This window comes from Aulonocara sp. 'chitande type north' Nkhata Bay, linkage group LG5 (assembly GCF_057382095.1).
Source record: "Aulonocara sp. 'chitande type north' Nkhata Bay isolate Kocher_YH1m ecotype deep benthic linkage group LG5, A_spYH_male_GT1.1, whole genome shotgun sequence".
Lineage (NCBI taxonomy): Eukaryota > Metazoa > Chordata > Actinopteri > Cichliformes > Cichlidae > Aulonocara > Aulonocara sp. 'chitande type north' Nkhata Bay.
In genome coordinates this window covers 42202039-42340138 of record NC_141348.1, presented here as the reverse complement: position 1 = coordinate 42340138, position 138100 = coordinate 42202039, and the positions used below count along the sequence as shown (strand labels likewise).

The following is a 138100-nucleotide window of genomic DNA, read 5'->3' as shown; positions in this document are numbered from 1 at the left end:
TTCTCCTCTTCTTTCCTCATGTTGTGCATTTTCTATGGTTTCGGTTCGGGTCGCTGCTCGTGTGGTCGACCGGCCAGTGCTACCTAGCCTGACCTGTCTCCCCAATGTGATGTTTGTGTATTGTATGTATAGTCGGCAAAGTATCACCTATCTTAATTGTCCCTTGGGGATAAATAAAGTTTTTTTTGACTTTGACTTTGACTTGATCAACAAGATTGTGAACATTGTCCTATTTTTGTGTGGTTATAATGTTCATAAATGCATTAAACTTACGTCGTGTTTGATTTCGTCTTGAATACAAGAAAAGAATCCCAGCTCCAACAAGAACAACAGCAACACCAACAGCAACAACAACAGCTATAATCACTCCAGTGTTGGATTCTGAAATTGAAGAGAACACACTGATGTAAGTCAGACATTGACTGCATGTCAGGAACAGCCAGCAGGTTTAAACAGCGAGCTCAGTGATGTCAGCATTGATCTAACTTCCTGTTTCCTCCTGCTTGTCTCCACATCTAACAGGCTGGTTCTGGTTCTTCTCCGAGCTGTGAGGATGATGATGTTGTTGGACCTTCCTCCTCCATGAAGGCTGTTTGAATCTGTGCTGCTGATCAGACACCTGCTTTCCTCCTGCTGAGCCTCACATCTGAAATCATGTGTTACTCCCTCTGTAATTGAGGTTTCCTCCACTCTGAGCTGAGGCTCTGATAGACTCTAGTTATTCAACAGTGTCAATCCCTACAGTACAATAGTTGATACTTTTCTTAGCTACACACATCAGTAAAATGAATCCCTTCAGACTGATGATTGGAGAAAAGAAGGAATATGAATCTGTCAGCGTAATGACAGTCCGCCTCACTGCCAAAAAATGTATCTCTGCACTGGAGAATTTTAGACTGATACAATTTATTTGTTATGTAGGAACAATAACTTTGACTTAGTTATTCTCTTCTTAATAATCTTAATCTTTTGTTGTTACTAGTCATTTTATATTTAATCATCTGGCATATATATATTGCATTCAGTCCAACAAACTGAGCATTAAGATGATGTATTGAATAATAATAATAATACATTTTATTTAAGTAAGCGCCTTTCAAAACACTCAAGAACACTGTACACAAGCAATAACAACAACAAACATAACAATTTACAAAATAATAAGAAAAAAACGTAGAGCAAATAAATAAAATTAATTAAAGTATCAGGATGGAAAAGTTTATGTGGAATAGTCTATTGTGAACAGGTGAGTTTTGAGTCTGGACTTAGGTCGGGAAGTAGGGAAGTGATTTTTCTTACAGTGGCTTGCAAAAGTATTCGGCCCCCTTGAACTTTTCCACATTTTGTCACATTACAGCCACAAACATGAATCAGTTTTATTGGAATTTCACGTGAAAGACCAACACAAAGTGGTGTACACGTGAGAAGTGGAACAAAAATCATACATGACTCCAAACATTTTTTACAAATAAATAACTGCAAAGTGGGGTGTGCGTAATTATTCAGCCCCTTTGGTCTGAGTGCAGTCAGTTGCACATAGACGTTGCCTGATGAGTGCTAATGACTAAATAGAGTGCACCTGTGTGTAATCTAATGTCAGTACAAATACAGCTGCTCTGCGACGGCCTCAGAGGTTGTCTAAGAGAATATTGGGAGCAACAACACCATGAAGTACAAAGAACACACCAGACAGGTCAGAGATGAAGTTATTGAGAAATTTAAAGCAGGCTTAGGCTACAAAAAGATTTCCCAAGCCTTGAACATCAACGGAGCAGTGTTCAAGCCATCATTCAGAAATGGAAGGAGTATGGCACAACTGTAAACCTACCAAGACAAGGCCGTCTTGGTAGGTTTGGCCATCTTTGGCAGCCTTGGCTCCTACCTCAAAGCATACTACATACAATGAACTAACATGTGTACAAGGCATGTAAAAAGCAGAAGTGAGCACCTTAGAAGAACAGAACCTTGTGGTTTCTAAATGTGTAACGGAAAATTATAGCGACAAGACTGTTTCCTCCATCTCATGTATGCACACAGGCTTACAACCTAATAAGGAGAAACATTTTATCAAAACACATACAAGCAATGGTTATATATATCTTAGCACAAATGACAAAACTCAAAAAGTATCAACTCTAACATTTATAACAGTGATCTTGGTAAAGATTGATGATTCAGCTCAAGCAACACAGCGTCAATCTCCTACTTTGAGAACTGTTAGAATGAGATTGTTAACAACATGTAAAAACAAAACTTATCTTCTGTCCTCCCAGCCAGAAACATCCTTGTGTTTGATGAAGACCCTTTATAGTATAGATTATTTATGAATGCCTTTGAAAACGGAGCAGAAGCTAAAACTGATAACTGGATCAACTGTTTGCACTTTTTAGAGTAGTTCATTAGGGGGCAGCCTAAAGACTTGGTGCATAGTTGTCAGTATTTACCTCCTGAGCAGGGCTAAACATCTTGCTGAAGATCATTTTGGAAATGAAAGTAAAATTGCCTCTGAACACATGAAGATTATGAACTGAATATACAAGGCTGAGAACTAAGGGAGACAGAGCTTTTGCCACTGTGGCCCCCAGACTGTGGAAATCTCTCCCTCTAAGCTTAAGATATGTGGACTCTTTTAAAAAAACTACTTAAGACACATCTTTTTAAAACTGCATTCCATTTACTTTTTGTCTGGTTTTATACCTTGTTATCTCTGTGTGAAGCACTTTGTGATCTTTTGTCTAGAAAGGTGCTATATAATTAAAATTATACTTACTCATCTTGGACAAAACTTAAAAATTTGGTAGCCTGGTCTTTAAAGCTGAAAGAGACCTTGGTGTTGCTTGGACGAAAGGGGAAAAAGTTTGTTGCTGCAGATCTGAATAAGAATGATTGGGAAAATAAAAAAAGAAAGAAATGGGAACAAGAATGGATCAATTTAAGACCACTCTGAAGAAAGAATATTTGACTCCGGAAGATTTGGCAAAGGTAGAATAAGCTATTATTCAGTATGCACAACAACAGAAATTTAAAACCGAAATTACTTTAATCAACAGTGGCCTCAAAGCAGTCTTGAAGGGAAGTTCTCTCTACAAGGTCGACCCAGTATTGAATGCAGAAATCCTTAGAGTGGGTGGCCGATTTAATTAAGCAGCCATACCCGTGGAAGCAAAGCATCCTGCAATTTTGGCAAAGGATATGCATGTGTCAACATTGATTTCACGACATATCCATCAAATGTTGGGATATGCAGGAAGAGCACATGTATCCTGTGAAGAAACAAAGGTTGTTGAACAAAAGATGGCATATCTGCTCAAAGAAAGAGTCCTGCCAGACGCAGCTCCATTCACAAATGTTGGAGTGGACTACTTTGGGCCTATAAGAGTTAAAAGAGGACAAAGTCTCCTTAAAAAGATGGCATCAAATGCAACTTTACCGTCCCAGCAGCCTCTCACCAAGGGGATGTTTGGGAGAATCTCATTCGTTCCACCAGGAATACTTTAGTCTCAGTTCTCATAGAAACACGTTTTAGATGATGAAAGACTCCAAACAATTTTCTGTGAAGTTGAAGCTATATTGAACAACACACAATTTAGCAAAGTTTCTGATGACTCAAATGATCTTGAAGCACTGACACCCAATCATTTGTTGTTGCTGAAAAACAAACCAGTTTTACCACCAGGACTGTTTGATTCAAGTGAACTTCATGTCAGGAAAAGGTGGAAACAGGTAGAGTACATGGCAGAACTGTTCTGGAAGAGATGGCTTTCTCAGTACCTACCTCTGATGCAAGAAAGACAAAAATAGACGAGGACTAAAAGATGTCTTATACCTGGAGATATTGTCTTGATTGCAGATGCTACCGCTCCAAGAGGATCATGGATGATAGCAAAAGTCTTAAGTGTAAACCGGGATACAAAAGGCTTGGTGCGTTGTGTGAGACGACAAACAAAGACCAGTGTTTTGGAAAGGCCAGTGGCAAAACTTCTTTTGCTACAGGAAAAAGTCACATCATCAAAGAAGATTAAGGATATGGGAAAAAGGGAATAGCTCCTTTTTTTAAGAACTTTAAAGTAATTGTGATTGTATGCACAATTAGGGGCCGGAGTGTTGGAGCTATTTATTCTTTATTTTTATTATTCGAAATTTGTATAGTAGGCACCCGTGGAGGTGGGGGCGTTCCCCGAGGTGGCTGACTGACCTGTTAAAGGGGATGGTGAGTGCAGAGACAGGGGGATGAGACGCACGAAAAATGAGCAGGAGGAAAAGAAATGTGTGCAAGCCAGCATAAGTAACGAAGGACCTGCTGCCTGACTGTGGTGTGCCACGAGTCATTCGGCGACAGAGAGGCCAAGGGAACACGGCGATCCAGTATCAACGGCAGGAATAGCGACAGTGGGAGGCGGCGCGTGAAATCCACAGCAGGGCAGGGATGTGCGCCTCTGCCTGCATCTGGCGGTGCTACGAGGGAGGCCGTGTTCAGGTGTGGAGTGGGGCGGGACTGTGCGGTGACGCGTCGTCAGGAGGAGACAGGTCTGCGACAGGAGCCCCCTCCTTGGTCTTCTGGCTGGCGTGATTTCCATCCCGGAAGAGGAATTCCTCTCCTGGTTCTTTCAGATAAGAAACATTTGCCCGAGCGTGGCTGGACTGTGGGATTACGGGACTGTGGGGGGAATTTTAGCATATGGGAAACATTGTAGTATTTTTTGGATAGTGTATATTTATTTCTGCCGGCAGGGTTTGTAGCGTATTGAGAACGTTCTTTTTATTGTCTTTTTCCATAGAAATAAATGGTGTGTTTAAGGCCGACTTTATCTCTGTGCCCTGAGCGCTGACCCACTCACTCCCCTTCTTCTTGTATGTTGACTTTGTGGTAAAGATTTAGATCCACCAGTCTTAGCGGTTACACATACAAACTATCACCGCAGTGCAGCGTTGAGTTTAAATTGTTGGATGTTTAGTTGGACAAACATATGGAATCGCCACTACAGTGATACGTATGAAGTCTTATATACAAACAAAATTATTTATGAGTTGAATTCAGACTAAAGTTACTTCGTGGTTCAGTTCCAGTGAATCTGTCTGCTGCAGTGTTTTATCACACACCCCTTCTTTTTTCACCTGAGAAACATTTTCTAGACATTGGACCTCACATAGTTATGATTTAACTATTTAACCTTTTGTTTCTGTGCAGACAAAAAAATCTGAGCACTTATTCCCATTTTTCTAAATCAATGATTATTTTAATGGTTTGATGATTAAAATGCCACTCACCATTTAAATGTACATTGATTTCCTTATATATCTGATGGTGGATGTCCTTCTGTGTGGCAGCACAGCGATAGCGGCCAGTCTTTTTCACAGTAGTTTTGAGGATGACGTAAAAGCGCTCTCCTTTTTTAGAGACCTGCGGCTCCTCAGAAGGAATGATTTGATTGTTACTGTCCCACCACTCCACCGTAGGTTTGGGGTAAGCACCCTTAACATCACACTGAAGCAGCGCCCAGTCATTTGTTTCATCAAGATTTGTGACAGAAGGCTCTGGAGCTGCACCTGTGAACACAACATAGATTATATAAGAGCAATGGCAATTAATCACATTTCTTTTTGTTTAGCTATTGTGGGCACAGATGTGAGTAACAACGTGTTTTAGGGTAAAGAAAAGCACCAACAGTTATTAGAAATTTGAATTACACTGAGGGATGGGATCCTTTTTGAGCATATGCATCCTTTAAGGTGTGTGTGTGTGTGTGTGTGTGTGTGTGTGTGTGTGTGTGTGTGTGTGTGTGTGTGTGTATATATATATATATATATATATATATATATTAATGATCTCACTGAGGGGGTTCAGGCCTATGCAGAACACTACCAGGCTATACAGCAATGACATTGGAATGTCGTTCGGACTGGAGAAGTGTAGCCGGATGGTAACAAAGAGAGGGAAGGTAGTCAGAACTGAGGGGATTGAACTACCAGAAGGCAACATTGCAGACATAGAGGACAGTTACAAGTACCTGGGGATCCCGCAGGCGAATGGGAACCATGAAGAGGCCGCTAGAAAAGCTGCAACCACCAAGTACCTGCAGAGGGTCAGGCAAGTCCTGAGGAGTCAGCTGAATGGTAAGAACAAGATCCGGGCCATCAACACGTATGCCCTACCCGTGATCAGGTACCCTGCTGGGGTAATAGGCTGGCCAAAGGAGGAGATAGAAGCCACTGACATAAAGACAAGAAAGCTCCTTACCATGCATGGAGGGTTTCACCCCAAGTCCAGCACCCTGAGGCTGTACGCTAAGCGGAAGGAAGGGGGCCGGGGACTGGTGAGTGTCAGCACCACAGTCCAGGATGAGACAACGAACATCCAAGAATACATTGGGAAGATGGCCCCAACTGACCGAGTGCTCAGTGAATACCTCAGGCAGCAGAAACCCAAGAAAGAGGAGGGAGACGAGGAACCATCATGGAAGGACAGGCCCCTGCACGGTATGTACCACCGGCAGATAGAGGAGGTGGCTGATATCCAGAAATCCTACCAGTGGCTGGACAAAGCTGGACTGAAAGACAGCACAGAGGCACTAATCATGGCAGCACAAGAACAAGCTCTGAGCACAAGATCCATAGAGGCTGGGGTCTATCACACCAGGCAAGACCCCAGGTGCAGGCTGTGTAAAGATGCCCCAGAGACAATCCAGCACATAACAGCAGGGTGCAAGATGCTAGCAGGCAAGGCATACATGGAACGCCATAACCAAGTGGCCGGCATAGTGTACAGGAACATCTGTGCCGAGTATAACCTGGAAGTCCCGAGGTCAAAATGGGAGATGCCCCCAAGGGTGGTGGAGAATGACCGAGCTAAGATCCTGTGGGACTTCCAGATACAGACGGACAAAATGGTGGTGGCTAACCAACCGGACATAGTGGTGGTAGACAAACAGAAGAAGACGGCCGTAGTGATCGATGTAGCGGTTCCGAATGACAGCAATATCAGGAAGAAGGAACACGAGAAGCTGGAGAAATACCAAGGGCTCAGAGAAGAGCTCGAGAGGATGTGGAGGGTGAAGGTAACGGTGGTCCCCGTGGTAATCGGAGCACTAGGTGCGGTGACTCCCAAGCTAGGCGAGTGGCTCCAGCAGATCCCGGGAATAACATCGGAGATCTCTGTCCAGAAGAGCGCAGTCCTGGGAACAGCTAAGATACTGCGCAGGACCCTCAAGCTCCCAGGCCTCTGGTAGAGGACCCGAGCTTGAAGGATAAACCGCCCGCAGGGGCGTGCTGGGTGTTTTTTTTTTTTTTTTATATATATATATATATATTTATTAACGTTATAAAATTAAAAATAAAGCAGAGTAAGATTTACCATGAGGAGTGTTATTTCAAGAGCCTGTGAGCATGCTCAGGTTTAAAAAGACATCAAGATATTGATGTGAGCTTGGGGCATCATGTGAGAGTTCATAAACAAACCAGACCACATTCTTAGTGTTCAATCTAAGCACATATTCATACTTTGATCTTCAAACTTCTTTGAAGAATTATATCCCACTCACCATCATGCACACAGATCTCTGAAGAAATCCGATGCCACTTTTCCATCTGTGTGGCTACACAGTGATAACAGCCAGGCTCAGTTACAGTAGTCTGGACCATGACGTGGAAGCGACCTTGTTGTTCTTCATCCTGCACAGTCTTAGTAGGAAGTGTTTTGTTGTCACTGTCCCTCCACTCAACTGTGGGTTTAGGAGAAGCACCTGGAACCTTACACTGCAGCAGCCCCTTTTCTTTAAGTATTGTGACATAAGGCTCTGGAGCTGCACCTGTGAACACATCATAGACAACAAACAACTAGTTTACATAGCCACAATCAATTATTTAAATACATCCTCATATTAACAATAATACATGACATGTTACGGCATGTTATTATTTATTTAACAAAAACTAAACCAAAATCCAGAAAACAGTATGTGAAAATATTAAGTATAGTCAGTCACCTAAGGCGCTAAGCTAGAGATGCTACAATAATGCAGAGAAACCCCTAATAATTAGACAACCCTCTATGAGCAAGCACTTGACCACAGTGGGAAAGAAAAACTCCCATTTAACAAAGACAAACCTCTAGCAGAACCAAGCTCACCCCGTGACTGAGTCTGCACACCTCAATTAAAGCACAGATTTTGTTGGGTCTTCTCTGGAGCACTCAGATGTGTGTAAACACAATGCCAAGGAGGAAAAGATTTCCCTTAATAATGAGCACCTTGATTTAGAAACTGGACTTTGTGTTTACTTATGTTATCTTTGTCTAATATCTTCATTTGTTTGATCTGAAACACTTAACTGGGACAATCATACAAAAAAGCTGTAATTATAATGCAAGCATCCCAAACACAGCAGCAAATTTATAACATAATGGCTGGAAAACAAAAGAATCGTGCTGGTTAATGTGGGACCTTAAGAGTGCTGTGCATAAATAAATGCCCACAAACCTCAATGAAATGAAGCAATTCTGTAAAGAAAAGTGGGCTAAAATTCATCCAATGATGTGACAGCCTGATAAAGTCAGACAAAAAAAAAATGATTACTTCAAGTTATTTCTGCTGAAGGTGGTTCTACAAGCTGCTGAATCATGCTGTATGCTTAGTTTTTCACATGCTGCTGCTGCATTTTGGCTCAAGTAAAAAAAAAAAAAAAAAAATGGACAGTTGAATATGTTGCTTAGATTGTTATTCATCTCAGGTTGTATTTACCTAATTTTAAAACCTGCTAAGGACAGAAGGATCTTTGCTGTTGTTACACAAACCTTTTAAACCTTTCATTTGGCTTCTAAAGACAAATGAAAAACGACAACAGCAACAACAGCAAAATAAAACTAGAACAAGTGTCTTAAAAGACAATTAAAAAATTATAATCCCCATATGTCTAGCACACCAACATTGTAGCATAAATTTTTTTATGTGCGGATAAAAACAATATCATAAACATTTTGCTTTAACCGTGGACTGTTTATAAAGATAATCTTTAGACCTTTTATATAGTTCTCACCAAAACAAGTGCCTGTTTGTCTTTTCCTACTTACACGTTCACATAAACATAAACGAGCATGTTATCATCAGTATCGGCACAAACAGGACTCACCTGGAAAGTTTCGGATCTTTAACCTTTTGAAACGCAGAGGTTGTATGCGACCTAATTTTACATGTAAAATTAATAAATGAAGATACGTGATATTCTTCTGTTGAACGGAAACAAAGATACAGTCGTAAAACACGTCGTTTGAAAGCTCAGATATTCTTTTTTCAGTAGATTCACGAATGTCAAAAAAAATAATTTACGACATAAAACACTTAGGTCTTTATTTACGTCAGTAAAAAGTTAATAACGTTAAGGTTAGCATGTTGCATCACCATTAGAAAGTCGTTAATCGGACCAAAAATAGACATTTAAAGACAAATAGGAGCTCTTTTTAACGAACAAAACTCACAGATTAACTTCCGCTCGTTTAAATTCAACCGGGAGTAAAGACATCCAGAAAAAAGAGAATTTATTCTCTTGTGAAGTTTTATCGGAGTTACAGAAACTTTTAAAATAAGAAGATTAAAAGCAAATTAAAAGCTTCGACGACTAATTTGTAATAATTATTGTAACGTCTCTGATATCAGGAAACACCCACGAGCAAAATTAATCAATCAGCATCGATTGCGGACATAATATAACGACCTCGCGACACTATTAATTCAGTCAGCCAATCAGAAATGAGCATCATTACGAGAGCTACGTGGGTGTTTGATTGACAGCTACTCTCGTCCAATAGAAAGTCACCGCAGTGAAACCACTCTCAGTTTGAAGCCGGGAAAATCACCTGTCTGACCATATATGGATGATAAAGTAGTTGGATTCGCTGTTACGATGGAACGAAAACAAATCAAAGAAAAGTATTTAATTTGTCAAAAAAGACCCGATTAAAGTATAATAAATGTGTGAATCTTTGTTTTAATTATTCAGGACATCGTTTTGAAGTTGAGTTTAGCATCTAGGAACACGTGAAATGTAAAAAACCTGAATGAATCCTTATTATTTGTTACCTTTGAAGAGATTTTTGTGGGGTTAAGAAATAATTTGTCATAGATTCTCTGCTTTGCAATTTGAATTAATATCTTTAATATCTTTAAGTTAATTCAGAATATCAGCATGACACTTGGCACATTTATTGTAGATTAAAAGAAGATGGTATCCTGTAAATTTCAGCCTTGTAGCCCTTATAATGACCGATTACCTGTCTTTAAAATATGAAGTAAAAGCTTAAAAATATAAAGGCTTCAGTGATTTCCTGTATAATCCTCTAACAAATGATCTGTGTCAGAGCTAAAGGTAAAATTAACAGACTACATTAAAGATCACAGATTTTACTTCACAGTGTTGAAACAGGCAGTTATTTGCTATTTAAGGTTTAGAAATTATTAAAAAGTTTATTCTGGTAGTTCCAGACATGCAGAAGTGCACATGACTGTGAGAGGCTCTAACAAGTTAATACAGGCTCTGAAAAGGAAAAAGAAACAGGTTAGTAGTGGTAGGTTCTCATTAAGTTGGCAGTATAATAAATGCAGTGTTTATAGCTGCATTCACAGAGATTTTATTTTTTTAGGGCACTTCAGATTTTTGATATGGCGCAGGTGCAGGAGAAGCATGCACATGGGAAGGTCTCAGTTTGTTTTCACTAAATATTGCAAATATCACTGCAGATGTGCTGTAGGAGTGAGGCCCTGCCAGATGTGCATGCTGACTGTTTCATCTGTAAATAATCAGCTGGTTTATAACAGCACTCACCAACAACAAGCTCAATGCGGAAGATTTTTTCTCTGGGCTTTATTTCTGGGAATATACAGGTATAGGTGCCTTTGTCCTCCAGCCTAGTTTGTTTTAGTCTTATGGAGGCGTTTCCGTACATCAGCTCTTCTGGATAATGTGAGACTCGACCTTTGAACTCCACATCTTGACCTGGCAGACCATTATTGTAATGATTGCGATTACGATACATGAACACCTCCTTTCGAGGGACTTCTTTAACCCAGTCAAACAGCATTGACTCAATGTTCTCATTGGTGTCGAGGGAACAGGGTAAAATAACATCATCATCTTCTCGCACAGTCACTCTGGCCACAGGTGTCTCTGAAAGACAAAGCATGTTTTAAACAGGGATAAGGATAGAAGAAAGTCAGGTATGAGGCAGGGGCAGCCAATCAGAAGAGAATTGGCTTAAAGCTCAATGTTTTTATTTCAGAAACTAAAAAACAGTTCAGACTCGATTTGTAACTTTCACGAAGATTAAAAACATATAAACATCACAATGCATTCACAATTAAAACCCTTCTTTATTTTTTCCTACAACAAGAATTCATATTTATTTAGTTTAGTTACCCTTCATATTTTCCTGTTGTCATCACAGTCCCACCTGTAGCGCCACAGTTTGTATGACTGATTTAAATAGAAGCTGAAGGAGCTGAAGAGCTTGTTACAGAGAGGACTAACTCAGAGGCTGCACCAAGGCCCAGACTGGGATAAACTGTTCCAGCAGTGTCCAAGAATAAAACATGGAGCTGGAAATGAGTATGATAGCTCATCTTTACTGCATGTATTACATTTCTGTTTACAGAAGTCAGAGGGTGAGGTCCATTAAAGAGAATAAACAGGAATATTTATTTCTGCTAATATGACTGCATCCACATGAAATGCTCCTCCATCCTACCAACACACAGCTCCACCTGAGTAACATGTGATGACACTGTATAAATTTTTTTCTGTAAATAGAAATATCGGCTTATTCATGATTAATTTTCTAATCTTAGAAATATTCTGAATCCTCAGCAGCTTTATAACTGTAACAGTTTTCTATAACATTACAGCTGACAGCAGCCCTGACATGTCTGTGAGCTCCTGCTTGGTTTTCTTTGTTCTGATTTTTGTCTTTCTGTTTTTGGCCACACTCATCAGCCGACCTACAGGCATTTACTCTGTTATCATACTGTTGTCATGTTGTACCAGCTGTTAGCATTTGACTGCAGCATTTGTGCTGTTTTCAGCCTCCTCAGAAGGATTTCATTTTAAAGTTTAAGGCCCCACCAAATACTGCAAGTTACTACAAAGCTGTGTGGAAAGATTGTGAAATAATTTCTGGTTTGGGGCAAAGATCTTCACATGATTAAGGAGGAATTTATCAACCTCTTAATATCCAGCAGGTCACCAATGAACCACATGTGCTAGTGTTAGGTGTAGACTGGCTTTTAACTACATGCTAAACAAGCAGGGTTTCAGAAAGTAGATGTTGCCTCTCAGTTCAAGTGTCTCATGAGCATTTTGGTCTTGCAGTTCTTCTCGTATGATATTTCTATTTAAGTGTGGCAAGTACATAAAAAAATTCATATAAAGAGGTAGAAGTGAACATAATCCTGCCCCCGACCAGCTCACCAGGACCAGGTGGCTCATCAGAGGTTAACACAAATTCAGGCAGCAACAGTGTCAACACTGTGAGGCCAAACATTTTTCACTGATAAAGATTGGAAACACATCCAGTCTGCGTCCTTTTCACCAGCTGAGCTCTCAAAAATCTGCCAGTTTGAAGCTGCACATCAGAGTCAGTAACAGCCTCATGTTAATGGGCCACACAGTGTTTTAACTCTAAAACCTCAGGAAATGGAAACAGGGTAGAGCCACTCTCCATCCTTTTGGGGCCTGGCTGTGCCACTCCCTTTAAAACTGGCAGCAGGTGGAGCTGTAGTAACACATACAAGGAAAAATGAACTTTATATACTTGCCTACTTATGTGTTTATGGATGACTTCTGTCCTCATTTTACTAATTAAGGATAATAATAATAATTTTATATCATTGTTGATGTATTTGAATCTCAATTGTTTCCGTTTGTAAAGAAAAAATAAAACACACGTGTGTTTGCAGGAAACACAAACTGCTAACAAATACGCCACACCTGAAAAAAAGTCAGGGTGAAATAATGAGATAATCTGATCGTAAAAAATAAAAAGAACATTTTCACATTTATCTGCTCATTATTTCAACATCAAAATCCGGATGCGTTAAACGCTGATGTCACAGGTGTAGATGCCGCAGTCATCCACCCGCTACAGCAGCAGCCTGAACATCGTTAAAGCTCCATCCGCTGCTGTGAAACGTGACTGCGCCTGCACTGATTATCACTCTAAATCAATGAGCTTCTTACCGGATTCAGCAGCAAACGTCCGTCCGGACAAAGTCAGGAAACAGAAGCTCAGAAACAGAAGTGCTAGAAGCTCCATGTCTGCAGAAACCCTCTGAGGATCAAATACGGCAACTATTCAGTGTAACCAAGATCCGAGCAACCCCTCTCCTCTCAGCACTGACGCAGTAAAAAAACAGTTTCAGTTTCTAGTGTCTTAAAGCACTCCGCCATATCTGCCATAGTTTCCGGTGTATTACGTCACAACGTCATGGACTTTTAGATTTCACCTTTATAATATCAGTGACAGTTGTACAGAAACAGTGACAGGAGGAAGATTAATGAGCAGAGTCTGTTTATAGAAACAGATACAGGCTGATGTAAGAGAGGAGAGGACCATCTCCAGCCTTTATGGTCAAAGCCAGCTGCAGTTTTTGACTCTTGAAGATTACTAAAATAAAATAAAATAAAATAAATAGTTAAGCGTTACTATATTACCTTTGTTGGTTGTTTCCCCCCCCCCCTACATCTGTATGAAATCTGCATAAAACAAAGAAAAAACGATGGCAAGGTTAGCAATTAGTAGGACTTACCTCTGACTACTTCAAAATAAAAATGTAAATCATTTAAGATAATTTTATATAATTTCCAAGGATTTTGAAAGTATGATGTTGTGGAGGTATGTAAGAGAGATCCCAATATTCTACTCCAACTTTTAATTCAGCTTCACACATTCAAGGCGCATTCAGCACAATCAGCAACTATTTCATTAGGTACACCTAGAACAGATCATGTGATGTTTATTGTCATCACAGTAAACATTCAAAGGACCAAAACCTAACCCTCTCACTTCCCCTAACACTGTGTGTGAGTGGAGCCACCTGGTGGTCCACCACAATGTGATTACCTACAAATACTTAGTGATACACTTGATTAATCAGGTCTTAATTCAAGTTTTTGTAAGAAAAAAAATAATTATGAAGCTTATGAGTAAGTTCAATAAGGAAGATGTATGGTCTCACATCTGTCTGCTCCCAGCTGCTGGCTAAATCTAAGCTTCACACCACTTCCACTTTCCCACGCTGTCAGGCTGCCAGCCACACATAACGTCACACCACGAGCCATCAATAACAAGAGCCAAACAGGTAGCACTACACCTAATCAATATTTTAAAATTTTTCTCAGTCACTTTGGCTCAATTCTCACAGCAGGAAATTCTCCACTCTTCATGCAGTTCTCACAAACATCAGGGCATTTTTCATAACACAGTCTCACCTGCGCAAAAGACTCTCCACCAATCAAAACCAGTCAGTCACTCCAACTGTGTGATGAATGAATAAAAACCTTTCATCAGACTTTAAAGAGTGAGTCACCAATGTGTTTAGTTTTTGTTTCATGAAACCTCACTGCCTCTGGAAAGAGTTCTGCACACATGTCGGCCTCATGTAGAGTAAAAACCTTTCACACACAAAAATGAGATGTGAAGGATTTTTTATAACATGGAGGAAAGCAGAATGATGCTCATGAAACCATATGCATCAGAAAACAGACAAAGAAAATGATCTGAGAACATCAGCAACAACTGTACAGTCCAGTAAAGGCAGACTTACATGCATTCAGCAATCAACTGTTCCACTGGTCATCAAGTGACCTTTCACCTCAGCAGCAACTCAAAACATTCAGACATGTAGACATGATCACCACAGCCTGCTGGAGTCCAAACGAGCATCAGAATAAGGAAGAAAGATGTGGTGTGGTTGTTGATGTCAGACGGGCTGGTGTGAGTATTTCAGACACTGTTGATGTGCTGAGATCTTCAGGATTTACAAGGAATGGTCTGAAATGAGAAGCTATCCAGTGAGCAGCAGGGTGGAAATACTTTGTTGATGTCAGAGGAGAATAACCAGATTACTTTGAGCTGATAGAAAGACAACAGCAACTCAGTCGACCACACTTCTTAATGAACCACGCAGAAGAGCATCTCTGAAGGCACAACACATCTGACGTTGAAGCAGATGGGCCACAGCAACAGAAGACCACACTGAGGGCAACAGCTGTCTGCTAACAACAGAGGCCACATTTACATCTGCTCACCAAAATTAGACAACGAAGACTGAAAAACACCCCAAAGGCCTCCACAGTCACCACATCTCAGTGCACTGAAATTTGGACGTATATATTTCTATTTGTTGCAAGTAAACCTCTGACAGTGTGGATCTGTATTTGCGCTTTTAAACATATTTGAATAAATATGACATGATAGAATAAGTGAACTGAAGGGCTGTTTACTGTAGTTATGAGCAGTGAGAGACGCTAACATGTAGCAACCTGTCAGTCACACATGAACCCTGCCCTGGTTTTAACAGGACCATCATTTACAAAATAAACATGTTGTGTCAAATAAAACTTGAAACTAAGACCAGTGATTGAAGAATAACATCTGGCTTTCAGTGTGTTGAAGTTCATCTCTACAGCCAATCAAAGCTAGTGAGGGGAGCGTGGAGGAACCGGTTCTCTAAGCTTCAAATCTGTGTTTGGATTGGTTGGTTATCACAAAGCTGTAAGTCAAACGTATTCCAGAGAAAGTGTACTGAGTGTAAACAAGATTAAGGGATACAATTATCTGCTGTCCATCAAATGTGGGAGCAGCATTCATGTGGGAGGAACTGCTTTGATTTGTGCTTTGATAATGACTGCAGAGAGCAGGGTGTGCTTATAGTGAGTGCTGTTAGTCAGCAGAGGATAAATCCTTTATGTTGATTATTCTCAGAGTGTGGACCCTTAAGGTTCAGTCTGTGGACATCATGACATCATTTACAGTTAAAAAAAATAAGCTTGAATAGTGTTTGGGACCATAAAACAGAATCAATTATCAGATCTACGATGGAAGAATCTGCCTTCAATTATCAAATCATCAGGAGCTCAAAATGATCCGCTGACAACACAAAGACTGTCATGAGTGGGCGGGTTGGAGCTAAATGAGCACAGGGTAGGGAACAAAACACAAACTTTTATTGAGGCTGAACGCAGACAGAAGCAAAGACAAAGGAAACACAGGACCATCAGTGGACATGAACACAGCTCAGGGGAAACAAGGTGTAGGTGAACATAGGCCAACCCACAGGTGAGGAAATAAAGGTAGAAACCAGACACAGGAACAACTAACTAGCTAAAAACAATTAAATACAGGGGGAAAGCTCAGGAAACACTCTCATGTAAACAGCAACAGCTGAGAAGTAGAGGCGAAAAATACAAAAGATAAAGAACAAAGCTGGAGGAGGAGGTGGCCGAGGGCTCCTCTGCTTAGGCTGTTGTGCCCACAACCTGGCCGTGGATAAGCAGAAGAAGATGGATGGAATTTCCTGCCACTGCTCGTGAATGAGTCTGAATGAAACTACATGAAATAAAGTCACCATTGGTGCATCCTGAAAGTGACCCAGAGGATGAGACCCCCCTCAGAGAACATTCAACAGATCAGCAGAAGAATCCCACACACCCATTTAAAACAGATTTATTATTTATTTGTTTTCAGTATCTGTTTGTGTCTCACAGAAGTTGTGATTTCACCACCAAGTCCTCAAACTTCACTTTTTTACTGGAAACTGAATGAACTGCAGGCCTTTAAATATTTGATTCAGTTTCATCTAAAAGTCAAATAGAGGAACGATGTTACAACCCAGAGTATAAAGTTATTAAAAAGAACAAAGATTTTTAACTCCAGTTGAACAACAGACATCCTGTCAGGAAATCAGATTTCACAACAAACTGGCCATCATCCAGAAAACCAGACTTTCCAGCACTGACAGGATTAACGGCCTCACACGTCTGTGGTTGTTCAGAAACCACAGACATTCACGATGCAGCCTTCTTTCGTAGACTTCTATGAAAGTGAGTGAAGAATGCAGCTTTACCAGTTTTTTCGTTTTGCACCACTAATTATTTGTCACACGTGTTCATGTGAAAGTGAAAACTGACAGCTGATGCATTTCAGGTATTTTAAATAGGAGAGCGTTACTGGAGCTGTGACCTCTTTAGACCTCGTCCTCTCCATCACGGCCCTTTTACAGGTGAAGAAACTGTGTCTGTGACTCTGAGAGCAGAGGTTTGGGCCGATGCAGCAGCCACGAGGCTTTGTGGTTTGTAGTTCTGAAGATCATTTCAGCTCCACTACAGGCCAGCATGGGAGTGAAAATCAAACCTAAACAGAGGTACACAGAGTCGGCTCTCTTCCTTCTTGTTTATTGTGGGTTGATCTACAGTGATGAATTTAAAATGGTCGAGTACTTCAACCACAACAAAGTGCAGCATATAGAAGCTTTACGTGGCACCAGGCTCAATCTCAGAGCAGGAGAAGCACACATACTTTCTTTGATAAAGTCTTTAAAAAGTCAGCTAATAAGACAAGTTAAAGCAGCTTTAACTCAGATATTTAACTATATTTAACTCAGATATAACTCTGCACATTTTTATTAAACCTTCTTGGAAAAACTGCAGGCACATGGAGTCAGACTGGAAACAGGTCTGTGAAGGTTTTTGTGGAGGAAGAGAGGAGGAGGAAGAGAGGAGGAGTAGGAGAGTCTCCACTACTTCGGTCAGGTTGATGCAGCTCCTCAGGTTAGCAAAGCGTCCTTGAGCGAGATGCCCCAAAATAATGTGATGTTTCATTTGTGTGATCAACGATGTGATGCATGGATGGAATAAAGGGCGCTTTGATGCAGTCTGTGCTTTACAGTGTTTATCAACCACAAACTTATTTTAACGTCAGGTTTATTTATCCAGAGAAAAAGAAGCTCTTTAGATTTACATGATGTGGCGTCTCTTCACATCAAAACTACAGTTAATACATGTTGTAGTGTTTGGACATTTTTAAATCAGTTTTAATTCAGTAACTTATCACCACAGCAAACACGACTCATCACTAAATCAATAAATTCAAAGTTTTATTGATTTACAGCAGGGTTGGTTCCCTAAAACAACACTGGTCACAATGCATGGAGAGAGGAAAGAAAAAAATATGGTGGAAATACAAATATTAGAACGCACACAAGTTACAACCAGTTATTGCCTCTTCCAGCTGATAACTTTGGATGAGAAGGTTTTCCAAGCTTCGACAGTTGTGGGTCGAGCTTTATTTAATCCTGCAGTGGTAAGTTCAAGGTTAACGATACAAAGAAAACATCCAATCAAGAATGATTTCAAATGTCAGGACTGAACCAGGGCTTTGTAATTATCTTCTTTGTGGATGAGAATCCTGCAAACAAGATTTTGCATTGTATTTGTTTTAAGGAGATGTCAGAGGAATCATTAAGGAGACAAAGATCAGGATTGAGGATATAAAAAACTTCCAGTACCTCAGATAACACAGAGTTCACAAAGCCCCAAAAGTCAGATATAACTGGACAGTCCCAAAACATGTGAAACATGTGTAAGAACATGTGTAAGAACATGCCTGTCAGTGGTGTGTCTAGAAAATTTTTGTTGGGGGGGCCAGGTAGGGGCACAGATTTGGAGAAGGGTGGCAGATGTAATTGGCAGATAATGTTTAAAAAAAATTCTACCAACCATTAACCATAATTCAATAATCCTATAAACCTAATAACCGAATGCGCTTTTAACTCTTATTTGAATGAGATTTTAACCACTACGGTGCAAAGTTTTTAGATACTGCGTTGATAAAGTACAAGAGATACAATCAGTGCTTTGTCAGTCTTTACTCAGCATTCAAGGACATCAATATTTGCATAGTATTTTTACTGACATGTAGTGCACATATGTTTTGGGCAAAAACATTTTTGAATATTAAAATACGAACATTTGTAACAAACAATTGACAAATTAGCCAATGCCAATGCAAAACTTTATCTGCCTGTTAAAAAAAGAAGATAATCTTCTCACAAACTGGTGTTTGATTTTGAAACAGGAAAAAAGTGGGGAAACAACTGAAAAGACTAACATTTGAATGAAACCTGAAAGCAAGTAAATACTTTCTATGCTGCCTTATGGTAAACTTTGGTAATATTGATAAAGAACAACACTGGCTGATGATGAAATACAGTCAGCTGGCATGGTGACACTGCCAGTATTAACCTGCAGGGCTGGACTGGGACAGAAAATCGGGCATTTTGACTACAGACCGGCCCACCAGGTAGTAAAGCCATAAAGACTTTGACTGAAAACAAATGCTGTTGTGACAGTCCCATATGGAAAAGAAATAGTAAAAACTTACATGATTTACTCATGAAAGTGGCCACTTTCTCATTACTTTCATATATTGTTTTAGTAAGTATCCAAAACATACAAGTTTCATTATATAATCTTTCAAGGGATCTTATATCTGTTTTTACTCTTGTATGCTTTTCATACAAGTTTCACACAAGACCGATACAAACTTTATAAAATTTATATATATCTTTTCCATATGTACACTGTCTTGTTGGTATATGTATGATTTCTATACATTTTACGTCAGATAAAAACTTTGTAAGATTTATATAATTATATAATTATTTAATAAAAGCTAGATATTTTAAATGAGAATAAGAAAGAAAAGTATTTCTTTGTGCCCCCCTTTCCCTGTTAATGCCCTACCTGGCCCCCTGGCAAAACTTTCCTAGATCCGCCCCTGCACAGTTACCAGCTGTCAGCTACATAAAAAAGGATCCTGGTGTTATTTGTCTCTCAGAAACAGTTCATAACTTCCCTTCAACTCATTCATGTCACCTAAAAGGTAAACCTGTTTCTCCATCACCTGTTCAGCTCTGATGATCCAGTAAGGACATCTCCTGGTTTCATCTGCATGTTTCCCTCTCACCACATATCCAAACCGATATCATGACCAGCAGCTTTACAGCTGTGGCTCCAGCAAACATCAGCTGATACTAGAAATTAATATTAAATACATTCTAACAACAGCTGATCAAGCTTAAACGTGCTGCTGTTGTTTAGCGCAACATCTGCTGGTTTCCTCTTTCTGGCGCAAAGTGGGCGATAAACAAGAGAGACGATCAGCTGATCATTGATCAGTTTAATGATTGAAGTAGCAACAGGAGAGGGAGGGGGAGAGAATGAGAGGAGAAGAGGCAGCTGTGCAGCGTAAACGCAGAATAACTCCAGCTTTGTGTCTTTTTCCATTCTAGCTAAAGTTCAGGACAAACTGCGTCTCTTCTCAGCTCAATACAAAACGTGTAATATTTTCTCTGAATGAGGGACCATTACATTTTTTAAGGAGCCGTTGGCAACTCTACTAACCTTATGAATAAAATAAAGTTCACTATCAGTAACATCATAGCACCCACCCAGCTGTATAAAAACTCCATCAAGCTGGCTAGAACGCAGTACGAGTTATTGCAACTGACTGTAAAAAGTCAGCACAACGAAAATAAACTCCACCTAAACTTGGTTTATATCTGACCCAGATAGACTGCAGGTCATAACTTCTTACCTGAAGTTCAGTTCACCTGACACTCGGACTGGCGGCTGCTTCGGGGCTCTCCTCCTGCTTCCCCTTCCCTCATCCACCTGTTGCCTCTGTGGAAGCTCCGCCATAGCCACCACCAAACAACGGAGTTATTTCTACACATCGACCTGCATCTGGCCAATCCACCACCTCTCATTGTTCATGCCATTACAAAAAAAATAAAAAATAAGTCACAGGCCATATGCCCGATGGCCAGTCCAGCTATGTTAACCTGCAACCAAATCTGCAGCTCCATACAGCAATGTTACGACTTAGATGATATCTTATAACTCATAACTCTTATGTTAGCTGCCCTGTGTAGCATACTGTCTGAAATATTCCACAGCTGCAATAATTCTTTAAGTGTTATTTTTTCCTTGGTATTCTAATTTCACCGAAGTTTACTAAACTCAACAAACTTAATATTACTTACCGGGACATTTATTCTGTCCTCATTTTCTTTCACCGAAAAATTGTTTCCTGCGGTGCCGTCTTTCCTGCTTGGCTCTCCTACCTTTGCTAACCTGATGCACATAGCACAGACGCCGATGCTGCATTCACTTACACTCGGATATCTGAGCTTCACCGTGAAAACATAATCGGACATTTGATATTTGATTGAATTTTATTGTTTTAGCTTCGGGGTGGCACCTGGGGTGGCCAGTCTGGTTGGGGGGGTGGCCTGTGCCCCCCCAGGCCACCCCGCTGGACACGCCACTGATGCCTGGTGATGAATTGTTGCACATGTGACGGTGATACGAAGCCTGTAGCTTCATCTGTGATCTCTTGTAGGGTGTAATGTAGGTTCTGTGGATGGTTTTGAAATTAATTAGTTGATGTGCCAAGTTCACAGAAGTCAAACTTAGACTAGTCCACACTGTATCCCAGTCTATATCAACCTGTAGTTCTCCCAGTTCCTTAATCCAAGTAGATTCAGTGGGCAGAGGATTTACATCATGTTCGGCTCATTTGTTGTAAATGATGGAAACAGAGGATCTGACAGATTTGGGCAAGATCAAGTCCAGCATGGGATGAGAATGGAGGGGAGAGTCCCAGGGGAAACACATGCTTTTAAATCTGAGCTGCAGGTACACAAAGTAAGAAGACGCAGGAAGGGAAAAAGTGTCCTTAAGTCCTGAAATGAACGAAGGCCCTGAGCGTCGAACAGATCATCAAAAATGTTTATTCCGGGTGAAGACCAAGAGGGTTGAACAAATGCTCTGCTGACACACAGTAATTTTAAATTATGCCAAAGTGGTGAACTTTTACAAAATTACACTGGATCACATAACCATGGATCTATTTTCAAATTCACACCTTTTTTAAACAATGAGAGCTCTGATTCTACAAACCTGTGCATTGATACAGTAAAGATCTGCAGATGATTGCAGGTCCAGAATCAAGAAGCTGCTGGAAAGAAGTGTTAACCAACATGGGGCTTTCATGACTATAATGTTGTTCTAACATTTAACAGTGCAACCAGAATTTAAAAAGTTGTAAATAAAAACAGAGCACAGGGATCTGCACACCGACAACAAGAGGTGACAAAAGGCTGAGTGAGAAACAGCAGGAGGAACAGTTGGTAAAACGGAAGCAGGTCAGTGACGCGATCAGGTGTAAAAAGATGATCTTACAGAGGCAGAGGTTCATCAGTCTGCTAAAACCTTCGTTTGCAGCGCCACCACCGGCTCCATCGCCTGCAGCCACCATGCTGCCACCGGGTCTCGTCTTGACCCAGCCAGAGGTGTCGCCATGCCTGGTCTCATCCTGCCTGCCAAGCCACGTCCACGTCCAGCACGTCCACGTCCGGGGCCTGTCAAGACAGCCCGTCCACGGAAACCCACCAAACCACCCAAGGTGTCACATTTCGCATTCACACTATCGTCGACCACCTGCAAAGCCACCCGAGGGTTTTCGTACACGCCCATGTCACCGCCAGCCAAGCTGTCCAAGTGTGGTCAGTCATGCCCGCTTAGCCACCGCCACATACCACGTGGTCGGCCCCCTGATCTGCTCCGTGGCCACTGTTGGACTCTTGGCCGGCCCCCTGAACATTTGAACTATGGACCGTTGTGCCCTCGACCTCCAGGTCGGCCCCCTGAAAGGTTGAAGAACTGTCTCCTGAGCTTCAGTGTCTTTCACAGACTTTTGTGTTGCACTATTTCATGACCTCCAGGCTTTTTGACTTTGGTCAGTTTCAGTCTGTCATGTTGTCATATGTAAGGGTGCAATAGAAGTGTTATAAAGTGTGACTCACAGCCTTCAGCTGAATTATAAAAACACGCAGTGTCTCATTTAGCTTAATCAACAGGTAGACTTCAGATTTTATGACATAACGCGTCATTCACAGCAGCTTAAATAACAGTTAGAGCTTTTTTATATCCGGCAATAAAATGTTTACTGAGAACCTGAGAATGTGGGCGTGGTTACAGTTTGTGTCCAAAGAAATTCAAAGCATAAAGTGAGCTATGATTCATCCACCCACTGAGCTGAGCTATAACCCTATTATGGTCTCCACAGGAAGCTGAAATGCTTTTATAAGACTTAATGCATGTGGTTTTTACGTCTGTAAACCTGATCCCAGAGATTTCCTGCTGACAGTTTACAGGAAGTCAGCTCTGAATGTAAACCTTCATTTGGACAGATGGTTTTTCATGTCCTACTGTCTTCCTCAGAAATCAATATGAATATAAATTTTCATTATTTCAGACTTTTGTTTTACATGTTTTATAACACAGATTTTGTACTTTTTAAAACACGTTTCCCTCTTTTTATCTTTTTATTATTGTTATTTTTACAGATTTCAGAAAATCCCGGCACTCCCACTTTTCCTCCGAATGACACACCTGTGAGGAAATTAGATTTCACAACAAGCTGACTGTGTGCAGAAGCCCTGATTTCCCAGATGTCACAGCTTGTGGAATAACAGCCTTGTACGTCGGCCTTTGTACAGCACGTTATCTTGACTTCATAAAGAATCTGTAGGCGGAGAAGTTTCCAGTGACAGTTGTGGACTGAAGGTTGGTGTCATGAAACTCACTGAGACATGAGATCCCTTCATCTCTACTACATGCCAGCATCAGGGTGAAAATAACAAAAACAAAGGCAAACAGATCTTCAGCTGTTGGCAGCAGTTGTGTTTAAACTGAGTCGAGTACTTTGACCAGAACAAAGTACCAGGAAACAGGGTCTGATTTATCGTTCGTATGTGCCATATAATCAAAGTGCTTCTCGGATATCATATAAGGCTGCATGAGTGGGTGAGTGTGCACAGAAAAGTGCTGACCAAGTGTGGTCAGTCGTGCCCACATGAGCCCATTTACCACTAAGATTTGATGCTGTTGACAGATTTGTTCTTCTTAAACGTCTTTTTCATGTTTAGGAGCCTCAAACCTGAAGTTATGTCAAGTTTATTCATACAAAAAAGCTCTTTGGAAGATTATTATTGTTATTTTATGAATGATAATACAACAAAATTGCTCTCCTGTTGCACAGTACTAATTAATACATTTTAAGAAGGAATTGATAATAGCTCACAGAAATAGCTGGCAGTAGTCCAAGGAGATACTTTTTACTTTCTTACTTTGAGTACATTTCAGAGCTGGTACTTCAACTTTTACTGGAATAGTTTTTAACACAGGTATCTGTACTTCTACTTAAGTACAGAATATCTGTACTTTTGCCATCTCAGCATTTCATCAGCCGTTCAGCTGTAACCTTTCCTACCGTTCCTGAAAGAGTGGGTGGTATACTGATGGGTCTGGAATTACTTCCTCATTTATGAAGAGGCGTTCCAATAACGGTTTCTGATGTACAGGGATCATGCCTTTAATGACTGATTCACACTGGTCAGGTATAACAGTCTGTCCACTGACAGCTGACGTGAACAGCACTGATCTTCTCTTCTTTGTCCTCAAAGTTGATGTTAGAAGCAAGAAAAAGTTTAATGATTTGAGTGATCGTCATCCCGTGTGGTCCGATGCAACAGACAAACTACTGTAGCTCAAACTGCCATAAGATTTCATGCTGGGTCTGATAGACAGTGCATCGCAGTATGTTGTGTATGGGGCAGACAGTCAGGGTGCCCACGCTGACCCCTGCTCACCACTGAAAGCACCAACAATGCCTTGTGAGCATCAGAAGTGGACCATGAAGCAATGGAGGAAAGTGGTCTGGTCTGATCAATCACGTGTTCTTTAACATCATGTGGACGACGGGGTTTGGATCATCGCTTACCTGGAAAACACCTGGCACCAGTATGCACTATGGGATAAAAGGTGACTTGGAGGAGGCAGTGTGTGGTGCTTTGAGCAATGTCCTGGTAGGAAACTTTAGGTCCTGCCATCAATGTGGATGTTACTTTTGCATGTAACATCTGTGTGATTTGGTGAACAAACAAGTCTGATCCATGGAGGCCAAATCTCACAGCTTACAGGACTGAAAGGATCAGTTGATATCATAATATTGTGATCGCAGCTTTTTTATTTGTATGAGTCCTGGTGGGTTAATGCTCCAGAGGAATTCTTATAATGTGTTTTTAAAGGCAAAAGTGTTTATAGTTGCTTCAAATGGCAAATCTTAAAGCTAGAACTAAAATAAAAACTGAATGGATGTGGTGGCGTTTTGCTGCCATGGTTTGGATCAAAATTGTTCTCACTGATGGTCAAACTCCTGTAAAGATGAATAAAGTTATTCTTTAAACATAGATGTTTAGGAAATATCTAAAAAATATTCAGAGCAAAATGTTTCTGTTCTGATGGGAGCGAAGTTTTTTAGAGGATTTGGACAGATGTGTACAGATGTGGGCATGTACAGCTCAGCAGGGCTCACTCGTCGCTCTGATGAGGATGAAAATGATGTGAATCATATGTTATGGTCTTCACAGTCACCAGATCATAACCCAGCTGACTCTACTGACGTTTCCTTTAATTAATTTCATTATATGACCCTAACAGTAAGCTACCTTAGAAGAGCATTCAAACATGATAGTAAATGTACTTAGTTACTTTCCACCACTACAGCTTCCAAATTGCAGCTACAGCCAAACTGTAGGAAAAGACAGAGAGACAAACAAGCTGAATATCCCAGGTCTCATCTTAAATTTGTATTATTAATCACAACTGTTGCATATGATCTATATATAATCTTCCCAGCAGCCCTGATAATGAAGATGATGGTGATGATGCAGCATTAATGAGGTCTGATCGTGCATCTCTGCAGGATGGAGACAACACCCTCAGACGCTGCGCACCTCTTTGATTCAGCTGCAATAAAGATCCAGGAGGATGTAATCACATGACATCCTCAGTATTGATTGGTGCAGTGTTGGGGTAACATGCTCCAAAGGAATGTGCAACTTTAATCATGTTACATTTTTCAGTAATCCAATTTCAGTTATAAATATAGTAGCTTGTTACTTCTATTACAAAGGTTCTTCAGTTATCTGCACACTGGCTGGGTACAAAGGGGGGGGGGGGGGGGGGGGGGGGGGGAGTCAAGTTTTTCCTTCCTGGTTGTTCACACTGCAATCAGAGTAATTTAGTTCATGTGCAGAAGGTGGTGGTGTGATCTACAGCTTTTCAGGAGTCAAGATATGGACATCAATTTTAGTTTTATAGCACAAAAGGACATTCTAATGTGAAGCTAGCCAAGAACCCAGAGTGATGTTAAAGCAGTGAGTGTAACAAATTAATTTCTCTAGCAAGTAACTAACTAAGGTAAAGTGCTTTGAGGGGCAGCACCTCATAGCGAAGAATCATATGTTAAGGTCTTCACAGTCATCCATTGCTGTGGAAGTCATCTGAGGAGGAAGCATCGCTTTAACACCGTTGGAACATCACTAATGAACAGTTACCAACTGCTGACAGAGAAACACTCATCCCAACACACCCTGTCAGTTGATAACTTCTATCTTCCTTTCCAAAGGTTTGAAGACACAAGCACATAAAAAAGTCACAAGAGTTTATTTTCATGTTTTTTGTACACTTGCAGAAATCTTTAAGCACTTTGTGAAATAACTTTATAATACACAATCATCAGTTACAGCAGAAACACACTTACAGTACAATTGCAGTATCATTCATCCGCAGCATATGAGCAAGTTCAATAAGGAAGTTCTGTAATCACTGTGTGTTCAGCTGCTAGTCTGACCACTACCACATTCTGTCAATACTGACATCATTATTCTAGTCCAATCATCTTCTTGCACACTATCTTTAAGCCAATGAGCTTGAATTATTTAAATCTGTGTGCTCTGTATTCTCCCTTCTGGACTCTCAATTATGTAACCCACCTACTCCCCATCTCCACATCACCCAGTCACTCTGAGTCACTGGGATAACTGGGATTCCATTCTGCCATAAGATTATCATAGTCTAATTATCAATAAAACTGATTAATTTCTCAATAAATCATATTAAGTTCTCCCAAAGGATCTCTCCTTAATGAAATACTTTTATAAAAAAAAAAAGCATACAGGCTCGTTTAAGATAATAGCAAAGCGATATGCATACTAAAGGAGGCACATTATACAGAGGTTCACCTACATTTAGAGCAGTTCAGGGCTAAGTTCACCTTTGTTTTATCAGTTTAAGTCGGCTGATTCAGTGTGAGCTGCTGAATGTATTTCAGTCACTGAGCAATTTTATTTAACATGTTCACAATTCACCTTCAGATATTCATTCACACATAATCAAATGAACTGCTATGCAAAATGCAGTGTAACTCAATGAAAGGCTGAATTTTAACCTTTTCTTTCAAAATTCAAAAAAATTCAAAACAGTGATTTAATGCTCTTTGAAATTTGTTTGAAATGAATTTGCAAACTGATGATGATTCAGTTAATCAATGACGACACAATGCTCTCCCTACATAGGCTGCATTTGTAAGTTAAAAGTATCAGCATTAGTAATACTGACCCTGTAATGACTTATTATTGGATCAAGATCAAAATTTGCTGTATCCAACAACCACTAAGCTAACACAGCGAGGCAGACAATCTTGTTTCACTGTTGTAGCTTATTATATGATCCTGCTTCATCATCACATTACTTTTATAAAATGTCAAATTAAAATAAGACAACTTGCATTAAACAGCTCTGGAACAATTTTGAATTCTTCATAAAATTTGTCCAGGAAATAAAGAGTTCTTTATAACACACGAGTTAAACATTCTGGATAAAAGACATGGACACACACGCATGCAAACTCACACTGAAGCAGCTGACTTAAATCCCCAAAATAGAACTGGATTGAGATGTGTGACATGGAGCTTTTCTTCCATCCTTTGCTTCAGACAACTTCAGGAGAATTTCAGAAGTGGAGAGATAATTCGATGAACTATAACACTTGTCTGTCAGACCCTCCTGGTGCTTTTGATCCCATTCGATTTGCTGTGGAATTGCAGAGAAAAAAAAGCAAAACAAAAAACTAATGAATCTCAATAGAAATTTGTTTTCTTTAAAAAAGGGTCAATAAATGAATGTATTATCCTCACATCATGGGTAAGCTGATATTAAAGAAGACGATATTATACAAACTTACCTCGAGCATTGAGTAAAATTACACAACAACTATTCCAATTATTCCAAAAATAACTGAAACAATAGTAGCTCTCATCATCCCAGTCCCAGACGGCTCACCTGAAACACAAAAAAGATGAAGTCACACTCAAGATGTTACAGCAAACATGTACTTATTGTACATGTACAAGCCATCTCTTGACTTATACTTTTCAGTGAGCTGTTCTCCAAGTTGCTTGGTGTCATGTTGTCTTCATGTTGCAATTGTAGCAGGAATACCAATGAACCAGAGACTGGACCTCACAGACACACGTGTTTTTGTACAGCAATCACCTGACAAACACATCAATTGCACTCAGGCGACTTCCATTTCAGTAACTGTGACACTGATAGAGTCAACTAGCTGGACTTCTGCTGAATTACATCAATCACTTTTATTTTACACTATATATTTTTAATTATTTCTTTTAATTCAAGCCGAATTATTTTGACCATGATTTGATTAATTAATCCATAAAATAATGAAATATCCTAGAGGAGTGAATACTTTTTATAGCCATTATATAAAGCCTAATTGCATTACATTTGTTATGTTCAGGCTATCTGATAATGTTATAAAGGTTTTTATTCAATTACATGTTTTGGCTCTAGTCTAACCACCAATGTCTGATTTTTCACACAGATTTAAAGCCAGTGTCTTCCTAGAGAAGAGCTACAGTCTCACACAGCCATTCAACTCTCTTGTTCTATGACCTTGATAAGCACATAATTTAGGAGATTATGAACTTAATGACTATTTTCAAGCCTTTTTAATGCAATATTTTTACAATTTATTTTACAAATTACCATCCAAATAACATTAAAAGTTAGGATAAAACCAACTATGATTTACTGCTTGATTGGCCACGACTGACTGCTGGAGGGTGAAGTGAGGCAACAAGAGAGTACAAACACAAAGAAAACAATTTTCACTATCAGTCAAAAACTAATGTGTACACTTGTGTCTGCATTTTCATTTTGTTAAATACGAACAAAATTATAGCAGAAGGACTTCCATGTGTCTGGCCAGAAAGAGAGGACCAATCTGTTTATTTGGTAGTTCAATGAATGGCTTCAGTTAATTAAAAAAATGAATTGTGTTCACATTTGCTGTTTTGCAGTTTTTGTCTTCTTATACAATATTTGAAAGACTATATTTTGGGAAATATTTGTGGGTGTTCTTGTTTGTTTGTTTTATTGTACTACTTGAATGCTAAAGTGGCCCTCCAATGAGATGACAGTGCCAGCAGTGGCCCACAGCTCATCTCAGTTTGAGACTCGTGATATAGAACAAGGTTCATTTAGCTTTGTAACATCCTCCAAGGAGCTACTTTTACTTTCTTACTTTGAGTACATTTAGAGCTGATACTTTTGTACTTTTACTTGAGTACAGAAGTTGAATGAGTACTTCAACTTTTACTGGAGTATTTTTTAACACTTGTATCTGTACTTCTACTTAATTTCTCTGCTTTTGTAAACTCTGTTCTGTTTGTGGTTTTAGTATTTAACGTTCTTTGTTTCCCTTCAGACCTAAGTCTTAATTCTAATTCTAATCATTTTATTTTCATATTGTTTTATAAAGAAGTAACAGACATAAGTTGTTTGATGGATAAAAACAACACTCACCAAAATATGCATAGATTTCCTTATGAATCTGATGCCAAATTGTCTTCTGTGTGGCTACACAGCGATAAAAGCCAGTCTTCTTCACAGTAGTTTTGACGGTGATATAGAAGCGATCTCCTTTTGTTGTAACCTGTGGCTCGTCAGAGGTAAGTGTTTTGTTAGTGCTGTCCCACCACTCTACTGTAGGTTCAGGAGAAGCACCTTCAACGTCACACTGCAGCAGTGCCCAGTCATTTGTTTGATAAAGATTTGTTACAGATGGCTTTGGAGCAGCACCTGTGAACAGATGATGATGATGAATGTCTCACACGTAAAAATTAGAAAAATTCTCATTCAGCAACTTTGAGTGTTAATGAGGATTACAGTGTGATTATGAGTAAAGAAAATCACATTGGTACTTCAACTGCACCTCTCTTGATTGAATAGAATTTTAGTATAAAAAGCCTTTAATGCAAACTATTTTTCTGACCCATATAAAGACATTCATGACTTGTTCTGCTTTTGGTAAAACAGTAAATTTGAAAACTCATGTATTACCACAATAATAATATTTTAGCTTTATAAATATTGTGTCAAGTAAACACCTTCTGCATACTGGTGGAATAACCATTACATGAAAAACGAATTTTGGTAAATAAAAATACTATTAATTCATAGGACTTGTGGCATGAACCTTAGTTTAGCGTGGTGGCCGAATAAATTTGTTATACACTGTAGGAACAATATACATGAAGAGTCAAATATAGGTAAATAGAATAGAGCAAAAAAAGACAAAGATTAAGGTGCTATCACAGTATCTTAACAGAACTGATGTATGCAGCATTTTCTAAGAAAGCAACATAGAATTCCACAAAATAAAGAAAAATAATAACTGATCTTTTAAACTAAATTTGAACCTGCTGTGCAATTATAAAGTATAGTTCAAATCGAGGCAGCTCACTGTCTGGGCAGTATTTACTTTTATGGGAATAGTATTGCATTTTGTATGCATTTTTGTTGTTGTTGTTGTTTCTTTTTGTTTTTAACAACGTACAATTCAGTTTCAAGCATAGTAGATGTTTGTTTTTGATTATACAAACATAATGTAGCAGTAGGTAATGGATAATAGGTACTAAATTATAAATAACGGGCCTTGAAAAAATTAAGTTTACTATATTATATTACACTGCAGTGCATTCCTTGGTGGATGTAATTATACCTCATAAAACCTAACGTGTGAAGAATAAAAAGAAACCTCTCTTGAATATAATTTCAAGTTATTGAAAGGTTGAATCCGACCGCAATACTTTCGGAATGTTCGCATCTTCTGAAGAATGTTTTTACTGGGTCTGACAGCTGTATGCAATTAGAAAAATACCTTATTAGACTACTTATGACGCAGATGATGTAGCATAAAAAAAATCCCCATAGGTTTGCATAAAATCCAAATAGAAAATGAACTTTTGTTTTCACTAAAATACGTTAAAGTGCGGTTTTTGTCTTTACCCTTTAGTGATAAGTTCACATTCACACTTTTAAAAGACCGCAAAGACGAGTGACGTAATTAAAAAAGGACTCACCTGAGACGTTTCGGACCTTTAACCTTTTAAAACGCAGAGGGTGTATGCGACCCAAGTTTGCATATAAAAAAATAATAAATAAACATATAGCACATTTTCATGGCGACTGTAAGCTTAAATACAGACTTTTTATATACGTTTTGAAATGTCAGATATTCAATTTTCATCAGATTTGTTACTCTCCCGAAATGAGCTACGGGATAAAAATCGTAGCGCACTGATTTAGGACAGTAAATAGTTTCTAACTTTATTGCTAGCATTTGGTCTCACCGTAAAAAGATGTTTCTGTAGACAAAAAAGACTTTCGAAAACGAGCAAGAGCTCGTTTTAAACAACATAACTCCACTGATAATGCGTAGCTTGTTTACGTTCAGCAGGGAGTAAAAATAACCCCAAAGAACAGAATTCATTCACTCATTAAGGTTTATCGGTGAGAGTCAAACTTCTAAAATTGCAACATTAAATTACATTTGAAAGAACCGACAAAATATTTTACCAATCAAGTTTGGTATCGCTGAAATCTGTAAACACTCCCGAGAAAAATTAACAAATCAGCATCTTTTTCTGACGGAAAGGGACGCACTCGCGAGACTGGTTATTGAATCAACCAATCAGAAAAGAGCTTCTGTACGCAGCCTCGTGGGGGGCTTATTTGACCGCTACTGTCATCCAATAGAAAATCACCGCAGTGAAATCACTCTCCGTTTGAAGCCAGGAAAACCCCCTTTCTGACCATATATGGAAGTTAATGTGGTTAGCCTCGCTGTTATAATGTGAGGAACACAAATCAAAGAAAACTATTTTATCTGTCGAAAAAGACCCAATTACTTTATAACATATATATACACATCTGCTTTTAAAATTATTTAATAAATCATTTTGTAGTTATGTTTAGCGTTTGGGAACATTTTAAGTGTGAAAACCAGAAGGAATCCCCATAGTTTGTTAACTTTGGAGAGATTTTTGCGAAGTTTGAGGCAACTGGTTAAAGGTGGTCGGCTTTGCAATTTTTAATTAATCTCTGTAATAGCTTAGAGTAACTTCTGTGTATCAGCATGAAACATGGCATATTTATTGTAGATAAAGTAAAGACGATATCCTGTAAATTTCAGCCTTCTAGTCCTTGTAATGACTGTTTAACTGCTTTTAATATATGAAGTAAAAGCTCAAAAACATCCAGGATTCAGTCATTTCCCGTATAATCATCAAACAAATGATCTGTGTTAGAGCTAAAGGTAAACCCAGAAGACTACATTAAATATCAGTGATTTTTGTTCACAGTGATGAAACAACCAGGTATCAGTTATTTATGGTTTGGAAATTATTCAAAAGTTTACTATGGTAGTTACAGACATGCAGAAGTGCACATGACTGTGAGAGGCTCTAACAGATTAATATGCCCTCTGAAAGGAAACAAACACACATGTTAGAGGTGACTGTGTTATCATCAACTTGGCAGTCAGTTTGAACAGCTGTGCATCTGAAATATAAGGAAAAATTAACATTTATTTATTAAGTGTTTATAGTTTATTTCATTTATTACATTTTATTTTGTTTATTGAACCCTATGGATACCTCCGATCTTTGATAAGTAGACAGGCGCAGGACCAGCATGCACACGGCTTTGTTTCTCAGCTTTGTTCACCAAATATTGCAAATTTCACTGCAGATGTGCTGTATGGGTGAGACCCTGCCAGATGTGCATGCTGACTGTTTCATCTGTAAATAATCAGCTGATTTATAACAGCACTCACCAACAACAAGCTCAATGCGGGATGTTTTTACACTGGGCTGCATCACTGGAAAACTACAGGTGTAGTTTCCTTGGTCCGCCAGCTGAGTTGTATTCATTCTTATGGAGGCATTGCCGTACTTCAGCTCTCCTGGAAAATGTGAGACTCGATCTTTGAATTCATCATCTTGACCTTTGCTATATATGCCGGCATCAAACATGAACACCACCTTTAGAGGAACTGTTCCTTCCTTCTTCCAGACAAACAGTGCTTTCTCAATGTTCTGATTGGTGCTGAGGGAGCAGGGTAAAATGACATAATCATCTTCCATCACAATCACTCTGCTGTCAGGTGGTCCTGAAAGACAAAACATGAATTAAACAATGTGTTCAGATACAAAGTGATGAGGATATAATGAGAGTCATTTATGAGTCAGAGACAGCCAATCAGAAGAAAGTTCACGCTTGATTTTTACTAATCATGAACTTAAAAAAGGTCTAAGTTTAATTAAAAAAAAAGAAAAGAAAAGAAAAGCCACAAGAATATAATCAGCAAACTTTTTCACTATAAAAATCTTATATTTTTAGCTCAGTTCCCCTTCATAAAAACAAACTGATTAAACTGGTCTGGACAAAAATGATGGTACCTCTAGAAAAGAGTAAAAATAAGATGACTATAGGGACCTTAAACCGAGGTGTGTCCTGTAATTATTGTTACAGATATCTTCTTACTTGTAATCAGTCGGCCTATTTAAAGGGTGAAAAGTAGTTAATGTGCTGTTTGATGTTCCTGCACCGCACTGAACATGAACCACAGTGTCTATCCTTAGCTCACACTGACAATTAAAGACAAGCATGTTAAAGATAAAAGCTATAAGACTGTCTCCAAACAATTCCTGTGACTACAGTACAATGTACTGTATTAAGTTGTTATGCCCACAAGACTGTAGCCACCCTGAACATGAACGTAAGAGGAAATCTGATGACAAATTTCATCAATAAGTTCCAAGAGATAAGAGATTAGAGGTGCACTAAAGTGTCAAATCACACCAGCCATTACTGTTTGAGACAAAGTGGACTTAATAGAAGACGACCGAGGAGGACACCAGTGTTAAAAGCAAATCACAAAAAGCATGAATGGAATTTGCCATTTAGTCATTTTCTACAATGTCACATCAGCTCAGATGCAAAAATAAAGCTTATAAAGAAAATGACACAGCGCCTGCTCTGAAACATGGAGGAGACTCGGTTATGTTCTTGGGCTTACTCTAATCATATAGCAAAAATCAATAACATCAAGAGCTTCAAAAACACAAAGTGCACAGCTCAAATCCAAAGTCCTCGTCCTGCTCTCTGCTCTCCTTCCTCTTTTCAGCAGCAGGTTTTTACTTTGCTTGTTAAACATAATTTCAAATGCTGCTAACTGCTCTATAAGACACTCACTGAACAAAGTGCTGCATCACTGACAGAACACAGAGGGCGAGGTCCATTAAAGTGAACTCTCTCTCTCTCTCTGTAAATGGACTTCTGCTAATATGACTGCATCCGCTTGATGCGGTATCTTTACACAAACGACTGCATGTGAAGTAGAGGCACACTCCTTGATAGTCACTTTGACTGGCTGCTTCCTGCCTTTAGTGCTTCTTCCCCATCACACATTGTGCTTTGTGTGCAGAGGTGACAGAGGTGGAGAGGAAAGTGAACAAACGTGAGATTCTTAGAAACAGACGTGCATGTGCAGTACACGCCTCATCCGTTTCCTGAAGAAGATGAAACTTGACTTTCTCGCTCAAACATCATTAAAAAACAGACAAATATCTAAACTATTGTTGTTACCACAAAGCTGTGTGGAAAGATTGTGACGTAATTTCTTAATTTATGATTTGATGCAAAGATCTTCACACTTTTGTGTTCATGGGGCAAACAAACACAGGTGTGGGCTCAGGAGAATTTGGCAAGATAACAAGAAATGGATTAAACTCATAAACATCTGGAGTTTCAGAGAGTAGAAGATGTTGCCTCTCAGTTCAAGTGTCTCATGAGCATTTTGGTCTTGCAGTTCTTCTGGGATGAAAAAAAGTGAACATAACCCTGTCCCTTTGAAACACATCCAATCTGTGTCCTTTTCACCAGCTGAGCTCTCAAAATCTTCCTGCCAGTTTGAACCTGCACATCGCAGTCAGTAACAGCCTCATGTTAATGGGCCACAAAAAGTTTTAACTCTGACTGTAGAAAACCTCAGGAAATGGAGCCTAGTGTTCATCTTTGTCATAATAATCCTCTTCACTCATTGAATCACTCGCTCTGAGAACTGGGGCTATAACACAAACAGACCCTGAAAGAGTTAAAAACTAAATGAAATGATATGTTATGCATGAGAGACCTGTGGATGAGTAAAAGCCAACATCCACACTGACAGCATCCAGCAACAGAACAGAACACAGCTGCTATTGAGACTGGAGATCCAGAGCCCACAGCTCAGTGGATTCATGGCTAGACTTGAAGGGTGCAAACACTGACAGCAGCCCATTCGCCCAATCAAATTTCTTAATACAGCCGTTTCCTCCACCACCTTCTCTGTGCACTGGTGCACGTTGCAGAACAGAGTTTAGTGTGGAAGACGTGTTTGATAAAGATGGAAGAAGAAAAGAAAAAAAAGTGGAGCTGAAAAACTGGGTGACTGATCATGGTGGGTCACCTGGGCCAAAATTGCCAGCGACAATTTTTTGTCCAAGTCCGGCTCTGAGTGGGATCAATAGTGAGCAGCATGGAGATAATGAGCTGAACCTGGAAGAAGAGTGGATCTGAACTAGATGATGTCCAGCCACCTCCAATCACAGATGCATCTACTGAGCTGAAGATGGAGATTGTGCCCAAACTCAAGGTAACCACCCAACTGAGAGCACAAGTCCCCAGGCTTACAATATCAGAGGAGATGCTCAGAGATGTGAGCACTGATTGACTCAAAGAACAGCACAGAGGCTCTGATCATACTAACACCAGATCCACAGAGGCAGGAGTCTACCACAGCCAATAGGATCCACGCTGCAGACTGTGCAAAAATGTCGCGGAAACTTTCCAACACAAGACTTTTTAAGCTGTCCCAGCTTACATCTGGAATAGCGCGCAGTGAGCACCAAAACCAAGTGGCTGGGAAAGTGTACAAGAACATCTGTGCTGCATTGAACTACACGTTCAAACGTCCTGATGGGAGACACCACCAATGATGGTTGAGAACAGCAGGGCTGTGGCTCTGAGGGACAAGCAGCTGCTGAACAACCAACCAGATACTGTGGTGGGTAACAAAGAGCAGAAGACTGCAGGTGTGATAGAAGACAGTGACAGGAAGAAGGAGTGTGAGGAAAAAGAGTACAGGAGCCAAAGAGCTCCAACTCTGAAACAGGAAGAGAGACAGAGAGACAGTGTGTGTGTGTGTGTGTGTGAGAGAGAGAGAGAGAGAGAGAGAGAGAGAGAGAGAGAGAGAGAGTGGTTAATTATTCTCTATTCTATCGACCAACTTTAAGATAACATAAAAACTTTAGATGCATTAAAAAATCGCATTCAGTCACATACAAACGTCACACCGTGTCAGCAGGATGAAAGCAGAAATGTGTTAACAGGAAGCGGCGCACCTGAGGTTAAAAATGCTTCAGTACTGAATGATGACGATCTCTGATAACTGATCATAAACACTAAAAAGAATTTCGGTTCATTGTTGAAGATGCTGCGCATTAATCTGCCCTCTCATTGTTTTACACTAAAATGTGTTAACAACTGATGTCACAGGTGTAGACTCCGCAGTCATCCACCCACTAACGCAGCAGCCTGAGCAGCGTTAAAGCTCCATCCGCTGTTGTGAAACGTGACTGCACTGATTATCACTCTAAATCAATGAGCTTCTTACCGGATTCAGCACCAAACGTCAGTCCGGAGAAAGTCAGGAAACAGAAGCTCAGAAACAGAAGTGGTAGAAGCTCCATGTCTGCAGAAACCCTCTGAGGATCAAACGTTACAGCATCTCTTTTTTTAAAAAGAAAAAAAAAGAAAAAGCTCGGAGCCACTCCTCCTCCCGCACTGACGCACTCCAAAACACTTTGAGTTTCTATTCTCTTAAAGCAGTAAACCATAACTGCACTTCCGGTGTGATATGTCGCAACATCAGCGTCTTTTAGATTGAACTTGTTTAACAGCGACAGTTACACAGAAACGCGGAGAGAAGAAAGATTAATGAGCAGTGATGGCAAAGTATTGTAAAAAGGTTAGGCTGAGGTAAATTCAATTCAATTCAATTTTATTTATATAGCGCCAAATCACAACAAAAGTCGCCTCAAGGCGCTTCATAGATACAGAGAAAAACCCAACAATCATATGACCCCCTATGAGCAAGCACTTTGGCAACAGTGGGAAGGAAAAACTCCCTTTTAACAGGAAGAAACCTCTGGCAGAACCAGGCTCAGGGAGGGGCGGGGCCATCTGCTGTGATTGGTTGGGGTGAGAGAAGGAAGACAGGATAAAGACATGCTGTGGAAGAGAGACAGAGGTTAATAACAGATATGATTTAATGCAGAGAGGTCTGTTAATACATAGTGAGTGAGAAAGGTGACTGGAAAGGAAAAGCTCAATGCATCATGGGAATCCCCCGGCAGCCTACACCTATTGCAGCATAACTAAGGGAGGATTCAGGGTCACCTGGTCCAGCCCTAACTATATGCTTTAGCAAAAAGGAAAGTTTGAAGCCTAATCTTGAAAGTAGAGATAGTGTCTGTCTCCTGAATCCAAACTGGAAGTTGGTTCCACAGAAGAGGGGCCTGAAAACTGAAGGCTCTGCCTCCCATTCTACTTTTAAATACTCTAGGAACAACAAGTAGGCCTGCAGAGCGAGAGCGAAGCGCTCTAATAGGGTGATATGGTACTACAAGGTCATTAAGATAAGATGGGGCCTGATTATTTAAGACCTTGTATGTGAGGAGCAGGATTTTGAATTCAATTCTGGATTTAACAGGAAGCCAATGAAGGGAAGCCAAAACAGGAGAAATATGCTCTCTCTTTCTAGTCCCTGTCAGGACTCTTGCTGCAGCATTTTGGATTAGCTGAAGACTTTTCAGCGAGTTTTTTGGACATCCTGATAATAATGAATTACAGTCGTCCAGCCTGGAAGTAATAAATGCATGAACTAGTTTTTCAGCGTCACTCTGAGACAGGATATTTCTAATTTTAGAGATGTTGCGCAAATGGAAGAATGCAGTCTTACATATTTGTTTAATATGTGCGTTGAAGGACATGTCCTGGTCAAAAATGACTCCAAGGTTCCTCACCGCGTTACTGGAGGCCAAGGTAATGCCATCCAGAGTAAGAATCTGCTTAGATACCATATTTCTAGGCTTTTCAGGGCCGAGTACAATAACCTCAGTTTTATCTGAATTAAGAAGCAGAAAGTTAGCGGCCATCCAGGTCTTTATGTCTTTAAGACATTCCTGCAGTTTAACTAATTGGTGTGTGTCATCTGGCTTCATGGATAGATAGAGCTGGGTGTCATCTGCATAGCAGTGTAAATGTATGCTATGTCTTCTAATGATACTGCCTAAGGGAAGCATGTATAATGTAAACAGAATTGGTCCTAGCACTGAACCCTGTGGAACTCCATAATTAACCTCAGTGTGTGAAGAGGACTCTCCATTTACATGCACAAACTGGAGTCTATTAGATAGATATGATACAAACCACTGCAGCGCTGTACCTGTAATACCTACAGCATGTTCTAATCGCTCTAATAGGATATTATGGTCGACAGTATCGAACGCTGCGCTAAGGTCTAGCAGGACAAGCACAGAGATGAGTCCACTGTCAGAGGCCATAAGAAGATCATTTGTAACCTTCACTAAAGCTGTTTCTGTGCTGTGATGAGCTCTGAAACCTGACTGAAACTCTTCAAATAAACCTCTGCAGATGATCTGTTAGCTGTTTGACAACTACTCTTTCAAGGATGTTTGATATGAAAGGAAGGTTGGAGATTGGCCTATAATTAACTAAGACTGCTGGGTCTAGAGATGCTTTTTGAGTAAAGGTTTAACTACAGCCAGCTTGAAGGCCTGTGGTACATAGCCGATCATTAGAGATAGGTTGATCATATTTAAGATCGAAGAATTAATTAATGGCAGGACTTCTTTGAGCAGTTTTGTAGGAATGGGGTCTAAAAGACACGTTGATGGTTTGGAGGAAGTAATTATTGAAGTTAACTCAGAAAGATCAATTGGAGAAAAAGAGTCTAACTTAACATCAATGGTACTAAGAGTAGCTGTAGATAATATTACATCTGTGGGATGATTATTGGTAATTTTTTCTCTAATGACAAAAATTTTATTTGTGAAGAAGTTCATGAAGTCATTACTAGTTAACGTTAAAGGGATGGTTGGCTCAAAAGAGCTCTGACTGTTTCTCAGCCTGGCTACAGTGCTGAAGAGAAACCTGGGGTTGTTCTTTTTTTCTTCAATCAGTGATGAATAGTAAGATGTTCTGGCTTTGCGGAGGGCTTTCTTATAAAGCAGCAAACTATTTCTCCAGGCTAAATCATGATCCTCTAGATTTGTGACACGCCATTTCCTCTCCAGATTACGAGTAAAGAGAAAGGACGCAGCCTTTAAGGTCAAAGACAGCTGCAGGGTTTTTTTTTTACACTAATATGACCTATATGATGAAAACACACACACACACACACACACACACACACACACACACACACACACACACACACACACACACACACACACACACACACACACACACACACACACACACACACACCTGAGGCTGTTCCTGCTCCTCCTCGTAATAAATACAGATTAACCAGGTTGTTCATCTAGTACAATAAAGACTAAAACTGTGTTGTACAAATGGAAACATTAATGTAAAGCGCTCACACAGATTCATAAAGGGGTTTGGACACTAAACTACTGCACAGAGCTTTTTCTCTCATATTGCTGATTTCTCTGCAGCATCTCTCTTACTTCTTCTAACCTTTTCATATTTTTCTAATATTATAATTTTAGTCTTTATTTGTAAATTCAGCTGCTGTTGCTATGATGACTGTGATTGGTTGGATGTTTCCAACGCCACCTCTTTCACATGAACACGCTCATGCTCAGAAACTTACAGACTTTGGTTCAACTTAGCTGATAACCAGCTTTATGTGCCATCTTATCCTGATCAACAATCTCAGGCGAAATTAATCCAGATAACACAAAGAGACCCTGGTTATCTGCACCTTGCTGAGTAGAACGGTGTCCTGGTATTCAAAGTCACTGCCTCTGTTCCTTCCCCGTTACACCCGCCTCCCTCTCATTCACACACATGTATTCAGTCTCACGTCTACTGACTTCCATTGCTCTTCTCTCCAGCACACACCTCCACCTCTCCAGGCTCTCCTCCACCTGCTCTCTACTCTCACTACAGATCACAGTGTCGTCTGCAAATATCAGAATCCACAGAGACTCCTGCCTGACCTCCTCTGTCAGCTCATCATCACTGAACAAGAAGGAGCTCAGATCCTGATGTAATCCCACCCCCACCTTGAACCCACCTGTCATTCCTACTGCACACCTCACTACTGTCCTCACACGTCCTGCACCGTCAGTTAGTCATCTGGAGTAACCGTCTTTCCGCTCTTCATCTTCTTCGCGGTCCACACTTCCTCTTTCATAAAGCTCTGTACTTCCTCATTCACTAACTGTCCTCCATCCATCCTCGTCTCTCTCATAGAGCTCGAAATGAACAGAATAGATCAGTTTTAACCAAAATGTTGTATTTCTTCCATTTAACATGGACACATTAACGATAAGCAATAGGTCCACATTTCTGTCCATATTAGGAAAACACAACGAACCACTCATGAATCACTGTGCACACAGCTAATCTAATCTAACACTATCTTAATTAATAGGATGTGGTGGGAAATGACGTGGGTTAGATTCTGAAGAACAGATTTATGACTCACTTTGGCCTCATACCAGCCAGTAATGTAATGTTTACTGAGAACCTGAACATGTGGGCTGCTAGTTTCATCCACCCACTCAGGATGAAGGAGTTGAACTATGAATCTACTAAGCTCCCACAGGATTAACTGACTGCAAGGTTAATAGTTTAAAATTACTTTGGGATTGCTACTGAAGGTGTGTATTTTATTATTATTGCTGAGTGTTATCTCAGGATTAAATACAGGAATGATTTATGACAAAGGCTACAAAGTCAATAAGGAAAAAAGATCCAGTTCCACTCTCATGGTCACTTTGTATGACCTCAGTTTGACAAAAACATGTGCAAGAACTGACGGCCTGTAGAATAATGGCTTTGTGTGTCAGCATTATTATACACACATGCACTGACAGCATATTATCTTCAGTGATCAAAGAAAACTGTGGCACCTGTGACAGTGGAAGAAGAATACAGATATAAGAGTTATATTTTCTGTAGGATTGTCCGACCTTTGTGGCTGTGGAGGAGCCATATCTTTGTAAACATGTGGGACGCACTAGTTATTAACCTGCAGTGACTCAGGAATGTGCAACCATATAAACAAGGTGAGTCATGAAGGTGGGCGAGTAGAAATAAAGAAGGATGAAATTTCCTGTTCAGTGTAAAAGACCAACCTTTGTTTAAAGATGAAGAATGAAACCCTGCGTGAAATGTTTAGCTGTGTTTGGTTTCTGACCGCGAGCTCAAAGCACAGATGATGGCATGAAAGGATGATGCTGACTGAATGTGACTGAAGAGCAGAGCTGGAGGAAAGAAAGCTGCATGTGTTTGCTGTCATTCAGGGATTCAGGCTTTGTTGTTTACAGTCAATCAAGTTTTTTATCAAAGGATTTCATCGCTTGCTCGGTGCATTTAAGACATTTTAAATCGAAGTGTTACCAGAGCTGTGACCTCTTCAGACATCATCCTCTTCTCCAACATGAACCTTTTCCAAAATGTGTCTGTGACTCTCAGAGTAGAGCTTTGGGCCAATTCATACAGCAGCCACGAGGCTTTATGGCTTTATAATTCCTGAAGATCATTCCAGCTCTACTACATGCCAGAGAGTGGAGATAAAACCTCTCGTGGCTGCAGTCGGCTCTCTTTCTTCTCATTTATTCTGGGGTGATCCACAGTGACAAACATAAAAAAGGTTAAATTTCAGAGCAGGAGAAGGACGCATGCTTACTGTGAGAAAGTCTAAAACAGTTCAGCGAATAAGAAGATAAACCAGCTTCAGCTCAGATGAAATTCTGTACATTTTCTGGAAGAACTGCAGCCACATGGCGCCAGACTGGGAACAGGTTTGTGAGGATTTTTGGGACTAAGGAGGTACACAAGTCAAGACAAGTCATTTGATTTATTTAGCACATTTATGCACAGCTGACATTGATCAAAGTGCTTCACAGCAAATACAAACAGAAGAAACAATAAAAAGATTTAAAGCAATAATAGTAATGTTTTAATAAATAAAATTGGAGGATAAATACAAATGATAAAAGTAAATAATGATAAAAAGTCATATAATAATAGCAAAAGAGATGCACTGTGAAAGTGACACAATAAACTGTAACTCATCTGAAGCTCATGAGGAGACGGTTAGTGAGGAAGACCTAATCTGAGGAGGAAGATGATTCCAGAGTTTTGGAGCTACAAACCTGGAATTACTAGAAGCTGCCGATCAGTGGACCTGCTGCACCATCATTATCTCAGAGCTGCAGTCCTCTGGTGAATTTCATCCAGCAGTGTCAGCATCCACGTCCTCCACAGGAAGTTGTAGCACTGACACATCAGCTCCCAGTTTATGTTTATCCAACCGACTGAATGCATCTTTTCCTCACATGGTATTTAATTGAATTCATTTTAAATGGCACCAAATCACAACAAAAGTCACCTCAAAGTGCTTTATATTGTAAGGTAAAGACTCTACATTAATACACAAAAACCCCAACAATAAAAAAAAAGAAAAAAAAAAACACCTGTGAGCCAAGCACTTGGTGACAGAAAGAAAGAAAAACGTAATTTTAATAAAAAGAAATCTTTAGGAGAAACAGGCTCAAGGAGGAGAGGACAGCAGCCATGATGGGTGAGGGGAGGAAGACAAGATAAAGACTTGCTGTGGAGGAGAGCCAGAGATTAATAATAACTAATAATTAAATGGAAAGTGATGCATAAACACATAGTGGCTGAAGAAGAAACACCCAGTGCATCATGGGAATCCCCCAGCAGCCTACGCCTATTGCAGCATAACTAAGGGAGGATTCAGGGTCACCTGGTCCAGCCCTAACTATATGCTTTAGCAAAAAGGAAAGTTTGAAGCCTAATCTTGAAAGTAGAGATAGTGTCTGTCTCCTGAATCCAAACTGGAAGCTGGTTCCACAGAAGAGGGGCCTGAAAACTGAAGGCTCTGCCTCCCATTCTACTTTTAAATACTCTAGGAACAACAAGTAGGCCTGCAGAGCGAGAGCCAAGTGCTCTAATAGGGTGATATGGTACTACAAGGTCATTTTCATTTTATTTTCAGGGAGTTTTTACGACTTCCTGATAATTAATACATTACAGCAGAACGTCCCTCTGAGACAGGACGCTTCTAATTTTGCAGATATTGCACTGATGGAAGAAAGCAGTCCGGCTCAACAATGACACAAAGACTCCTCAGAGTGTTACTGGAGGCCGATGGTAATGCCATATCTGGTTAGATACCATATTTCTAAGATATTTACAAAAATAACAAAAGTCTTTGTATTGCCTTTGCAGCAGAATTCTCTTCTTACAAAATCTGTAATAAAATCCTTTGGTTCGCAGTCACACACTGCAGCAGCGCCAAGTCCTGTTTCTGAAGAAAAACCACAAACCTACACATTAAGTACGAGTGCACCCTCAGGCTAATCTTCAGAAAGATCAACCTCACGAACAGGTTGTGTTGCAACACTTGTGTTTGTTTCACGTCAGGTCTGCACACAGCGATCAGAAACATATTAGCATTAAGCAGGTTTATAATCTGCAGCAGTGAGGAAATCAAACGTTAACACTGACATGTCTGTGAAGGTTCTCATTCATCCAGGTCCTCGTAGTCAAAGGAGCTTGCAAAGAAAAGCGTCTGGACTTCTTTAGGTTACTTGAAGACGTTTCACCTTCATCCGAGAAGCTTCTTCAGTTCTAAGGTCAAATGGTGGAGAGTCCCAGATTTAAACCTAGTGGGAGTTTCCCCCCAAAGAGGGACAAAGGACCCCCTGATGATCCTCTAATCGCCTGAGCCAAGGTGGGAAACTGGGTGTAGGTCACAATCAGCCAGGGTTTCGGGTGTGTTCATTGTGAAACCTGGCCCCACCCTATCATGTGATTTCCTGAGGTCAGATGGCCCAGGATGTGAGTGGGCGTTAAGGCGTCTGGGAAGGATCTCAAAACTGGATTATAGATGGCAGAGAGTTGGTGTCGTAAACCACCGCCTCTGTTCAAAGATGGTCGCTCACAGTGGACATAGATGCTTCTTTCACTCCTCTTTCAAACCATCTGTCCTCTCTGTCCAAAATGTGAACACTGGCATCTTCGAAAGAGTGATCTTTGACCTTAAGATGCAGATGGACTGCTGAGTCTTGTCCTGTGGAGGTGGCTCTTCTGTGTTGTGCCATGCACTTGTGAAGTGGCTGTTTGGTCTCTCCGATGTAGAGGTCTGGGCATTCCTCGCTGCACTGTACAGCAAACACCACATTGTTAAGTCTGTGTTTTGGCGTTTTGTCTTTCGGGTGAACCAGTTTCTGTCTGAGTGTGTTGCTGGGTCTGAAGTACACTGGGATGTCATGCTTGGAGAAAACTCTCCTGAGTTTCTCTGATACACCGGCTACATAGGGGATGACAATGTTGTTAACACTGATAACAGCTTCAGAGGTAAACATGAACTGTCCCAGGAGTCTTTGCACTTGTTTGGTTCACTGCAGTCCTGTTTCATCAGGTATGTTTTCTGATCATCAATTAGCAAAAGAAAAAATTAAACCCATGAAAAAAATATTTAAAAAGTGGAAGAAAAGAGAACCCGAGAAAGTTTATTAAAAGAAAAAACGTGAAATATTCTCGGGTTGGTGTGAGACCCTGAATTAATTTTAATATGAGTTTCTGAAGAAAAGCCATAGAACCAAACAACAACTCTGACTGCAGCCTCGGGTAAGTTTTCCTCAGAAACAGCCGGCATGCAAACAGGATGTGTTCAGCATCCACTTCAGGTCTGCACACAGAAACATCTTACAAGCATCAGTCTAAAATTTTTAACCCGCTCCAGATCAATAAGGAGAAAACATTTTGGAAAGACTGAAAATGAATTGTTGTGATACAAAATTCAGCTCTCTGGCAATTAGACTCTGATGACCAGAGTCCAGATGCTGACGAAGATGAAACTGTACAGTGGAATACAGACAGTAAGTCATATTATGATTGATAATACTTTATTTATCCCGAGGGAAATTGTTTTAAAGGCTGTCAGATGATCCAGTGCCAGGAATAAGTTGAACAAAGAGTTTTACTTTGAAGTTAATTAAAGCTGCCAATCCCAGTAATGCCCCAGTTTTTTGTGGTTTGGGGTAAATGTTGTTTCATGTGGAGCCAGAGGGTTGATATCAGAGTCACTCTGGACTCTGACTCGCTGATGTGCCAAACCTGACGACCACAAATGTGATGCATTCAAAATTTATGATGGTGAGATTTCATGAAAGCAGATGGTTGGAAGGATTTAGGTGTCCATCATCAGCACAGTCAGCTGAACGTAGTGGGCGTCTGTCAACTGAAGTCACTGAAGTGTTTGTGGTGACTTTTGGAACATTTAATGCAATTATGACCTGCTGTGTGGTACACACCATTTAATTGTCATGGTTTTGTAGTTTCTGGACTGATGAGCAGATTCGGACAGCCGGGAAAAGTTTGAACAGTTTATTTAAAACTGAATAATTGATGGAAGCAAACTGATGGAACAGGTGCTCCCATATAGGACGTATCAGAGGATTCACAGAGAGGGAGAGATGTTATCAGCAAGAGCTGATAATAAAAGGTTGTCTGTATGTACAAGAGTCTTACTTATGTGTCCTTACTTGGAGTTAGTTAGATTGAGAAGAGAGAGGAGGCACAGGGGATCAGGCTGGAATCTGGAGATGATAGAAGGTTGAGTGGAGACTGGGCAGGCAGGTGTGCTTCTGTGAGCTGAGAACTAGGAAGCAAACAGAGCAAAGGAATTATTGAGGGGTAAGAACAACAGCTAGAGATTAACAACCATGGTGGAGAAAACGATCTGGCAGAGAGTGACTTACACAGCAGGTCCTTAAACACTCAGCTAATGAGGAGCTATGAGCTCCAGATGGATGAAAGCAAGTTAAGGGTAGTTTCACCCACAGGTGGAGACATGAGGAATCTGCCCACCTCTCCACCTGACAGAAGAGAGAGAATCTGATCACAAACAAGCCCGTGCACTTTATGAACACAACCTGCTGATAGTGTTAGTGTAATACAGTTTAACTACAGTGTCAGCTCATGAGTTAGCAGCCCAGCCTCCACATTGTAACTTTGTATTTTCTACTTAGTATTTTTATTTATTTTATTACTGTTTCCAGAGTAGATTTTCTTGTTTCATCCAGTTTATATTGTTTAGTCTTTATTAGTTTCAGTATTAATTTTAGTCTTTTTTATTATTATTGTATGGAGGTCATATGTCAGAGGCAGGATTTAGAAAATCAGTACAGACATTACTGTAACAACACAGAACCTTCTGAAAGCAGCCGACTCACAGTGTTGTAGACATTCAGAAACTCAGTATCAAAACCTCATCAGACACTGTAATAAGATTTTTAACAAGCTAAAAGAACAAAACTAAGAATATTCCCTCTGTAGCTTTTATTACATGTTAGTTGGTTTTCCAAGTTCACAAACTCATTTCATTTAGTTTAGTTTATGTTCTGACTCTGCATTTAATGGTCACAGAGCAACAGACTCTGGACAGGTCACTGACTTGTCACATGGCTCTTTGACAGAGTGGAACGAAGCCAGAGTACAGAACACAAAACTCTGACTGGATCCTTGTTGTTGAGAGGGAACCATAATAATCACTGCACCATCCTGAACACAGTAAATCCTAAGATGCTGTTTTACATAGTTAAACCAACAAACTGTTTATTAATATTTGTATGCACCCTATTGTTTAAGTCACAAATGACAAGTAATGTAAAGCCGAGCTGACATGAAAACATGGAGAAAGTTCAAACAAAAAACGTTTCACTGCACATCAACACTGCAGTAAACCTGTGAGAGGCTCAGACTTCACCTCTGTGGGACTCAAGTAAATGTTAAAGTAAATGAATGTAAACACTGCATGAAAAGGATCTGGGTGGGGATCCTGATCCTTCTGTGCTGCACAGATGGTGAACGTAATAATAACTTTCACACACAAAGGTGCTGAGTGACACACATAACTGCCCGAACAGGTACAAACAAAACCTGAGTAAACTGAGACTGACTACCTAACAAACCAAGTAAACAACTTCAACTGTATTTTACTGCATTCAGCACCTCTGTAACGGTTAGAATATCAGCTCCAACGTATGTGCTGTGCAAAGAAACCAGTAATCATGTTGCTACACTGATGTTTTTATTCTTGACTCTTTACTATATTTACAATTATTTGATTATCTGCAAAATACACAAAAAGTATTGAAAGTAGTCATTCTGTCTGAAAATGAAGAATTACTGTGATATTTTAATAGTGATGTGAACATGTAGTGTTGTGATGGTAGCTCAGTGGTTCCTAACCTGTCATGGTCCTGTGTTTTTAGTTTGGGACTTTCTATATTTAATTTGTATTAAATATTGTTTGTGGATTCTTAGTTTGCTCTCATGTTCTATTTAGTATCTTCCATTTATTTGTTTATTTATTTGCAGGTTAAGTTTAATCATTTATAGTAACCTGTCATTTTGAAGGTCAGTTAGTTTTCTGTACTTTCTGTTCTGGGTCAGTTTGCACGTATTGATTTCCTTCTTTCAGTTTTCTCGCCCTCTCTTGTTTCCTGTGTTGTTAATTCTCAGTTTCTATGTTAGATGTTCTTTTATTTTATCACTTCCTGTTTTATTCTGACAGCCTCCTGTTCTTACATTTAGTTTTACTTCCTCTGCCTCAGTTGTGTCACATGTGATGCTGTCTTGGCCTTTCAGACACTGCATTGTCTTTCACATTGTGATCTGTGTTGGTTTTAACGTTCCTTGTACAGCCACATTCAGTGAGGTCAGGTACAATAATTCAGGCCAGGAATTTGACATCATCCCAGGCTACTCTGTTCATACAGACCACCACACTGTTAACTTTGCAGGATAACACCACTTGCTGTTAACGACTGTCTGGTGTTCCAGTGTTTTTACAGTGAAGCAATGACCAAGATTACTTAAAAAATTTACACAAAGATTCACTGAAACTGACCCTGAGCTTCAACAGTGTAAAACAAGTGTCAGTGAAGGTTCTCAATCATCCAGGTCATCGTAGTCTAAGAAATTTAGAAAGAAAAGTGTCTGGACTTCTTTGAGTTGCTTGAAGACGTAATGTATTGTAAAACATGCTGTTTCTGTTTCAGCTCCTGTTTTAGACTGACCTAATTTCCAACTGGCACTTACCTCTTTTCAGTCTCTAACTCCCCATCTTTCTTCTTTTATGTGATCAACCAGCTTAATCTTGCCAAAAAAAGGGGGAGACACCAAAATTGTGCAGTCAGTGTAATCTGTAAACTGTGTATTGATCAAGCTGACTGTACAAAATGACCCTCAGGCCATCTGGAAATGCCTGGGTTCTTCTGATTGGTCAGTCCAATCCTGGTCCTGCGTTAACAGGGTAACAGGTCTCATGCATTTCCTCACATTTTTATGCAATATTTTGTTCCACCCACTGATTTAAAGCTGAAAATCTGGACTTCAACTGCATCGGAGGTGTTTCATTTAAAATTCATTGTGGCAATGAACACAATCAAAATTAGAAAAAGGTTGTTTTGTCCAAAAATTTATGGACCTAATTGAATATATGTATCTTAATTCTTTTGTGTGTCACTAGAATTGATTTGACCCTAATGCATTCACAAAAGTAGCTGTAACTGTGCCCTAACATTTTAGACCATGTTTGAAAATGCCTGTCAAGAGTTAGGGTTTTGTAAACCCTATCATACGGTTGGCTGACATTAAAATTTTCTCAATGCCCACCCTGTCAGTCCAGCGAGTGGTGATTGCCCATATATTTATCAGTTCCACTGTATTTACTAATCTTACAGATTAGAATTTTAATCAGCAGTACACTGGCCTCTGTGCACATCTCTAAACTGTACCTCAGCAACAAAAACAAAGCTTCAAAGATGGAGACCACTGCATTGGTAAAGGAAAATGTTTGATGCAGAAAAAACTCATTTACTGTGCAAATTTGAAAGAGCAGATATATTTGGTCGGTCATCCAACCCTGCTGGGTATTTGTTGTTTCTACAATTATGAGTTGATCTGTTTGTTGCAGTCGGTGTTAGTTGATTAATGTTTTTTTATGTAACTGGTTTCAGAAAAATATTTAACTACTAACTATATTCCTAGTAAGTAAAATTTATTTATATTATACACAAATAAAAATCACAAAGTGCTTTACAATAAAACCAGAAATAAAAATAAAACAATAATATGAAACAATAAATTATAAAACAACAAATTAATTAAAAGCCTGTCTGTGTAGAAATGTCTACAGCCATTTTTTAAGAGTCAATGAAGTCTGTACAGCGTAAAGATAACGGAAGAAAATTCCACAAACTTGGTGCCACTGCCTGAAAAGCCCATTCGCCATGTGTTTTCAACCTTTAAAAAAGCGGGAAACTGAGTCAGTAATTAAAACAATAAAAGGGGCCAATAGAGTCAAAAACACTAATCATAAAAGGAGGAGGAAGTACATCAAGGTGTCTTGAGGTCAGTTTCACATGACCAAGCAGAGCACTGATGTCTGGTAAGGTAGCAGTTGGAAAAGAGGACCAGGTATCAGAAGTAACTGCAAGTATGACACTGAGAGGATGATGTAGAAATATCAGACCTGATGGCAGCGACCTTATTAACAAAATTACTCAAAAAATCCATTACATCCAGACTTGTATAGATTGATACACAAGGAATATCAGGAGAGACAATATTCTTAACTGTATTAAATAAAACTTTAGGAATTTTCTTTTCTGAAGCTATAAGATTTGCAAAATGTTCTGTCCTGGTGAAGATTTTCTTGAAAAATAAAGACGTGCCTAGCAAAAAAAAGTTTGGGAACCACTGGTTAAAAGACATCCCCGGCAGCCCCAGGAGGTTGATAGATTAAAATACAATAAATGTTTTTTAGAGAACCAACCTTCATCATCTGTAACTCAAATGAAGAAAGAGTATTTTGGTATTGGGTAACATGTTTATTGAGAACCTGACTGTGTGGGTGCAGTCAGTTTGTTTCCAAAGACAACAAAATTGTTTAGATTATTGATCTACCCATTCAGGCTGAAGGAGCTGAACTATGAATCTATTATGGTCTCCACGGGAGACTGAAATATTTTTTCAAAGTTAAAGTATATGTGGTGAGGAAATGTGAGAAGATTAGACTTTGCAACAAGCTGGCTGTGTGCAGAAGCTCAGGCTTGCCAGATGTCACAGCCTGTGTAATAACGGCCATGTACGCCCGTCTTTTTACAGCATGTTATCTTGATTTAATAAAGATCCCTTCATCTCTACTACATGACAGCATGAGGGTGAAAAAAAAACAAAAAAAAAAAAACAGGTGTTTTGAAACTAAAACACTGATAAGCTACATGAAGCACTTTGGATTTTCAAGTACTTCCAAAATTTCAAAACACTGGATCAGAGAAGACAATACATATCTCACAGCAATAATGTATTTTTAGACATAAAAATCCCATCTCAAATCATTCACAGGATAAAGACAGTGACAGAGAAACAAGAACTGAATATCCTGAATGTTCCTTTCAGTGTTCATACATGAGCTTTGGTAATGAATCAAACACAATCAGGAAGCGTCATCACAACTTAAATCTGTATTGCTAACCATAGTTATTGCATGGCTAAATATAATCTATAAAGAAACCTTACAGCAGCCCTGATGATGATGATGATGATGGTGGTGGTTTCTGCGAGAAAGCAGCTTTGCTCTGAAGAATGGGGACAACAGTGAAACTCTTTGACACTGTGGATTCTTAATCCACATTAAGAATCCACAGTTGAGGCTTTAATCCTTTGTTTTTTTTCCCCTTCCTGCACACCTGTGCTACAATCAGTTGATTTTAGTTTGTGTGCAGAAGGAAGAAAATGGTTATCTATAGTTTTTTAGGAGTGGAGATATTGACATTAATGAGACAGTGTGTTTCAGGTAATGCAAGAGTAATGTAACAAATAAATGTAACACATTTCTATTCTCCAGCACGTAATTAAGTATAGGGATGGGAATTGATAAGAATTGACCAATTCTCATTCCATTATTGATATCATTCATCGATTCTCATTGACTCCGTATGCTGGTTAGTAGTGGTGGCAACTCTCAAAGACAGTACATTCCTGCAAATTAATAACATGTTGTGGGTCACAACAAATGTTTGTGCCACTTGGAGGCATTTCCCCTCTTTGTTGTAATTAGTAATGGGATAATTACTTAAGTATCACACATATTACACAAACGTTTCTTAAAAGTAATGCTGTATTACTGACCTTAATAACTCCCATAGAAAGTAATGTGTTTTACTATTCGTTACATCACTTTCACGTTACTCTGTAAAATGACTTGAAACACTGTCTCATAATTTCCATTAACAATATGAACCTGAAGCTAGAGTCCAACACACAAACACAAATCCCCATCTGATGTGGAAACACATATGATCTTTACTTTAATAATCAGTTAGGAACACAAAGCCGACAGCACAAAGCAACAATGAAAACCAGCACAAAGAAATTTTAAACCAATCGTCACACTGATTCTACTGTAGAAATATAAACAACTAGAAACAGAGGCTGTGCCCTGACTGCTCATCACTGGCCGTTGAAGTTGAAGGATCTGGCTGCTTGACATTCATTCAATTTTAACATCACTGTGTTTTTGGCTAGCTTATCGTTAGCATGCAGCCTGCTTGTAAATAGCTGTAGTTGTGTTAGCAGGATAATGCAGTTGTTTCTGTTCTGAATGCAGTTTTGACTTTACCATAGCGCTCTCATTCTTTTTGTTTTAGTAAAAATAATTGGGTTTTTTTATGTTGAGTCACTCAGAAATCATTCAACATTTTCACTGTATTGTCAGGAAGGCATGAAATACTCATTATCTGTGTGTCTATGGCTGAAAAAACATCTTTAAAAAAAATTATGCTCCGATTGATCTCTTATAGTTTGGTCTTTTTTACTTTCATAGCTTATTCTACGATCATGCTTTACTCTTGCATTGCATTCATAAAACCTCAAATTACAAATCAGGGGACCAATTTAATTCTTTCCAGTTTCATCACATTTGTCCAGGAAATAAAAAAAAATCTTAACACTCCAGTGTTTAGCTACGCATCCTGGAAAAAAGTGATAACAATGCACACCAGTGTAAATTGAGGGCACACCGAGGCAGCCAACACGGTGGGTGAAGATCTGTGGCGTGGAAGTTTTGTTCAATTGTTTACACAGCTTCAAATCACAGAAGGAGAATTTCAGCACTGGAGAGACTGATCTTTCAATTTTAAGAAAATCAGTTGTTCTGTATGCTTCCCATGTCAAAACTGTTGCCTTCCATTTTCTCTCCTGTAGGATTGCAGGGAAGTAAACAAAATGAAATTACTATATAATATTAACTTCTCTTATACGTGTTTGATCAGAGTCACATAGTTAATGTCCCAGTTTTTTCTGCCCTGCCTGGTTTGCCTTTTACCAGCTGTCATTTCAGGCATAGCCAGTCCTAACAGCTTCGTTTCTGCAGTCATTGCACATTGATGCACCATAGTTTCTGAATAGATAAAGGTTTTTACCTGGTTTCTATCAGAGCTAAAAGGTACCTCTAATCATGAGCATCCGCATCCTGCTCAGTATTTATATTTTTAATGCTACCTTGAGTAATACCACTTAGTATCATCCTGATATCTGGATCTCGAAATAACGGGAGCTTAATCTAGTCGTCAGTCAGTTATAGTCATAAAATCTCTAGATTTCTAGGTGACAATTGCATAATTTAAAAATTGAACAATAAAATTAATTCTTCTTATTATACATTTAAATAATATTTAATGAAAGAAAAAATTTAGAAACAAATGCAATAATTGCAAAATGTGGCTGGAAATGTATGAATGCATGATGTGTGGAAATTCAAACACTAACAGAAATATCACACTCGCATCATAGATTAGGTGACACATAACATTATTCAAACTTACCTCAAGATTTGTAGTAAAATTAAACCGCAACAAAAACAGTGATTCCAAAAATAACAGAAAAAACAGAAGCTTTAATCATCCCAATCCCTGATCGGACATCTGAAACACAAAAAAGGTAAAGTTATTCTCACAGTATAACAGTAAACACGTACTGATCAAAGAGTCTCTCAGACTTGTTCTCTAAAAGCCTAAAGAATTAGGGATTTGATCAACTGGTCCCGTAACAGAATTGACAAACTCCTGGGTTTGGGAGAGCCCGATTGTCCTGCGGAGACGTTTGCTGCTGGATACTCGATGGTCGGTTGCATCGTGTGTCTGCTGACTGTCTCAATGGAGGACACTGAACAACATCTACCAATTCGGAACCACGATAACAGAGTTCTGGCTGATTGGAGCTGGCTCGGACCTGGCTTATCGAAGAACAAGAAGCGGCTACAGCTGTTCAAAATCCCACAAGGCTGGCCGACATGATAGACAATGGGCAGGGCTGAATAAGACTGTGTTAGTGAACGCAATATGGATAAGATCTTGGAGAAAAAGAATGGGAATGAGAGGATTGAGAGAATTGGAGAACAGTGATGGACATTAGACCAACTGTAAAAATTGGATGCAGTTGTTCACACTAAAACCAAACATTCACCATCTTCACTCATGCAGCTATCCCAAAGGTACTGGCTGAAGGCCTGCCAAGGTTCATGCTGACTAGAACAAAAAAAAAAAAAAATGTCATCCATGATAACAGGATTGTTGTAAGAACTCTTTGTCCCTCCTTCTCCAAACGCTTTTGTCCGCTTATCCCCAAGGCCAGACGGCAGGTCCCATTTCACTGCAGGGCAACTTGCATGTGACAAATAAATAACAAAAATTTTTCAAGTGAAATTTCTCTCCACTTGACAAAAACAACAACAACAAAAAAAAGTATGAAATACAAAGCCTTCAGGTGCTTAACTGAGTTGGTACTTCAGCACAATAAAATTTAACCTGACATAGCTTATGTTCAGGTTTTCTGACACCATCATAAAGGTGTTCATTCACAGCAGAGGGGTGCCATAGGTATGAGGAGGACTGGGCACTGAGGCTGCTCCTGCTGCTGTTTGGCAAAGCTCAGGAGGCGCTTCTCAGCCCACTCACAGCAGCAAGGAGAGGCTTTAAAGATGTCCGCCACATGGTAGTGGACCGCTTAGGCCAGGGGTGGGGACCTCCAGGCCTGAAGAGTCAGTGTCCTGCAAGTTTTACATATCACCCTGGGTCAACACACCTGAATGTAATGATTAGTTCAGGCAATTTTCATTGGAAGATAAGGTGCTTGTATTACTCCTTTCTTCAATCTCAAAGTTACTTGTCAAGTGGCAAGGACTCTTTTTGGTCACCTAGCTAGTGGATGACATTGACAATGAAGTGGTATGTTGAAAAGCTCCTGGACCAGTTAGATACTGCTTGTTTTTTCACAACGCTAGATTTAGCCAAGTGCTACTCGCAGATTTCCTTGTCTGCAGAGTCCAAGAAAAACAAACTGCCTTCTCCATTCCGTACGGGTTGTACCAATTGGCCACACTTCAGACACTTCTGCTTGCTAGGAGCACCAGTCACTATCCAGCATCTCATGAACTGGGTGCTGCGTCTACACACTGTTGCCTACCTGAATGACATCAGCGACCATGTGGTGCTATTGGTGTGCGGATCGATAGTGAAATATCAATTCCTCTGAAACCAGTTATTTATGTTCTAGAATATGTTAATTTTTTCATAAATTATCTTCAATGTTTCACTGAAGAATTATCCACCACTCACCTTCATGCACACAAATCTTTGAAGAAATCTGATGCCAGATGTTCATCTGTGTGGCTACACAGCGATAGCAGCCGGACTTTGGCGCAGTAGCTTGGATGATTATGTGGAAGCGATCTTGTTCTTGTCGGTCCTGCAGCGTTTTAGAAGGAAGAGTTTTGTTGTCACTGTCCCACCACTCAACTGTAGGTTTAGGATAAGCACCTGGAACTTCACACTCCAACTCCCCTTTTTTTTCAAGTATTGTGACATACGGCTTTGGAGCAGCACCTGTGAACACATCACAGACAACAAATATAATACAGTGTTAACAATGTAACAATGTGACTTGTAATACTCAATTGTTTCTCAGTGCATTAACAAGTTAAAATGTGTTTAAAAGCAAAGATAAGCAGAGTGCTCCAGCATTGTTTAACATGACTGTAAAGTTTGTACTGCAAACAACATCTGTAACTTGTAAACAGATGAGTTTGGACACATTTTCACATAGAAAGAGAAAATACTGCGTTACAGCAGTTAGTTAAAATAACCACTACCACCAACAAAAAAACAAACAAAAACAAAACACTAACACTGAACAAATATAGCTACATTCATGTTAAAATGTTCACCTTCTGTCAGATCTGGCAAAACCAACCACTAAGCTGGTACTGTAAAAAATAAAATAGAATCAATAAATAAAATAAAAAGACTAACAAGAGGTGTCTATAGAGAGTTTATAGTTCTCCTTTTGGCAAAGCAAATGGGCTTCACACAAAAAGTATTCAGACTATGATTCTGTTTGCTAAATAAATCATGAAACTGTGTGCACCAAACATAAAGATGAAAAAAAAAATGCAGTAAGTATAATTTAATGTGATATTTCAACATTAAATTTGATTATGTCACCCAAATACAAGTTAAATCATCAAACAGCTTTTAACATGTATGCAAACAAAATGCAAACTGAGGAAACATTTCACTAGAGTTTCATTTATCTTAAGCATAAATACTAATTGTATTTTATATTAGTAAAACAGCAGGGCAAATATCTGAAAGGTATTCTTTGCAATAAATATCTTTCAACAGCATGCCAGCATTGTTCCCAGAAAATTCATAAACTTGATTACACACTCAAAACATTATAATTTCAGGCTACTGAAGAGTTGAAGTAAACTGAAAAAGTGCTTGATTATATGTAGCGTGTAACATTGTTTTCCACTGGGCTGTGTGCAGGTGGGCCTTAGTCTGATTTACAGTTATTGACTATGAAACAGTTATTGTGACATAAAAATTTCAAAACACATCATTGCTTTAAAAACAGACTAAAAATAATAAAACTAACACAGATAATCTTTAGATACTCTGTTTTTAAGCTGCTGTATGTCTTTACCAATTAATAATGAGTCCACATATACACACGAGGATGTAAAAGTCAGTGACATAATCACAAACAGGACTCACCTGGGATGTTTCGGACCTTTAATATGGGCTCTGAAAGGAAAACAGCACATATGTTAACGGTGACTCTGGTTTCATCAATTTAACAGTTAGATAAAACTGATGAAAATAAACTCAAAAGTGTTAACCTGCTATATTAGAGAGAGATTTTAATTTCATTTTGTGAAGGTAGCTACAGGACCAGCATGCGCATAGGAAGGTCTCTTGGTACGTTTAAAATGTAGCTCCTAGGGGCTATTATTAACCTCTTTTTTAAGGAAAGGTGGGTAGGAGATAAAGAGAATAGAAAAAAAGAGCAAAACAGAAAAAGCGTGTGCTGACATTGGTAACAACCTTACATTAATTTCTAAACAATTGTGAACAGATGTGGTTTTGTGTCTGGCCCTACGGCATATAAATTTGTCAGATTTTCCTTTTCAGGAAGAGAATATTTAAACAAATCACACAAATGTGAATTAAAACCTCTGTGGGACACAATTTACTGCAAACTGCACAAAACCATGTCTTCTCCCGGTTGCGTTTTCTTTTTAGGAGATGTTACAAGATCAGATGGTGCAGTACCAAAACTCTGTCCTAAAACTCTTCACTCAGTCGCACTGAGTGTTTAGAGGAGACCCCCACTTATTTCTGCTCATCAATAATACTAGGATTTTACTCAAACAGAGTAGAAATGAACTGAACTGAGTTGTTGTTTTCTCAGTAGCAGGCAAACAGCAAGTGATTTCTCTCTCTGAATCTTTGTAAATAAATTATAGTCCAGTCTTCAAAGATCACCCTGCGATTGCAGTATAGGAAAAATTTCCTCCATCCATCAATTTTTCTAGATGATTATAAAAAATATAATCAGGTCATTTTAAAAAGCACTCACCAACAACAAGCTCAACGTGGAATTTTTTTATTCCTGACAAAAGGCACGTGTAGTTTCCTTTGTCCTCCCGCATAGTTTTATTTATTTTTATGGAGGCATTGCCGTGCTTGAGCTCTTCTGGAAAATGTGAGACTCGACGTCTGAACTGCTCATTTTGATCTGTGAGGACATTATTGTGATGGGCACCATTATTATACGTGAACACCTGAACTGTGCCTTCTTTCTTCCAGTCAAACAGCATTGACTCAATGTTCTCATTGGTGCTGAGGGAACAGGGTAAAATGGCATCATCATCTTCTTTCACAATCACAGATGTCACTGAAACACAAAACACGAATTAAACAGTGAGCTCATGCACAGAGTAATGAGGATACACCGAAAGTCAAGCATGGGAAGATAACTGGTTTAAAGCAAAGCTTTTCAAACTTTTTTTTTGTCATGTTTCAGAAGCTAAAAAAATTAAAGGTTGGTTTTTATAAATAATGAACATTAAAAATTCAAGTTCAGTTTTAGAGAACACAATATCATCTGCAAACTCTCCGTTTTTGTCTGTACAAAAATCACATTTATTTGCTTTAGCTCCCCTTCACATTGCTCCTATGTGTGGTTAATTATTCAATCAATCTTTATTTATAAAGCACTTTTCATACAAAAAATGTAGCACAAAGTGCTTTACATAGTTAAAAGCAGCCCACCCCACCCTCCAACTCACTCCCCACACTCTCATTAACATAAATGATGTGAATACACACATATCTCCCCCCCCCACACACACACACACACACACACACATGCACACTTAAAGAGTAAAAATTGGGCTGGGTTCACATGAGCCAAGTGAGGAAACACTATAACAGGGAGCCGTCTGCACCGAGAGCCGGTCACAGACCGCAGCCTCCAGGCTGGGCACACAGCAGGAGGGAGGCAAAGGAGCCCCCCAGCCAGGCTGAGAGGACCCCCAGAGACCCAGCAGCCACAGTCGATCACAGCCCCGGTGCAGAGAGCCCCCCTCCGAGGAGAATATTCTCTATTCTATGAGTCATTTTATTGTTGTCGACCCACTTTAAGAGAACATAAAACTTTAGATGCATTAAAAAAATCGCATTCAGACACAAACAAACGTCACACCGTGTCAGCAGGATGAAAGCAGAAATGTGTTTACAGGAAGCGGCGCACCTGAGGTTAAAACACATCAGGATGGAATAATGAGCATCTCTGATAACGGATCATAAGCACTAAAGAGAATAGTTTCGTTTCATTGTTGAAGATGCTGCACATTAATCTGCCCTCTCATTGTTTTACTCTAAAACGCGGCTGCGTTAAAAGCTGATGTAGGTGTAGACTCCGCAGTCATCCACCCACTACAGCAGCAGCCTGAGCAGCGTTAAAGCTCCATCCGCTGCTGTGAAACGTGACTGCGCCTGCACACATGATCAGTCTAAATCAATGAGTTTCTTACCGGATTCAGCAGCAAACGTCCGTCCGGACAAAGTCAGGAAACAGAAGCTCAGAAACAGAAGTGGTGGAAGCTCCATGTCTGCAGAAACCCTCTGAGGATCAAAGGTTACAGCATCTCTTTAATAAAACGGAGCTCGGAGCCACTCCTCTTAGCGCACTGACGCACTCCAAAACACTTTTGAGTTTCTATTCTCTTAAAGCAGTAAACCATAACTGCACTTCCGGTGTGATATGTCGCAACATCAGCGCCTTTTAGATTGAACTTGTTTAACAGCGACAATTACACAGAAACGCGGAGAGAAGAAAGATTAATGAGCAGAGATGGCAGATTATTGTAAAAAGGTTAGGCTGAGGTAAAGAGAAAGGACGCTCCCACCACGGAATCTGCAGCCTTTACAGGGAGTGCAGAATTATTAGGCAAATGAGTATTTTGTCCACATCAGAATCAGAATCAGAATCGTGTTTATTGGCCAAGTATATGTGCAGACACATACAGGGAATTTGGTTCCGGTAGATGGTGGCTCTCAAGCACAGCAATGTAAATCTCACACACACACACACACACACACACACACACACACACACACACACACACACACACACACACACACACACACACACACACACGTGTCTATATATACACATTACACATACATACACAAAGCTGTGTAAACCAACTATAAATAACGAATCTAAACTTATATACATAAAATACAGAAATGAATGAGGTGGAATGAATACTACAAAATGTACATAAGGTGCAGCTGCAGTCTGGCAGTGGGAGCAGTGTGACAGGTCAACTGTTAAGAAGGGAGATGGCGAGGGGAAAGAAACTGTTCCTGTGTCGGGTGGTCCTGGTCTGCAGGCTTCTGTACCGTCTGCCAGAGGGCAGCAGATCAAAAAGTCTGTGTCCAGGGTGTGAGGGGTCTGCGATGATTTTCCCTGCCCGTTTCCTGGTTCTTGAGAGGTACAGATCCTGGATGGAGGGCAGGGGGGCGCCGATGATCCTTTCTGCTGCCCGTACAGTCCGCTGCAGTCTGCTCCTGTCCTGTTTAGTGGCTGCTCCATACCAGACTGTGATGGAGGAGCACAGGACAGACTCAAAGACCGCAGTGTAGAACTGGATCAGCAGCTCCTGTGGAAGACTGTACTTCCCCAGTTGTCTCAGGAAGTACATCCTCTGCTGGGTCTTTTTGAGGATGGGGTTGATGTTGGTCTCCCACTTCAGGTCCTGGGAGATGGTTGTACCCAGGAACTTGAAGGTCTTCACAGTTGACACAGGGCTGTCTGATATGGTGAGGGGGAGCAGAGTTGAGGGATGTCTCCTGAAGTCCACTGTCATCTCTACAGTCTTAAGAGTGTTCAGCTCCAGATTGTGCTGACTGCACCAGAGTACCAGCCGCTCAACTTCCTGCCGGTATGCAGACACATCATCCTCTTCATGCATGTTGTCTTACTCCAAGCTGTATAGGCTCTAAAGCCTACTACCAATTAAGCATATTAGGTGATGTGCATCTCTGTAATGAGAAGGTGTGGTCTAATGACATCAACACCCTATATCAGGTGTGCATAATTATTAGGCAACGTCCTTTCCTTTGGCAAAATGGGGCAAAAGAAGGACTTGACAGGCTCAGAAAAGTCAAAAATAGTGAGATATCTTGCAGAGGGATGCAGCAGTCTCAAAATTGCAAAGCTTCTGAAGCGTGATCATCGAACAATCAAGCGTTTCATTCAAAATAGTCAACAGGGTCGCAAGAAGCGTGTGGAAAAACCAAGGCGCCAAATAACTGCCCATGAACTGAGAAAAGTCAAGTGTGCAGCTGCCAAGATGCCACTTGCCACCAGTTTGGCCATATTTCAGAGCTGCAACATCACTGGAGTGCCCAAAAGCACAAGGTGTGCAATACTCAGAGACATGGCCAAGGTAAGAAAGGCTGAAAGACGACCACCACTGAACAAGACACACAAGCTGAAACGTCAAGACTGGGCCAAGAAATATCTCAAGACTGGTTTTTCTAAGGTTTTATGGACTGATGAAATGAGAGTGAGTCTTGATGGGCCAGATGGATGGGCCCGTGGCTGGATTGGTAAAGGGCAGAGAGCTCCAGTCCCACTCAGACGCCAGCAAGGTGGAGGTGGAGTACTGGTTTGGGCTGGTATCATCAAAGATGAGCTTGTGGGGCCTTTTCGGGTTGAGGATGGAGTCAAGCTCAACTCCCAGTCCTACTGCCAGTTTCTGGAAGACACCTTCTTCAAGCAGTGGTACAGGAAGAAGTCTGCATCCTTCAAGAAAAAAACATGATTTTCATGCAGGACAATGCTCCATCACACGCGTCCAAGTACTCCACAGCGTGGCTGGCAAGAAAGGGTATAAAAGAAGAAAAACTAATGACATGGCCGCCTTGTTCACCTGATCTGAACCCCATTGAGAACCTGTGGTCCATCATCAAATGTGAGATTTACTAGGAGGGAAAACAGTACACCTCTCTGAACAGTGTCTGGGAGGCTGTGGTTGCTGCTGCACGCAATGTTGATGGTGAACAGATCAAAACACTGACAGAATCCATGGATGGCAGGCTTTTGAGTGTCCTTGCAAAGAAAGGCGGCTATATTGGTGGCTGATTTGTTTTTGTTTTGTTTTTGAATGTCAGAAATGTATATTTGTGAATGTGGAGATGTTATATTGGTGTCACTGGTAAAAATAAATAATTGAAATGGGTATATATTTGTTTTTTGTTAAGTTGCCTAATAATTATGCACAGTAATAGTCACCTGCACACACAGATATCCCCCTAAAATAGCTAAAACTAAAAACAAACTAAAAACTTTGTATTTATAAATAATAGTACCAACTGTGACACTGGCGTGGCACCCCCTGATGGACGGCGCCCTTAGCATTTGCCTATACGGCCTATGCCACGGGCCGGCCCTGGTTAAACTTGTGCTTTTGTAACGTTCAGTATGGCGGAAGATACAGGTTGCATGCCCCGTTGGAAAACTTTATTTCAATTTATTTGCATTTGTTTAATCCGAACAAGGAAAATGAGAACCAAAGTCCGAGTTGCAGAAAACTCTCGCGACTCCCATTTATCCCCAAACCTTAGATAAGTCAACAGGAAACCCCCCGTCTTTCTCCAAAAAGACGGGGGGTTGCGCACAACAAATCCCCCCTAGAATTACTTGATAGGGACCACTCTATTCCCAAAACTTAGGGCAAAAAGTCCTGAAAAAATACTTAGTCTTTTTTCTCAAATTCAGCGCCCCGCGGCTCACACCTATGGTGGCCCCTAAAGACAAAGCATGTACAAACTCCAAAACAAGTACAAAATACAAAACACTTGCAAACTCCAAAACACAACGGAAGTGCTCCAGGACGCTAGGGGCAGTGTTGAGCTCGATTTGCAAAATAAACGGCAAGTTTGTCTGTATGGGACGGTCTGGTCTCCGTCGCGCTGCCCAGGTTGCCTAGCAACCATGATACTAACCGCTGGAAACGTGTCATACAACTTTGTTTGACAGAAATGAAGGAGAACATATTTTGTTCATTTGTTTGTTTGTTTCTACATGAGCTTTGTGTGATTTGATAAGTATCTGAGGCTGAGACCACAGGACAGTAAAACATGATTGTTGGGCTTCATTTTTGTACTGAACAGTTATTTCAAGATTAGCTAGTAAATAACAATTAGCTCATGTTGTTCATGAGACTAAAGTCATATCACTTTGGTAATGTAAATATAATATGGCCAATATTATAGTTATTATATTAATCATTATTAGCTATTACAGCAGTGAACATTAACTCTGTGTCAAATACTGAGCTTCAGTACAGATTCAAGTTGCAGTTATTTATATGTCTTACCACCTTAAATCTTCACTCAAAGACAAGTATCTTTGACAGTGCATATATAGGTGTATCATATATAAGAGACAAATGTTGTTCCTTCAGTATGTTGGCATTACTAAATTTGGCTCATTGCTTACATATATTTATAAAAAGAAAATGTACGAGCTGTGATAACTGTTTCTGATAGAATGAAGAGTAGACTGATATATGAAATATTCCTTTATTGGGTGAGAAAATCAGACCATGTCATAACTGCTTTAAGTCATACAGAATAGATATCAGAGCCTTAAACAGGCTGACTTCTGCTAAATGGGTCAAACTGGGCAGAAAGTCTACAAACACATAACATCCTTATAGAATATGATGTAACACTATAGATCAACTTAGCTCAGAATATATAAAGCATATAAACAATTACAGCAATATGATGCAACAAACACAGCAGCTACTGATCCAAAATACTCAAAGCTTCACTGAAACCAACATTTATTTTTAGCTCCATCCTGCTGCTGATACAGACTTTAGGTTTCTGAACATTAAACTTGTTGCTGCCTTTCATAGTGTGTAGCTTGAAGGCCCTGAGTACTTTCTCCCACACTGGAAACACTGGGATGATCACATTATTTGAACATTACCTAATAAGACTGATTCAGCACAGACAGTTATGTTAAACTTTCCTAGCAGTCCTTCACAAACAGGGAACAGTCTGTCTATTCTCTCCATCTGTCAGCTGCTGCTGGATCTTCCTCCTCCTCTTCCTCACACACTGCTGAGATTGTCCTGGTGGATCATCAGGGGTGCAAAGCCTCACAGATGATGTGCAGCAGTGGGTCCCTCAGTCTGTCCTCACTCTGGACACTTGCAGGTGTCACACATGGAAATGAAATGTGTGATAAGCTGCAGGATTCAAACACAAGTGTAACTTATAAACACACGTTCATACTTTTATTCCACAATCAGAGAGAAAGAAACAGAGAGAGAGTGCAGGACAGACAGACAGGTGACAGTCTCAGGATGTCAGTGGTGTGTGACATTTTTAAATACGATGAAGGAATACAAGACAGTCATAAGGAGTTTCATAGAGCTACGTGCACGGGTGAGTAATCAGGTGATACTCACACCGAGGCATTGCAGTCAGATTTATTTATACCAAGAGACAGTTGCATAGCATTTCCTGTTTTTCAAGCTTACTTATCAGCATGTGTGTGTGTTCTGTGTGTGTGTGTGTGTACGTGACAGGATGTAATGGCATGTGATACAAAAATATATGAACATTTTAATACATTTGAAAGCTTTATAATGGAGGTATGTTTTAATAATAGACATCTGCAGTTTAAACTTAAAAGTTACTCCTATCACAGGTGTACACACTGCTACAAACAGGAGGATTTAGTGTTTGTGTTATTACGAGTGCTAAACAAGAAGAGTTCCAGATGGTGCAGTGGACACATGTGTGACTGCTGTGATTAAAGCATCTTTCTTACAGCTTAACGAGTGAACCGTCAGCTCGTTCAAACACACGTTAAAGTCCGTTTGGCTGACACCACCAAACAGAGGCAGCAATATAACATAGCTAACATTAACAGTGCAGTGAATCCTGCTTGTGCTGTGATATTCAGGACTGCAAACCGAGCAGCATCACTGACTTTCTGCTTGTTGTGTTTGTGGATATATGACTGACTTTAATTATCCATCAAATCATCACAATCACATTCTCTGTAAGATTAAGGTCAACTATCGAACGGCGTATATTTTGAAGTAAAGGCTTTAAAACCAAGTTAGTACAAACATTGCTAATGTCACATAACTTTCCCGACATGTGGCCAACAGCAATGTTCTTCATTATTAAACATTTGTGCATAAATAAGTAACATAATACTCAGTACTTACTTTTGAAAAGTACATAGTTTTACAAGAGGCATACAAGCGCTGTGGAAAAAGTAATCGTGTGTAAGTCCTCTAAAACTGTTTTTGTGAACACTTTGCTCCCTACATTATACTTTGAAAATGGGATACATGTAATGTGTTCATCAAAGAACATGATTTTTTAAAAACGTTTATTCTTTCGCTTTTAAAGTATGTCAGATTATCATAAAACACTTATTTGTATGTTATAATGTTTTTCTTACACCGTGTGTAATTTTTATAAAAATCTTTTTTTTGTTGTATCAATGTGTGATTATCTATCTTTGATTAATAAAATATTTAATCTTGTATTTGTGTACTTTGAGGTTATTAAAAAAAGATTGTGACATATTGCACTGATAAACACAGATGGCTGAAAGACATGTTTGATGGAAAAAAGGAAACAGGTGTTTTGCTGCTAAACTTTGAGGTTCTACGTTTAAATAAGAAAATACATAGAGGAAACTAGCAGCCCCAAATCTGTAGGTAAAACATGGAAACTTCACAGCAGTCATACTTGTTCATACATAGTTGCATTTATTCTTTGTTACGATACTTTACTGCTCCAATGAAACAACAAGATCTCATTTTAAAGTGCATTATTTGCCATCCTGCCATCTCATTTGCCAAGTTCTCTTAATATCTTAGAGCTATTTCCAGGGGCAAGAATGTTGATGTTAGATTCTGTTTTAAATCAGCTTGTGATCTTAAAGTCACTCTCATAGCAGAGTAATGTGCAACAGTTGTAATATCATTTAAATTTCCAAACTGTCCTTTTCTCCAGTCAGGGTTATGGTGAAATTTAACTTGTTCTTTTGTGTAATTGCACATGGCCCATCACAGGACCCCTTAGTAAGCTGTACAGCAGAAGTTTCAATTCACTTTCATCTATGCATCAGTCACCTGGTAGCGAGACTGTTAGTCACACAAATGGTGGACAAAAAGTAATTTTCCAATGTACCGGTAGAACAAATCGAATGACTCAATTAACATTTATGGTTTTATTTATTATTATTATTACACATTTTTTTTCAGTCCTCTTACATCTATGGCAAGGTGTGTGTGGACTCTATGGGTGGGGACTGTACCTTAACTGTGAAGCTCACATTTTTAACACAATCTTTGTGTGCATTCCTTACATAATACCAGTATGGCAACGAGTTTATGACTTATCTGTTTTTCTTTTCTCAAAGAAAAGACAGAAAACTTCACAATATGTGAAGTTACAGCACAGTTTCTCCAAATGTGTGCTTCTTTTTTTCAGTCAGGGGGCTTTTCAGAGCATCTACATTAGCTCAGGTAATAAAAGTGCAATCACTAAGAGTACTTTAACATTTGAGGTTCCGATCGAGTCTTGCTTAGATGATGTGAACTATTTCAAAGACCTGTTTTTTTCTTCTTCTTTTTTTAAATTATGCATCAAACTTATGCAAATCAGTTGTAATTTATTTGAACAAATGAAGGGACAAGCAACTCCTTTTTACCTTCTGTGATGCATTTACTTCTTACACATTAAACTAGAGTTAATGGTGTCAGAGGTAACGTGTCTCATGTTACCATCTTGTATTTCTAAAACCCAGCCTCAGTGTTCACCCTGTAGACTCTCGGATGGAATCACCATTGATCTAGATAATCAATAATTTCATCACGACATCTTTAACGTGTTACGTTTTTCTTGTTTTTATGTTTTACATAAAAAACTTCAAATTTCTATATTTTTAAAATGAAAGTGTCATGTAAAGGTATCTTTCTTTAATGATGTTGGTGCAGCGATCTCAAATACTAATTTTTTTATGGTCAAACTATGTGATTTTCCAAATGTGTGTGTGTGTGGAGTAAAATTACCTTCTTCTTATGATGTTGTCACCGTGAATCATTCAGGATTAACAACACAAATTGTTTCGATATAACTTACAATTCTCAGACGTTACCGCTAGTTTTACAAACACAATCTTCTTCAGGTCTGTTTATGTAGCTTTTATGAAACTGATTTCCATAGTACAAGTAGCATTTAATTTTTCTTTGCTCTCCAGTATAAATACAAGAATTTGCAGGCTTTATTGAATTTATGTATTGATCATTTATGTATTGGTCACATTGTTTATTGGTAATGCTTTTAGGTCACTGTTTTAGCATGTTTTCCTCATACTCCATTCAAACAGTTAGACAGGTGGTGGGGGTCTGGTAAGGAAGTTGGGGGGAAGCAGACAACTCCACAGGAAGAGTCTTTTTGTCTTTTCTCCACTGTAAGAGATAGCAAGGCAGTGTGAAACTTTCTTTGGGCGAAAGACCAAAGGTGTGAAAACAGCTGTGTACTGACTTTTGTTCCTGTAGGAGGTATTTAACTGAGAGCCATGCTAGGCTCAGTGAGAGACTCTGCTCACCCTCTGCCCCAGCGATGGCAGTCCCTCACCAAGCCTGGTTTCTGTTCTTTGTCTTGATTAAAGAATGTTAGCTACCGCTCATCGCTTGTCTGCAGGCTTTATTAAATGGAAAACTTCCACAACAACCTCTAAACAGTGGTTTATGGCTTTTTGTCACCTGCAACACCATGTAACACTTGGATGTTAGATTCTTTTACCAGTCAGTGTTGTTAGCCCCAACCCCCAGGCTCCAGGTGTCTGAGCTCTAACCCTGGCTGCCAAATGTCCCCCTGAGGCCTTTGTGCCTTTTACCACCAGACTAAGTTTGTAGTCCTATCTACTAATATTATGATTTTTTTTTTTTATAATAGCACAAGGTTCAGTTAGGTTACTACTTTGACTTCCTCAATTTGAGCACATTTCTGACCCGATAATTTATCAAACTTTTTACTCAAGTGTTTTTGACACTAACAGCTGTACCTCTACTTAAGTAAAACATTGTCTGCACTTTTGCCACTTCAGTTGCCACTTTCTCTGGAGTTTGTACAATTTTTACATTCACATTTTCAAGGGTTTATGTGTTATCCTTGATCACAGTTCTAAATAAGTTAACTTTCTTGACATAAAAGTAGCCCAAAAAAGACAAATATACGTCCAGTTCTTTTTTACTCCAAACCTACTGATCAGAAAACATTATGTGATGCTGGACGTTTTCATCCTATCATCCTATCCACCTCCAAAACAAGTTTACCTGTAAGCCAACACATTAGACTTAAACAAATTTGTGAAATTCCTGAACAATACTGTATGCTTTGTGCAGTAGCAGTAGTACTAGAACTAGTACTAGTAGTCCTAGTATTGTGCAGCAACCAGGCTTCAAGAGTGATCACTCTTCTGGCTTGCAAATGGTGAAAACATGTCACAGTCTTAGCTGCAAATCAGAAATGTTGGTAAATTTAAAAAAGGAGTTTAAACTTCAGGTTTGACATAGACACAGACTTTATTAATGCCACACTCAGGAGATTCACATGTTATGCGAGCACAACGGTCAGTAAGAAAAAGTGAATCAGAGATACATTACAAAATACAAAAATTGAAAATAAATAGTGGACAAATTTAAAACAAGCAAAACACCTATGCAAGAGTAACTACTAATGATTTACAAATACTTGTCGTATACAGCCAATACACTCAGAGAATTTTAGCATATCAGTATAAAGCTCTCTGTAATTCCTGGACAGTTCATGAAATAATTTAAAATTAAATCTGCATTTCGGTTAACTTTTTTTAAATAACAGGTTTATGTCTTAGATCTACGGATACAGCTAAAACACTCTGCTTGTATAATGCTGTATTCTCTCCCAGCTTACCCTTTTCTCACAACAGGGTGATTCCAAAAGTACGAGTCAATAAAGCATAAACATTATCCCAAAAAAAACCAACAACCCATCGGCCCATAAAAACGAAAAATCAGCATCAGCCCACCGGGTGATTTTTCTTTTTTATGGGCCGATGATTTTTTTTTTTTTTTGTAACGGTATAAACAATGAGAGGTGGTGGATTGCCCAGATGCTGGGAGATGTGTAAAAATAACTCAGTTGTTTGGTGGTGGCTATTGCGGAGCTTCCACAGATTCAGTAACATTAGCAAGTGGTGGAGGCCAGCAGATGCAACACGCTGGCAGGTGGATGACGGAAAGGCAGGAGGAGCAGAGACCCGAGGCGGTGAACTGAACTTCAGGTAAGAAGTTATGACCTGCAGTCTGTCTGAGTCAGATATAAACCAAGATTAGGTGGAGTTTATTTTCGTTGTGCTGACTTTTTACAGTCAGTTACAATAACTCGTACTGCGTGCTAGCTAGCATGACGAAGTTTCTATACAGCTGGGTGGGTGCTTTGATGTTACTGATAGTGAACTTTATTTTATTCATAAGGTTAGTTAGTAGAGTCGCCAAACGCCCCTTAAAAACGGAATCGTCTCGTATTCAGAGAAAATATTGCGCATTTCTTATTGAGGTGAAAAGGAACAGTTTGTCCTGGACTTCAGCTAGAATGGAAAAAAAAGACACAAAGCTGCAGTTATTCTGCGTCTTTACGCTGTCAGCTGCCTCTTCTTCTCTCATTCAATCATGAAACTGATCAATGATCAGCTGATCGGTATTTCTGACACAAGTCCCGTCTCTCGTTTGTTTATCACCCACTTTGTGCCAGAAAGAGGAAACCAGGGGATGTTGTGTTAAACAACAGCAGCACATTTAAGCTTGATCAGCTGATGTTAGAATTCATTTAATATCAATTTCTAGTATCAGCTGATGTTTGCTGGAGCCACAGCAGTAAAGCTGCTGGTCATGATGTCGGTTTGGTTAGCAGAGGTGGAAAGAGTACTCAAAATTTGTACTCAAGTACAAGTACTGTTACACTGGTTAAGTTGTACTCAATTACAAGTAAAGGTACTGGTGTTAAAAAAATACTCTTGAAAAGTACTTTTCTCAAAAACTACTCAAAGTATGAATTACTTTTTAACAGACTGACGTTTTATTCTGTCGTCAACAGCAGGCATTCGACTCAATTCACCAGTATAAATATTTATGTTCAAAGCACATTTCTCAGATGAACAAGGTATAGAAAGGTAACTTGTTTTGTAAATAAATGTAGATATAAAAGGAGGAATTTTGTTTGTTAAAACAATGACAAAAATGTTTCTGAACATGCGTAGAACCGTTTAAACTTTTCCCCATACACTGAACAACAGGCAGGTAAGTGTCTTAAACTCTTAGCGTTTTTGTCACACTTTACTTTCTGAACCTTTTGTTCAGTTTCAGCAAGAGCTGGTTTTCTAAATTAACAGAGGCAATCCGACTTGGTTTGGCTGTGAAGAGTAGACCAGCACAGCTAAAAAGTCGTTCACACGCAGCAGAAGCAGGCAGAGCTGTGTTCAGTTTAAGAGAGAGGTTTTTGATACCTGAGAAGGAGTGCAGCAGCTCCATGGTGTCTGTGGCACAAGAAAGGTAACCATCAAGCTCAACTGCACTTTGCAGCCTTCTGGAGCTTGGTCTGGAGAGGAATTCATCTTCATCAGATGACTCTCTTTGCTGATCCTCACTCTCATGCTCCGTTGTTTCAAGATGTTGTTTGATGTATGTCAAGGCTGTAATTGCAAGTAGATAACACAATTTTGTTATTTAAATTTCAGTGATTATTCCTGAACACAAATTTAAAATCGGCAAATTCTCAAAAAGAATTGTTTAGTATTCAGGACAGACCATCAATAACTTACAATGTATTAGGTGAAATACTCACTTAGGCATGTGTTCAAATGTAAAAATACACAAAAATGGGATCACATGAATCCTTACCAGCCTCTGTTACATCTGCTCTGTCAGTCCAGGAAGTCTTGAACTTGGGTAAGAGGACTGCAGCTGCAGCCAACTCTGGATCCTCCATCATCGCTCCAAAACGCTTTTGAAGGCCATTTTGCAGGGCTCTGATGAGTGGCACGCATGTCTTGCTTGATGTCTCCAGCCTGCTAAGTTTGGACAGTAGTTGTTGGACTACTGGCAGGAGCCATCCCATAAAGGAAGTAGACTCAGACTGAAGGATGTTCGAAGCTTTCACCAGTGGCTTCGTGGTGGTATAGTACTCCCTTAGGAATGCAACTTCTGCAGGACTCAACCTGTAAGGCACAACAACAAAACCCACCATGACTATAACAGGGATCTTCTGATTTAATATTAAGAGTCTGCTCACATTTTTAACCATCCATTAAGGAAAATTCACAAAATTGGCAATTGGTAGGTGTCCAATTTTACTCACATTTTCACCTTGAACTCCTCACAAATACTCCTGATGGCATCTTCCCCCTTCTCATCAATGATGCGTATTATCCTTTCAATGGCAAGGTAGGTTGAATTCCATCGTGTTGCATTGGGACGAATGATCTGTAGCTCACACTTGTCCTCTACCACTTCATTAGCCAAATGAGATCGGCCAGTTTTGTTCCAAATGGCCTGGCATTTTGCAAAGGTTGCACGGGAGAGCCTCTTGTAGGTTTCATTCATGCTCTCTGCTAGGGCAGCATCAGATGTTGCCACAAGGTTTAGCAGGTGACATGCACATTGCTGATGAGGCGGGAGTTGATACTCCAAACCAGAGTCTTCATCAAGAATTGCACTTGCCTCATGGTAGTCCCTATGGTCAGTCAGGTCAATAGTTTCTGGGTCTGCTTCATCTTCAGCTTCATCTGCATCATTTTGTGCCCCAAACATATGGAAGGCCTTGACAAAGTTGGATCCCCTATCAGTTGTGGTTCTTACAACTTTGGCTCTAATCTTGTATTGGCAATGGATATCATCAAGCGCACCATCAAGCATGTCAAATGTGTGAGACCCTCTCGATCTTTTGCACGCTAGTGCTGCAGATCTTCTTTCCAGGGACTCTTCCTCTATCCAATGGCATGTGACTCCAAGGTAACTTTTCTGATGAGCTGACCAACAATCAGTAGTGGTAGCAACAAATTTGACTTTATCCAATGCTGCAACCAAAGTCATCTTCATGTGATCAGCAGCTTCATAGATTCTGGCATGGACAGTGGGTCTGGAGATGACTTTGGCTTGAAGTTGTAATGTGGTAACCAATTCTTTGAAAGATGGCTGTTCTACCACTGCAAATGGCTGTAGACCCTCACATATGAAATTGATGACAAGCTTGTCAACAGTTGCTTGTGGAACATGTTTGTTTGCAGCTCTCAACATCAGGTCTGGTAACTTGGCTTGTGTATTTGCTGAGAGCTTGTTTGGTGTGGCTGTGGACTTTCGCTTTTTTTTAAATATAGGCCAGCTGATTGTAGGCCTGTGAGTTTTAAATGACTACAAGTTTAATTTATTGTAATGACGGTGGTTATCCAAATAATAAGCTAAAACATTCCTACGAATTGTAGCTCAATTATGCATGCACACACACGTACGTTAGCTAGCTCCGTCTTATTTTAATATCAGGCTAACCAATGGCGGTGACAATATCTTAGCCAAACTAATAACCTTAACACACATGAAAAATAAGAAAGCAATATCATACACGTATAGTTGTAAAACCTCTTACCTCAATGTGTTTTTTTAGATTAGATGCTGAAGTCTTGTAAGCTGAAATGACTGTAGAGGTCAAACAAAGTTTGCACTGCATCTGTACGCTGTCTCCTTTTCTCCCTCTGTACACGAAAAATTCCTCCAGGTACGGCCACGGGCACGCGTCCTCCGTCTTTTCTACGTCATTTTCACGGTTGAAAGTGTTGTCCTCTGTCTCCATTTTGGCTTCTTTGTCTCCAAATCTTCCGTCTATAAAGTAGTTTATACTCCACCATTTAGCACCTCTAGACACCTGTGCCTGCTGCTGCAGCGGAGTTTATTCTTTGCTTATGTCTTAAATCGACGTGGTCGCGATCGCACGGCCTTATTGGCTGCAAAAATGCAGATGAAAGGTTTGAATAATAATTCAAATTGTGGGCGTACTCAGTAGCGACTTTTGATTTTATAAGTAGCGAAGTAGATTACATGGTGTAAGTTTTACTCAAGTATGAGTAAAATTACACACTTGAAAAATTACTCATAAAAGTACAAGTACCCAAAAAATCTACTTAATTACAGTAACGTGAGTATTTGTAATTCGTTACTTCCACCCCTGGTGGTGAGAGGGAAACATGAAGATGTCCTTACTGAATCATCAGAGCTGAACAGGTGATGGAGAAACAGGTTTACCTTTTAGGTGACATGAATGAGTTGAAGGGAAGTTATGAACTGTTTCTGAGAGACAAATAACACCAGGATCCTTTTCTAAGTAGCTTTTTGCAATTTATTGCTAATGCAATTACATGGCAAATTGACTTCCGAGGAAATTTTAGATGGCATCATCAGAAAGGTTGCCAAACCCTGACCTAATGTATATGCACAAGTCGAGGAGCATGTCAGGTTACATTTCACTGTGTGTTATACCTGTATAACTATGCATGTGACGAATAAAGAACCTTGTACCTTAAATATATTCTGCAGTACAGCGGTTCCTTGTTTATCGCAGGAGTTATGTTCTAAAAATAACCTGCAATAGGTGAAATCCGTGAAGGAGCCAACTTTATTTTTTAACCATCGTAGAAAATTAAGTCCAGTATTACAGAATGAAACCGAAGTCACCCGCGGCTGCCTTTTTCGGTGCAAAACGTTTCACTGACATTGGTGTGTTTGTTGGGGAGAAAACTTAGAGACATACAGTACAGCACTTCAGAGTCACACTGCTAGCGATCGAAGATTTGTGTAAATTTTACAAGCTGAAAGCATTCTGTACAGTACAGGAGACACAAGATGAGATTGATTGACATTGGTATACAGCCAATCCGTACACATGACACAATGCGCTGTTAAATAAAAGCATGCAAAACTGCACAAAAAAATCCGCAAAACAGTGATGCCGTGAAAGGTGAACCGTGTTATAGTGCGGGACCACTATAGCTCAAAAATGGAAGAAAACCGCAAATCAACATATGAACATTACCTGATGCCGTCGAAGTGAAGAAAAGTTGCAGATAGACCATTTCTAAGGTCAAATGGTGGCGAGTCCCAGATTTAAGTCCTAGGGGGGAACTCCCTGTGATTCTCTAACTAATCACACTAATCACGCCACGGTGTGAAAACGGATGTAGGTCACAATCGGCCAAGGTTTCGGGTGAACCCGCTTTGAAAGCTAGCCCCACCATATCATGTGACTTCATGTGACTTAGAACTGGAGAAACTTGTCTGATGAAAGGTAAAATGTCTTCAAGCAACTTAAAGAAGTCCAGACACTTTTCTTTCCAAGCTCTTTAAAATACCATGACCTGGATGACTGAGAACCTTCACAGATATTATTTACTGTTATTTATGCATGTGTTGGCTGTTGATGTGGTTTCCCTGCTGTATTGTTTTTGCTTGTTTTTTTTTTCAGCAGGTGATGAAGCAGATTTTCAGTGTTTTTTTCTCTCTCCCTCACTCTTTATCCCTCTTCTTCTCTTATTTTTCCTCCCTCTCCTTCTATCAACCTTCACTGTAACTTATCTTCTTTCTTCTTTTCTGACCCACGGTCTGGTCTGTTCTGATTGTAATAACTCAAAATCAAAAAATTCTAATAAAAATCTAATAAAATGTATATGAATATCAAGTGACCAGTATAGCAAAAAATGTAATCATCCACTTGGGAAAATAAATCTGTTGGGCATTTTTCTTGGTCTTCAGACAATAATTCTGTGGCAGTAAGGACAGACCCGACCACACTTCAGCACTTTTCATCTTTATTGACACTCAGTTGCTGTCACACTCTCAGTCGGCTGCAGCTCCGCAGCTCACAGCCTGACACATTCCAACAACAACAAGTACAACAGTCAGCACAGGCTTTTTAGCCAGCGAGGCATGATTGCAGATGCTGCTCACACATCTGCGCGCACACACACACACACACACACACACACACACACACACACACACACACACACACACACCTCATTTAAAGGTTGAGTCATGGTCAAGGTGAGGTGCTGTGACTTGTTTTAAACATATTCCCTGGCTGCTTGTAATCCTGCAGGAAGGAAAACAAAATTATTTTAAATAAATGTGGAAATGTTTAAGAATGTGATAAAGAATTTGTTATTGTCTGCTAATCATGATTGTTGAAATAACACATTATCAAAACTTACCGTTAATATAGTTACATACTCTAGTTCTAAGTAAATACAGGAGAACTAACACAAAAAGAACACAAAAGACAAAAGTAGCAATGACCCATCCAACAGGGAACTCTGAAACAGAAGAAAAAAACACTGATGTAACCCTCAGCCTGTGAAGGGATGTCATGAGCAGACCTCAGGTTTCAACAGCAAGCTCAGTGATGTCAACATGGATCTAACTTCCTGTTTTCTCCTGCGCGTCTCCACAGCTACCAGGCTGGTTTCTGCTATGAGCAGTGAGGATGATGATGCTGGAGCTTCCTCCATCAGAAGGATGTTTGAATCTTTGTGCTGTTGCTCAGAGACTCCTTCTTTCCTCTTGCTAAACCTCCATTCCTTAAAATTAATTCTAAGAAAATGTTTTTATTGCTCTGCTTTTACAGTGGGATACAAAAGTTTGGGCAACCTTGTTAATAGTCATTATTTTCCTGTATAAATCGATGGTTGTTACAATAAAACAATTACACACACACAGTGATATTTGAGAAGTGAAATGACATTTATTGGATTTACAGAAAGTGTGCAATAATTGTTTAAACAAAGTCAGGCAGGTGCATAAATTTGTGTACCACAAAAAAAAAAGAAAGAAATGAAATCAATATTTAGTAGATCCGCCTTATGCTTAAATTACAGCCTCTGAACGCTTCCTGTTGGTTCCAATTAAGGTCTGGATTGTGGCTGAAGGTATTTTGGACCATTCTGCTTTACAAAACATTATCTATATATATATATATATATATATATATATATATATATATATATATATATGTATATATATATATATATATGGAACAGAGGATCGCAAGTTCGATTCCTGCCTGGGGCGTCTGTATCCAGTAAGGGTCCTAAGGCTAGACCCCCTATGCTAAGCAAGCCTACCGCAGACATGAGCGAGACAGATAAATATGAAGGCATGCCGGCTCGGACGTCGCCCGGATCAACAAGGTCCGCGTCAGGTGTTGAGGAACCAGGGCACCCTGACGAAAAGTGGGCTACTGGAACAAGAAGGCATCGGTGGGCAAGGGACGAAAACAGGGCGTTGTTGGAATGCTACTACGCAAGTAACCCCGGCGGAAGGGGCTACATGAATAGGATGAGGGACCTATGGATTCTTCGATACCCAACATCCACAATGACGGCGAAACAACTAGTAGCTCAGTGTTCCAACATTCGAAAGAAGGGACTGCTCTCACAGCTAGAGATTGACGAGGTACAACACAAATGCTACGGCAAGGAGGAGTCAGGACGCCAGGTCAGGGGGGAGATATCATCACCCCCACCCGAGATTGGGTACATAGCCCCAAGTGCGATAGGAGAAGGATCGTTGAGTGCGAGAGGAGCTGACCTGAAAAATAGGATCATGGCCAAGCTTGAAACCTGGATCCCCCGTAGCCGGTTACCAAGATTACGCGAAGTACCCTCAGAAGGTCTGCTAGATGATGTTAATGCAGCACTACGGGCAATACCTACAACCACGATTACCGACACTAACAAGCTGATCTACAATACGGCAGCAGTGATCAGTGAGATGCTTGGCTACAAGTTGAACAGCCACAAGGGGCAGTACCCTCCATGGAGAAGGAGGCTAGAGGGCAAGATCAAAGTAGCACGGAGGGAGGTTAGCCAACTAACGGAGTTGCAGAAAGGTGCGACAAATAAGGTGCCTAAGAAATACAGCAAGCTGTCCATACCTGAGGCCTTGGAAACTGCCAAGCAAAGACTCACAGCCTTGGCCAGCCGCTTGAGGAGGTACACCAGAGAGATAGAAGGCAGGAGAATAAACCAGCTGTTCTCCACAGAACCAGCAAAGGTGTACTCTCAGTGGCAAGGGAACAATAAGAGAACAGCACCACCAAGGCTGGAGACGGAGCAATACTGGAAGAGCATATGGGAGAAGGATGCAACCCATAACGGCAATGCTCAGTGGCTAGTGGATCTGAGGGCAGACCACAGCGACCTCCCTGAACAGGGTCCAGTAACCATCACAGTGGCAGATATCCAAGAAAGGGTCTCCAGTATGAAGAGTTGGACAGCACCAGGGCCCGACATGGTTCACGCCTACTGGCTGAAGAAGCTGACTGCACTCCACGAGCGTCTGGCAGCACAAATGAACCAGCTGCTAGTTAACGAGAGACACCCGGAATGGCTAACTGAAGGCCGGACGGTCCTGATCCCCAAGGACCCCAAGAAGGGACCGGTCCCCTCCAACTACCGACCAATAACCTGCCTCAGTACTACATGGAAGCTCCTGTCAGGCATCATATCGGCTAAGATGAACAGGCACATGGGTCAATACATGAGCGGGACACAGAAAGGAATTGGCAAGAATACCAGAGGTGCAAAACACCAGCTACTGGTAGACAGAACAATCAGCCGAGACTGCAAGACCAGACTGACCAACCTGTGCACTGCCTGGATTGATTACAAGAAGGCCTATGACTCAATGCCCCACAGCTGGATACTGGAATGCCTAGAATTGTACAAGATCAATGGGACCCTAAGAGCCTTCATCAGGAACTCAATGGGGATGTGGCGTACAATACTAGAGGCCAACTCCAAGCCCATAGCACAAGTTACCATCAAGTGCGGGATCTACCAAGGAGATGCTCTGTCCCCACTGCTGTTCTGCATAGGCCTGAACCCCCTCAGTGAGATCATTAACAAGACTGGCTACGGATACCGACTACGGAACGGAGCAGTTGTCAGCCACCTCCTGTACATGGATGACATCAAGCTGTATGCCAAGAGTGAACGAGACATCGATTCACTGATCCACACTACCAGGCTATACAGCAATGACATTGGAATGTCGTTCGGACTGGAGAAGTGTAGTCGGATGGTAACAAAGAGAGGGAAGGTAGTCAGAACTGAGGGGATTGAACTACCAGAAGGCAACATTGCAGACATAGAGGACAGTTACAAGTACCTGGGGATCCCGCAGGCAAATGGGAACCATGAAGAGGCCGCTAGAAAGGCTGCAACCACCAAGTACCTGCAGAGGGTCAGGCAAGTCCTGAGGAGTCAGCTGAATGGTAAGAACAAGATCCGGGCCATCAACACGTACGCCCTGCCCGTGATCAGGTACCCTGCTGGGGTAATAGGCTGGCCAAAGGAGGAGATAGAAGCCACTGACATAAAGACAAGAAAGCTCCTTACCATGCATGGAGGGTTTCACCCCAAGTCCAGCACCCTGAGGCTGTACGCTAAGCGGAAGGAAGGGGGCCGGGGACTGGTGAGTGTCAGCACCACAGTCCAGGATGAGACAAGGAACATCCAAGAATACATTGGGAAGATGGCCCCAACTGACCGAGTGCTCAGTGAATACCTCAGGCAGCAGAAACCCAAGAAAGAGGAGGGAGACGAGGAACCATCATGGAAGGACAGGCCCCTGCACGGTATGTACCACCGGCAGATAGAGGAGGTGGCTGATATCCAGAAATCCTACCAGTGGCTGGACAAAGCTGGACTGAAAGACAGCACAGAGGCACTAATCATGGCAGCACAAGAACAAGCTCTGAGTACAAGATCCATAGAGGCTGGGGTCTATCACACCAGGCAAGACCCCAGGTGCAGGCTGTGTAAAGATGCCCCAGAGACAATCCAGCACATAACAGCAGGGTGCAAGATGCTAGCAGGCAAGGCATACATGGAACGCCATAACCAAGTGGCCGGCATAGTGTACAGGAACATCTGTGCCGAGTATAACCTAGAAGTCCCGAGGTCAAAATGGGAGATGCCCCCAAGGGTGGTGGAGAATGACCGAGCTAAGATCCTGTGGGACTTCCAGATACAGACGGACAAAATGGTGGTGGTTAACCAACCGGACATAGTGGTGGTAGAAAAACAGAAGAAGATGGCCGTAGTGATCGATGTAGCGGTTCCGAATGACAGCAATATCAGGAAGAAGGAACACGAGAAGCTGGAGAAATACCAAGGGCTCAGAGAAGAGCTCGAGAGGATGTGGAGGGTGAAGGTAACGGTGGTCCCCGTGGTAATCGGAGCACTAGGTGCGGTGACTCCCAAGCTAGGCGAGTGGCTCCAGCAGATCCCGGGAATAACATCGGAGATCTCTGTCCAGAAGAGCGCAGTCCTGGGAACAGCTAAGATACTGCGCAGGACCCTCAAGCTCCCAGGCCTCTGGTAGAGGACCCGAGCTTGAAGGATAAACCGCCCGCAGGGGCGCGCTGGGTGTTTTTTTTTTTTTTTTTTATACATATATATATATATATACATATGTATATATATATATATATATATGTATATATATATATATATATATATATATATATATATATATATATACACATACACATACACACTTACATTGACAGGTAAACCAGTGCAAACTAGCCAGATTGTGGATTTGAACCTGGTGGGACTGTCGATCAAAGACGCTGAAGATATCTACCTATTCGGAGAAGCTCACTCAGAATAACGCCTCTGAGCTCACTGTAGTTGTGAGTCTTTGAGCACAAGAACGACAACTGGGGTGATCGTGGCTACGAGTTACTTTTTGCTTCGGCTCCAGTGAATCTGTCTGCTGGAGTGTTTTATCACACACCTCTACTTTTTCACCTGAAAATTTTTTTCCAGACATCTGACTGCATGTCTTTATCGTTTCATTATTTATTTTTTTGTTTCTGTGCTGACATAATTTTTTGCATTCAGTCTGTGCACACATTTTTGAAAAACACTATTTTCTTAAAACATTTTAAGATTAAAATTTCACTCACCATTCAAACGCACATTGATTTCCGTATGTGCCTGATGCCAGATTTCCTTCTGTGTGGCGACACAGTGATAGCGGCCAGTCTTTTTCACAGTAGTTTTGAGGGTGATGAAGAAGCGCTCTCCTTTTTTAGAGACCTGTGGCTCCTCTGAAGGAATGGTTTGATTGTTACTGTTCCACCACTCCACTGTAGGTTTGGGGTAAGCACCCTTAACATCACACTTAAGGACTGCCCAGTCATTTGTTTGATCAAGATTTGTGACAGAAGGCTCTGGAGCTGCACCTGTGAACACATAATACATTGTATAAGAATATAATAAGAATGTAAACACATAATAGAAATATTGTAAAAGAAAAATGGCAGTAAATCAGTTCTTTTTGATGTTTGAAAACAAAGAAAAGAGTACTAACTCAACTCAGAGTTTTTACTCAACAATATTTTAGACTCACATGCAGACATTTATATAGAGAAAAGGTTTGGACTAAGGTTGTGCGATTGGACAAATATATCAACTATCGATGATAGGCTGAGCTTTTCACCGATCACAATTTATTTATTTGAGCAAGTTTGCTAACAACGTTGGTGGAAGCTAAGAGAAGCAGTCAACAGAAAAAAAAATAGGAAGGATTTCAGTGCTGTTTATAATTGTCATAAATACGAATATAAATAAATATTTGAACAACTGTAGAGGTTACAGAAAATATCAGCAAAAACAAAATGCAATCTCCAAAACAAATCCACACTTCTCTTAAAACATACAACTAGAACTGTTTTTTTTTTTTAAATTACACTGAGAGGGATAAGATACTTTATGTAGCTCATAAGCTAGTTTTCTACTCGGTTGAATAACTTGTAAGGAGTTCACGTATACACACGAGGAGGCAAATATCAGTGACGTCAACAAGCATGACTCACCTGCGATGATTCGGACCTTTAACTTTTTAAAACGCAGAGGTTGTATGCGACCCGGGTTTGCATGGAAATATTAATAAATAAACATACTGTATATTTTCATGACATGGACAACATAGACACGGAGACGTTATACGTCGTTTTAAAGCTCAGATATTTATCTTTCAGTAGATTCATGAACCCCAGTGAAGGATTACGACTTAAAAACACCCGCGTCTTAATTTACGGCAGTAAATAGTTCGTGACGTTCATTCTAGCTATTAGCATCACCATTAAAAAGCCGTTTATTGGACAAAAAACAGAGTTTAAAAGACAAACATGGGGTCGTTTAAAGAAAAAAACCCCCACAGATTAACTTCAGCTCGTTTCAGTTCAAGCGGAAGTAAAAACAACCTGAAAAAAAATGAAATTATTCTGTCAAAAAGTTTTATCGGAGCTAAGCAAACTAACAAAACTGGGATTTTAAAGCCAGTTTTAAGGAATTGTAAGATTACTTCACCAATCAAGTTTGGTATCGCTGAAATCCTTAAACCCCCACGAACATCAATAACCTATCAGCATCTGCCGCCGACCTGAAGCGACGCGCCCACGAGACCGTTATTCTAATCAGTCAAACAGAAAAATTAATCTTTACGCCAATCACACGGCTGTTTGATTGACAGCTATCATCATCCGATAGAAAGTTAACGCAGTGAAACCACGCTCCTTTTGAATCTGGAAAAATTACCTGTCTGACCACATATGGAAGTTAATGTAGTTAACCTCGCTGTTTCAATTGAACGAAAATAAATTATAGAAAACCAATTTTATCTGTCGAAAAAGACCCTATTAAAAATACTTAATTATTATTTTCGTTATTTAGCAGATGGTTTTTGTAGTTTAGTATTTACGAACGTTTGAACGGCAAAAAAATAAAATTAATCCTTATTATTTGTTAACTTTGGAGAGATTATTGTGGCGTTTTAAGGTAATTGATTAGACATGCTCTGCTTTGCACTTTGAACTAAACTGTAATATCTTACAGCTACTTCTATATGTCAGCCTGAAATTTGGTACATTTATTGTAGACAAATTGAAGAGGATAGCCTGCAAGTTTTAGCCTCTTAGCCCTTAGAATGACTGATTAACTGTATTTAACACTTGAAGTAAAGGGCTAAAAATATCAAGGCTTCAGTCATTTCCTGCATAATCCTCAAACAAATGATCTGTGTTAGAGCTAAAGGTAAAACTAACAGACTGTATTAAAGATCACAGATTTTACTTCACAGTGATGAAACAGGCAGGTATCAGATATTTATGGTTTGTAAATTATTAAAAAGTTTATTCTGGTAGTTACAGACATGCAGAAGTGCACATGCCTGTGAGAGGCTCTAACAAGTTAATATGGGCTCTGAAAGGGAAAAAAGCACAAATATTAGAGGTGACTGTGTAATTATCAATAGGCAGTCAGTTCAAACTTGAGAAAACAAATTCAGGAGTGTTAACCTGCTATATTAGACATATTGTTATAATCCCTAACTAAAAAAGGAAGGCAAAGTCACATAATCCATAAATGTCCTTATGTATATTATACAAAAGGCTGGTTTATGGTGGTGGATGTGTTATGACACAATCAGAAAACAATTTGAACAGCTGTCAGTCTGAAATTTCAGGTGAAGTCAGAATTTTTTCATTCACCTTTTACAGTCCTTAGCTTCCTGTCTGACAGACGCCAGGTGGTCAGACTGGGCAGCATCACCTCATCCCCCATCACACTGAACACTGGTGCTCCACAGGGGTGTGTACTGAGCCCTCTCCTGTACTCACTCTACACCTACGACTGCACAGCCACTAACAGCTCCAACATCATTGTGAAGTTTGCGGACGACACTACAGTGGTGGGTCTTATCACCAACGGTGATGAGACGGCTTACAGGGAGGAGGTCAGCGCCCTGACCCACTGGTGTCAAGACAACCATCTCACCCTCAACGTCGCAAAGACAAAGGAGTTGATAGTGGACTTCCGGACGTGCAGAGAAGTACACACCCCCATCACCATCAACGGCGCTGCTGTGGAGAGAGTGAGCAGCTTCCGGTTCCTTGGCGTACACCTGGCTGAGGATCTTACGTGGTCAGTACACACAAACAAAACAGTGAAGAAGGCGCAGCAGCGCCTCTTCTTTCTCAGGAGACTGAAAAGATTCGGCATGAGCCCCCGCATCCTCAGGACCTTCTATCGCTGTGCCATTGAGAGCATCCTCACTGGATGCATCACCACCTGGTATGGCAACAGCACCGCCTACAACTGCAAAGCTCTCCAGCGAGTAGTGCGGTGCTCTGAACGGATAATTGGAGGTGAGCTTCCCTCCCTCCAAGACATCTACAGGAAGCGGTGCCTGAGGAAAGCGGGGAGGATCATCAAGGACTCCAGTCACCCCAGCCATAAACTGTTCAGACTGCTTCCATCAGGAAGGAGGTTCTGCAGCATCCGGTCCCGTACCAGCAGACTGAGAGACAGCTTTTTCCATCAGGCCATCAGACTGCTGAACACGTCATAGACACCTCAGCTTCACTACTGGAACTTCAACATTATGCACTCCACACTGTATATAAATGCCACTTGTTTTGCACATATTCAACTCTGTATATTTTATATATTTTATTATTATTATTATTATTTTATTTTATTTTTTTACTATTTAATTTGTAAAAATGTGTATACACACACACACACACACACACACACACACACACACACACACACGTAGGAAAATATTTAGTATACACATCCAGAAATGCATACACTATTATATATTGTACATATATTTATTAGTTTCAGGTTGGCCATTCTTGTATTTTGCTCGTTTGTGTTGTTGTGTTTGCACATCTCTGTTGCTTGTGGGGCTCGCACACAAGAATTTCACTCGCATGTGCTGTGCCAGTGTGCCTGCACATGTGATGTGACAATAAAAAGTGATTTGATTTGATTTGATTTGCATTCACAGAGATTTATTTTGTTTAGTGAAGACTGAATGGATCTGAGGGCACCTCAGAGCTTAGATAAGTAGACAGGTGCAGGGGCAGCATGAACATGGGAAGGTCTCAGTTTTTTTCATTAGATATTGCAAATATCACTGCAGGTGTGCTGTGGGGGTGAGACCCTGCCAGATGTGCATGCTGACTGTTTCATCTGTAAGTAATCACCTGATTCATAACAGCACTCACCAACAGCAAGCTCAATGTGGAATCTTATACCACCGGACTGACTTTTTGGAAAAATACAGATATAGTTTCCTTTGTCCTCTAGTCTAGTGTCTGTTATTCTTATGGAGGCGTTGCCATGCTTCAGCTCTTCTGGAAAATGTGAGACTCGACCTTTGAACTCCACAGACTGATCTTCAAAGTCATTGTTATGATGTGTGCCATTATTGTATATGAACACCTGCTTTCCCTCTTTCTTCCAGTCAAACAGCATTGACTCAATGTTCTCATTGGTGCTGAGGGAACAGGGTAAAATGGCATCAGCATCTTCTTTCACCGTCACTCTGGTCACAGGTGTCCCTGAAAGACAAAACATTAATTAAACAGTGTGTTTTCATACAGATTGATGAGGACAGAAGGAAAAGTCAGGTATGAGTCAGGGACAGCTAACCAGAAGAAAGTTCACGCTTATTTTTTTTTATTAATCACGAACAACAAAAACCAATCCAAGTTCAACAAAAAAGAAAAACAGTCACAACATGAAATCGCAAACGTCGCAGTTTTTTGCTTTAGCTCCTCTTCACATTGTTCCTCTGTAGTCCACGCCTCACTGCACAGTGTGAGAGTAACTGGTTTAAACTGAGGCTGAAGGAGCTGAAGAGCTTGTTTCAGAGAGGATGGAGTCAGAGGCTGCACCAAGGCCCAGTCTGAGATAAACAAGGATCATTGTGAACTGTTAATCATGATAAACTGTTCCAGAAGTGTCCAAGAATCAAGTATGGAGCTGGAAATCAGTGTAATAGCTCACCTTTACTTCATGTACTACATTTCTGTTTACAGAAGTCAGTGTGAGGTCCATTAAAGAGGACTCTCTCTGAATATTGATTTTTGCTAATATTACTGCATCCACATGAGCTGTTACAGAAATGCTTCTCCCTTCTACCAACACACAGCTGAAGCACCCCCAAAACGAATCAAAGCACTCCCAAAGTTTTCTTACTTTTTTTGAGAATATTTGCTGTTTGTGTGACACACCACTAAAAATCTAAAAACCATACAGTACTTGGTTGAGACGTAATATTCTAACAACAAAATGGTTTGTTCCAGCTCGGCTTTCTCCTGCTCTGGCTCTAGCGCCCTTTCTGCCAGAGCGATGGTGGCTGAGATGCAGCTGGCTTAAAACAGGACATTTCAGCTGCATTTAACCTTCAGTTACTCTTTATATAGTTAGGTAGGAGTAGACCATGTTTCTTTTTAGCTGAAAACCATTACACCCAGGTAGGGATGCAAGAAAATATCGATACACCGAAATATCGCGAAATTTTGTGCAATGATACTGAATCGATATTCAAAATCAGTTTTATCAAGGTCTTCTACAGTTATCGAGGTCTCGCAATAACTGTAGAAGCGTCTAGATTGCCAAAACCAAAGAAGCAGAACAGTGGATGTGTGGCCAATTGTGCTAGCTAACTGATGATTGAAGAGGAGAGGATACAGCCGGCCCCAGCAGCTTTCGAATCTGATGTGTGAACTTATTTTGGATTTAGGACAAAAGAAGGCAGTAAAGACTATGACAAGAGCTATGCAGTCTGTAAAATCTGCACTGCCAGAGTCAAATATTCCGGTAACACAACAAATTTATGAACACACATGCCATAGCGACATAGCGTCAAATGCTAATTTTAAAATGAAACGAGGTGATCCCGCTCAACAGACAATTGAAGAAGTTAACTTTTCGAAACGCCCAGCAACTTCAACTTGTGCAACAAAAATAACGCAGTCAGTACTTGTTTTTATTTCCAAAGACATGCGCCCTCTGAGTGTTGTGGAGAATAAAGGATTTCGGAATATGATTAAAATGCTGGAGCCCTGTTACACCGTTCCTTCCCGACAACACATCACGGACATCGCTCTGCCAAAGTTGTACCACAAAGTCAAAGCAACAGTGCTGGACTCCCTGAGCTTGGCAGAGACAATTGCTTTGACATGCAAAGCAGAAACAGTGCCTCCTTCAGATACCAGCTCACAGGTTGATCATGGACGTAATTACAAGATGGAATAGCTCCTATGATATGATAGAATGATTTTTAGAACAGCAACCAGCCATCTGTGCAGCTCTTCTTTCTGCAGAAGTTAGGAAGAGTGAAAAAGAAATTTTCACATTGAGTCTGACATCACATGTGCAGAAGAAGTTGTCAGGGCACTCAAGCCTATGAAGGACGCCACCCTGGTGATGTCAGAGGAGAGCATGCCAACCCTGTCCATCATTGCTCCTCTTCATGCAAAGCTTGTGATTGGTGCACAAGAAAGTGTTGATGATACACCGACAGTAAGGGACATTAAGACTGCCATAGCAGAAGATCTGGGAAAGAGATATGTAAATGAGAGGGAGACACTATGGATGGCAGCTGTTGATCCTCAGTTTAAGGACCTGCCCTTCCTGTCTGAAGCAGAGACCAGTGAGACCTATTCCAGACTGTTGGACACTGAGGTGACTGTGATAAAGAAGGAAGAAAATGTAAGTAAATGAATGAATGAATTTATTTGGAAAATTCAACTGAAGTTATAAGCAAGTGAATAAATTTTATGTTATTTTTTAAGTATATTGATGACATTTGTCATCAAATATTAGTGCAGAACAGGGTGAATCTTGGATTTGAATTTTGACTTTCTGACAATATTACTATTTGAATTTAATGTTTTTCAGCAGCAAAAGAATAAGGAGACTGACAAACAGGTGGAGGAAGAGAATGCCACAGAGGAGGCTCATCACCCACATAACAAAGACAGCTTTGACTCCATCCCTCGGCCACCCCTAAAGAGACAGAGGACCTCATGTGCATTGGTGGACTTGCTCGGAGCTACGTTTGCCTCTACTAGTGACAATACTGCACCAAAATCAGAACATGATGTTGCTGCAGCTGAGATCAAGAGGTATAGAGATGAGACCCCTTTGCCTCTCACAGGAAATCCTCTCAGTTGGTGGAAGGACCATGAACAGGAATACCCTCAACTATCCAAAGTAGCAAGGAGTTTCCTATGCATTCCTGGAACAAGTGTCTCTGCAGAGAGAGTTTTCTCCTCTGCAGGAGACATAGTAAATGCACCAAGAAGTGTCCCGAGAGCTGACCATGTCGATCAGCTTGTATTCCTGCACAAAAATCTGGAAATTAAAAAATAAGCACTGAAAAAACACTATAACATGTAAAATCTCTGATATGAGAATGTTTGACATTTTGGTTGAGTCTCATAAGCACTTATTTAGATGAGTAAATTCCTTTTTTCAGGTTGTACTAAAAATGTTCCATTGATGGACACTGCAGAGCTGTACTTTATTTTACTTAATTGTAATAGCCCTTTACATTTTTTGTTAATGTTTACTTGGATGGATTCTTCAAGCAATTTCATTTTTGATTTATATTTGTTTATGTTAAGGTCACATAAAAAGTGCTTTGTTTTGATGCTCCATAGAGCAATTTTTGGATAAGTATTTTACAATCATAGTACTTAGCAAGTTAGACCTCAGTGTTACATTGTTTACTTTTTCATGTTAAAAAAAATACTTGATATTTCAGAGAGAGAGAGAGAGAGTGTTTTTGTTTCAGATAGCTCATGTCAAGCATTTAACAGTTTGGACTGTTTACTGTGAGTTTTCCTAATTAAAAATTTAGTCCTACTAAACACAAATATCGTCTGGCTTTTAGTATCGCAATATATTGTATCGTCTACCCTGTATTATGATAAATATTATATCGCCAGATTCTTGCCAATACAAATCCCTACACCCAGGTAACCTGCAGTGTTGAAAATGTGTTTTCCGAAGATGTTTGCTACCCTACAATCCGTCCTGCTCTGTAGTAAAATCAGCGACATTTGATCATCCTGCTGCTCCCATTGAAATTTATATAGCTTATTTAAAATCTAAAACTTTAAATTGTCCATAGCTTGCTGTTGTTGCCACCCTGTTTGAAATGGAATGAGAGAAGCTGCTTATTTTGTCATATGTGCATGTACCGATATCACACCCAAGGTACTAACTAGCTAACTGACTGGATGTGTGTGTGTGTGTGTGTGTGTGTGTGTGTGTGTGTGTGTGTGTGTGTGTGTGTGTGTGTGTGTGTACAGAGACAGCCAGGTTCATAATGGATATGAGGAAGTTTTTTCAGAAAAAAGGAGCCACATTCAGGTAAAAGTGTAAAATCAAATGATCCGTCAATCAAGAATAATGTTGGATCAGTGTTTCAATATTTATCTTTCATTAGATGTTCGTGTGGTTTGGTTATTTGCCTTTTGGTTGAAAGTACACTGAGAGAGGACTTTTTGTTAGTGATCTTAATAGTATTTTTTTTATATTAATTTAATTTGTCATCTAATTGAATACAATCTATTTGTGTATGATTGTCAGTCCAAAGAGGGAGAGAGGAAAGAGGGAACGTGAGGAGAAAGTACAAGGTCAGGAAGAACCAGGTAAGAAAACAGACAGGGAACAGTGACAGGCACAACAGAAACTGTTAAACTGACAAAGAGAAAAAACCTGATTTTACTCACACAATCTGGAAGTTGTGTTCTCCCTATATTAAAGCTGCTGTACAGAATCTGCAAAACAAACTGGGTTGAAACATTTTTATCCTCTTTAACAACATTCCAACATAACATTATCATTGATTGGGGAGATTAAAATTAATGATATATTTTTATGTGGTTCAGCCACAACTCTTCTAAAACCTCAGCCAGTAATAGGTCGGCCAACTTTTGGACCATCCAGTTGTCTGTATGACTGCTGCAGTACGTACATCACATTTGCACACAGAAAGAGCCAAACAGCCCTGGTGGAGTGAGGAGCTGTAAAGAGAAGCAGATGCTCTGTTTATATTCTAAAAATGTTTTAAGCTTCTTTCAAAGATTCTGTACTGCAGCTTTAAATGTTTTCCAAAAGCACACATACACTTATCAGTGTTTCTCAAACCTTTTACAGTGTGTACCACCTGATAAAAATGTTAAGCTCTCCTAAGTACCACTATGAAAGCATGAAACTCATAAATCTTACAACACAAAATTAGTATTATTAAATTAGTAAAATTAGTATCTGCAGTAAAGATCTTTTCATACATTCTACAACAGGCAAAGTTGCCTCCATTTTTATAATTTTTTATTAATATTTTGTACATTTCAAGGACTCTTCTGTTTTGGAAGTGTTTTTATGTGTCTGTATTATATTATACAGACACATTAAAAGTGAATCTCTGTCCAAAAAATGCGCTCAGTTTACTTTTTACTCACTGTGAGCATCATTCATTATTCTCACGCAGTAATTAATTAATTTTTTTTTATTCCAATCCATTCTTCTTTTGCAGCATTTAAATAACCTTTATCAGATTTGATGGTTTTGTTACATACAAAAATGTGTTTTGTTTTTCTTTCACAAATGTGGGGATTAAATTGTTAAAATGTACAAAACAGTGATGTTGTGTTTTGTGACAAGGCAGGCACAGAGAGACTTGATGACTTTAAGAATCTTATGATTCAATAAAGAAATTTGCAGACTTGCACAGAGATGGTAAAATTATGATGACTGATAACGGAGACGAAGACAACAGACGATGAGGACAGGGAGGAACAGGGGTTTAAATGCACCAAGGAGACAGTCAGAGGAACTCGGGACAACTGAAGACATTTAAGGATGCAGGGACTGACAGAGACAGGGAAGAAGTCTCACCATGATGTGTAAAGTTTATTTTTCCTGGCTGGAGCTGCTCAGCATCCCCAAAACTCTGATCCTAGAATCGCCTCTGGTAATGATACCAACAATTATCACAACAAAGAGGGGAAATACCTCCAACATACGCAAACATTTTACCAGACAGCCTGTAATTATTTTACATAAAAGTAATGTCTTCAATATGCTGCTTAGAAATGGTGGTGACAATCAGCCAATGAGACTCAATAAAGAATCAAATCAATAAGTGATATTGATAATGTAATCAGAACCGCGAAATTCATCAATTCCCATGAATATGTGACTGCGCAGTGTTTGTGTTGTTTTCAGATTTTTGATCTGCTCTATTGACAGAAAAAAAATCATGTCATGTTAGCTTTAAAACTCCACACAATAATTTGTGACCTTTACCAACACAATGTACCAGAGCAAACACTGCATCTCATATTCTCTCTCTCTCTGTCTCTCTCTCTCTCTCTCTCTCTCTCTCACACACACACACACACACACACACACACACACACACACACACACACACACACTCTATACTTAGGACTATCAAAGTTAACTCAGTAATGAAGCCTTTTAAAATTCCTTTTAATGCCTCTAATTCTTAGATGCGTGATTAAGAAAATCAAGTGCTACTTCAGCTTTTAAGCTCTGTCACATGGTTCTCTCAACAAGACCACTGCAGATGTGAACAGAGTTATCACTGTGGTACACAGAGCCTAGAATATCACTTGGTGATGTGAAGAACCTTCCGCCCACTCGTTAAAGGGAGACCATGCTGGACAGACCATTCTACAAGCAAGAGGCTTTCAGTCATAGCTTGATCTGATGAAGAGCAGCAATACAGGCCAGAGCCATCTATTTACACAGAAGACCATCCCAGCAGTGGTCCAAACATGAAACAGCACACAGTGAGATAGTTTGCACTTTGCACATAAGTACTTGGCAACAGGTGCCACATCTATGTGATGTGAGAGGTTGTTTTTGACTGTATGGGCATGTTTTTCAGAAGAAGTAAGCAGCCCTGTCATCTAAAAATATCAAAATGCTTTTCTGCTTGAACAACTGTCTCAGTGCAAAGAAAGAAAAGTAATGATGAGCATAAGCTCAAGTGTACTCCTAGCAGGTTTTATAAGCATGCAATACCTTTTACAGAATATTCTTTATAGTATGTGTTATGTATTGTATTGTTACACTAATGAGAAAACACACATGCATATAAAGTTGCGATAATGAAAAACATACATGGACTGTTTTCTTTACTCTTCCTGAGCACTCAAAGCATTTTATACAACTTGCTTAATTTACTTTCTCATTCAAGCATTTATTATTATTTATTATTAATATTTTTCTAAGGTATTGCTTTCTTTCCGTTTGATTGAAATACCAACCTTCTGGTTACTAGATGACGTGCTCTGCCTCCTAAGCTACAACCACCTCCAATTTATCTGGCACTGCCATGATGTCAAGAGCATTAGGAAATTTCAAAAAAATCTATATATTAATTTTTTAAAACAGAAAAAATAAATCTGTCAAATAATTGCAATTACATATTTTAATCAGTTGTTAGCCCTAAGTATTATAGTGTAATTATCAAAAATATCCAGTCAGACGCTTCACTTTGTGTGACGCTTTTTATCAGCACGATGGGCAATAACCCCAGTCAGAGCATCAGCTTTCCTGGAACCTTCTGGCATAATCTCAGCAACATAACAGGAAGTGTCCTTACAAAATAAAATCTTGGCAAATGGCAAATGAGATCATAAATAACTCAAGGTATGACTGCATATTATCAGCACAAGTGATAAGAACGTTTCAATCTCAAACATGACAGAACGGCTCAAATCCAAAGTTCTCGTCCTGCTCTCTGCTCGCGTTACTCTTTTCAGCGCCACTTAGCAGCATTTTAAATTATGTGTGGTAATGACTTTATAAGACTCTCACTGAAAAGATTACGTGTAGCATCATTGACATCAGGACACAGAAGGCGAGGTCCATCAAAATTGACTCTCTCTGCATGTTGACCTATTCTTATATAACTGCATCCGCTTGATGCAACAATTTTGGATGAACAACAGAGATCAATGTCAGGAGGTACAGGTAACATATTTCCCAGCATTCCCCTCTGCCATCAAAACTTTCCAGGAAAAGCCTCTATGTTAATGAGTGGAGTTAAAATCACAGAGCAAATATTTTTAAAAAGTAAAATTCAATTCACAAATGTTGGCTCCATAAAAAGAGTTAGGCATAATCATATAATACTTCTAGCTTTACCATGACTCCAGTAGCGTGGCTGTCTATTGTAATGTAGAAAACACTCTTTGATAGTGATTGCCTGAGCTGAAACTTGACTTTCTCTTGTTGTAAAGTTGTTATTATTTTTTAAGCCAACAAATCAATAAAGTATTCTGATTCTGATATCCATATATCATATTTCAGTTACCACAAAGATGCATCAAAGGGTTGATGAATACATTTCTGATTCATTGCAGAGATCTTCGCATTTTTTGTTTAAGAGGGAAATAAAGACAGGTTTAGTCACATCTGGACTGAGACAAAAAACAAACAAACAAACAAAACAACAAAAAAATCGACAACAATTGACACGTTTTGCTGCTGCAACTCTCAACTTTTCGCTTTTGTTTGTCTTTCTTTATGAAACACTACCTCTACACTATCTCTGTATTAGTAGAAACAGTGTATATGTGTTTCAAACTGAACATGAGGTTCATTGGGAAACAAATGTCACACAGTCTAAACAGAGACCAAAACAGATGCGTTTACAGGAAGCAGCGCACTGACAAAGACGCACACACGTACGTAAAACACATGCAAACGAAATAATAAGTTTCGCTAATAAATAACGATCAACACAGAAAACAACTCTGGTTTTTTCAATACTGAAATGCGGCTGCATTAAAAGCTGATGTCACAGGTGTAGACTCCGCAGTCATCCACCCACTAAAGCCGCAGCCTGAGCAGCGTTAAAGCTCCATCCGCTCCTGTGAAACGTGACTGCGCCTGCACACATGATCACTCTAAATCAGTGAGTTTCTTACCGGATTCAGCAGCAAACGTCCGTCCGGACAAAGTCAGGAAACAGAAGCTTAGAAACAGAAGTGGCAGAAGCTCCATGTCTGCACAAATCCTCAGAGGATCAAACGTTACAGGATCTCTTAAAAAGGGAGCTCGGAGCCACTCCTCCCAGCGCACTGACGCACAAAAAAGAAAGAAAGAAACATTCATTCTCCTTCTATTCTCTTAAAGCCGTAAGCTATAACTGCACTTCCGGTGTGATATGTGACAATATCAGCGACATTTAGCTCTAACATGTTTAATAACAGCGACAGTTACACAGAATCGCTGACAGCAGACAGATTAATGAGCAGAGATAACAGATTATTGTAACAGTTTATGTACAGGTTGAGGTAAAGAGAGAGGACACCCCATACTTCCAGAATCTGTAGCCTTTAAGGTCAAAGACGGCTTCATTTTTTTCACACTACCATCTCTATATCACACACACACACACAAGGAAAAAACAGACGTAAGTTAGTTGTAGTTATAATACTCTTCACATGCCTCATGGAAGCATGTCCTTTAGGAAAGAGGCCCAGAGGATGACCTGGGACACACTTCCACACTCCAGGAGATGATATCTTTTAGCTGGCCTTGGTGTCCACCTGGAGTACCTACATACCTGCTTTGAATGTTGTCTCCACAACTCAAACCTGCATAAGTGACCAAGGATGAAATTAGGGTGAAATTTGGACGGATCCATCCATCCATCTTCTTAACTGCTTGTCCATTTCAGAGACACCGTACAGAGATCCGTACAGCAGAACGCTGCTGCAGGATTGCTCTCCCCCCGCTTCAGGACACCTACACCAGGAGATGCCGGACTAGAGCAGCGCAGATACTGAAGGACCCGTCCCATCCTGGCAACAAACTGTTCCAACTTCTGCAATCTGGTAGAAGGTTCCGCATCTTCCGGGCAAGGACAGAGAGACTCAAGAGGAGCTTCTATCCCCAAGCCATCCATGCCCTAAACACACACACCCGCCCTCTCACATCATCTATAATTGACTGAGACAGGACTCTTCCAGACACTCTAAACCAAGGCACAATGTACATTTCAATTCCTTTAATTTTAAATATGTTCATATTGTCTATCCTGTAAAATAGTCAGATGTCTATTCATATTATGTACAGAATTCACCTGCTTGCTGCTACTACTGCACATTCACCCAGTGTATATGCTATATGTCTGTATATAAATATATATAATGTTCTTCCTCTACACCCCCCCCCCCCATTTTTGCACATGTCGAGGAGCGTGTCAGGCTACATTTCACTGTGTGTTATACTTGTATAACTATGCATGTGACAAATAAAGAACCTTGAACCTTGAACCTTGACACTTGGGGGGGGGGGGGGTACACCTGGACAGGTCACCAGTCAGTGGTAGAATTTTCTGATTAATTGATCATTGGTTGGTAAATATATATGTAGTCACTTCTTGGACAAACAATCGAACAAACAAAACATTTAGTTTCAGTCCAAAACCAATGGGTGCTTTTACAGTGGCTACATATCTTTTATATGTGAGCAGCGGATTCAACGTGTCGACTAAAATCTATATCATATATATCAAATCTAAAATAAAATATACCTGCATGTCTGAGAATAGTTACGAGCTTTAAGAGTTATATACACTGGTGTGAAAAAGTGTTTGCCCCCTTCCTGATTTCTATTTTTTGTTTGTCACAATTAAATGTTTCAGATCATCAAACAAATTTAAATATCAGACAAAGATAACGTAAGTAAACACAAAATGCATTTTCTAGATGGTATTTATTATTAAGGGGCAAAAAAATCCAAACCGACATGGTCCTGTGTGAAAAAGTGTTTGCTCCCTAAACATAACAACTGGTTGTCCTACCCTACAATCAAGCATTTATGATAACTGGCAGCAAGTCTTTTAAAGTGCCGTGGAGGAATTTTGGTCCATTCACCTTTGCCAAATTGTTGTAAATCAGCCACATTCGAGGGTTTTCCAGCATGAACTGGCCTTTTAAAGTAATTTCAAAGCATCTCAGTCGAGTTCAGGTCAGGACTTTGACTAGGCCACTCCAAAGTCTTCATTTTGTTTTTCTTAAGTCATTCAGAGGTGGACCTACTGGTGTGTTTTAGATCACTGTCCTGTTGCAGAACCCAAGTGCACTTCAGCTTGAGGCCACAAACACATGGCCAGACATTGTCCTTTAGGATGTTTAGGCAGACAACAGAATTCATGGTTCTATTTATCACATTAAGTTTTCCAGGTCCTGTACCACCCCCAACCTCTTCTCCGTCACTCCTGACTTCGTCATTCTATACCTGAGTTTTTCTGTTATAACCTGCTTCCTCAGATCCACAAAGACAAAGAGAACCTGCTTCTGGCCTTCTCTAAACTTCTCCATCAACACTCTCAAAGCAAACATCTCAGCATGACTCTACACTGCTGCTCACTGATTATAATCTCTTTTCTTAGCCTAGCTTCAACCACTCTTTTTCATATTTTTAGCTTTCAGCTTTATCATCAGCTTTATCCTTCATCCTTGTTCTTTAAAACTTACACTAGCTCACTTATTCCTCATTCCTGTAATGCCCACAGTGTGTATTAAACTATCTGTTTTAAAATACCACTGGTCTCTCTGTTAGACACCTCCATACCTCCACAGGTATCTGGACTAACTTGCTTTACTTCAATATAATCCAATTTTATTTATATAGCACAAAATCACAGTCTCCTCAAGGTGCTCCATACTGTAAGATAAAGACCACTCAATAACAGAAAGAAACTACAATGATTACCCCCCCCCCACCCAACAACAAGCACTTGGTGACAGTGGGAAGGAAAACCCTTTTAACAAGAATATTTTTCTGGCAGAACCAGGCTCAGGGAGGGGCAGCCATGTGCTGCAACTGGCTCGGAGGAAAGGGAGAGAGATCAAGAGAAGCACATGGGAAAGAGCCACACAATAATAATGGGCCTTTCCACTCTCCATCCTCTTCATCACTGCCCTCAGTTGCTCCTTACTAATCATCTGTACTTCCTGATTCAACTGCCCTCCTTCCCCCCTCTCGCATTAAAAACGAAGCTGGACATTTTAATCTGGGTCCATATTTCTGTCTGCATGCAGGAGTGCACAATTACCCACCTGCAGATCATAGTACACACAGTGAGGTTCTCATGTTCCTGAATGGTGGGAAATTACATGTTTTACATTCTGATGCCAACAGGTCCATCCACTCAGGGACTATGAAGCTATTAAAATCTCCAGAGGAGAGAGAAATTCAAATTTCTTTAAAACATAAACTGAGTGTTTTTAAGGCATGACTAATCATTTTAAAATTAAACGTGAGATTACTACTATTCTGAGAATTTACAGCTGAATTTTTTCTCAAAGTCAGACAGAGGAATGATACTACAACCCAGGCTATGAAGTCATTAAACAAAAGAAAAAAGATTTCACCTCCACTCTCACTTTCACTTTAAACGACAGACTTCCTGTCAGGCAATTAGATTTCACAACAAGCTGGCCGTCATCCAGAAGGCCAGACTTCCAAGAACTGATAGCCTTTGGAATAATGACTGTATGTCAGGAGCTGTACTGATCTATGCACTCACAGCATATTATCTTCATGATGCAGCATCTCCTCTATCAAGGAAACTGCAGGCATTCATGAGAACTGATGACAGTAACAGGAAGAAGTAAGATGCGTTTATGACTTTTCTTTTTGCACCACTAATCATTTTCACTTTTCATGTGAACAACATGAATGAAAATGCGTGTCAAACTAGTTATTCTGCCTTGTTGTCATCTACTGTTCAGAAACCCTGATTAAAATCAGAGTTAAACCAGTGACTTAGAGGCTTTTTAAAAATATTCACAACAATCATCCAGAAGGCCAGACTTCCAAGAATCAGATTCAGATTCATGAAGGCAGAAGAGCAGAGAAAGAAACAAGTGAGAGTAAAAAAAACAAGCTTCATAAAGAATGAAACCCTGGCTTTGCACTGTTGTGCGTTCATACTCATATATTCGTATTTGGTTTGAAAAGACGAGCTCTATAATAAACTCTCTATAGGCTCCTCTTGGTAAGATAAGATAAGATAGAACTTTATTAATCCCTCGGGTGGGTTCCTCTGGGAAATTCGATTTCCAAAAAAGCACAGCACCGACAGAAGTTCCAGAGTTACAGAATATTATATATATACACACACACACACACACACACACACACACACACACACACACACACACACACACACACACACACACACACACATATATAAATACAGAGACAATATAAATAAAATATACGAAGGGGATAAATAGAATAAATAGGAATAAAAAATAAAAATACAAGTGACTTGCACATTTCAAGTATTGAGTCTATTGCACCGTTGACTATTTACAAAGGTATTGCACAGTGAGGTGAAGAGGCACTACAGCTTAGTTGTTCCCCCCTCCTTTGTCCTCCTGTTTCCCCTCCCTCTCCCCTCCAGAGAGGAGTTAAACAGTCTGATGGCGTGTGGGACAAAGGAGTTTTTAAGTCTGTTAGTTCTTGTCTTGGGGAGAAGCAACCTGTCACTGAACAGACTCTTCTGGTTGTTAATGGTCGTGTGCAGAGGATGCCCAGCATTGTCCATAATGTCCATCAGTTTCTTTAATGTCCTTTTCTCTGCCACTGTCACCAGAGTGTCCAGCTTCATGCCGACCACAGAGCTAGCCCTCCTGATCAGTTTCTCCAGCCTGGATGAGTCCTTCTTTGCTGTGCTGCTCCCCCAGCACACCACAGCATAGAAAAGTACTCCAGCAACCACTGACTGGTAAAACATCCTCAGGAGCTTCCTGCAGATGTTAAAAGACCTCAGCCTCCTGAGGAAGTACAGTCGGCTTTGGGCTTTTTTATACAGGTGCTCTGTGTTGCATGACCAGTCCAGTTTGTTGTCCACCCACAGTCCGAGGTACTTGTACTTGTTGACCACCTCCACCTCCTCCCCCTCTATCTGAACTGGCAGTGGACCTTCTCTAGACCTCCCGAAGTCCACAACCAGTTCCTTAGTCTTTGAGGTGTTGAGTTGCAGGTGGTTTGTGTGACTCCATGCGACAAAGTTCCTCACCAGACTTCTGTACTCCTCTTCCTGATCATCCCAGATACACCCCATGATGGCCGTGTCATCTGCAAACTTCTGAATGTGGCATAATTCAGAGTTGTAGCAGAAGTCAGAGGTGTACAGGGTGAAGAGAAGAGGGGACAGCACAGTTCCCTGTGGTGCTCCTGTGCTGCTGACCACTGTGTCAGACGTGATGTCCTTCAGCCTGACGTACTGTGGTCTGTCGGTGAGGTAGTCGGAGATCCAAGCCACCAGGCAGGGGTCCACCTCCATCCTGTTCAGTTTTTCCTGAAGCATACAGGGCCGGATGCTATTAAAGGCACTGGAAAAGTCAAGAAACAGGATCCTGACCGTGCCTTTTCCCCCATCCAGGTGTGAGTGGGCTCTGTGTAGGAGGTACAGGATGGTACAGGCATGGTATTGTCATTCATTCATTTATCTATCTTTATTATTTACATGAGTACATGTGCAATATAACAATAGAGCTGATAGGCTGGAAGGGGAGGAGAGAAAAAATAGACAGAAAGAAAAAATAAAAATTGGAGAAATGAGAGAAGAGAGAAAAACACAAGCACAAGTAGAAAAACACAACAACTCACCAACTGTTGGAGAAAATACAAAAATAAAAAATAAACAGCAGCACAAGAGTACCAAAGAGCTGAGAAGACATCTCGATGACAAGTGTGTGCCCACCCCAGCAGCACAAGGAGGGAGGCCTCACAGCCAAAGACCAAGAGCCCCACAGAAGCACAGGCAGCCAGAGGCCCGACCCAGGAGCTGAGAACTTCACCTGGGATGTTGATGCAGTAATGATGATACACTGCTGAAGACATCAAGTTTAAAGCTAACCCTCAAAACTTCACCAACTTTACATTTTTTTCTTTGTTATTCAAGAAAAACTGCAGCAGCTGCTGAAAAAGTTTCTCTTATACTTTAGAATGAAAGTGAAAAGTAGAGTTTAATCTAAACTTTAAGGATCTGTTGGATCAACATTGCTTTCTTATTTTAGGATTGCATATTTAAAGTAGGGTGACATTAAACTGATGGTGTGATTACATGAAAAATAATAGAATAGAATAGAATAGAATAGAATAGAATAGCCTTTATTGTCATTGTACAGAGTACAACGAAATTGGAGTGCCACTCCCTTGGTGCAAGTTTCAATAATAAATATAAATGTAAAATATAAAAAGTACAAAAAAAACAATCGTAAGTACTCAAACAATAGTAAGTACGATATATACAGGATAGCAGCATTAATATAATGACAGTGACGGTATGGTATAGTTAAGCAGGTTCAATTGTTTTTGTGCTTATTTACTACGGTGATAGCTCTGGGAAAGAAGCTATCCCTGAATCTGTTTGTCCTGGTTTTATGTGACCTGTACCGTCGGCCTGACGGTAGTAGTTCAAACAGTTGGTTGCTGGGGTGAGAGTGGTCCTTGATGATATTGCCAGCTCTGCTGAGGTACCGAGAGTTTGCAGTGACCTCCAGGCTGGGCAGAGAGCAGCCAGTGATCTTCTGGGCTGTGTTGATGACCCTCTGCAGTACTTTCCTGTCTGCAGCTGAGCACCCTGCATACCATGTTGTTATGCCGTACGTTAGGATGCTCTCTATGGTGGCTCTGTAAAATGTCACCAGCAGCCTCTCCTCCAGGTTGTTCCTCCTGAGCACTCTCAGAAAGTGGAGATGCTGCTGGGCCTTTTTAACCACCGCTGTAGTATTTGCAGTCCAGGAGAGGTCATCAGAGATGTGCACGCCCAGAAACCTCATGGAGTGTACCCTCTCCACACAGCTCCCGTGAATGTAAAGTGGGGCCGGGTCTGCTCTGCCCTTCCTGAAGTCCAAGATAAGTTCTTTAGTTTTCGTGGTGTTCAGTTGGAGGTTGTTAACTGAACACCACTCAGTCAGTCTGTTGACCTCATCTCTGTAGTCCGACTCCTCCCCCCTTGAGATGAGTCCAACCACTGTGGTGCCATCCGCGAACTTTATGATGGTGTTTGAGAGATGGGTAGGGGAGCAGTCGGATGTGTAGAGCGTAAACAGGAGGGGACTCAAAACACATCCTTGTGGAGACCCGGTGCTGAGTGTGACGGTGCTGGACAGGTGGGGGCCGAGTCTGACAGACTGTGGTCTATTTGTCAGGAAGTCCTTGATCCAGAGGCAAATTGGGGTGGAGTAAAAAGGTTGTGAGTACAAACTTGGTGACACAGTCTTTCATAGAGCAGAAAAACAGCTCAGATGAGTATTTTGTTTCTCCTCGGTTTCTGTCTTTAGGTATTTTGTGTATGACAGAGTAACTGTGTACAAGAGCGCAGAGCTCAGCCTCTCAGGATTAAACCACAATAAATTTCTTTATGTTAATTTCTCAGCAGATTGATGAAATCCAAACTGACAGCATCAGTACAGGGAACAGTTTTAATCTGCAGTAAATTCATGTGATGTAATTTGTTCTGTAGATATTCTAAAACTAATTCTTCATTAATTATTAAACTGTACTCATTATAAGAAATTCTTTCAAACGTATACTGAATGAATTAGTTTAACTAATGACTAGTAGGAAATGTAAAAGTACAACCAAGAACAGAGCACTTGGCTCTCGCTCTGCAGGCCTACTTGTTGAGTATTTAAAAGTAGAATGGGAGGCAGAGCCTTCAGTTTTCAGGCCCCTCTTCTGTGGAACCAGCTTCCAGTTTGGATTCAGGAGACAGACACTATCTCTACTTTTAAGATTAGGCTTCAAACTTTTAATAAAGTATTTAGTTGGGGCTGGACCAGGTGACCCTGAATCCTCCCATGATGGATTCCCATGCACTGTTTCCGCTTCACTCACCTTTTTTCACTCTGTGTTTATACATCACTACTGTGTTCATCCATTACTTATTATTAGTCTGTCTCTCTCCCACAGTGTGTCTTTGTTCTGTCTTCCTCCGCTGACCCCTGATCAGTCATGGCAGATAGCCGTCCCCTCTGCCTGTCATACAGCACAGTGTGCACAGCTTAAGGAGTCAAAGAAAATGTCCTCGCTAAAGGATCAACTTTCTTCAAGTATTTCCAACATGCAGAACATTTAGAAGAAGAAATATTCTCATCAGGTGCCAACAGGAGACATTAAGTAGTATCAAATGCTATCATTACTAACAATCTTTGCGTTGTCGTTGCTCAACTAATCTTTTACTAGGAAAAATCAGTAATAACAGTGTTTGGGTCACAGTGCAGTCTCACACTGCAGCAGTGCCCAGTCCTGTTCCATCATGTATGTTTGCAGATTAAGAAACAAAAAATTAAACACATGAAAAACTTAAAACCAGGAAGAAAAGAGAAAGAGAGAAATGATTTAAAAGATAAGTTTCAATTATATTCTATGTGTTTCTGAAGAAAAACCTCAAACCCACACAGTAAGCCAGAGTGCACCCTCAGGCTAATCTTCAGACACATCAAACACACAAACAGGAAGTGTTGCAACACGTTTTTGTACTGCAAGTGTGAACACAGCACTGAGGAAACCAAACATTAACACAGCTTCAGAGGTAAAACCTCTACAGTCCCAGGAGCCGTTGCACTTTCTGAAGAAAAATCAGTAATCACAGTGTTTAGCTGGCAGTGCAGTCACACACTGCAGCAGTGCCCAGCCCTGCTTCAACAGGTATGAAGGAAAGAGACAGAGACAGAGCTGTTGCCACATCAACAGTTTAGTGATTAGAATGAAGATCTGACCTAAACTCTAAAGAAACAGAAACTCACCGTTAGAGCGAGAAACATCTGGTTACAGCAGGATTTACAATCAGTGCTATTAGGAAATCCAAAATTATAAAACAACAACATCCAGATCAATAAGGAAGAACACAAATTATTGAGACAGAATTCAGATATTTCTGGTGATTACACTTCAATGACCCATCGTGGCAGAATGGACCCCCAACAGAGAACAGATTAGGACAAGTTATAGTTTCTGAAATCAATGAGCAGACAGACAAGGAAAGTAAAAATATATATATATATAAATAATATGTTATTTGTTTATCTTCAAAGGTCCTAAATAAAGTGTTTAACAACAAAATGCTGGAACATAACAAAAGTTAGGGGGGCCATCAGGCCTCTGGGCCTGGGGCTCGCGCCACTCTGGTGGATTGGCAGAGCCCGCGGGCACATCACTGCAGCCCCCTGTGGCTTCTGCACCACGGCTGCTGGGTGACCCCTCATCTGGGGCTCTTTTCACCTCTTCCCAGGAGGGTGGCACGGATGCCCCTCCAATGGTCCTTCTTGGGCTTTCACACTCTGGGGCCTCTGGAAGTCTGGGGCCTGGATCTCCTCCATACCTGCATGCTCTTGGGGGACGGGGCTATTACTCCCCACACCCCCTAGCAGATCGTTACATGGAGAAACTTTTTTAATACAAGCGCGCTGATCCACACAGGTGTGCACAGACACAAACCACACCTTTCTTGGCTGCTACCTCAAAGCACTTTGTGCCCTGTCGGTCTTGCGTGCTGCACAATAACATTTAATATTTACTGTTTTTTACACTTAGCTAGATGGTCTTGTGTTTTTTACGCTGCTCTCTTTTTTGCTTCTTTTCTCTTCTTCTCTCAACAGGTGATCCAAGTGTCCTTTCTCAAGGATCATCTCAGATTTACTTAGTAAAGTAAATCCATTGGGCATCTTTCTTGGCCTTCAGACAACAATTCTGATGGCTGAAGAACCAAACGGGACAGGCAAAAAATAAAAATAAAAGAACAATTACTCTGTAATTTTAGTAGTGATGTGAACATGGGATGTTGTGAGTTCAATGGTTCCTAACCTGTCATGGATCTGATGTTGAGTTGGGACTTTCTATTTGTAATTGTTATCAAGTATTCTGTGGATTCTTAGTTTGCCTTTCATGTTCTGTTTTAGAGCTTTCATTTATTAGATAACACCCTGGGTCAACACACCTGAATCAGATGATTAGTTCATTACCAGGCTTCTGGAGAACTTCAAGATACGCTGGGAAGGTCATTTAGCCATTTGAATCAGCTGTTTTAGATCAAGGACATCTAAAACCTGCAGGACACCAGCCCTTGAGGCCTGGAGTTGGACACCCATGATTTATTTACTAATGTATTTTTTTGTAGGATTAGTTCTGTCATTAATAGTAATTTTGCATTTTTAAGGTCAAATAGTTTTGCAGTGTAGTTTTTGTTCTAGCTTGTAGTTTGCAGGTATTGATTTTCTTCTCTCAGTTCTCCTGCCCTCCTTTGTTATCCGTGTTATTAACTCTCAGTTTCTATGTTGGGTGGTCTTTCAATGCTAGCTGCCTTGGTTGCCCATAACGTTCATCAAGGGCTTTGATGGCTTGAGTGTATGGGTTAGGAGCATAGAAAAAAGGCAAGAGCTAATAGTTTACCTTGGTCTACTTTCAGATGATCGAGAAGGACATGATATTTAAAGTGCTCTGTCTCATGAGGGTCAAGAAGGTTAGTAAGGGCCATTCGTAACAGCCTATACTGGATTTCATCTTCTCTGGTAAGGTCTGGGAAAGAAGGACCCTCAAGCTTATATACATGTGTTCTAGTGCTAACAGGGTGACTAGAACTAGCAGGAATGAGTCCCGAAGATTTCCGTGCATGCAGACCATCAGATGTAGCTGGTGGGTGGTGGTTTAGCGGGGGTCTTCATCTAGAGGAACAGCAAGTTGTTCAAAGGGAATCTGGTGGGGAACCTTCAGTGGTGTGGCCAGGAAATTAAAAGGAGTCTCATCTGGTGTAGGAAAAACTGGTCTAGGCAAACCACTTGAAGGAACTGCAGCATCTAATATTGATGAATTTGGTGAAGGAGGGCTAGCAGCAGGAACTGCACCAGAGTGACCGCTAACCTGTGGGGGCTGAGAGGGTGATTGACATGTTGCTCGATCAATCACTGGGAACTGTTCATGTTGCTGATGTGTTTGAGGAATGGCTTGTAAACTGCATACAGAAGATTTGCTTTATCAGATGAGACAGTGTGAATTGAAGATCTGGGGGAACTGCGAGAATGGGGAGGAGATAACTGAATCATGAATTGCCTAATCTCCCTCATCGTCATCAGGAGTTCCCTCACAACCTCATCTTGATTGGAGAGTAAAGGAGCAGGGTGTGTCTCTGGTTGGCTTTCTGACTCTCCATCAGGATCCTGCAGCCCATGTGCATCTGTGTCACTGTGCTGGCATTCAGTTGGACTCTCTGTATCACATCTAGCACTTCTACTTCTAGCTCCAGGGTACTGAACGTCATACTGCTGCAGGTAAGCAGGAGGTCGCCTTTCACGACCGAAATGTCTCAAATCTACTGTTGATGGATGTGAATCCATGACGATAACACTGTTCCAGCTCAAAGGACCATGTTTTGGAGGAAGGTTCAGAGGAGGTTGGAGATTGTTACCATCATGGCTCATCCGGTCAGGATGAGAATGAACAATCAGTCATCACTTGTAGGCTTGTTTTATTGAATAATGAGTAAAGGAAAGACACACATGGACTGCTGTCTCTGAAAGGAAATAAAGCAACTCAAAATAATACATGAACTCAAGAGACTCAAACAGAAACTCACCTCAGCTGCCGCCCCATGTGGGAGTGAAGAAAGAGTGAGCTGTAGGTGAGTGCAGTCCTTATATAACGAGTGAGAGGTGAGTGCAATTAAGGGCAAGCACCACACCCAATCAAAGGTGAAGAAAAGAAACAAGGTGCATCTGGTGAAGTGAATGTGCTGAAAGGTGAGCCTTTACAACAATACATATTCAGTAATGCACATTCACTATTATATTTGTAAATATATTTATTATTATAATCCTCAGATTTACCCATTCTTATACTTTGTTTGTTCTTACGTTATTAAGTTGTATTTTGCATAATTGTAGTTTGCTTGTGAAGCTTGTGCACAAGAATTTCACTCGTATGTGCTGTACCAGTTTACCTGCACATGTGATGTGACAATAAAAGTGATTTGATTTAAATAGAACCTCAAGCATCAGGGAGCAGTATTTAAAAAACGTGACACAAACTTCACACTGACGCTGATCCTGAACTCCAACAATGTAAAACAAGCTGGTCCTGTTTCAGCTCCTGACTGACCTCATTTCTAACTGTCACTTCTCTCTTTTCAGTCTCTAACTCCCTCATCTTTGTTTTTATGAGCTCAACCTGGTTCATCTGTCTGTCTCACCAACAGAGAGAGAGAAAAAGTAGTAGTAGTTAGTGGTTGCTGATCTTTGTGCTGAATATCTGTAAATTCAAAGCAGCAAGTGTGTTTATTAGTTGTGTACAAACTGTGAATATTAAAAGTCTGATTGTGCTGATTATATATATCAGCTTTAAAGTTAATGATGTTCCTTTGGTGTCCTCTAGTGTCTGTTGCTGCTTTGTGCTGCCTGGTGTCAGATTGCTGCTCCTGAATGCTCTAACAGTTTTGTTTTAGGTCCTTACAAATACATAAGGCACGTAGCTCAGGTGGTAGAGCAGGTCAGCTGCTGATTGGATGGTTAGTGGTTTGATCCGTGGCTCCCCCCGAATACAACAGATACAAGATAATAACCCCAGTTTGCTCTCCGATGCATCCGTGTGAATGTTAACTAAACAGCACTACAGCAGAAGAAAGTGCTTGTATGATTGGGTGAACGAGGCATGTTGTAGACAGCGCTTTGAGCACTTCTGGAGAGTAGAAAAGCGCTGTATAAGAATCAGTCCATTTACCATAAGGCCAGCCGAAGAAGAAGTTAGTCACAAAACACTGAGCCATCAGTAAATCCAGCAGATTTTTAACATCCAAAGAAGGATTTCTGCTGCTGGAGACGTTAATCTGGCCCTAAATGTTCTTTTTCTAAAAATATTTCACAGACTGTTCTCGTTTATTTGACCTCCATAGAAAATGGGGTTAGGACATGTGGTGGCAGTGTAAGATGTGCATTTTGTAGTCCATTTTCTGCATATTGTAGTTTCAACACTGCAGACATCCATCATCATATTTAACAGAGACGAGCGTAAGGTTGGTCCAGTTCTCAGCACACAGCTCTTCTGTTTCCTAAGTCCTCATCTACTCTCCTACTCACTTTTCCTTGACCTCCATGAAAACGTCATCGAGGTCAAATAAAATATACATAAAATTGACAGTATTTTATATATAAATGTAACTGTTCACTGGTTGGGGTTACAGTTAGAGTGTGGAGGCAGGACGTCACAGTACAAGCATACTCCCAACCTATTAAGATTATAAGATTGTGTTTACATAATTATACATAATATATCTTTTATTTGTTATGTTTACAAACAAGGAGAAGTCACAAACAAGCAGAGACCACAGCCCGGTGCATGTAAGTTTAAACAAGGAAGGTTTATTTAGCAAATAAACATTATTTTTTCACATGTGCAAAGCACCACAGCGGACGCACAGACTCGTCTCATAGAGTGGGCCATCATAACAAAGCACTTCATTTTTACTTGTAGATTCAAGCTGCTCTTCATATTTTTGTCCACCAGATGTCACCAAAGAGTAATGAACCCTTTTTACAAGCTTCACCTGGCCTTCACTACCAGGCGGTATAAGTTAGACATGAACCATGATGTTGATGCTGTGAATACAATATTTAACTTCATCAAGCTGAAAAACAGCTGGTTGCACTTTTGATTCATACTAGATGAGAGGAGAAGTTTCCCCACATGTGGAGACAAGCTCGGAAAGATGTTTCCTCTCTTTGGATCTGCCATCATGTGTGAACAAACATTCTCTGTGACGACATTTAACAAATCCACTGATCCTCCCTCAGTGATGATCACCTGTTTGTTGTCGTTCATATTTGAACCAGCAAATGCACACAGTGAAACAAATATGTGAAAAAAAGTTTCATGCATGTTTCTTCAGCACAGTGTTGTTTCCTGACTGACGGCTCCTTCTACCTCACATTCATACTGATGTTAAACTAGTTACAGCCAAAATGTTTGAAAAAAATGACAAAAGTGGCTGAGATTGAACAAAAAGTCAACTTTTTATTCAATCTCATGTTTGATATTAGTTTGACACATTAGAGACAAACACCCATCGATCTCCTCGGCCAGCTCAGGATAAAAACACTGAAGTGCAACAGCTTCCTGCTAATCCTGAGCAACACTTTAGCTTTGCACCGACATTCCATCTGTAGCTAAATGTCTTTTATCAAAGCACAGCTGCTGCAAAATAAGAATCATTCTGGAATTTGACTAGAACAGTAAAACATCTTCTCACTTTATTAACATTTAGTGACGCATATACATGCGTGCGCGCGCACACACACACACACACACACACACACACACAGTCGCAAAAGTTTTTTATTCAGGCTTGTGCACTCTTAAGCTTTCTGTTAAATGGCATAAATATAAAAAAGTACATCAACAGTTGACAGCAAAAATATAATTTGAAAAAAAAAATCAACTGAACCAAAAACAACATATTATATTAGAGTTTAAGCGCAAGTAAAAATATTCTAAAAATGAAATCATAATTTTTCTATCTGCTAAATATTCATTTACAGTAAAACATGAGTGCACATGTTTAACTAGACTGAGTTAAGTATGAGCTGAAATGTTTCTTCATCATTTACATGACAGCTTTCAACTGAATATGAAACATAATAGAAACGTGATACTTTAATAAATCCTGAATTTAGAGTTAATGTTTTGCTTTGGGCCATTTTTAAATTTGCTTGTCTCGTTATTTTTCTTTTTACTGATCCAGATAATAAACTGTAACATCTTCAAAGGGGACAATTTTTTGGAGTTCCAATTATTTTAATCTGTTATGATCAAAACAAACCATCACTGTCCTCATGAAAAACATGAACCTCAGAGAAACTTTGTTCAGTGAATTATTTATAAAGCTGCACACTGAAAATGGGAAAGGATTCAGGAGGAGCCATGAAACTGCAGCAGGAGAGGAAACACTGAGATCAGTAAATGATCAAATTAAAGTTGAAATGATGGAAATGTGACTGTTTTAAAATGGTATTTTTTCTATTTTTTTTTCAACGACAAAAATCAAAAACAGGTTTCAAATATGACCAATTCACACTTTTTAAGATCGTTCGGAGGTGAGATTTATGGAGCGGCCATTTTCTCTTCTTTGTGAACCTGCGGGAACAAAGTCAAAATATTCAAGAAACACAACTACACTGGTCACACACTGAGTGAATAGAAACAAAGTCTTTATCTTCTTTGACATAAATCAAAGGTTAAGATCTAACATGAGGGAGTTGTAAAGAATGTTTGATGTTCCTGCCAACAAATGATGAATGTTGATATAGTACATCAGTAAAACTCACCTTTCTTCAAAAAGCAAGCTTTAACTCACACTTTAACAACAGCAACAAGAACACTGATGACTATGGCAGCCCATACAGGAGACCCTGAAACAGAAGAGAAACCATTGGTGTAACTCAGACTGTGACTGCATGTCAGGAACAAACAGCAGGTTTAACCAGCGAGCTCAGTGATGTCAGCATGGATCTAACTTCCTGTTTCCTCCTGCTCGTCTCCACAGCTAACAGGCTGGTTCTGTTTCTGCTCTGAGCTGTGAGGATGATGATGTTGGAGCATCCTCCTCTATGAAGGATGTTTGAATCTCTGGGCTGCGGCTCAGAGACTCCTGCTTTCCTCCTGCTGAGCCTCCTTTCCTTGACATTACTTCTAAAAACACATTTTTATAGACTGACTTTAATATGACCTCTTTTTATCATCCTGTAGAAAAATCCAGAATAAATAACGGCTGAAAACACGCTGTGTGTAAAATGAACCACTGAATTAAAGATTTAATTTAAGCTGTTGGGATTAAACCTGTTTTTAGACACTAACACTTCACACAAATCTGAATTCTTTTGCAATCAGCTTTATTTTGAAAAACTGTTGGCTCTCCTGATGAACACACTGGCACTGAGCACTAACTCTCAAACTAAACTATAAGAGAGTGCAGTGAAGCGACCCTTCCTGAATACATGTTTGACATATTTACCAAAAGCTGAGAGTTATTCTTTAACAAAGACACAGCTGTGATCATCTTCATCAGCAGGTTAACAAAACTAAAGGACAATTTAAGCAGTTTGTTTTCTGTGTTCTGGTTTCAGACGAAGATGATTTATTTCCTAAATTAGAAATCTGAACTTGTAGAGTTTATTTGCTGCTTTCATTTCCATTTTCTCTTTAAAACCTTAAACCTCTGACTTTATCTTGATTCTGTTTGTGTGGAAGCTTCATCTGCACAAACATATTTGTGACCTCACTGAAACCAACAGAGGAAATAATTAAAGGTTTATTACAGGTTTATATTATCCTGCAGTCAAAAATCTACAGAGTGTGTTCAAGATAATAAATTATTAAACACTAGGACACCCTCTGACCTTTTAAGTAATAAGCGATCATGAAATAACATAATTTCCTTAGAGATTATTAAAGTATTCTGATTCTGAAAACAAAGTTGTATCTCCCTCATATTAGAGTGTGTAACTGCTCTTATCCCCTGAGACTGAAAAGTGTTTCTTTTGTCTGATCAGCTGTTTTACAGCTAAAACCTTCAGTGAGATTTTGGTACATTTGGCTCAACAGTTATTTTTTCACTTTCAGGTTTAATGTCCCTGCACGCTGCCTCCACCCTCGTCCTCTAACTGCATCAGTAACACTGAGTAACACTGAGTAACACACTATGCCATCACAGTGCTTGACCTCCTGATGTCTTTCAAATCAGGGAAGATAAAATAAACATTACAACTGAAATAAAAAAAAAAAAAAAGCTTTATAGAACAGAGTTAAGCACTGCTTACAGAGAGCTCACAGGTTAGCTGCATTAAATAAATAAATGTTAAACTGAAATTAAAATTTGATTGTTAAATAACTGGGCTGCAAAAATAATGTTATAAAGTACATGTTTGCAGGACGCTAGTACTGCAGCACCATAAAGTTTGATCTTTTACTCATTTGAATTTGATTAAATTTGTTGTGTTCAGCTTTTTCTGACACTTGGATTTTGCAGGATAATCTAAACCTGTTTGAAGTCAGTAAATGCTGATGTGTCACACAGCACTGAACTATAATAACTGGTGTTCCTAATATTTTGACCCACAAACAGAAGTGTCTGAAATCTATTAAAAATCTTTTGAGCTGGATGAATGATGGAATTTGGAGCAAATCAATTTTTTAATAATATAAATGACCCCCAGTTACACTGTGCTGTAAAGGTTACTAACAACACATTAAAATCCGAATGCACTAAATCACAGCAGGAAAATATGAGTAAATCAAAGGCTTTGGGACAGATTTACTCAACTAGACAAATTATTGTGATGATGCAATTGCAGAATGAGCTTCTAACAGTGTGCTACTCATATATAAATAAGTCAAATTTTATTTGTGACACACAGTACAACATGGAGCGACATGCTTGTGTCCGAACTGCAAACAGGCTGCAGACGTGGCCGCCAATCAGTTTACTTCAGTAATAACCGTCATTCTGTCATGAGCAGCAGAGCTCAGGATTTATCCAGTGAAGAGCTGCAATATTACAAAATATTCCACCTGAAATCTTCACACCTGACCTGTATGATGTTGGATGAACACCAAACACGACTTCGGTAAATGTGTGATTGCTCCGGTAAACAGAGAATACAGAAACAGCAGTTCTGTTTTACTGTCGCCTTCCATTACCATGACTGGCCTGTGTTACTTTTGTAAGAGATTACTTTGGAAGCACTTGTTTGTCTAAGCCAACACTGCCACCTACTGGCAAAACTCAATATTGCCTTAGCGCCACATCAGGTGAGAGTAAATGAGCTTTTTCGCTCTGTACTGTGTCAAACTACTGTCACAACAAAAACATTGTTATCAGACTTTGTTTAGACAACAGCCAGGTTTGATATCACTGTCTATTAATATTTGTTAACATTGTCTTTTATCACACTCACATTAGTGTTTAATACTCCAAACATTAGGGCGCTAATGTCTGATCCTCATGTGCTTTTGGCATTAACCTAAACTGACGTCACTCTAACTCTATTCCAACCATATGATTGGATCATTACTTTAGCCATCAGAATTATTGTCTGAAGGCTAAGGCTCTTCCTTTTCCATGTCAAGTTCTTATACAGTCGTCTCTGTCCCCTCACCAATTACCAGATTGTCTATAAACTCTGATTTTTTTTCCAGGACTTCACGTTCTTCCTAACTCATCTCCTCACTGTGCTGCTTCCTAATGTTAATACTTTGTGTTTGTTTACCTTGCTGATGTAGAGAGTTGAAAATAGCTTTCTAGTATCAGAATTAAACTGGGGAAAACAGCCCAGTTGTTGTTGTGTTTTGTTGTGATTGTATCTTTGTACCTGTCATTTAAAATGCTATCCTACATCCAGCCGCTAGAGGGCGCATTACGCGCAGTGGTATCGAGTAGCGTTTTGGGGCACAGAGGAAGAATAAACCTTCCTGTTGTGAAACTGACATCAGCTCAACGTGTGTCCCTTTTTCTATTCTTTATCACAGCGCCACACGTTGTTGAACAGGAAACCAGTTGCCCCTCTGGTCATCATCTTAGGGAGGCAACACTGACTGTGAATGACATCAAGCAAATGATGTAATGTATGAATCAACATTAGGATTCTGGACTTTACCTTGTGGTGCAGAGTCACTCTTCTCTGTGGAAACAAAAAGGTACACAAGGTTCTTTTTATAACAGTGTAGCAGACAAAGATGCATAAATATCAGAGAACATAATCAATTTGAGAAAATTGAGGATAAAATTGTGTAAACGGTTGAAATAGTGACCAAAATATACATTCAACAATAAATACACAAGGAAATGATGTTGGAGGCTCATAAAAAAATATAATAAAACAAGAAACTATGACAACCATGACAAGTACATTTTGTGGAATTAACAACAAACTGCATGCTGAAAATATTAGTAAATCACATTTGCATTATTTATTTAAATATTATTCTTTTTACTCCTGCAAATACATATGTGAGAAGGCCAGCCACAAAAATCACACCAGCTTTTTCTAAATCCATCACAGGATATTTGCATTCATGAGATTATTGTGTGTGTGTGTGTGTGTGTGTGTGTGTGTGTGTGTGTGTGTGTGTGTGTGTGTGTGTGTGTCATTTCAGTCTTTCAGAGACGTCTCTCTGTCATGTCCCTTCATACTGCCTCACTCCTGCTCTTATAGCTGCATCAGTTGTCAAGCAAGGCGGGACTGAAAGAGATTGAAGTCCCCCTCTGGTAGGATCTCCCCTCTCAAATTGGTCCTGGGTAAGGGACCAGACAGTGAACTTTCAAAAGACCCCTATGAGTGAAAAATCTAGGGAAACCCCTGCCCAGGATAGCGTTTCTGGGCCCCGGCCCAGAGAAGGGACCGCGAGCACATGGTGGCCTTAGCCTATATCCCTTGTTCAGCCAATGACTGTAGAAAAAATGGACGATGCGAGAGCACTTCCTCCCATTGTGCAAAAATGAAGCTAAAATACCCCGCTTGTGGAGGCTGCCATCTTGCATTTTTGGAGCCAGAGTCTGTGCAGTAGTGACTTGAGGTGGAGCAACTGTGTCACACTCTCACCCACACATCTGCTGGACGTGACTGCAAACACGCCCTCCTACACTTTTTAAGTAGCCCAGCTGCTGCAGTTTATCTGCTGATGGCTTTACTGCGACTGACGACTCATTTAATTAAGGTAAATACAAACATGTCACTGTTATGAAAAAGACACACAGCTTAGCATTTTATAGTTCTAAAATCACTCTGTTGTTAATTCGTTTGCTAGATTAGCCGCTAGCATACGCACTGTGTTGGAGGCTTGTTGCTAGCGATGCTACACACCTGTTACTCTAATAGTCTGTATTATTGAATGATTCAGCACTCCTGAGTTTTCTTTATCCATCTTTAGACAGAGACGAGATCAGCTGCTCATTCCACAGAGGCCCAGAGTTACTGTTAATATCAAAAATATAATGCTGTCCTTTGACATTTTAACATAAGACTGTGAGTGTCATGGATCTAAAACTGTTTAAATCTTCAGAGCCCTCTACAGCCTGGTAACATGGAAACTTTAAAAACAGCAGCAGAAGATTTCAGTAAGAAAATCTCCCAGAGCCACCATTCCCCCGAATTTCTCCTGATTTTCCACCCGGACAACAAAATTGAAAAACCATATCCCAGATTGGCCCGGCCAATTCCAGTTTCCAACAATGGCTACTTCTACTGCAGCTACTTATTTTTAATATTACTCTTACTGGGTCGCAAAATAAACTTTTAACATATTTTCAGGTGAGAATGTAGCTGTGTAAACTTCAAATATCTGAGCTGGCAAGAATAGCAAACTCCCGACTCATTGTTTTCAAACTCTGACCCCTCTGTCTCTGTCCTTTACGCTGCTGTTTTCACTCAGTCTGATCTTGTGACACTCTCCACTTTAGAGGATGTGGTTCACCATATTAAGCCCACAGGTTCCCCTCGGGATCCTTTCCCTCCACAATTCTTTAAAGAAATTTTTCTTAGCATACGACAGTATGTCCTTGACATTATTAACAGCAGTCTGTCTTTTGGTGTGGTTCCTGCAAATTTCAAACATGCAGTAGTGCACCCACTGCTTAAGAAACCTGGCCTTGATCACACAGTTTTAGCCAACTATAGGTCTATTTCCACGCTGCCTTTACTCTCCAAGGTTTTAGAGAAAATTGTTTTTAGTCAACTGAAAGATTTTCTAGATGATAATGGTATCTTTGAGGTTTTTCAATCAGGTTTTAAAACCCTTAATAGAACAGAATCTGCATTATTAAGGGTTTTTAATGACATCCTTCTGGCATGTGATTCTGGTAACCATGTTGTTCTTGTCTTGCTTGACCTAACTGCTGCCTTTGACACAGTAGACCACAATATTCTAATTTCTCGATTAAATGATGTAGTGGGTATTGGTGGCACTGCACTTAATTGGTTTAGGTCTTATTTGTCAGATAGAACCTTATCTGTCAGCCTTCTCGGTTCCAAATCATCTTCTCCTCTGTCATGCGGCGTCCCACAGGGCTCAATTTTAGGGCCACTGCTCTTCTTACTGTATATGCTCCCCTTAGGCGCAATCTTTGAGAAGTATAACATTGCACATCATTGTTATGCCGACGACATACAGATGTATTTCGAACTAACTGATGATCCCGCTATGTCTTTGTACGGCTTTTGCGATTGCATGCATGAGGTCAAAAATTGGCTGGCAGGTTACTCTCTTATTCTAAACGACAGGAAAACTGAAATTATCGTGTTTGACAGCAGAGTCCCCCGTGACCAACTCCGTGATGCCCTTGGTTCCTTTAACAGTTTCCTCACCGACACGGTTAGTGACCTAGGTGTATTTTTGGATAGCTCTTTTAAGTTCGAGAAACAAGTGTCTTCTGTTGTTAAATCTTGCTTCCATCAACTGCGTCCTATTAGCAAGGCCAGACATTATGTTCCGCTTTGGGACCTTGGAAAGCTTAACCACGCCTTTGTGACATCTAGGTTGGATTATTGCAACTCACTTTACTTCGGTCTTAACTCTCCTCTTCTCCGTAGAATGCAAATTGTTCAGAATGCGGCTGCTCGTCTCCTTACTGGTAGTGGGCGCCGTGTCTCTATTACCCCTGTCCTTGCTGATCTGCATTGGCTTCCCGTCAAGTATCGTATTCAATTCAAAATCCTGCTGCTTACCTTCCGAATTATGAACAATATAGCGCCAAGCTACCTCATTGAGCTACTTAGATTATACACCCCTACTAGAGCACTAAGATCATCTTCCCAGTCACTCTTGGTACTGCTGAGATCCCGGCTGAAGACTAGAGGTGACCGCACGTTTGCCTTGGCTGCACCTGATTTATGGAATAACCTCCCCATCGCTATACGCGAGTCTGATTCCATCCATTCCTTCAAATCGCGGTTAAAACCCACTTATTTAGCCTCACCTTTTCTTCCAGTTAACGCTTGCTTGTTAGTTAGCTTAATGGTTATTCTTATCTTCGGCTTATTCTTAATTACTTTTAAACATTTTTAATTTTTTGACTGTTTTATCCTTTACACTTCGTTTTCTTTTATGCTTTTATATGCAATTCTTTTGCTTTGTGTTTTAATGCCATTCAACCTGCTAGCATGTTTTGGCACCTTGCCATAGCCCTCATCCTTCCCTGTTACTTCACCCTACTCTCTTACATGTTAAGGACTTTGGTACACCACTGGTTTTTAAATGTGCTATATAAATAAAGTTTGTTGTTGTTGTTGGGTTCCATCCTTAGAAGGCATGGGATCTCATTTCATTGTTATGCCGATGACTGCCAAATTGATTTACCACTAAAGTAGAAGGATGGCATCTCCATAAAACCTCTCTTGACATGTCTAGATGACATTAAAGCTTGGTTGGCTCTAAACTTTTTAAATTTTAACGAAAAAAAACCAGAAGTGTTGGTGTTTGGACCTAGTGGTCCCTGTGAGTCCTCCTCTGTTGATTTAGGATCCCTGGAAGTCTATTTTAAACCTGTTGTTACTGACCTTGGTTTTAAGTTGGACAGTGATTTTAAATTGGACAACCAAATCAGAGCAGTGGTGAAGTCCAGTTCTTATCATTTAAGGTGACTGGCAAGAGTAAAATCTTTTCTTTCGAGGCAGCACCTTGAAACAGTGATCCATGCTTTTATTTCTTCCCGCCTGGACTACTGTAACTCACTTTATGTGGGGGTCAGTCAGTCATTGCTCTCACGTCTGCAGCTGGTTCAAAATGCGACTGCATGACTCCTAACAGGAACTTGAAAAAGATGATGAAACCCCCACGGTCTTTCGCTACTCAGGTTAAACATGATATATAAGTCACTTAAATAACTTAAACATGTTATCGTTTGGCCTTTTTCAGTGTTTTATTTGTTCGTGAGTAAATCGGTTTGGCTGAGATTAGAGTTATTAGATTAGATTAGATTAAATAAAACTTTATTAATCCCTCAGGAGGATTTCTCTAGGATTTTCACACAGCTGAATAAATGTCAAAAGGAAGCTGATTAAACAGAAGTGTGAGATGGTCGAAAATTTACGCCAGCGTCCTGTTATATTTTACATAGCAAGGAGCAGACGGCAGAGTTTCACTCCACCGAGGGAGTTTGTGATGTATTTCACAGTCGCTCACTTCCAGTCTATGCGTCCACCTGAGGACCCAGCCCAATTAGATTGCGAACACCCCTGGCCTATTTACGGCCGGACAATAAAAACGGTGACATTTAACTTATTTTATCCAATAAATAAACATTGTAAAATTCAAGTTTTTTGTATAGGTATGTATATGTATACCACTCTTCCACCCCACCACCCCAAACAGCCCCTTTGAATATCTCCCTAATTCTGAGGTCTCGAGGTTGACATCATTTTCAAACCCCCCGCGGCTACTCAGGTTAAACATGATATATAAGTATCTTAGATAATTTAAATATGTTATTATTTGGCTTCTTTCTGTTTTATTTGTTCCTAAGTAAATTGGTTTGGCTGAGATTATAGATTATAGTTTTCACACAGCTGAATAAACATCAAACGGAAAACTGATTAATCAGAAGTGTGAGATGATCGAGAATTTACGCCAGTGTCCTGTTATATTTTAGATAGAAAGAAGCAGACGGCTGAATTTATTAAACTCCACTGAGACAGCAATGACACAAAACTGAAGGCTAGCCTCTCTAATTACACAGCCGCTCACTTCCGGCCTTCAGAGGACCTGGCCTACGTAGACCGCGAAGGCCGGGTCCTCAGCAGGATGCAGCGTATGAATTTGGACACCCCTAAAATCTCTATCGTTGGCGAAATTCATATTGTTTCAACCGTATACCGTTTATACCGCCCACCCCTAGTTCCTATGCAAAATGACTAGGCAGAAGCTACAGTCTTACTGACCCAAACCTCTTCTTAATTCGTACACACAGGAGTTTTCTTTTAGTTTATACATTTTAGCACAAAGCCAACAGCAAATCTGGAAACTAGCTCAAAGACAACTTCAGACAAAAAGTATTTTGGCCACAGAGAGACAGGTAGAGTTGGAAATGGGGGATACAATACTACAAGCCTGCAAGTTGATGTACACTCAGCTGTAACATTACTCTGAGCTCTTGTTAGCTTTATGTTAGCATACTGCCTTTGCAGATGCTTGCAGAGAGTTGCTGTCGGATGTTATTAGCAGTTGTTTGTGGTCTGGGCGCAATGTGCACTTTATGATCACGTTCTTCACCTTCATGCAATAAAAGTTAATATTGCTCCCCTGCAATAAAGTCAGTAGATTGCAACAAGGGAAAAATGCGTATTTCCTTTTCCTATCTGCCCATAAGGCAGGTAATAGAAGAACATATCTGACACAATTAAAAACAGAATTGTTAACTTTAATATGATCACTGACATTAGCATCTAGATGCATAACACATTCCTGTCCAACACTGTTATATATATATTAGTGCTGTCAGCATTAATCTCGTTAATACGACATTAACACCATAACTGCATTAACACGGCAAATCCCCATTATCGAGTTAACACAGATTGCACCGTGCGAGGGCTGCACAGCGTCAACCCATTAGCGTGGTTAGCTTGTTAACGCGTTAATGCTGCGTTAACATTGTTTTAATTAGATTAACGCTGACAGCACTAATATATATACATACTGCCTGACCCACAGGAAAAAAAAAACACAAGTCACCATCTGGATTTAACGGCGCAGGTGTGGCAAATGTCCTCTATTAAATTGTAGGTCCAGCTTCAGCAGCGTTTTGTGCTTAAAACACAAAGTCAGCTGACAACCTAAATATACTGAATGTCCTGACATATACATATTAAGGGGAAAAGCATAGACATATTCCAAGGTGACGCTGCTAGGATTCAATGGACTCAAATTATGAAAAAGTGACTCCCTGAACAGGGAGCTCAAGGGATCATATTCACATTGGCCTCTACAGAGTCGAGACGTCAACCCCACTCTGAATCTTTCTGATGGAGAAGACTTTACACAGCAGTACGATTCTCCCATCATCAAAACTCTCAAAATTATTGAAACTCTGCATGAAAATAAATATGGCGAAAAAGGGCCATCATCAAAGCTAGCTGTGGTCCGACATGTTTGAGTGTGTGACTTTTTTTTTTTGGGCTGTGCAGTGTACATGCCACTGTATGCCATAACATTTGCACTCCACATATTTGTTTCATTTATTTATGTATTGATCAAAAGGTCATTCATTAATCTCTTAAAACGCCTCCTGAGATCAACTTTCAGATCCAGGATTGACTCATCCTGGTTATATTCATCAGGTTTTCTGTTCTTTAAAGCCTCACAAGATTTAAATTAACCAAGATGGATTTAATCACCTGATATGAATTTATGCTTTTCTGATCCCAGTGTAGAGGAAACACAGCAATACTGAAGACTGCGATCAGCAACTCCTACAACACTGTTTAACCCTTACAAGTTAATCTGTACACCGGACAGGGCTGAGAGCACTGGATAACATATGGCTGGTCAATCAGTGCATCTCTAGTAGCAACTTTTGTTTGTTTGCTTCAACAATAAGATTATTAATATCCAAAGACAGCAACAGAACACCAAGGAACAAATAGGCCACAGAATAACATCGGTGGTGTTTTCTGTTTTTTCAAAGAAACTGGGAGAGGACAGAACCAGAAAAAATATTAGTCAGCTGTTGAGAGGAAAATCCTCATTTCTCTCTTAACCTCCTAAGACCCGAACTCTTTCATGGCATGCATTTTTAAAAGCTCTTTGCTATTTTGGGATCTGATTAATGTAAAAACAAAGAATTACCAGAATTTTTTTTTTACCTGATTTTTGTTTCTGAGAGGAACGAGATCCACATATGAGGATATTCGCTTTAAATTTTGATAGAACAGTGGCAGTATAATGTCCTCGTGAGTGGAAATCAGGTCCTTGTAGAGCAAAAGTTTGTATTTTGGTCTAGACATCCCAAAATGTGATGTCCACTTATGTGGACACCATGTCCTCGGAGGTTCAAGTAGGTGCTAATAAATGACATTTCAGCTACTTTCAAACTCAAGAACCCTGCAGCCAAATGTAAAATCTGGAACCTTTCTGCAGCCCTTACAAGTCACATTAGACTAAGTTACAGTCTCTCTGTCTATATGTTGATGATTTTCTTGTTGAAAGCAGATTCTTTAATGTCTTGATGCGTGCTCAATCATACAAGTAAGTAAATCCCCCAAAGCTGATTCTGTTCACCTGGACGTAGCGTTTTCAGTGGGAGAAACGTTTCATCGCTCATCCAAGTGACTTCTTGAGTCTCAGCTGACTGCAGGTTTCCCCAGTCTTATAAGCAGTACATTATACAACAGTACAACAGGCTGGGAGGTCAGTTCCTTGATCAGATTCTTTAATTGGTGAAGTCAACACTTTGGGAATCATTAACATGTGTGAATTACTCCCTCCTGACTGAAGTGTTATACCTGTATAAAAGTAATAAGTCAAGGCGCACTAACAGATCTCAAAATATTCGGTTCACTTGAAATGGTCTTAACATTGATGCACTGTTTAATGTCAGTTCCTCGAACAGCAACGCTGCAGTCCTGGTTGGTGTTGAGTCAAAGTCTTATTTTATCATGTTTGCACTGAATGAACCTGACCTGGAGTAGGTTTGAGTTTACTGCTATGCTGCTGTGACTGCAAACATCAAAAGCTGCTTCAAAGAACTGGAAGATCCCAGCATCACACAGAGAATAGGAACCGCTCTCCCTCTCACGCCCGGTGTGGATGGGCCTGGGCCCCCTGGCCTTGGGGATTTACTTACCTGGACGATTGAGCTTGCATCAAGACACAATAAGATGTTGTTTATTATATAAATTATGGTCCTATTAGAATAAAAAAGGATGATAAAGCAGTGCGAGCCTACTTTGTGACTAAAAAGTCAGTTCAGTCGAGTCGTTTTAACGGATTATCCTTCACTCACCACATCTACAGGAAACAGCCCTTCAGCTCACTTACTCTCCGACCTCAGTAAACACTTGTTCATCTTTAATACACAGTATATGATTGGGAGTCCTGTTTCTTTCTTGGTTTTATTGTTTAATTTATTAACATCAATATAGAAAGACTGCTCAGACTTCTCTCTATTATATGTTATTTTAAATTTGCTGCTATTTTTATATCATTAAGTCTTCTGTGGTTTGCAGCAACAATTAGGCACTTCGTATGTTGGGCAACTCCCATCTCTGGATTCAGGGACCACAACAGGACATAATGACACCTGTAAGAAGTCTTACATACAAACAAAATCATTTATGAGTTGAATTCAGACTAAAGTTGCTTTTTGCTTCAGTGTCAGTGAATCTCACATTTTCCAGATATTTGAAGTTTTTATGAGTTCATTATTTAATCTTTTGTTTCCTTGAAGACGTCACTCTTTGCATTGAATCTGAGAATATTATTTACGTTTTTCAAAAGCAATAAGAATCGTTTAGTGATTAAAATGCCACTCACCATTCAAATGTACATTGATTTCCTTTTGTGCCTGATGGTTGATTTCCTTCTGTGTGGCGACACAGTGATAGCGGCCACTTTTTTCCACAGTAGCTTTGAGGGTGATGTAGAAGTGACCTCCTTGTTCAGAGACCTGTGGCTTCTCAGAAGGAATGATTTCATTGTTACTGGCCCGCCACTCCACTGTAGGTTTGGAGAGTCCACTTTGAACATCACACTGAAGCAGTGCCCTGCCATTTATTTGATTATGACTTGTGACATAAAGCTCTGCTGCTCCTGTGAACACATAACAGACAGATTATGTAAGAACAATCACAGCTAATTGGTTATTTGTTCCTGTTCAGCTACTCTAAGTGCAGATGTGGGTTATGATGTATTTGATAAGAAAAAGTGGAGTACTGCGTTAACTTTTCTAACATCACAGCTCTGATGTTTGAGGAGAAATTTAGTTTTTACTCTAAACAATATTTTTGACTCACATAAAGAAATTTTTACACAGAAAACGTTTGGACGTCCCAGAGTTTGTCTAAGAGTTATATAAAATATTTTTTTTAAAAATTCAGGCATTTAATAATGTAATAACTGTGGACGTTACAAAAAATATCATCAACAAAAGCTCTCCAAAATAAAAATACATTTGAATCCACATTTCTCCACATAATTAAATTTTTTTAATTACACTGAGAGGGATGCGATACATTTTGAGCATAATCTCATCAGGTAGTTTCTACTGGACTGAACAGCTACGTCTAACGAACACAGTGCCCGGATCAATAACAGATTTTTGGTTACTGAACTAATAATTAATTAGATAATGTAGCAAAAACCCACACCAAATATTTACATATACATTTACAAATACAATTAAAACAGTTTTATTTCCCTGAACTGTTTATAAAAAAAATAATCAGTAAATGCTTTGCAGGGTTCCAACCAAAAGACAGTAAAGTCGTGATGGATCAATTTTTAACTGAGCCTCACCACAAACGGAACTCACCTGGGACGTTCCGGACCTTTAATACGGAGTCTGAAAGGAGAAAAAACACACATGTTAGAGGTGACTGTGGTCTCATCAATTTGGCAGACAGATAAAACTGATGAAAATAAACTCAGAAGTGTTATCCTGCTATATTAGACATGTTTTTTTTTTATAATCCCCAAAGAAAGCACAGTCACAGATTAAAAAAATCCTTAAACATTTAAACTGGAGGCTGGTATATCCTGGTGGATGGCTGATAATCACACAGTGAGTCACACTTTGAACAGCTGTGTGTCTGAACTATAAGGAGAAATTAATATTTATTCAGTGTTTAAAGTTTCATTCGCAGAGATTTTCTTTTCTTTCTGCCTTTTTTTTGAAGACTCCTCAAATTTTAGATAAATTGACATATACAGGAAAATGCATGCACATAGGAGGTTAAGTTCCAAAAGCACCTCATAGCTGCTATTTTTAACTTCTTTTTCAAGGAAAGGTGGGGAATTGACACGGAGTTAGGAAAAGAGAAGAGGCGTGTGCTGACAGTGGGAACCACCTTACATTAATCTGTCCTTAATGATGTAGCACAATTTGTCCTAACTCTGATGTTTGGTCATATAAGCAAGAACAGCCTGTAAAAAAAATCCCTTCATTACAAGGATTAGAATTTTAAAGAAGGAACATTTAGGGTCAGATTTACAAACATCTGCATCAGCACAAAATCTTCTTTTGAAGTTGCTGTTAGTTTTGTAACTGTTGTGAACAGATGTGGTTTTGTGGCCTTACAGCATTTGTAATTGTAAGATTTTACTTTTTAGGAAGAAAATATTTAAACAAATCACACAAATGTGAATTATAAAATCTGCAGCACACAATTTACTTTGCAAATTGCACAAAATCATGTCTTCTGCCTGTTGTGTTTTCTTTTTGGGGGGAGACATTATGAGATCAGATGGTGCAGTACCAAAACTCTCTGTCCTAAAACTCTTCAGTCATGCTGAGTGAAGGCGACCCCCACTTCAATAATACAGGGATTTCCCCCAAACAGAGCAGAAATGAACTGAACTGATTTCTCTCTGTTGAATCTTTGTAAATAAATTATAAGTGAACTGCAGCTGCATCCAGAGAACTGCAGGTACACGTTTCAGGAAGTCCAGGAAGACTTGAGAAACATGTTGAAATTGAACACAGGTGCTGAGAACCAATGTGGTTTTGTTTTATTTGATCAATATTTTTCAGTTACAGTTTAATCAGATTTAGGCAACAGAATTAGTCACTTATATTTATTTATATTATATTTAGTTTTAGGAAATCTTTCACTTTCACAAATGTGAAAAACCTGTTTAAATAAGTTATCAGTACTTTTAGGATAATTAGGAAAATTAGGATAAAGCAAAGATAATTCAAAACACCAAATTGGGGACAGTCAGCTTGGGATACCATAACAGGACGTCATTAACCAGATAGTGATGTCATGGTGTCCAGCTTTTATATACAGTGTATGTTTGGGGTTTAGCCAGATTATCTCAGTTTGCTGTAGAAACACATGTGAGCATCAGACTGGATCATAGCTTCTACATCCACAGGTCCACTGAGGTCTGTGTGATGTAAAGTTGCTCACAGAGTTGAGACGTCACAGAGATTTTATTTTGTTTAGGATGTCTCTGTGAGTGCGTCAGATTTCTGATAAGTAGACAGGAGCAGGACCAGCATGCACATGGGACGGTCTCAGTTTGTCCACCAAATATTGCAAATATCACTACAGGTGTGCTGTAGGGGTGAGACCCAGATGTGCATGCTGACTGTTTCATCTGTAAATAATCAGCTGATAACAGCACTCACCAACAACAAGCTTAATCCTGAATGTTTTTCCTCTGGTTGGAAAGTTACAGGTGTAGATTCCTCTGTCCTCCAGCTGAACATAATTTATTTTTATGGAGGCGTTGCCGTGCTTCAGATCATCTCGAAAATGTAAGACTCGACCTGGGAGGGCAGGACTATGATTCACCCCAGTATCATGTATAAACACCTCCTTTTCAGTTCTTTCCTTCGTCCACACAAACCGCACATCCTCAATGTTCTCATTGGTGCCGAAGGAACAGGGTAAAATGGCATAATCACCTTCTTTCACAATCACAGATGTCCCTGAAAGACAAAACATGAATTAAACAGTTAGTTCACTCTTCAGTTTAGTTCCTCTTCACATTTTTCTGTGGTCCACGTCCCACTGCACAGTTTGAATGACAGGTTTAAATGGAGGGCAAAGAAGCTGAAGAGTTTTCTAATATAAATTAGATAAATAGTATTTTGTGTTTTATAGTTATTTTGGCCTCTGGCATTGGTTTCTGATTTTATTATTTGTGCCTTTAATCCTTGTTAGTTATTGATGACTTTCGGTTTATTACTTCCTCTTTGTATTTCCTTTCTCTGCACTCAGTCTTGTTTTGTTTCTTTTTTCCATGTTTGTCTTTCTGTGGACATTTCATATGTTTGAGTTCTTGTCTCTGTGTTAGTGATTTCCTGTTTTATTTTAGTGATCCTTGTTCAGTGTGTTTAGTGTTCAGTTTTACTTTCCTCAGTTTTATTTTCCCTGATGAGTTTCAGTTGTGTTGCCAGGTGTGTCTACTGTCTCTAATTACCTGCTGTGGGTTTACAGCCCTTGTCTATCCTCAGCCTTTTTCACATCAAAAACGCTGTGGGTAGTTTGTTTGTTGTAAGTTTCAGACCTGCCAATGAGTCTGGATTTGGGGTCCTAGCTCTTCCTGAAATACCACAAGGATCATTGTGAACTGTGAATCATGTTAAACTGTTCCAGTAGTGTCTAAGAATAAAATATGGAGCTAGAAATGAGTATAATAGCTCACCTTTACTCTATTTATTACATTTATGTTTTCAGAAGTCAGTCAGTCTCTGAATTGGTCATGATTGACTCTGGGCTGGACCAATTACAGCCGAGGGGGTCAGATGCACCCTCCCCCTTTGCTTGGGCAACAGCTCTGAAAGCAATCTTATCACAGTTATCTGCTTTAATCAGCACATTTGAGAGTTATACCAGAAAGCCAAGTACAACAGGAGCTACAGTATCCAGAGTCATACGCAGTAAAGAGGTAAAATTACTAAATAGATGTCGACTCCTTTTGTAGTAGCTGCTCTGAAGATGATATCAGTGGGAGAGTTATATTCTTAAACTCAGTTACAGCACTTTCAGAAAGACATCTACTGTGATGAAGTCTACTCCCCACTGCTGTGTAATCAATTATTGTAAATTTAAATGTTATTATGAAATGATCAGACAGGAGAGGGTTTTCAGGAAACACTGTTGTTCAGTTTCTATATCATATGTTAAAACAAGAACATATGTGTGGAATTACACAACATCAATAAAATAAAGTCACATGCAGCCAGTCAACGCAACAACAACCAGCAGCTAAGTGCACAAAGAAGCCAGAACACAGTCGAAGGTCTCTGCTTTGCAAACCCTGTAGCAGCTCTGCTCCCGAAGCTGACAGTTTGGAGGCGGAACACGAAGGAAGAAGGCACTCATGTGATTGGTCACTTTCAAAGCAGCCACGCCACAGCCTCTGTGATTGACAGGCCCAGTTACTGCGGTTAAACCGGGGTACATGATGGCAGCAACAGCGCTGTAAGCGAGGAGGCGGGGGAAAACATCAGGGACACACACTCTGTGTTTATAATTTCGAAAATGAAAGTTTGCCGAATTAACTGTCAACACTTATACTGGTGACTATTACTGGATTACTTTAATGATGAAGAAATCTTAAAAACTGACAAATCGAAGGGCTTTTTGTGGGTTTTCAGGAAGCAACACACAAACCGCTGACACCAACGTTACATCTAAAGACGTCTCCAAATGAACCAACGAGTATCAGAAATAATCAAGAGGATACTTTCATTTTCTTGATCTGCTACAGTGATCAAACCAGCTCCTCACTATGTCCTGCGTTACGCGTGTATACTAGGTATTATGGTAAGAGAAACTGAGCTCGGATTTCAAACTAAAAGCAGTTTTTAAGGTGAATGTGATTTCATCATTAAACAGCATGTATCCAGTCATTAATGATATAATAAATCATGAAATACATAAAAATATAGAAATTGTTGTCAAAGGTGTTCAAATTGTAGATACTACATATAAAAACAAATTTACTATGCTTTGTTGACACATTCATTTCAATTGTTATACATTACTATCATAATAAAGATATTACTTTAGTTTAACAATTTTTATAATTATTTTTGCTACTGTTATTGCTACAATGATTATCACAAAGACTGGAACTATTGCTATTATTATGGCTGGTTAACTGTTATTAGTATTAAACTCCAGCATACCCTATGATGGAGTTCATTGTTTTCAATTATATTATCATTCCGACTTCATTCTGAAGGTACAACTTCATATAATTGTGAAAATCTATCACAGGGAGACAGTCAACCATTAATGCTCACATCGACACATATCATTATGATCAATATTAACAGCTCCAGTGGTATACACATTCACCTAACAAGAGAAAGTTCCCTGCTCTGATGAGGAGGCGTCACCAAAGGAGCCCAAATGTGCAGAGCTGCCTGCTGTGAAGACCTCTTGTGAATAATGGAGCAGCCAAAGTAGCTTCTTTATGGTGTCAGAGCTCAGTTTTTCAAAATAATAATAAAATTCCACAAAGTTATAAAATATTTATTTTCTTATCTGATTTTAAATCCAAATTTAGAATGGATTGTGAGGAAATTTAGTGTCTTCACAAATTAATTTCACTTCTGATGGATACGGACTTAGATTTCAATTTATGCCACAATTTAAGTCATTATTGGTCTATACCTGTAAACGTATAGTGAAAGAAAGGGGACTGGAGACGAGTGCTCTGTGTACCATGGAAAGTTTAAGGGAGGATTCAGGGTCACCTGACCCAACCTAACCGTAAGCTTTATCACAAAGAAAGTCTATTTAAACAAATGAACAATACAGTGTTTGAATCCAAACTGGGGCTGTTGAAGGACATAACCTTGTTAAAAAATGCCCACAGGATTCCTCACAGTAATCCTGCGGACCAAGGTAATGCCATCCAGAATAAGTAACTGGTTACACACCAGAGATCTTCAGTAACTTTGAGTTTAGAAGCAGACTGTTACATCAGTGTTGGGAAGGTTACTTTTAAAATGTATTCCACTACAGATTACAGATTACATGCTCCAAAATGTATTTTGTAACGTATTCCATTATGTTACTCAATGAAAGTAACGTATTCTGAATACTTTGGATTACTTAATATATTATCATGCTTTTTACAACTACATGAATGTACTATTGCTGTGTGATTTATTACTATTAATTACTATTAATTAAAAACTTTAATATAAATGAGTAACAGTAGGTGGACATTAGGTAAGGCTGCACTTTTTGCAGCGATCTCGTGTAGAAACTATTCCACGCGCATATAAAACAGGTTCGCGGCTCCGAACCGTAGTAAAGGGACCTCTGGCTGATACGTCGGGTTCGTGTCGGGCTCGTAGCTGAAAACTAGCTTTACTTTGTTGTCTGGGTCAACTTTGCTAGCGAGAGACAGAGAGAGGCATTGAAAGGCTGCTGCAACGGAACTTATTGTTTCAGAGGAAAACACGAACACAGTGCACAGTTGAGTCTTAATAGCTTACTTACAGCTGGGCTGTCAGGCACTCTTCTTGGCTGTAGTGGTTAACATATTTACATGCTTCCAGCTCCTGTTTCTGGTCGGTGACAGCTCGTACTTTTCGACTCTCCTTTTTCTCCCTCGCGCTCACAGACACATAAAATTAGTGTCACATGTTTTTGGTCTGAGGGAGCAAACCTTTTGTAGCCGCTGCACTGTTGTGATTTATTCTGAATGATGTTGGATACTATGATGAAGTGTGGAACAACAAATGCAACCAATGGTGAGCAATAAACGGACAAGATAAGTACAGCTAGAGATACTGGACTTACTCAACACCACAAGTTTTATTCGTAACAGTGGCATCGCTTTATTCCACCCATCAACCACCTTCAAACGTACTCAGCCTCTACATCAATACGTTTCTTACCGGATTGATCACCAAACGTCAGTCAGGACAAAGTCATGAAACAGAAGCACATAAAGAGAAGTGGTAGAAACTCCATGTCTGCAGAAATCTGCTGAGGTTCAAAAATAGTATCTCTCTAATATAACAGACTCAGAGCCACTCCTCTTAAGGCACTGATCGAGTTCTGTTTCTAAAAGCAGTAAGCCTACACTTCCGGTTTAATCTGTCACTGTTTTTTCAGTGATAGTCACACAGTAGTAGTAGTTCGAGTGCAGGTCTGTGTCCATGTACATGCGTATGTGTGAGCGTGTGTGTGTTCCATGTTCAGCCGAGAGAAAGTGTCCCTTCACCCGGTTAGGCAAAAGTCAGCAATCATCGGTTGACACGGGTGGCCTTGAAGGAGGGGGAAGAGTCACAACAAACAGTCTTGTTATCTAAGGGAGAATTTGTTATTCCCGTTAGCTTTTGCCTTGAGCATCCAGCTGGCGCCAGGGGGCCGCTTGAGATGAAGATGGTAGTTGTTTTGGTTAGTGCGAACAAACTGCTTCCAATGTTTACAGCTGGTCTAATTTCCGTCAGTGGTCACCAAATCTCTCAATTCCCATTGTTCTTCTCCAAGATTTTATCCATATAGCGTTCAAAGAAACACAGTCTGAGTACTCACAGCCCTGCCCATCGTCTATCATGTCGGCCAGCCTTGTGGGATTTTGAACAGCTGTAGCCACTTCTTGTTCTTCGATAAGCCGGCTCCAATCAGCCTGAACTCTGTTATCGTGGTTCCGAATTGGTAGATGTCGTTCAAAGTCCTCCATTGAGAGTGTCGCCAGACACACGACGCAACCGACCATCGAGTATCCGGCAACAAATGTCTTATGAGTATCATACTGATTTGATATTGGCCCTGTGAGGGTGATTATTGCTGATCTAAAGTCAAATTAGTAACTTACAAATGTGGTTATTAGTAAGTTTGTTATATTTAGATTTTGCGTCTGTTAATAATTTGATTTTTTTTAACATCTTGTATTTTTCTGTATTATTATATTAATTATGGTGAAAAACATGTTGACTTCAGGTCTTTGTTTCGTTTACTCGTTTAATACTCAGTATACACATGACGCAAAACAGAATGCGGACAGCTGTGTTAAAAGATAAAGTGACGGGCACGGACGGTGTAGGCATCCACCACGAAACCATCCCCCGAACAGCCTTGAGGCCCCACACTGCTGCGTGTTCACAGACACTCCATTGTTCCATAACTCCCCTTCCACCTATGATCAGTCTATTGAACGATTTTCCTAAAGGATTGATCACCAATCGTCAGTCCGGACAGAGTCATGAAACAGAAGCACATAAAGAGAAGTGGTAGAAGCTCCGTGTCTGCAGAAATCTGCTGGGGATCAAAAATAGCATCTTTCTAATATAACGAAGCTCGCAGCCACTCCTCTTAGAGTTTCTGTTCCCTAAAAGCAGTAAGCCTACACTTCCGGTGTAATCTGTCACCACTTTTCAGTGACAGTTACACAGAAGAGGTGACAGGAAAACGATTCACGACCAGAAATGACTGGTTATGGTAAAACTCTTTGTGTAGAGGCTGAGGTAGAAACAGAGGATCCACTCCTATCTCCAGAATCAGCAGGGTCAAAGGTTAAGGCCAGTCTCAGTTTCTCTCTCTCTCTCTCACACGCACGCACGCACGCACACACACACACACACACACACACACACACACACACACACACACACACACACACACACACACACACCTTATATTATAGTGCACATTTCCTCAGCACAGCATCATTTGGATTATAATAATTTATTTTACCCTTTAGCTACACACTGTGTGCACAATTATTAAGCATCTTATATTTTATTTTTGAAGGTTATTGTTATTGTTGAATGTCTACAGAGATCTTGGTCAGTCCAATAATATTATCTTAAGTCAAAACTGAATATTTAAGAAAGGAAAAATATGAGAATGTGTGTGTGTATAATTATTAGGCAACAGCTCCTGGACACTCTTCAGAGAGGTGTACGGTTTTACTTCAACATAATTCTGCTGTTTTAGAAGGACCCACAAATTCTCCACAAATGGCCTGTAAATGGCCTGTATTTATATAGCGCTTTTCTAGTCCCTAAGGACCCCAAAGCACTTTACACAACCAGTCATCCACCCATTCAGCTTGATTACATTACATTTTGTTAGCTTCCTATAACGCTGTATGCAAAGACTGCAGGTTATATTTATGCTGTAGAGACTGTATGTTCCTGTGTCAAACCCTCGTTGTGTTCATTGTGAAGTAAATGCAGTTTACAGAAAAGGGGATATGTTTTGTTTTTGTAGTTTGCATGAATGTCTAAATGTAGGTTCCTGAATGTTACTCTGTGTTATACAGGTCAGGTATTTTGGGTGTACGGTTCATTGAAGAAAAGTCCAAAGATGGCGAGCCACCCCTCCAGGATTCCTTGAGATGATTGTTCTGAGAAGGAAGTTAAATTCTTTGGACGAGCCTCAAACTGTACAAAGTCTACTTAAGTGTTTGGACAGAATTGCACCTCACTGCTCCTTTGCACATCCTGCAAGGAGGGGGCTCATTGCTGGACTCCCACTGCAAGGTGTGGCCTGACACAAGAGACTGAGCCAAATCCCCTGGGGTGTGGTTTGTTTATTATTTTCCATGATTTTTGTCCCAGCTTTTCCTTTCATGTAATGCTGTTGTTTCCGTTGTATGTATATGACATTATTCTTTTGTGAAGTTGATAAAATCAAGTTCTCAGAGCGTTTCATTAGTCACTCAATTTGCTCCAGCAGTCAAACTTTAGCTGTTGGCTCAGCACAACATTCAAATCTGTATCCCAAGTTTAGAAAGGGGTGTTACACCTACAGTTACAAAATAATTGAGTTGCCTTACACATGTAAACACTGCTGTCTTTTCCTGTTTTCCATGTAATGCACATTATTATAAACTGTAGGAGTCAAAAATTAATTTCTGGTCTTTGCTCCCATTAATTATCTCTCTGGTCAGTGGTGTTGCAGAGCTGTGTTGTTGTTCTGTCTGTAAGTTGATTAAATATCTGAAAACATGCAAATTCTAAACACTTTATAACTCTTCACTCAGTCCTCACGCTGAGTGCTTAGAGCAGAGTCCCGTTCTGCTCCTCAGGAATGAAACTGGGATTTATTCATTTATTTTATTTTATTTTTTAAGCAAACACAACTGAAGTGTTTCAGGTTTTTAATCTGTTTCTGCACAGACATTTGAACATAGTTAAAATCTCTGTGTACCTGCCAAAAGTGCACACAGATTTTCATGTATTTTCTTGTTTCTATTTTTTACTTCTCTTTATCAGAGCCATGTGCACCACCTCTGTGAGAATGCAGCTGCTACTGTTAGCGAGCTAAAATTCCAGACTTTAATTATTACCTACAGCCTGAGAGGAAAAAAAACAAGAGCTATGCTGTGTGTGTGTGTGTGTGTGTGTGTGTGTGTGTGTGTGTGTGTGTGTGTGTGTGTGTGTGTGTGTGTGTGTGTGTGTGTGTGTCAGCTCGTTCAGTTTTTGTGAGTCTTGAGTTTTCAGTTTGTTGGTCAGTATATAAAGCTATAGTGTCTTTAAAGCTTCATGTAGCGGACACGCACTTAAATTTCATATTCAGAAGCAAATGTTACACAGTTGGTGTCTCAACAGGAAAGAAAAAGGATGTGCGTTTCAGGAAGCAGCGCACAGACCGCTGTCGATGAGGCCACACCTAAGACATCTCCAAATGAAACTGAGTTTCTCTAATAAATGACCATAAATAATCATGGTGTTGAAAACACGTTCGCCTGAAAATGTTGACTTCGGTTTGTCTTGTTTACCGTAATACTCAGTATACTCACATAACGCAAAACACAATGCGGACAGCTGCGTTAAACGATAAAGTGATGGGTACGGATGGTGCAGGCATCCACCCACGAAACCATCAGCCTGAACAACCTTAAGGCCCCACGCTGCTGCGTGTTCACAGACACTCCATTGTTCCATAACTGCGCGTGCGCCTACGATCGGTAAATAAATAATAAATTAACGATTTTCTTACCGGATTGATCACCAAACGTCAGTCCGGACAAAGTCAGGAAGCAGGAGCTCATAAAGAGAAGTGGTAGAAGCTCCATGTCTGCAGAAATCTCCCAAGACTGTGAATACAGTATCTCTCGAAAATAACGGGACTCACAGCCACTCCTCTCAGCGCTCTGACGCAGTTTTGAACACTTTCGGTTTCTAGTGTGCGAAAGCAGCGGGTCATAACTGCACTTCCGGAGTAAACTGTCACAGCATCAGCGCATTTTAGCCTTAACACTGGCATATTAAAAAGTCTAACTGCAGTAGAAATAAACAGTTTTGTTTTTGGGGGGTTTTTTATAAAGAAGAAAAAAAGGTTCGTTATCTTTAGGAGCAGCTCCCAATTTCCCAAAATTGTTTGTGTGTGTGTGAGAGAGTGTCTGAGAGAGAGAGAGAGAGATCAAAAACTAAGGAAAATACAGATGATTCTGTGATATTAACATTATGATGCAGCTTTGTTCGGCAGCTGCAGTCACAGCGTACACAGTGTGTGTCTGTATTTTAAAATTTATCCTTCTGCTTTCATTGAAGCAGCAAACTAACACAGTTCCGCATTAGCACTGCTTGCTATTTAGCCTCCTTTATTTATTCATACAATTCATTATTTACACATTTGTGTTGTGAATTTTAGCACTACGGTTAGCATTTACAGGATATTGTTTTTGATGATATTATACAAAGGACCCTGTTTCTGCAATGCCCTTTGTTTGAACTTCATCTCCTCTTGCTGTGACCCCACGGGCGACTTCCTTTGGCCTGCTGGTCTGGAAAATCCAACAGTTCATCTATATGTAAAGAAGGCACTTAAACTGGAACAGGCATAGCTGCGTTGATCCTGCCGTGGTATAGTGGGACAGTGCATTCCTCGAGTGCACATTAGGTTTGCAGCCTGCTAAAGATCACACACAATTGATTATGTGCCTCTAGGTATATATGGTCTTTCAATTTGGTTCCTCAGAACCTGAAAATCCAGCCTCATAGAAGAAAAACGTTTTTCATCAAACACTTCTCAGCCGTCTGTGCTCATCAGTGCTTAAGATTTTTGATGCATCTTTTTATTCAAATACTCAAAAAAGTTTGAATATTTTATGTATCAAAATGAATTATTACAGTTTCCGAAGGCCAAAGAATAAAACACATGACATGTACATTGGACAAAGCTTTATTTAAAAAAGCGAACAAAAAATGAGTTTTATATGAATCAGATATTTAAAGTGTAACATACGAACAAAAACGCTTTTATGACATATTTTACACACTTTTACAGCAGTGTGACGGCCAGTGGGCTGGCCTTGTGTTTTTCTTTTTCTTTTACCTGTTTCTTGCAGGTAGTTGGAGCTGACCCAATTAGTGATGCAGCACACCTGAGAGGCCAGTCCCAGTGTATATAAAGACACCTTGACTGAACCAGGGTGCCTGGCTTTGGCGCTGTCTCTCCGCCTGGCACTCATTTTGTTCATTTGGAAGTTTCGGCTGTTATGTCCTTTAAATTGTCTTTAAGTTGCTTTACCTTATTTTCATTAAATATGTCTTACAGCCTTTAAAAGCCTTTGTGTGGTCTCCCTCTTGATTGTCACCTCCTATAGCCGGGTTGTGACAGCAGGTGCACATACTTTTCCTAGAGCACTTGTACGCCACCGGAGACTGGCGGCTCTCGGTGGGAGGTGCAGGAGAGGACTCGAGTTTATCTGCAAAGCTGCTTCACATAAAAACCTTAAAACACTGTTAGAATATTTCTAGTTGTTAATCTTTGTGCTGAGTGTCAATTTCAGTTAGTTTGTTACTCTGCTGTGTAGAAACTACATTGATAGGTTTGTAACGTAAACCTATTCGCTGGAACGTTAAGGACAATTTGCTACGCAGCAAGACACAAGGCACCAAAGTTCTCTGGTTTACTCATGCATGAGGGAGACCTGCCTGGAGCCAAGTGTCGTCCCACCACTTGACCTCCGTCAGACTCTCAGCCAGGTTCCCCATAGCACTCCTTTTATTGTGGTTACATGAATATGCATAGGGTCATTAACATATAACATCTTACATAGGTATACACGTGAACAAAGAACACTGTGTGTGTGTGTGTGTGTGGGGGGGGGTCAGAGTGTGGCCCCATAAACGACTTCCCTTAACCTGCTGGTCTGGAAAATCCAACAGTTCATCTATATGTAAAAAGGCACTTAGACTAAAACTGACATAGCTACGTTAATCCTACCGTAAAACAATAAAACAAGGTACGACCTCTTCCCATGCTCCCAGGATGTAGGTGCACACCTAAGAGTTGTGTTGATTATGAGTATGATGCTACTTTATTGGTTGTTCTCTGGCGCCCTCTAGTGGGATTTACCGCATCGTGCTGCCTGGTGCAGGGTTGCTCTTCCTGAGTTCTCTTTTGTTGTTGTTGGTTCTTTAAAAGATTTGAACAGACCTCAGCTGTGTTTGCCTTTATTCGATACCTGTGCTGACTGCAGATGTCCTTGTCCATTGTTTTTCTTCTATTTCGCTCCCTGACAGACAGTTTTAAACATTAACAAACGAACGAAAAAACATTTTCATGTACTTGTTTTTGTGAGTTTCTACATAGTTCTCACATGAATGGAAATTTGACAATTTCTAAAACTGTAAAAGTTATAAGTTATAAAACTGTGAATATGTTGGGATTGTATTCTGTTGTATTTACCTGTGAAAATGTGGCCTGTATTTGTTTTATGTAAAAGAAAAGGCACATTTGTGTCACCTTTGCTCACATGTCCTGAGCTAAACCGATCATACTGTCTGTGAAGTTCTTTAATTGCACGAGTTGTTGGCGTGCTCGCTGCTGTATGCAGTGTGTGTGTGTGTAGTGTTGATCACACTGGGAGGTAGTGGTGAAGATGGTTAGATCATTATAGAAACAAACAAAATTGAACCTTATATTATTGTTTAATGATATAATGTGATATAGAAATAACATCGAAGGACGCAGCCTGGCTCCAGAACTCCAGCTGCTGAAAGCTAAAGGTCCAGTTCACTCACATGCACATGGCCCTCAGTGATGTAGGCGTGCTGACAGTTAAGTGTGAAAATTTGTTCGATACGTAGTGTTTATGTCCCCATGTTATACAGGCTGCTTTTGTCCATGAAACCAACAACCAACTAGATCTTTTTAAAATAAATTTGAGGTGAAAATGACAATAAAGGAACACTTTACAGATCACCTTTAAAGAGCAAGTTAAAAATAGCAAATAGGAAATCAGATATGTGTCTTGTTTTTTATCTTTGTTTAGTCTCATGTGACCTGTCCAGGCACTAAAGCAGCAGTTTTTGTAAAATCCACAGTTACATCTTACATTTTTCTGTTGATGTCCAATAACACGCACTGTTATTTCACTATGTCAGAAGTCAGAGTTAATTAAAAGGCGGTTTCTCTGCAGCAGCTCACTGCTGAGAAGAAGAGAATAGAAACACATCATCTCAAGCACACGCTCACTCACGTGCACACACATGATTGACCAATGACATGGCCCTTTAGCTCGGTCACAGACATTTATTTGACCCTTTAGTTCGGTCAGGTGGAGCAGCACCCCGGTGGTCATGTGAACTAACTCTCCCACAGAGAGCCATCAAGAGAGTGTGTTTATCACAGCAAAATGTGTGTGTGTGCCGTGGGAAAGGTCAAAGTCAGCAGTGGGTTGGGTGTCAGGGTTCACCTCACAGCATCGCTTCTAATCTCAGAACCTGAAATCATTCCCGGTTCTTCCTGAACTCATGTGAGCAGCTCGCTCACAGCTGCCCTGCTGCACCTCTGATTTCACTGCAGGGTGGAAAAAGGAAGAAAGTGGTACAGCCTGAGATCTGCTGTCTACTGAATCACATGAGGAGCTGTCAGTCAGGTGGGCGTCAGTTTAAAGACTCTGCATGGATGAAATAATGCTTTTAACAACAAGTACTATTTATTAAAACTACCAATGAGACAAAATGTCTTCTGGGAGTAAAATGCAAACTTGTGTTATTACATGTTTACATCACATAATTTCATTTGTGTGCTGATCTGATGATTAAATGTCAGTGGCTGTTAAAGTTCTGGGTAAATAAAGCTGAGTGAAGTCAGTAAGTTCAAATATATGAGGAGTTTTTTACATTTAGTCCTGGTGCTGACAGAGTCTGAGGTGGTCTGTGCGGTGCTAGATGCCAGGCTATATTTGTACATGGATTCAAATATTTAAACTAGATGAGGTCTGATTTCTTGGACATTTCTGAAAAGTAAAATCAAACATTTTTCATTTCTGAATCACTGAAAAGCAGCTTTGTCTTTATAGTAACACACAGCGAACAGATACGGAGACTGAACATGTTACAAGAGGTTTAAGGTGAAAATCTAAAGTGTTTATGAACAGATTTACTGTAGATGCTTTATTTTAAAAGAGCTCTTATAAATATTAAACATCCACCAGTAATGAATAAAAGAAAGGAACATCAAAACTGCTCATGCTAAAGGAAGAACAGTGGTTGGAGATGAAAGCACAACCAGAATTATTGTGCAGTAAACTTGCAGTTTTGTTGCCTTTGACATGTTTGCTTCAAACACAGGAGCAGGTGTGACTTTGGTCGGCAACAGAGCAATAATACTAATACTAATAATATTACTACTGCAACTAGTACAAATAATAATAACAATAGAAATAAGTGCATCGGCTATGAATCTGCTACCAATTTGTAGCTGAATGGGTCAAGATGACAGTTACATGTTTACACTGCTTTGCAGAAATCATAAATCTACATAGACATGAATTTAACATTAAATACACATTTACACATAAACTACTTACACTCGTCGAGTCAGAACCTCACAGATCTGAAACAGGAAATCAGAAATTCCTCCACATTTGAGATCTCGTTTTTGCAGGACAAAGTTGCTCGGCAACTTTATTCTTATAAAAAATAAAACCATCAGATCTATTTCTGTATAACAACCAGTGGAGTCGAGTCCCTGTTGCAAAGAGAGGCAGCGCAGACGAGCTGCACTTATCGACACAGACTCACTCAGACTGATTGCATCGTGTTGGCATCTGTCTGCATTTATTTTATTAGATGTGAATTATTTAAACCTTTGTGATTGTAAACAGGTTGTTTTTTCATGTCAGCCAAAGGCAACGTATAAAAGGTGGATGTAGACTTCTGAAAAGTGATGCCAATGCAGAAGCGCCGTAAACATGTATAGAAGTTGAGAAAATGACCCTACTTGGACTGTGACCTCATTAAACAGTCTCCTGATGTTTACGGTCTCATTCTCAAGTTTGAGTTCTTATTAAAAACAACATGTTGTTCATTTTGTAAATTATGGCCCCATCAGAGTGAAATACAGGACATGCTTCACTGTGGCTTAACTAATTGGCCATATGAGCCTCGGTTTCTCCTTCAGCTCCACCCTGTGCTCGTTACATCTGGCTGCAGTGTCCAAAAAAACCACAAAATCACAACCCTTTGGAAGTGTCTAGACATAAACAAAAAATTAATAATGGATTGGATTTATATAGCGCTTTACAACGCCACTATTCATTCACTCTCACATTCACACACTGGTGGAGGCCCTGGGGCAGACTGACAGAAGCAAGGCTGCCATATCGCGCCATCGGCCCCTCTGGCCAACACCAGTAGGCGGTAGGGTAAAGTGTCTTGCCCAAGGACACAATGACCAGGACAGAGAGCCCGGGGATCAAACCGGCAACCTTCTGGTTACAGATACGCTTCCCAACCCCCCTGAGCCACGGTCGCTAACTAATAATGCAGTTAGCTTTGTTCATTATCTGTATGGAAATTCTCTTTCTGTCTGACAGACAAATATGAGCACAGCAGAAAAGAATGAGAATCAAAATACTTTATTAATTCCTGAGGAAATTATGTTTGACACCACAACTTGAAACCAACGAATGCTAATGTTGATCCATAAATGATGGTGTGTAGATTCCTTCTCTCACCCTAACCGATGGCCCCGCCCCTCCCTGAGCCTGGTTCTGCTGGAGGTTTCTTCCTGTTCAAAGGGAGTTTTTCCTTCCCACTGTTGCCAAAGTGCTGCTCATAGGGAGTCATATGATTGATGGGTTTTTCTCTGTATGTATTATTGTAGGGTCGACCTTACAATATGAAGCACCTTGAGGCGACTGTTGTTGTGATTTGGCACTATATAAATAAAATAAAATTGAACTGAATTAAATAAGCAGCTGATTTCTTACAGTATATTATTATTTGTTATGTTGAGCACGTTTCTCCCTGCTGAAAATAATTGGACAAAATCAGACACTGCAGGTTAAAAACTGTTCACAAAGCTGCAGCAGCATCAGCCTGACGTGGGGCCAGACAAGTTCACTGTAATTTCATTCACAAAATACAGCAACACCACACAACACAATAAAAACAGCAGCAGTTTTGAATTTAAACCCAGTGAGAGAATCAACAGTCTCAGGTCAGCTGGCTCTGCAGTTACAGCCTGGTATGAGCTCGTACCCTCCACACAGGCGCCTCCTGGCAGCCCTTTCTCAGTCCGAGCCCTCTGCTGGCCTCTGTGCTCCCGCACATTGAATGGAAAGAAACAAACTGTTAGTTTGTTTAGGCTGAGGCCACAGTTTGTGTTAAAACAGATTATTTAATAAGGTTAAAGGACCTTAGTCATTAGAATTACAATAAAAAGCAAATAGTGAATATGAAAATATGGTAATACTTTAAAGAAATGACTTTGACACTGATTTAAAAAAGGAAACAAAGAGTTTCTTCTTCTCTAATCTCTGATTTTTTGTAGCTAACTAAGGC

The 138100-nt window shown here is 40.0% G+C and overlaps 4 protein-coding genes and 1 pseudogene across 6 annotated transcripts in view; 1 reads left to right on the top strand and 4 right to left on the bottom strand.

Annotated features, from left to right (window-relative positions):
- LOC147331405 (butyrophilin-like protein 1) overlaps window positions 1–13655 on the bottom strand; it is a 14666-nt gene extending 1011 nt beyond the window's left edge. Inside the window, exons 1-5 of one of the 3 annotated variants that reach the window (XM_086293693.1) lie at window positions 13219–13655; window positions 10813–11154; window positions 7539–7805; window positions 5269–5547; window positions 274–381 (exon numbers count right to left, since the gene is read on the bottom strand). In XM_086293693.1, coding sequence (XP_086149819.1) covers window positions 274–381; window positions 5269–5547; window positions 7539–7805; window positions 10813–11154; window positions 13219–13294 — 1072 coding nt within the window. In that variant the 5' untranslated portion in view covers window positions 13295–13655. Of the gene's footprint in view, window positions 1–105; window positions 382–4375; window positions 4658–5268; window positions 5548–7538; window positions 7806–10812; window positions 11155–13218 lie in introns of those variants that run through there. The other 2 variants (XM_086293692.1, XM_086293694.1) reach the window with 2 other exon arrangements.
- A 12941-nt stretch (window positions 13656–26596) lies between these two features.
- On the bottom strand, window positions 26597–37253 carry LOC147331404 (butyrophilin-like protein 10). The gene is made up of 5 exons (XM_086293672.1): window positions 37031–37253; window positions 33149–33484; window positions 29836–30111; window positions 28193–28290; window positions 26597–28041 (listed from the first exon to the last, which is right to left on the bottom strand). The coding sequence occupies exons 1-4, from the start codon at window positions 37251–37253 to the stop codon at window positions 28211–28213; spliced, it is 915 nt and encodes a 304-aa protein (XP_086149798.1). The 3' UTR covers window positions 26597–28041; window positions 28193–28210.
- A 37655-nt stretch (window positions 37254–74908) lies between these two features.
- LOC147331402 (butyrophilin-like protein 10) lies at window positions 74909–92661 on the bottom strand. The gene is made up of 4 exons (XM_086293673.1): window positions 92574–92661; window positions 83814–84149; window positions 79701–79979; window positions 74909–75039 (listed from the first exon to the last, which is right to left on the bottom strand). The coding sequence occupies exons 1-4, from the start codon at window positions 92647–92649 to the stop codon at window positions 74927–74929; spliced, it is 804 nt and encodes a 267-aa protein (XP_086149799.1). The 5' UTR covers window positions 92650–92661; the 3' UTR covers window positions 74909–74926.
- On the top strand, window positions 85639–86970 carry LOC147331403 (E3 SUMO-protein ligase ZBED1-like; annotated as a pseudogene).
- Window positions 92662–106980: 14319 nt separating the features above from the next.
- Window positions 106981–131469, bottom strand: LOC147331401 (immunoglobulin superfamily member 11-like). Its single transcript, XM_086293674.1, has 7 exons — window positions 131298–131469; window positions 123002–123304; window positions 121181–121210; window positions 120184–120459; window positions 111315–111338; window positions 107988–108071; window positions 106981–107796 (listed from the first exon to the last, which is right to left on the bottom strand). Exons 1-6 carry the CDS (start codon window positions 131371–131373, stop codon window positions 108013–108015), a joined length of 768 nt encoding a protein of 255 aa, XP_086149800.1. The 5' UTR covers window positions 131374–131469; the 3' UTR covers window positions 106981–107796; window positions 107988–108012.
- Between the last annotated feature and the right edge of the window lie 6631 nt (window positions 131470–138100).

Excerpts from the sequence above, each read along its gene's own strand:
- LOC147331401 (XM_086293674.1), bottom strand. The coding sequence starts at position 131,373 with ATGGAGCTTCTACCACTTCTCTTTATGAGCTCCTGCTTCCTGACTTTG. Across the intron at positions 121,211-123,001 it reads CAGGATTAAGCTTGTTGTTG|ACTCCGTATTAAAGGTCCGG; the intron begins GTGAGTGCTGTT and ends TTCTCCTTTCAG. Across the intron at positions 120,460-121,180 it reads AAAGGTCCGGAACGTCCCAG|GAGCAGCAGAGCTTTATGTC; the intron begins GTGAGTTCCGTT and ends ATGTGTTCACAG.
- LOC147331402 (XM_086293673.1), bottom strand. The coding sequence starts at position 92,649 with ATGGAGCTTCTGCCACTTCTGTTTCTAAGCTTCTGTTTCCTGACTTTG. Across the intron at positions 84,150-92,573 it reads GACGTTTGCTGCTGAATCCG|GGACACCTGTGACCAGAGTG; the intron begins GTAAGAAACTCA and ends TTTGTCTTTCAG. Across the intron at positions 75,040-79,700 it reads AATCAATGTGCGTTTGAATG|AGTTCCCTGTTGGATGGGTC; the intron begins GTGAGTGAAATT and ends CTTCTGTTTCAG.
- LOC147331404 (XM_086293672.1), bottom strand. The coding sequence starts at position 37,253 with ATGGTTTACTGCTTTAAGAGAATAGAAACTCAAAGTGTTTTGGAGTGC. Across the intron at positions 33,485-37,030 it reads GACGTTTGGTGCTGAATCCG|GACCACCTGACAGCAGAGTG; the intron begins GTAAGAAGCTCA and ends TTTGTCTTTCAG. Across the intron at positions 28,291-29,835 it reads GGAAATCTATGCATATTTTG|GTGAGCCGTCTGGGACTGGG; the intron begins GTGAGTGTTGTT and ends TTTGTGTTTCAG.